This window comes from Suricata suricatta, chromosome X (genome assembly GCF_006229205.1).
Source record: "Suricata suricatta isolate VVHF042 chromosome X, meerkat_22Aug2017_6uvM2_HiC, whole genome shotgun sequence".
Taxonomy (NCBI): domain Eukaryota; kingdom Metazoa; phylum Chordata; class Mammalia; order Carnivora; family Herpestidae; genus Suricata; species Suricata suricatta.
This window is the reverse complement of record NC_043717.1, coordinates 86,111,651-86,255,829: the sequence shown is the minus strand read 5'-3', so window position 1 is coordinate 86,255,829 and position 144,179 is coordinate 86,111,651. Positions and strand designations below refer to the sequence as shown.

The 144,179-nt window shown below is 41.3% G+C and overlaps 1 protein-coding gene, 1 long non-coding RNA gene and 2 pseudogenes across 6 annotated transcripts; 2 read left to right on the top strand and 2 right to left on the bottom strand.

Moving 5' to 3' along the window:
• Positions 1 to 24,849: 24,849 nt before the first annotated feature.
• XIAP (X-linked inhibitor of apoptosis) lies at positions 24,850 to 72,078 on the bottom strand. 4 transcript variants are annotated; one of them, XM_029929508.1, is made up of 8 exons: positions 71,969 to 72,078; positions 71,577 to 71,703; positions 40,253 to 41,155; positions 39,078 to 39,177; positions 37,988 to 38,066; positions 37,289 to 37,331; positions 31,978 to 32,178; positions 24,850 to 26,200 (listed from the first exon to the last, which is right to left on the bottom strand). In XM_029929508.1, exons 3-8 carry the CDS (start codon positions 41,121 to 41,123, stop codon positions 26,007 to 26,009), a joined length of 1,488 nt encoding a protein of 495 aa, XP_029785368.1. In that variant the 5' UTR covers positions 41,124 to 41,155; positions 71,577 to 71,703; positions 71,969 to 72,078; the 3' UTR covers positions 24,850 to 26,006. The 4 variants fall into 4 exon arrangements, with proteins under 4 accessions (XP_029785368.1, XP_029785372.1, XP_029785370.1 ...); XM_029929512.1 differs by lacking the exon at positions 31,978 to 32,178; XM_029929510.1 differs by lacking the exon at positions 71,577 to 71,703.
• LOC115283490 lies at positions 45,174 to 48,958 on the top strand (annotated as a pseudogene).
• LOC115283275 lies at positions 71,216 to 79,856 on the top strand. 2 transcript variants are annotated; one of them, XR_003904980.1, is made up of 3 exons: positions 71,216 to 71,793; positions 73,380 to 73,538; positions 78,017 to 79,856. It is a non-coding gene; the product is annotated as an uncharacterized LOC115283275 (long non-coding RNA). The 2 variants fall into 2 exon arrangements; XR_003904979.1 differs by lacking the exon at positions 78,017 to 79,856 and adding an exon at positions 75,112 to 75,385.
• A 52,902-nt stretch (positions 79,857 to 132,758) lies between these two features.
• LOC115284541 lies at positions 132,759 to 132,897 on the bottom strand (annotated as a pseudogene).
• Between the last annotated feature and the right edge of the window lie 11,282 nt (positions 132,898 to 144,179).

Genomic DNA, 144,179 nt, shown 5'->3' with positions numbered 1-144,179 from the left:
ACCAATTTATGACTTTTAACCACTCTATAGTGTTCCATTGGATGAATCAGCTACATTTTATATACACATTCTATTTTTTTATTTTTAAAATTGTTAATGTTTATTTTTGAGAGAGAGACAGACAGACAAACAGACAGAGTGTGAATGGGCGAGGGACAGAGAAAGGGGAAGACAGAGAATCTGAAGCAGGCTACAGGCTCTGAGCTGTCAGTACAGAACCCGATGTGGGGCTTGAACTCACAACTGTGAGATCATGACCTGAATGGAAGCTGGACGCTCAGCCGACTGAGCCACCCAGACGCCCATATTAACAACAGGCATATGGTAAATACCTTTGTGCACATCTGGGGGGGATGTTCTTCTACCTGGAAGTGCAATGTATATAATTCTTTCAAGGGGAAAGAACTAGTTTAATGAAAACTGGTTCCAACGTTTTAAGCTAGTCTTTTTGGTTTGTGTGTCATCTTGTCAACAGTTGTGTTTTGATAGAGACACTTGAGATAGAGATGTGGCAGGAGGTCAGCTCTTCATCCAAAACGGGCTTTGCTGAGTTTCTGAGTGGCTAACCTTTGGAGGAAATCACCATAATTCAGATTCCAGAACTCACTTCTGCAAATGCAGGGCCTACAGTTTGTTGGTGCACCCATTGAGACACCCTGATTTCAGTATCCAGGTACTACTGAAGCCACATCAGGTATGAGAAGGTAAATTCTTCTTGTTTCCAAATTACTTCATATTCTTTTTACAAGAATGTCTTCTCTTTTTTTAAGGTTTTATTTATTTTTGATACAGAGACAGAGCATGAGAGGGGAAGGGGCAGAGAGAGAAGGAGACACAGAACTGGAAGCAGGCTCCAGGCTCTGAGCTAGCTGTCAGCACAGAGCCCGACGCGGGGCTCGAACCCACGAACCGTGAGGTCTGACCTGAGTCGAAGTCGGAGGCTTAACCGATTGAGCCACCCAGGCGCCCCCAAGAATGTCTTCTCAAAGTCTTTAGGACTGCACTAGATTATTTATGCCTTCTGATGCTGTGACTTTTCAATTTCATTATCACTCATAAGTATAAAGTTCGATTTTTCAGAGCTCACAAATGAAATGCTGATTGATTTTATTAGGTTTTTAAAATGTTTATTTATTTTTGAGAGAGAGAGAGCATGAGCAGGGGAGGTGTGGAGAGAGAGGGGTCAGAGCACCCAAAGTGGGCTCTGTGCTAATAATGGTGAGCCCGATTCGGGGCTGAAACTCACGAAGAACTGTGAGATCATGAGCTGAGCTCAAGTTGGACACTCACCTGAGCCACCCAGGCACCTCTGAATTTTTTGGTTTTCAGGCCTGTGTTTATAAGTGAACAGAATCCCTCATTTTGTAACTAGGTACCGTTATCCCTATGTTACAGATATAGAAACTGAGGCTCAGAGAGGTTAAGGGAATTTGCCCTAAATCACAAAGCTCTGACCCCAGTGTTCATAGCAGCACTGTCAACAATAGCCAAAACAATGAAAAAGCCTAAATGTCCATCACCTGATGAGTGGATCAAGAAGATGTGGTATATATACAAAATGGAGTACTACATGGCAATGAGAGGGAATGACATATGGCCCTTCGTAGGAAAGTGGATGGACCTTGAGGGAGTCATGCTAAGCGAAATAAGTCAGGCGGAGGAGGACAGATACTGTATGTTGTCACTCAAATGTCTAACAGGAGAAACCTAACAGGAGACCATGGGAAGGGGCAAGGGGGGAAAAGAGCTGGCGAGAGGGAGTGAGGCAAATCATGAGAGACCTTTGAATGCTGAGCACAAAGTGAGGGCTGAAGAGGGAGGGGGAAGGGGAAGGGGGGTGATGGTCATGGAGAGGGGCACTTGTGGGGAAGAGCACTGGGTGTTCTAGGGAAACCAACTTGGTAATGAACTATATAAATAAATAAATAAATAAATAAATAAATAAATAAATAAATAAATAAATAAATCACAAAGCTCTGAAATGGTCCAGGCCAGGATTCAGTCCTGGGTCTTATTGTTTCCAAGTTCCGTTCTATTTCCATAGTACACTGCAGCTTTTCATGACATTTTCTGTCTCTATCCCTAACTTGCTTTGTGACAAGTATGAAATTGCTTTGAGACATGTAAAGAACCAAGTAACTAAGAAGTGAAACTACCAGTTATCGGCGACCTACTCTCTGGCAAGCACCAGGCTACACCTGGTACCTTATCTGCACGTCTCATAACATCCCTCTAAGATAGATATTATCATCCCCAAAGTACAGATGGGAAAACTGAGGTTCAGAGAGTTTAAGTGACTTGCCCCACGGAGTTTCAGGGCCTGGATTCAAACTCAGGTTTATTTGGATACAAAATATATGTGCGTTTCACAACTAAGCCACCTTCCAGTGTATCATTTCATTATATTTCTATGTATCAGGAATATCTTCATTCTAGTCAAACATATCTTTTTTGGACAGCCTTTGTGTCCCCCTCTGGATTACCTTAATAGTGGGCTTCATTTCATTCCTTACCTTAATGGGGAGGCGTTGGAGGAAGAATTAAACACCTGCTGCTATCTAGTGCCTTCTTCATTCCACTGTTGTATATTTTCTCTTAATAAAATGATTTTGCTTGCATTTTTTAAACAGTTGACAGAACATCAGTAAACAGAAAATGTATTAACTATGAGCAGTCCTCTGTTCTTTTCCTTAATATAATTTGGGTCTTTATCAAACTATGTGTTTAGTTCGGTAGGCATTTTTATCTTTAAAAAGTGTCTAAAACAGCAGAGTAAAAAGAAGCATCCATAAATTTCAGGAGTCATTCGTTCGGTCATTTGTCCATCCATCCATTCAATGCAGCTGTACAGAGGGCCTATTATGTGACAGGCATTATGTTAGGTTCTGAGGATAAAAACATGAGTACAACATAATTTCTGTTCTCGAGAAACTCACAGTAGGTGGGGGGGACCAACAGGCAAATTGACAGTCACTATACAGTGTGATGTGTGCTCTGCCTGAACGGGAAGGTAGCACAGTGGTTTCAATGGTAGGCCCTCAAGCCAGGCACTTGCGTTCAAATCCCAGCTCTGTCATGTAGGAGCTGCTAGGGTAAGAATCGCCTTCATGCAGTCAGTATGAGAACTGAGTTATTCGTGTGAGTGATCAGTAAGTATTATGATGATGCTAGCAATAAGAACTAGGTGCAATCACAACCCAGGGGAGAGGCCCCTAATACAGAACGACAGGGGGCTAGAGGTCAGGGAAGTATTCCTAGAGATTGAGTCTTGAAAGAAAACTGGGGGTTACTCAAGAGAAGGGGGCAATGTTTTTGACACAGAGTCTAGCATGGGTTAGACACCAAGACATAAGGAGGCATGGAATGAACTGAGGAGCTACAAGAAGGTTAGGTTGCTGATATATAAAGAGCAAGGGGGGAGGGGGGCAGAAGGAGATCGGAAAGGGGCCAAATCACGGAGGGCCCTTGTACCCAGTGCTGAAGACTGAACTCTGTCTTGAGAGTGACGGAAATCCAGGAAGGTTTATTATAAGGAGGTTCACGTCAGCGCTCGGTGGAAGTGTGGGGAATGGACAATAGGGTGAGACCAGGATCACGGAAAGCTGCTCACAGGCTGTGATGACAGGTCAGAATAGAGATGAGGAGGCCGACCCTGGGCTAATGGTATGGCGGTGTAGATGGGAGAATGGGCCAGTCAAGAGGTATCTATGAATTGTGATAAGTAGCACTTGGAGGCCATTTGGATGAGGTAGGTAGAAGATGTGAGTCCCCACTTCTGCCTTTCACTAGGATAGAAAATACAGGAGAAGCCGTTTGGGGAGAGATGTTCTTGGCTTCAGTTCTGAGTGCTTGCAAGAGAAAACCTAAATTCCTTAGCATGGCATTCAAGGGCCTCCGTGATCTGGCCCTAAAGTATATTTCCAACTGCATCTCGTCAGTATAGCTTTCCCCAAATCCGATCACCAAGAGCTATTCTTTCAGACTGTTTTCTTTTTTTTCTTTTTTTAAATATTTTATTTATTTTTGATACAGAGAGAGACAGAGCATGAGAGGGGAAGGGGCAGAGAGAGAAGGAGACACAGAACCAGAAGCAGGCTGCAGGCTCTGAGCTAGCTGTCAGCACAGAGCCTGACGCGGGGCTCGAACCCACAAATGTGAGATCTGACCTGAGCCGAAGCCGGAGGCTTAACCGACTGAGCCACCCAGACGCCCCCAGACTGTTTTCTTGACGCCCTGCTTCCCTCAAGTGTATCAGGACCATGCCAGAGTATATAATAAGGGGAACGGACATAGATACAAGAAGGGCGCCTTGGTGGCTCAGCTGGTTAAGCTCTGACTTCGTCTCAGGTCATGATCTCACGACTCGTGAGTTTGAGCCCTACATCAGGCCTGTACTGACAGCTCAGAGCCTGAAGCCTGCTTCACATTCTGTGTTTCCCTCTCTCTCTGCCCCTCCCCCACTCACTCTCTGTCTCTGTCTCTGTCTCTCTCTCAAAAATAAATAAATGTTGGGGCGCCTGGGTGGTTCAGTCGGTTAAGCGTCTGACTTCAGCTCAGGTCATGATCTCACAGCTCATGGGTTCGAGCCCCACGTTGGGCTCTGTGCTGACAGCTCAGAGCCTAGAGCCTGCTTCGGATTCTGTGTCCCTCTGTTTCTGCCCCGCTTATTCTGTCTCTCCTTCTCTCTCTCTCTCTCTCAAAAATAAATATTAAAAGTATATATTAAAAATAAATAAATGTTTTTAAAAAAAAGACATAGACACAAGAATGAGATCATGTCAATGAGATAATGTGATGGTTGTCTCCCTCTCTCTCTCTCATTCTCTGTCAGTCTCTGTGTGTCACAAATAATGAACAAAGAGGTGACATTTCAGCTGTATGATTGTTAAAATGGCTCCCAATGAACGATGCCTCCCCTTGTTTCCTGTCCCTTTTGCAGTGCGATTCTGTAGCTCCTCCTGTCAGGAGGTGCACTCTATTTCCCCTCCCCTTGAATCTGTGCTGACTGCGGAGCTTGCTTTGTCCAATAAAATGCAGCAGAAATGACATTCTGTGATTTCCCACCCTAAGCAGGTCTTAAGAGAACTAGCAGTATCTGCTTCTGCTCTTGGAACCCAGTTGCCATGGCAAAAAGTCTAGGCTATCTCCTGCTGGGAGGGGGCTGTGTGGAGAGAGAGGGAGAGAGGCCCCGGAAGATGAGAGAGGCCCTGTGTGGAGAGAGGACCAGCTGCGACAGTGTCCCAGCTGAGCCCGGGGGGGGGGGGGGGGGGGGGGGGGGGGGGGGGGGGGGGGGGGGGGGGGGGGGGGGGGGGGGGGGGGCTGCAGGCACCCGAGGGATCCCAGGCAAGACCAGCAGACCTGCCCAGATTCAGGGAAATAATAAATCAAGTTGTTTAAAGCCACTCAGTTTAGGGGGAGTTTGTTATGCAACAATAGGTAAATGAGAGGGACTTGGCAAATAGAAAGGTGACTAGGAATTCTTTAGGAAGATAATGGAGGAAAGAACTTTCCAGGCAGAGTGCATATTATGAACAAAGGCATGGAGAACCGAAAGGACACAGCCTATCACAGGAAGGGCAAAATGGTATTTTGTGGTTTCAAAAAAAGGGAGGTGCGCCTGGGTGGATCAGTCAGTTGAGGTCTGATTTAGCCTCAGGTCCTGATCTCACACTATGTGGGTTCGAGCCACACACCAGGTTCGATGCTGTCAGTGCAGAGCCTGCTTCAGATCCTCTGTCCCTCCCCGCCCCCTATGGTCCTCCTCTGCTAGTGCTTTCTCAAAAATAAATAAACATAAAAAAAAAAAAACAGAAGGTGCATGGCAGGGTGTAGGTGATGGAAAGGGGAAGCTGAATCTAAGTCTAGAAGGGAAAGGTGTTGTTATCAATTGTAATTTACTATGACTATCACATCTTAGAACACCATACAGGAACTGTGTTTCTCTGGTATTATTCCTTGTTGCTTTGTGAATCATTTTCTCCCAAACTTCCTCAAAGAAATGATCAGGTCATCATCTAGTTTCCTTCAATGCCTTCATGTAAAGATTACTAAGAACCAATGGTCCAAATTTAGCTGGCGGCCAGTGGGTAGGTTAATGTTGCCTTTCATATTTCTTTCTTTCCCTCATTCTCTCTTCTGTCTTTCTTTCTTTCTCTCTCTCTTTCTTTCTTTATCTTTCAAGTAGGCTCCTCACTCAACATGGGGCTCAAATGCAGAACCCCGAGATCAAGAGTTGCATGCTCCACTACGTGAGCCAGCCAGGTTCCCCTCTTCATTTTTAATTTTAATTTTAATTTATTTTTTAAGTAATTTCTTCACCCAACTTGGGCCTCAAACTCACAATTCTGTGATCAGGAGTCTCATGCTGCACCAAGTGAGCCAGCCAGGAAGCCCCCACTTTCATTTTTCTTAAGTTTTCGTTGCTATTCATTTATTAAAGAAGCAACCATTTGTTGAATTCCCAGCATATCCCACACATTGGGATTCAGAAAAAGTAAGCCATGGTTTCTACCTTCTAGAAGTTTATAATTGGTCTGGTGAAATTGATATGCAGTAGGAAATTATAATACAGCATGCTTAGCCCCAGAGACCAGGAGCGCCTGGGTAGCTCAGTCAGTAAAGTGTCTGATTCTTCATTTCAGCTCAGGTCATGATCTCGCAGTTCGTGGGTTTGAGTAGCCCCACACTGGGCTACACGCTGATGGTGCAGAGCCTGCTCAGGATTCTCTCTCCCTCCCTCTCTCTCTGCCCCTTCCCCACTCGCTTGTGTGCTCTCTCTAAAAATAAACTAAAAAAATAATTATTGTCTAAGACAATATTGTATTTACAGAAAGAATCACCATCAAGACCCTTTATTTGTTTCTGAAACAATAGAGTGTAAGCTTTTAAGCAGCCATGAAACTGTGTGATTGGCTTGATGCCACCAGCTTCAGCGAGAGACCACCTGGAAAACTTGAATATCAATGTAAACTTTGCTCCAATAAAGCCAAATTACATACAGTCAGACTCCCTTTTCAGTTCCTATGTAATACTTTTCTGAAGTCCTCATTTTTAACATTCCTATTAATTATTTTCCTTTCATTTTCTTCTTACAGCCTAGCACTGGTTCTGTGTTTTATATATTTTTCATTCATATATAATTTCTCAGCCATTTGGAGGTCTTGGAATCAGTTCTGTGCTAATACTTGCAGCCTCTCCATCAGATTCTCATTGCTTCTTTTTCCCATTTTGGCTTTCAGTCATTACTTTTTTCAATTCCCTTCACCCAGTCTTTCTTCTGGCTCACTGGAAATTACGGTATAGCTCTTTAATTCTTTTATCCAGTACCTCACTGTCAGTTCCGTTTTGCCCACGTGTCTTTGAAAACCTCTAGGAGAGCAACATTTCCGTCTCTCACCATGTTTTCCCCAACATGGTGATCTTGATCCTGTGTCTGCTAGCTCTGAGCTCTCTCCTATTCCACACTGGCACAGAGATCCCTAACTCAGCCTCCAGGAAATTATTTTCCTCCTTGCTTGGATGATATCCTTCAACTCTTTCTGAGGATGGAAAATATCATCTTGTTGAGCCTTCCGGATGTTGTTTGAAAGAACGCTGTAATTTGCCAAGAATATCTGCGCAGTAGTTGGACTTTCAGGATATGCGTTATCTATTACCGTTCAGCCACACCTAGTTTTGCATATTACACCAATAGGAGATTTGACTTTGACCCAGAATTATTTTCAGTTCTGTATCCAGGTATTTGTTAGTTTGATTCCATCTGAATTACCTCACTATTGATTTGCACAGAATAATTTAATTGAAAAAGGTTTTAATACTTAAACAGATGGGCTGAGCTGATTTTTCCTCTTTTATTCCTTCAAGATAATAATTATCTAACAGTAAATCAACTAGAGTCTCACTTTGGTCCTATCTATTGCTACTTCTTTGGTTCAACTATATACTCGAGTTTATTTATTTAATTTGAGAGAGAGCATGTGAGTGGGGGAAGGGGCAGAAAAAGGAGAGAGACAATTCTGAGCTTTCAGCCCAGAGCCTGACTCAGGACTCAATCCCACAAACTGAGAGATCATGACCTGAACTGAATCCAAGAGTCAGATGCTCAACCGACTGACCCACCCAGGTGTCCCTCAAATACATATTTAAAACCTCGACTTAATATGTCTTCATTTACAAAAAGAAGCCTGTCTCTACCACATTTGCTATCACTTGATAGTCGTAGTATGAAAATATAAACTTTATAAGATTTATTCATTCCTCAAAACAAATCTGAACCAGTCATTTTACAATGATGGCACCTGGGTTATGGTAAGTTTCTGCCTAAATATCAGTTATGATTTCCCTATCCTTATTTATAAAAATACAGTAAATCCGTGGATTGCGAGTAATGTGTTCTGTGCATGTTCCACAAGATGAACAAACATTTCTATTAAATTTTAACTTGATAAATGAGCGATGTCTTGTAATATGAGTAGTACGTGATGCTGAATGTCACATGATCGCAACTGAGCCAACGACTCTTGAAATTCACTTTGATATACAAGTGCTTTGGATTACAAGGTTTTACTATAGTTGTAAACAAATAATACAGAGAGATCCCTTATACACTTTGTCTGGGTTCCCCCAGTGGTAATGTTGGGCAGTTGTTGAGTGCAATGGTCAGGAAAGAATTCTTGAGACACTGTTTGGTGCAACTTAGTAATTTTATTTGAGTAGCACAGGGACAGGACCCTTGGGCAGAAAGTGCTGCACTTTTGCTGTACGAAGCTGGTGGTTATATGCTTAGTGCTCAGAGAGGAGGGGACGTGCAGGGAGAATTAGATCAAATTTCTACTTGTAAAACTACTTTCATAAGATTTCTCTGGTGCTTATCCTTCGTTTTGATATCAATCATCACATCAGTGAGATATACAGGTAGTAATGAAACCCTTTAAGAATGTAGCAACCCGCATGTATTTGATCCTTATTGGAACTATGCAGGCTATAGGTCAGCCTTCTGGGGTGAAGGTGAACATTTTTCTGCTTCCATCCCTCATCAGTAACATCTTGCAAAACTATAGTATTGCTGGGGAGGAAGAAATTTGCTCTTTCCTTCAAGGTCCTCCTGGCTGGACTAAAAATCACATTGACATGGGACAGATTAACAGGAGAAGATTACATTTCATTTTGTATATTTGGGGAGTCCAGGCAGGCATGAAATTTCAAACACAGGCAACATGAGGCTTAAATGACATCCTGAGCTAGGGAGAGGGGGAGGATCTGGGTATATAAGTGGGAGGATGACCATTACCAGGAAGGTGAGAAGAGGGGTCTGGAAAACAAAGGTTGTCCCGGCATATAGGTAAGCGCCTTAGGTAAAGAAGAGTCTCTGTTAATAGCGCTCTTCCTGGTGCAGCTAGTAGGCAGCTGAGGGGAGGTAAAGAGCTTTTCCTGAATCTGTTGGGTTTTTATATTGCTTTTCACTCAAAATAATCTTCATACCAAAGTCCCATCTTGGGGCCACCTGCCCTTGGCCCCCACAGTATTATTATATGACAACCAGAACATTGACATCGATACCATTCACTGGTGTTATTCAGATTTCCCCAGGTATTTTTTAATTTTTTTTATGTTCTTTATTTATTTTTGAGAGACAGAGAGAGACAGTGGGAATAGGGGAGGGTCAGAGAGGGAGATACAGAATGTGAAGCAGGCTCCAGGCTCTGAGCTAGCTGTCAGCACAGAGCCCGAAGCAGGGCTCGAACCCACGAACCGTGAGATCATGACCTGAGCTGAAGCCGAATGCTTAACTGACTGAGCCACGCAGGCGCCCCTAGATTTTCCCGGTTTTAAGTGTACTAGTGTGGGTGTGCACGTGCACACGGGTACATGTGTGCATTAATTTATATACAATTTTTGAGTGCCTGGCTGGCTCAGTCAGTGGATCATGCAAATGCAACTTGATCTCAGGGTTGTGAGTCCAAGCCCCACATTGGAAGCAAAGTTAACGTAAAACAATTTTTTTTAAGTCTTAAAAAAATTTCTATACAGTTTTTTTTTAATTTTTTAATGTTTTTTATTTATTTTTTGAGAGATAGAGAGAAACAGTATGAGCAGGGGAGGGTCAGAGAGAGAGGGAGACACAGAATCTGAAGCAGGCTCCAGGCTCTGAGCTGTCAGCCCAGAGCCTGATGCGGGGCTTGAACCCACGAACTGTGAGATCATGACCTGAGCCGAGGCCGGCTGCTCAACCGACTGAGCCACCCAGGCGCCCCTCTATACAGTTTTATCATGTAGAGTCATGCTTCTACCCGCAAAGTCAAGATACAGAACAGTTCCTGGGCACCTGGCTGGCTCAGTCAGAGGAGCATGCGACTCTTGATCTCAGGGTCATGAGTTCAAGTACCATGTTAGGTATAGAGATTACCTAAATAAATAAAACTTAAAAAAAGGAACAGTTCCGACACCACAAGGATTCCTCCAGGTGCTCTTTTGTAGCCACACCCATCTCCCTCTGCCGTCCCTCCCCAATCCTTGGCAGCAACTAAGCTGTCCTCCATTGCTTAAATTTTGTCATTTCAAAAATGTTATATAAATAATTTTCAAAAGTTTTGGGGGCCCTTGCTGGCTCTCTTAGTTAAGCATCTGACTCTTAATTTTTTTTTAACGTTTACTTAGTTTTGACAGAGACAGAGTGTGAGAAGGGGAGGGGCAGAGAGAGAGGGAGACACAGAATCCGAAGCAGGCTCCAGGCTCTGAGCTGTCAGCACAGAGTCCAATGCGGGGCTGCAACCCATGAACCGTGAGATTGTGGCCTGAGCTGAAGTAGGACACTCCGCCGACTGAGCCACCCAGAGGCCTCTAAGCATCTGACTTTAAAATTTTAAACAACAAAAAAGGTTTTCTGCACTTAAGAGTGAGAAACATGCAGTGCTATAGCATTTCATAAAAGCCACACCCTCTTCATGTTTTTTACTCCATTCAGAGGAAAATATTTCCTACCAGCAAAGAAAAAGTAAAATTGACTTACTCTTTTGGATAACTTAGCATGATAAAGTTCTCGTTTTGTGATGGTAACCGAAGCCACTCAGCGCTGGGCACTGCTGTGAATACTGGGTTCAAGAGAATGAAAGAAAGCGTTTTCCTGGGGTTCATGTCAAAATTGTCACACATATTGCCCAAGCTGGTAAAGACACTCCTATCAAGCAGGACATTCCAAGGGCTTCGAGATAACCTCTCAGAAGCCAAGAACAAAGGTCAGACCTCTCTTGGGGCAAGGTTAAATTCTTTGCTACACAGTAAAATCAATTGTAAGATGTTACAAGATTATTTGAAGCATTTAAACCCTTTAAAACTATCAGTTGGATTTTTTACTTACTTAAAAATCAGGGCACTTGGGTGGCTCAGTCAGCTAAGCGTCTGACTTCAACTCAGGTCATGATCTCGTGGTTTGGGAGTTTGGAGCCCGGTGTCAGGGTCTGTGCTGACAGCTCAGAGCCTGGAGCCTGCGTCTCTCTCTCTCTCTCTCTGACCCATTCCTGCTCATGCTCTGTCTCTCTCACTCTCTCTCTCTCTCAAAAATGAACATTAAAAATAAAAGTTATAATTTATTTTTTACTTCAGTTATAGGCAATAAAAATTAAGCTAGTATTTAAGTTTTGCTGGGAAGGAAAAAGAAGAGAGGGAATCAGGTCATCTGTGTGTCCTTACATCTATCTTGCATTTTAACATCACTGCCAACAGATTTTATTTTCTTCTTTAAAATGGGGAAATGGGGGCGCCTGGGTGGCTCAGTCGGTTAAGCCTCTTTACTTCGGCTCAGGTCAGATCTCACATTCATGGTTTGAGCCCCCCATCAGGCTCTGTGCTGACAGCTAGCTCAGAACCTGGAGCCTGCTTCCAGTTCTGTGTCTCCCTCTCTCTCTGACCCTCCCCTGCTCGTGCTGTCTCTCTCTGTCTCTCAAAAATAAATAAAAAACATTAATTTTAAAAAAATTTTTAAATAAAATAAAATAAAATGGGGAAATGCTGGGGCGTCTGGGTGGCTTAGTCAGTTGAACATTCGACTCTTGATTTCCTCTCAGGTCATGATCTCATAGTTTGTGGGCTCAAGCCCGCGGTGACAGAGGGAAACCTGCTTGGTATTCTCTCTCCCCCCCTCTCTCTCTGCTCCTCCCTCATTCTCTCTCTCTCTCTCCCTCCCTCTTTCTCTCTCTGTGTCACATAAATATTTAAATATATACTAAATATATAATACATATGTATAAATATATATTAAATACATAAACATTTAAAAATATATTAAAATGGAAAAATGCCACAGATAGAAGGAAATTAACGAGACACACAACTATATGCAATGTGGAATCCTGGACTGGACCCAAGAACAAAATGAATGCTTAGGGTTGAAACTGGTGAAATTTAAGCAAGGTCAGTCATTTACTGTTAAGTATTACTCCTGTGTAGTGTGCCAATGCTAATTTCCTGGTTTACATTATTGTTCTAATTCTGTGAGTTCTTACTAATGTTACGGAACCTGGTCTGGATCACCTGGCGGAAGAACCAAGCGGCACCCGGACATCTGGGAAGGCAGGAGGTTTATTTCACACGGGCCGGGCGGGCTCAGAGATCACTCCCCAGAGGGCTGAGACCGAGCACACGCATGGGGGTACAATTTATAGTCGGTCACTTCCGCATTCCGCATTAGCAGTAGTTTGGCACACGCGGCAAGCTGGATGGGAAGAACCCAGAAAGAGGGTCTTTGGTCAGCGACACCATTAGGGAAAACTGACTGAAGGATAAATGTGAAAATGCCGTAGTATTCTTTCAACTTTTCTGTAATTCTAAAATTATTTCAAAATAGAAAGTTAAAGAAAAGAAATTGTCACACATATTGACAGAATTCAAACTGAGCTCAAGAAAAAGTCTGATTTATACTAATAGTCTCATATTCCATCCTTAGAACCAAACGCTCAGAAAAAGTGTGCTTTCCTTTGAACATAAAGATGTCACTGTGGCTCCAAGGTCATTAGGATATATAAGCTTGAGGTTGTTTTTCCTGTGATGGGGAAGGTATCATATTCTCTCCCTTCCCTCTCAAATGGCAAAAGGAGTTTGTGGAAGGTGGCCCAGGTTAGGGGTCAACGGTCCTTTTTGCTAGTGTTCTCAATTAGCTTTGTTTTTCTAGCTTTTCCCTTACTATCCAGAAGGATTCTGATGTGGTCACAACATCTTGCTCGCATCTCCTTTCTAGTTTTCTGCTTGGCCAATCCCAGCCCCCCTTCTACCACCAATTCAACAACTCAATATTTGGGTTTTAGCATCTCTTTTCTTCTCCTACTGTGGAGTCAAGTAAGGAATTTCACCTGTTGTGTGTTTCCCCACAGGCCAATTAAAATGGGGGAGAGGGGAGAAGGGAAGGAATGAGAACAGCAAGGAAGAAATTACCAAGTATTAAGCGAAGCAAAGAAGGGTCTCCTGTTAGGTTTCAGTGAAGCCATTGAGATGATCTTTTACAATCTTTTGGGATTATTATCAGAGTGGAGATGAGTGAGTCAACTGGAACGGGAAAATTGAGAAATGAAGGTAAAGAGTGGTCTGGAAAACTAAACTCCCCAGAGGGAAAGACTTTAAGAATCCTAAAGCCAGGGGCACCTGGGTGGCTCAGTCAGTTGAGCGTCCAGCTTTGGCTCAGGTCATGAGCTCACATGGGTTTGTGAGTTAGAGCCCCTAACGGGGTCTCTGCTGTCTGCGGCACAGACCCTGCTTCAGATCCTCTGTCCCCTTCTCTTTCTGACCCTCCCCCACTCATGCTCAAGTAAACATTAAAAAAAAAAAGAATCCTAAAGCCAAAGGATTAGTCTAGGTCCTTACTACTACTGTGGGCTGCATTCGATTTTAAAGACAACTGGCAGGGCGGCTGGGTGGCCCCATTGGTTAAGCACCTGACTCTTTGATTTCTGCTCAGGTCATGATTCAAGGTTTGTGAGATCCAGCTCCGCATGGGGTTCTGTACTGACACCGTGGAGCCTGCTTGGGATTCTCTCTCATGCTTTCTCGGCCCCTCCCCTGCACATTCACACACACACACACACACACACACTCTCTCTCTCTCTCTCTCAAAATAAATAAATAGACGTTAAAAAATAAATAAAAGCAACTGGTATCAGGGCTGAATACAGTAGGAGTAATTGGAGAACAAGGAAAATGACCTGCGCTGGGTCAGTGTGAATAACTATTAAAAAATAGGCAGAGGGAACCAGTCTGAGAGGCTCACCGCAGGGTGCAATCATGCGCCTTGAAAAAACATGGCTCATCCACGGATCTCAAAGCACACTACCACGTTCAATTATTTTTCGTAGCACCTCTGTGAGACCATTGCTTCCTACAGACAAAAGAAACTGAGTCAGAAAGGCCACCAGGCCCCTTCAATCACACCATGCATCACCTGCTGAGTTACTCCCATTTCTGATTTGTCATTTGCCTTAATTGACCATTTCCAGATGAAGAGGGAACACGGGAGCCGTGCTCTGAGTGAATTTGGGCTTCTGCTTTTTTGTTTGGAAGCAAAGGTGGCTGAATTCCTTTTATGATAAAATGCTGTTCAAAGAGTTATTATTTAATGGAATGTATGGAGATATATTAAAATAGCATCTAAGACACCTGTCAGAACACACAGATAAGCCTATAGAGCTTAACAGCTCAAGTGGGTCCTTTTGTCCACGTTCATTAACCTTGCACACAAAACAAAACAAAGCAAAACAACAAATATGTCACATACAATCATAAAGTTTTAGTATCTGGGACGGCCTTCAATAATCTTAGATCTGTTAGCCTTGGTCACACCACTTTCATGAAACCTACTTTAATTATTGGTTCACACCTGCATTTAACCTTCCGTGTTCCTGTTGTGATAGTTTATACCACTTGATCTAGCATTGTTATCACACTGTATTTACACTCTTTTTAAAATTTTTAAGTGTTTATTTATTTTGAGAGAGAGAGAGTGCAAGTGGGGGAGGGTCAGAAAGAGAGAGAGAGAGAGAGAGAGAGAGAGAGAGAGAGAAAATCTGAAACAGGCTCCAGGCTCCAAGCTGTCAGAACAGAGCCCAATGTGGGGCTCAAACTCACGAACCCATAAACCACGAGATCATGACCGGAGCCGAAGTTGGACACTTAATGGACTGAGCCACCCAGGAACTCCATGCTCTGTCTGTTTGTTTGCTTTTTATTTTGGGAGAGAGAAAGCACACTAGGGGAGGATCAGAGAGAGGAGACAGCAAGAATCCCAAGCAGGTTTTGCAAAGACAGAACCCATGTGGAACTTAAGAACTGCGAGATCATGACCTGAGTCGAAGTCAGACGCTCAACTGACTGAGCCACCCAGGTGCCCCTGTATTTACGCTTTTTTGCTCCTTGGGTATTTCGAGTTAAACAACGCAGTGTTTGCCAGTGGCCCACGTATTATGTTTGGAATGGGGGAATATCTTGTGAATGATGAATGTAAATCTCTTTTTGCTAACAAGATTGTAAACTCCAGGAGGGCCATGCCTTGCTCTTGGTTTCTCCTATCACTACCTCCCAGAATTTCTAGTACACAGCAAGCACTTAATGTATACTCTTGGCGTGATTTCACAGGATTAAGCGACGTTGGTAGAGGCCAGCAATGAAGTGACACAAGGTTTCAGTTAACTCATTAGACAAGGTGGCTTAATTTGAATATGTATTTCAAATAAAAGGAACTTGTGTGAGACTCATATAGTCCATCCAGCCCTAGCAAAAGTCTAGTACAGGTGATGGTTGTCTGGTGAATGCCTAGCTTTTCCCTTACCCCCCAGCACACCTTACAAAACCTGCTTTAGAGAATAAGGAACAGGGGCACCTGGGTGGCTCAACTGGTTAAACGTCCCACTTTGGCTCAGGTCATGATCTTGTGGTTCATAATCTCATGGTTCATAAGTTTGAGCCCCGTATCGGGCTCTGTGCCAACAGTTGGGAGGCTGGAGCCTGCTTCCGATTCTGTGTCTCCCCCTCTCTCTCGACCCCTCCCTTGCTTGGACTCTGTCTCACTCTCTCAAAACATTAAGAAGAAAAAGAAAATAACGAACAAGTGTCCTGATAGGAAATTCAAAGCCCATATTACTAGCTGGTATTGGTCTCATCCGTAGGGGGAGAGATGAAATTTATCCTAAACGTCTACCCCAGGAGACCTCGTGCTCGTGAAGAGCCCTTGAGAATTTGCAGTCGATGGCCTCGAACCTCTCATTCATAACCCCCATTTTTAGTTCTTCAGACAGGTCAGGCTTTCTTGATTCTGAGCTCTGCACATGCTTCTCTTCTAGGCAGAACTCCCTTTCTCCACCTCTTTGCCTATTTCAAGGGTCCCCGCCTTCAGAACACTTTCCCCGACACCCTCCCCCAAACAGTTTGAATTAGATACAGTTCCTTTGCCCTCCAGTGCTCTGTGACAGAATGAGTCCCCTAGCATCTGGCAGAGACCTTGGTACATGGTAGCTGTTTAAGATTTGTTCATACAAAGAAATGAAATTTGGGGCACCTGAGTGGTTCAGTTAAGCGTCTGACTTGGGCTCAGGTCATGATCTCATGGTTCCTGAGTTCGAGCCCCTTGTTGGGCTGTGTGCTGAGAGTTCAGAGCCTGGAACCTGCTTCAGATTCTGTGTCTCCCTCTCTCTGCCCCTCTCCTGCTCACACTCTGTCTCTCTCTGTCTCTCTCTCTCAAAAATAAAATTAAAAAAAAATTTTAAAGAAACAAATTTTGTGGGGTTTTTTAGAGTTACTTTAATTTTGCAATTCTAGTTGAGTAGCTGCTAAGGACTACATATACCTATTTATTACTTCTATGCGGTTTTCTGGTTTGGTATCATATGGCCAGCCAGGTCTTGCCATTGAAAATGGAGCCTGGTTTTGGACACATATCCTCTAAGTTCAGACAGTGAGGCAGCCAATTTAGCTAATTCATGCCAAAAATTAGCTAAAAACATTCTCACTGCCTATAAGAACAGCTTGACTGGTGAATCACCGTATGATTTAGGTGAGTCACATAACCTTTATGTCTGGGGTTCCGTCGCTGTAAATTACAGAGATGCGAGGATTATAATGAATGTGAGACACAATGCCATAGTGCAAGAGTACCAGACCAATTATTTTATTGTCCCCAGATTTAATCTGTCTTATGTATTCTTATTTTCACATATTAGAAAATAGAGCTGACCTGACTGCCCAGGTCGATGTATTTGAGAGCTACTTGAATGGCAGTGTTTAGGAATACAATTTCCACAATGGTACACAGCACCCGTTTCTCCACTTATCTCTGTGCCGTTACCCATACACTTCCGATTGAAACACAAGAAGAAGTGACCACGGAGAGAGTCGAAAACATAGAGATAATGTATACAAAGGTTTTCGGGGGCATGGAAATGGCCAAGAAACTTTATAAGTGAATTTCATCACTGTATATCCTTGATTAATCAGATACTGGTCCAGAACTGTTTCATTTTGTGTAAAACTAACCCATAATTAGTCCAGTAAACTCTAATTAGAGGAATGATTCCTTGGGCTTACATAGAGGGTTTGTACTTTTTGAAGCTCTTTCATGTCCATTTACTCATAGATCCTCACAACAGTCCTCTGAGGGAGGTGGAGAGGGATTATTATCCCTCATGTGTTAATCTTTTTGTTACATTGTATTTTATATAAGTAACCAAACCTTGCTTCTAACCCAGGCTTAGCATAGGCCTTTTTACTTAATTCTTATAGATCCCATAAGAATATAATATATATGAAAAGTGTACAGTGGAAACCCAAGAAAAGTATAAATAAGTACAGTAGAGTACATTCTTTTTAGTCATCAAATGACAAACAAACAAAAAACCTAGATGAAAGAAAAACAGGTTTTTCCAGACAAGTTAGGCCATTCTCTTAATGATTAACACAGGCCTTTGTTAAATTTCTACTAGGAAATCTATGCACAATGTTTATTTAACGAAAAACAAGATGATTTGTAGTAAGTTTTTCTCCAATTCAGATTAATTTTATGGGGGAGAATTGGGCTCTGTTGTTTTGAATAGAAGTTCCTCTGGAAAAAAAAAATAACAGAAGTTCCTCTGAAACATCAGTAAGTGTTAATGAGCATACTTATGTGTTCTTTTCCGCTCAATACAGCTGTCAGTAATCTGGCAGAAGCAGAGCCTATTCGCTGCCAAACAAAATTCCAATATTTAACGAGAAAATACGTTTTGGACACTTTAGCCAGAAATGCAAAGCCTCTTATATAAGCTAATGGAATAAAAAAGAAATCCCTCGTACCTGGTAATGGAATAAAGTTAAAGAACTATAGTGCACAGACTTAAAGTAACGCACAAAACTTTATGTAACAAACGGACATTTATAATTTTGTACATATAGCAGTCCCCCCTTATCCGCGCGGGATACGCTCCAAGGTCCTTGATGCTTGATGCTGCAGATAGCACCAAACCCTATATATACTCTGGTTTTTCCCACATTTACATGTCTATGATCAAGCGTAATTTATAATTTAGGCACAGTAAGAGATTAGTAATAATAAAGTAGAACAACTATAACAATATACTGTAATGGAAGTTATGTGAATGGCGTCTCTATCAAAACATCTTTTTTATCCGCTCTCAAAACATCTTGTTGTACTGTACTCACCCTGTATGGGAAGTGATAAAATGCCTACGTGGCGAGACGAAGCGAGGGGAATGACGTGGGCGTTGTGAGGTAGTGTTAGGTCACTAGACTTTCTGATGCTTCGTTGGAGAGAGAATCATCTGTTTCCCGACCACGGTTGAGCACAGGTAACTGAAACTGTGGGAAGGGAAACTGGGTAAAGGCGGACTACTGTAAAATATATCTTTCGAATAGTAAAGTTTATTGAAACAAAAATTAGGTTTCGAAGCAAGATCATTGTTTAAATACTATTACCTCACTATTACCTCAATTAATTATACTCTAGTTGTGCTTTTTTTTTTTTTTCAAATTTAAACTCCTTTGGGAGACTTTGAATGGGGAAAGTAATGATCAAAGTTTGGTTTCTCTTAGATTATTATTCCTTATTTGTTTCGAATCAGTATCCTTCCAATATTTATTCATAAGTAAATTTAACAAGTATAGGCCCATGCAAAAGATTTTTTATGCTGTCATCATTAATTACGGTGCATAGAAAATCTTGGAAATCTCAAATTAAACAGAGTAAGACTGGGGAAAAAAACCTCTGAGCAGATCAAATCTATACAAAGGCAAATGTCCAGTTTATGTACTTGTTATAAGCAAATGAGTGGCCCACAGGAACAGAACAGAACAGAAAACCACTGACTTGCATCTAGCCTTAAGATTTTAATTTTGGTTACAGTTAGAGACCAATAGTGACCTATGAGTGTAGATTTCTGCAACTCTGAAGGAGGCTTGACACCACTAGAGGAAAAAGAATTCAGAACTGCTAGTTATTATACATCGGAGAGGCTTCCAACTTCATTGTAGATTAACTGCTCTCATTTCATTGAAGCTTTGGCTCTTTCTAGAAGTGCGGGTCTGTTCTGTGCAATTTCAACTGATTGCTGTTACACTAAGTGCTTATGAGTGTGTCTTCAAATCTTTAACTCTTTGCTTGACTGGAGGATAGTTTAATGGCATGGGCAGTGTGGGGTATCCTGAATTTACCAGTGAAAGGACTGAAGATTTATACTCATAAAATTCAGACAGTACTGTATGCAAGACAGTTCTGTTGACAAGTAGAATCAGAAGGGACTTTCAGGATGCATTTTAGGTCGTGTTTTGATAGCAGGAGAAAATACAGAACTGGATCAGCAATAAGTTAGAAGGAAAAGAAAGGTGAGGATGACAGTTATTTGCAGAGAGCTATACCAATTTGATTTGCAGGTTTCAGCCATTTAATTCTTTCTGGATTCAGACCCCAAACGAAATCTCAGTGGTTTCCTAACTTTAGCCTGAATCAGAACCACCTAGAGGGCCTGTTAAAACAGAGTGCTAGGTCAAGCCCCAGATTTTTTGATTCAGGTATGAGATGGGGCCCAAACATTTGCATTTCTAACAAGTTCCTAGCTGACGCTGATGCTGCTGGTCCTGGGACCACACTTTGAGAACAAGCTATCCATCCATATACCATGCAGTTAGCCTACTAACTACATTACATCTATAAATATATACATCTATATATACAATTTTTTATATTAAGTAAGCTCTATGCCCACTGTGAGGCTTAAGCTCATGACCTCAAATCAAGAGTGGCACGCTTTACCAACTGAGCCTGCCAAGTGCCCTTGACCTACAAACTTTCAGTTCGATTTATTCTATCGTCTATAAGCAAAGTACAATAGTATGAGAACATAGTTTTGGGTTTTTTAAGATTTTAAACTCATCTCTACACCCAATGTGGGGCTCAAACTCAAAATCTCGAGACCAAGAGTCGCAGGCTCTACCAACTGAGCCAGCCAAGCGCCCCAAGAACATAGTCTTAAAGTATTTATATTTCATGTTTAGAGGGAGAGAGCGCACATGCAAGAGTAGGGGGAGAAGGGCAGAAGGAGAGCGAGAATACTAAGCAGGCTCTATGCTCAGCACAGAGCACCAAATGGGGCTCAATTCTAAGAACCTGGGGTTATGACCTGGGCCAAAATCAAGAATCGATAGAGCCACCCAGGCACCCCTTAAAGTATTTGTAAGTATCAGTTCGGAGGGGGTTTATTTACACTAACCTTCAAAGAGGGGAAGGGGGGAATTAAGTTGCCTTTAATTCTTGTGTAGATGTTCATTAAAATTTAGCAATAGTGGGGAGTTAAAAAAGTCAATGTTTGTAAAGAATGTTCTAATTACAGGAGAATGACACAATAGCTAGAATTTGTTCCAGAACATGCAAGCAGCCAAGGAGCAGGAATGGGGGAATCCTAGATGAAACAAGATGGGCAAAGTATTGATAGAGACTGAATGAGCAGCATCGTGGGATTAACTATACTTTCTATTTTTGTGTAAGTTTGAAAATTTCTGTAAGAGGTTTTTTTAAAATTTTGTTTTTGGTGTCCTCCCTGGGGCTTGAACTGTAGGAGAAAGCTTTGAAAATTCACATTTTTATCAACATTCATTGAGAGTCCAGTGGACATGTATGAAGAAAGATAGACTGCATTTAAATGGTTTGTTTGCAATTTGTTATGGTGACTCTCCTATCCCTTGGGACAAACAGGCCAATCTTTGTGGGGGAGGGGGTGTCATTATCGTTCATATTTTTATATCTTCTAAACAGGCTTTTCATGCACAGACAGAATTCTATACAATATGAAAACAAAGGTCTGTTTTCTTTTAACATGCCATGACTTGACGTGTACCTTAATGCCTGGTCCAATGGCAGAAAATACATTATAGCTGGGTTTCATTTGCGTATTTTTAAGAAGGTTATTTTATTTTTTCTGAGGATGTAAAATAAATACAAAATAATAAGATATCATTTTAAAGAATAGTGCTTTATTGAATAAGCTTTATTCACAGAAAAATAAGCTTTAATCTATGATGACTTCCAGATTATACAGTGGAAAGCAATTTTCTTAGTTTTCCATACTGATGGAAAGGTTTCTACTAAATGAAAAAAGCCATTAAAATTATATTCACAAATATAGCACTCTATCTCAAAACATTTCACACGATTATTCACAACACTAATACAATGACATAAGAACCTGTCATTCTGTCAGATTAGATAACATATAACAGTAATGAAAAAATGCAAAATCTTCTAATAAAAATTACATTAAAGCCTTTATTACAGCAAATTGAAAATGCAAATTTGTTACTAAGTATAGATAAATGACAAAATAGACTTATATAGTAATATTAAATGTTACATTAATGATACACAATAAGAACATAGTAAATGCCAAAAAAAACTATATGCATATCTGCAAATGTTAGTCGTGAAAATAGAATCTTACCACCCAAAACATTAATGTAATATTGTACAATTTGAAGATAAATGTATTTAAGATTGTCCTATGGTATTAGTCATAAAGTGTCATTTAATATGTAGTGAAAGTTACAGTACAGAAGAAAGAAGAATTGAAAAAATAAACATTTGAGACCTCCCAGGAGAGGTATCTTGAAGTTTTTCACCTTCAAACTATGTCCCAGTCTGGGCTGCCACTAATTAGCTATATAGCTTTGAGTAAATCACTTCACCCATGAGCCTCAGTTGCCTCACCTGTGAAATAAGGGGGATGAATCAGATACTCTCTAAGGTCACTTCTAGTTCTGACACTTTATGATTCTATTAGGCCGCTAATGACATTCACATTGTGCTAAGTGTATAAGAGTCAAATTGAAACTGATTATGAAAGTTAGAAGAAGCCAGTTGTTGCTATTAGGAAAGCTCACCTGAACTTGATAAGAATAGTTCTTTCAAATTTTTTCAAAAAAGGAACTTAAATATTTTTAAGGATTGGACTATTTATTATAATTTACATCTTAACTATGAGAAACACCAAAAAAAGAGGTGTTAAGAGTCACTGAAAGAGCTATCATCTAAGTTGTAGCCCCAATTTCCAAAGTCAAGGCAAATTAACATTTGTAGCAGGTATTTTACATACACAACAATCTCCCTGAACTTGCATAAGTTTTGTAAGCTAGGTATTATGATTTCACAGGTGAGAAATAGCTCTCTCTTTTTATCTTTTAAAATAATGTTTATTTTTGAGAGAGAGAGAGAGAGAGAGACAGAGAGGGAGGGAGAGAGAATGCAAGCAGGGAAGGGGCAGGGAGAGAGGGAGAGAGAGAATCCCAAGTAGATTCCACACTGTCAGCGGAGAGCCCGACAAGGGGCTCAAACCCACAAACCCTAAGATCATACCTTGAGCCAAAACATAAAGTCAGCTACTTAACAGCCTGAGCCCCCCCCCCCCCCGCTGGCACCCCAGCTCTCCCATTTTTAAAGCAGACTTGGCTAAAAATAACCACCTCTGTCAAATATCCCCTCTTGTTTCTTACTTCTCCAGGGGAAACGAAAAGCTGCCCTTGCTCTCCCTTGTCCACCCTTTGCCCCTCCGACTCAGCACCCAGGTAATTAGGACACAAAACAATGATTTGGGCCTAAGAAGTACAATACATGCAACTAGTGCTGTGGCGGCAGTCTCCATTCAGAGAGTTCAGCATTCCAATTTTATCCACTAGAATGAAAACAGGAACAGAACCACCAAAACTTAAATAATTTAAAACAAAAACAATAATAATCCACAGGGCCATGTCACACAATACATACCCATTATTCCTACCCTGCCCCACCTCAGCCCCTAGCCAAAACCCAAATCTAAAAGGGAAGGCAATACAAAGCCATTATTAATAAACTGGGGGTTTACTTTATAACCCATTTTTCAAAAACTAAAACAAGGCTTTTGATCAACACACCAAATTATTACGAATGAAGGCAACTCTTCACGTGATTAAAATGTAGTAAAATAGGTGGTGACGTCAAGATCTTGAGCATGAACTTTAGAACAGAAAAGGAATGTCTACATGTAGATACGGAGAACTATTTTGGGAAAGGGGAGGCACAGATTTGGATCTGGTTGTATTTGTGACCCTGCAAGTAATCATTTTTTTTGCACAACCGGATGGAATGGATCCAGCGCTTTTTATAGTGAGAACATAGACAAACATTGGTAAGTCTTACAAAATTTGATTAGAAGTTGGAGTGCCGAGTGATTTAAGAAATCTGAAGCAACAGCATTTCTAAACAATTCTTAAAATAAACTTGTTAGCCACATCAGCTTCATGCATTACATTTCACAGCTCATGGGGAGATAAAAGGTCTTTCTTAACTCTAAACATACAAGTTTTAAAAAGAAGAGTTTTAAATGAACTGAGGCTTCCAGAACAGGAAAAGCCTTAGGTTATTCAGTCCTTGGCTAACAACTAGATTGAACTACCTACCTGACTTGGAGCTGACACGTTCTGGAAATGCATTTAAAAAATGTTAACATTTTTCTCCCCTTATAATGTAAATTCCAAGCTTAGACTATATATGTAAAATTTAGCTTAATGAATATATAACTGAATCTAAAGTGGATGCGCAAAAGGTAAAGAACTGAGAATTTACACAATAAAACAAGAACAGGGCAGTCACTATTTAATTTCAAAAACTCTCCACTGAAATTTGCAATGCTTTAAATTTTAAATGATAATCACTTAGAGCTGTCATCAACAGAGGCTGGGAGAACATGTCAGTACTTTCTCTCAGAAAATACGATGAAAATAGAATTTTTAAATTTCACACTCCAATATTTCTCCGCAGTAAAAGGCCTCACTCACCTCTGTGGCAGGTCGGTTTAAGAATCTTATTAAGTGAGCCCTGGGAGTCCTACGAAGCACTTTTAAACTTCCATTGTTTTGGTTTATATTGACTCCTATTCAAATTTTATTTTCTTTTTAAGATTTAAGCAAGTATTCTCATCCTGTCAATATTTTATAATTCCCAAAAGATTTTAAGGATCTTGAGAGAACATTTCAGAAGTATCCACTACTATTACTAGTCAAGAAAACAAAACGATTAAGGTAAAGACTTGACATTCTGTCCTATATACATCTTAATTATCCTAACAATAAAAACGCATATGAAACGTTAAGACACAAGACAATATGAGAACCTCAACACGGAAAGCTGTCACTCTAACTACAAGCAGTGTACAAACATGCGTCTACTTTTTCCTACATAAGCTGACAGATGTTTAAAATACTGGGTTAACAAAGATCTTTTAGTAAAGTGACTTAGGCAGGCTTAAACTAGCAAGGATTAAGGGTGAATCCTTACTAATTAATTGGAAGATCTGAGACATATTTTATATTTCATTTTACAAAATCAAGAATATTTATTTTGAAACAAGAGAAGACATGGTCTACCTGTCAGAAAACTACCACTCAGAAATATTTTCATCCACAAAGCAGGAAAACACATAAAACATTTAAATTTCACATTGGCACCAAAAAGGTTAACTGCTCTGCCGTCTTGGATTAGAAAAACTAAAGCTGAGCAATAAGTAGTTTTGCAGGCGTTTGAACATGCCTAAGCCTTTAAATCAGTACAATACTTTCTACAAATTCTGATTACAAAAGTAATACATACTTATAAAAAATTCAAACAGAACAAAATGAAAAAAAAAGTGAAAGGCCCCTGCAAACCGCCCCCCCAAGTCCCCCCCCCCACACATCAAGAGAAACCACATTTAACAATCTGGTGCGTCATCTTTCCACATCTTTTGTTCTATACAAATACAACACACACACACACAGACACACACACACACACACTTTCATCTGGCTCATTCTATACATAGCATTTTGCCACTTCATTTTACACTTAATATATCTCTGACATCTTTCCATGTCAGTGCGTGTTGGCTAAATGGTATTCTATCCTTAAATACCCTTTTGACAATGGCAAAATCATTTTTTAAAATCACCCACCCAAGCATGTGTGTGTAATTTTAAAAGAGAATGGACAGAATCCTAAAACACAAAGACAAATGTCTAAAAATAATCTCTATCTTTCCACCAGTGTGGAACAGTTCATTCCTTTTTCACACAAAACAAATTATGTGATTGGGGAGATTAACTCTAATCTCCACGTTTACATAGAATGCTCCGTTTGTTAAGCCTATATGAAAAGAATGAAAAATTCAGTTGATTAATTCACTTACACTTAGAAACCAAGTTTGTGTACGACAAATACACACTGCGGTCAGTTACAATATGGTGCTTAGTCTAGATCTCAATTAAATAACAGTAAAAAAAAATAAGATATATAACATAGCTAATATCCCCCCAAATCCAGAAATTCAAATTTTAGATTACAAACTAGAGCAGTGCAGTTTACATTTTGTCTACTTGGTAGCAAATGCTAATGGCATTCAATGCTGATTACTTAAAGTCAGTTCACATCACACACTCAATCAGGGTAATGAGAAGAACATAATGCGCCTAACTGTAGAGTTAGATTAAGACATAAAAATTTTTTGCTTGAAAGTAATGATTGTGTAGCACATGGGACATTTGTCAACTGCTTCAGCACATTGTTTACAAGTGACCAGATGTCCACAAGGAATAAAAACCACAGCAATATTTCTATCCATACAGATTTTGCAAAGCTTCTCCTCTTGCAGAAGCCTTAGCTGCTCTTCGGCACTAATCTCTGCACAAAGAGAAAAGAAATAGGTTAATTTTAGACTTCCTTAGTTGCTGAGATTGCCTGAAACAACATGAAGCCCTACTACGTGCCAGGCACCAATCAGATGCTGGGACACAGGAGGCCTCACACGGACACCTGCTCCCAAGCAGCTGGCATGCCAGGGGGAGAAGGCTGGGAGCGGAGGCTGTGGAGGGAAGTGCAGAGTACAGAGTGATAAGCACTATAATAAAGTTATGTGCAAAAGGCTCTGGGACAAGAGGAAAGGCCAAGTTCTTCTGTTCAGAAGGCTTCCTGGGCTGGCGGCTGCACGGCAGGGGGATGGGTGAATGGAAGAGTGACACTTACACACGGCCAGCAACGTCCCCTGCAGAGAAGGGGGGTTAGGTAAGTGACACACGGAAAGGGCACGGCTTACTCGAAACAGACGGATGCACACGGGTCTGAAGGGCAATTCTGAAGTGAGATCAGAGGGGAGGGGTGAGGAAAAAAAAGAGGAAACAGGGTTGATTTTAAGACTTCTAAGTATGGCTGGCAAGGGGATGGGGATGCCAAAAGGAAATCCAGAAGGAAGTACTGGTTTGACATTTTTTAAGTTATTCTTAAGGTGTTTGCAGGACATCTGGACATAAAATGTCACTGGACAGCCATGTTTTGAGTTCAGGAGAAGTTAGGGCTACAGACAAAGATCTGGATGGCATCAGCATGCAGGTGGCTCTAAGGTACTTGCTTAATCCAGCTTTTCGCAGTGACCTACGTTTTGTGAAATGTTAACAAATATGTCACAAAAATGTGTTTCGTGGTCATAGTAACTATAATGACACCAACCTCAATGATGACAGCAGTTATCAGTAATGCAACCCTTGTCACCGTGTGCTGGATACTACTCCAAAGGCAGTCCATATTTTAACAATCTTTGTAATCTTTGGATACCAGTGGTTTCCAGATCTGGTCTCACATGAAAATCACTTACAGCATTAAAAAAAAATGTTTATTTTATTTTGAGAGAGAGAGAGCGAGCGCGCTTGTGCAGAGGAAGAGCAGAGAGAGTGAGGGAGAGAGAATCTCAAGCAGGCTCCATGCCATCAGCACAGAGCCTGATGTGCAGCTCGATCCCACAGAACTGTGAGATGATGACCTGAGCAGAAATCAAGAGTATGACCCTTAACTGACTGAGCCGCCCAGGCGCCCCAGGGCAATTCTGAACAACAGATTGCTAGGCTCTGTTCACTACATCTAAAATTTCTGGGGGTGGTTTTAGTTTTTATTTTGTCCTGAAATTAAAGTGTGCAAATAGAAGCAGATCCGGTTTTATACAACAACAATTATTTCTGGGCTTGCACACAATGGCAATTGGGAACCACTGCTATGAAGTACAGGACACTACAGTATAGTGTATGTCCCCTCTTAGAAAGTCACAATGCATGTCCCTATTTAAATACAGAGCGCATACCAAACATTGTTATCATCAACTTTCTCTACCTGATTTTGGCCTTATGTACAGCCACTTAACTGAGATGGTTTTACCCTCTCAGACCAACAGTTTCCCTCTGACAATTATTTCACTCAAGCCTAAAGGCAACTACTGGATTCTACATATCTCACTCTGATACCTTCCCCTCCTACTTTCTACAAGGCCCTCTTCTAGGCCAGGACGTTCCTGGCACATGAATTGTGTAGGCAATACCTAGATAACACTGGACAGTATTTGCTAATATTCTTACTATGTTATTTAAAGCCTTCTAGAATATGGGGCACCTGGCTGACTGAGTCAGTGGAACAACTCTTGATCTCAGGGTTGTGAGTTTGAGTTCCACGCTGGGTGTAGAGATTACTTAAAAAATACAATAAAAACTGAAAAAAAAATTTCTAGAATAAACCAATGTTACTCCTGTAACTATGAGAGCAGATCCATGTGGAAAGACAGACTGATAAGAAATATGTATGGTATTTGATTATTATATACAGTAATATATACATAAAGATTATAATAAGCACTTTAGAAGTTAAGGGCTTTATAGCACACTAGTCCAGAAAAAGAAAGAATGAAAGATACTACTTGGTACTATTTCTAAAAGACCATTGATTAAGACATTCTCTGTCACACAACCATTGGGATAAAAGTGAGCCCTGGATGCAGGATTTCTTGGTAAGCAACAATAACCATGTCGTTTTTCTAATAACTTCCACCTGCTCTACTTCAATTAGGCCTGCCTTCTATTTTGTCTAGAATTTAAAGAGTCCTAGCGCCAGTCTTTCCTCCACAGCCTTTGGGAAGAGGACTATGCAGCAGCCCTACTGTGAGAAGACAGCCTGTATTGGTGACCCTGCCTCACAGTCTAGTGAGACTAAGGAGAAGTCAACTGACGAATTCAGCGCGCGCCTCTGAAAGCTGCCCTTTGCTCAGGCCTCCTTCCCACACCATCCTAGCTTGTAGTCTCAGTGAGGGTAAGAGCCGTAAGAGCCGCCCAGGGCCTCCTGCTGGCTAGAAAACAGTCACTCCCCGATGCACTCTGTCCCCTGTCTTCCTACTGCACCCCCTTAACTCACACTGCAGCATTCAACACCTTCAGGTATAAAAGCTGGTACTTCATTGTCAAACCTGACCTAGGAAAGCTGAGCTAGATGCAAGGGAAAATGATACAACCACTTGTATTTCTATTGCAGTAGAAGATGACCAAGTCAGTGGCCCGTTTTACCATCCCCAAGACAAGTGGAGCTATTACAGGGTTTAAATAAATGCATCCTTAAAAAAAGAGTGGTAGGCTTTCTGCTGCATGTTTTATATCAGCTGACCTAATTTTAAAAGCCATTAAAATTATACTGTTTTTTGGCTGATGTAATTATTTGAATGTTTTAGAAGCATTTGAAATAACTTATAGAGCAAAAGGATCTTTTTTTAAGTGAGCTCTACATCCAACGTGGAGCTTGAACTCAGAACCCTGAGCTCAAGAGTCACATGCTCTTCCAACTGAGCCTGCCAGGTGCCCTAAAAGGGTTGTTAATGAAAAAAAAATTAGTAAACTTTAAGGTTTATTAGCACTGGGAGAACTTTTTTAACCTTTGGGAGAGGTGGTTAAGAGTTCAGAGAACAATGATTACTATTACTATTATTTTTAAATTTATTAAAGTTATTTTCAAGAGACAGGGAGACAGTGTATGAATGGGGTAGGGGCAGAGAGAGGAGACACAGAATCTGAAGCAGGCTCCAGGCTCTGAGCTGTCAGTGCAGATCCTGATGCAGGGATCAAACCCACAAACCAGAAGATCACCTGAGCTTAAAGTCAGACACTTAACCGACTAAGCTACCTATTATTTATTTTTGAGAGAGAGAGAAAGAGAGAGAGAACACGCTGAGGAAAGGGGCAGAGGGAGAGACCGTCCCAAGCAGGCCCCATGCTCAGCACGAAGCCCAATGCATGTTTCAATCCCACAACCCTGGGATCATGCCCTGAGCGGAAATCAAGAGTTGGACACTCAACCAACTAAGCCAGAGACCAGTGATTAACAACATAACTTAGTATCCAAAACCTATTAACAACCTGAAAGCTTTTCTTTAACCTTCAATGTTGCGGTCAAACACTGGAGTAGCTATCATCCCTAAAGAAGGAACCTGTATTTTTTTTTTTTGTTCCTAAAAGGAGTTCATATGATTTCCTTGCACATTATTTAATACACTTTCTAGGGGTGCCTGGCTGGCTCCGGTGGTAGACAGCATGACTCCTGATGTCAGAGTTGTGGAGTCCAAGCACCATGTTGGGAGTGAAGCCTACTTTTAAAAAAGTTCAATATACTTTCTATATATGATATTTAAAAATTTTTAATGTTTTTATTTATTGAGAGAGAGAGACAGAGCATGAGCGGGGGAGGGGTAGAGAGAGAGGGAGACAGAATCCAAAGCAGGCTCCAGGCTCTGAGCAGGCTCCAGGCTCCGAGCTGTCAGCACAGAGCCTGACATGGGGCTTGAACACGAACAGTGAGATCATAACCTGAGCCGAAGACAGCCGCTTAACTGATTGAGCCACCCAGGTGCCCCAATATATACAATTTACAGTATTAGGGTGCCACTCATTCAAGCTCTATTTAGTAATATAGCACTTTTATATATTGACATGAAAAGCTGCAGAACGCTCAAAATCCACTTCAACTACAAAACTTAAAGATTCTACACACAGTGATAAAAGCCTTTCTTGTTCTTTAACTAAAACACAAACCCACAGTCTAAGAAATTTTTTAAGTTTTCATTTTGTGAGAGAGAGCGAGTGAGCATACACATAGTGTGATGAGCTCGAGTGATGGAGGGGCAGAGCGAGGGAATCCCAAGCAGGCTCCACTCTGTCAGCAGGGCTCGATCTCATGAACCGTGAGATCATGACCTGAGCCAAAGTCAGGTGCCCCCACACTTAAAACTAATAAATCAGTGGCTGTTATTTAGATCCCAATTAGAAGAAATCAACTGTTTAAAATGCTTTAAGGGCAAAAATTAAAACCAACTGACTTTCAGATGATATTACAGAATTACTGGTAATTTTGTTAAAAGGGGTAACAGTATGTTATGAAATAATATATATCCCCAAAACTCATATTTTGAAGCCCCAAACTCCCAATGTGATGGTACTCACAGACTGGCCCTTTGGGAGGTAATAAAATTGAGATGAGGTCATAAGGGTAGGACCCCCACATTATGGAATCAATTTTCTTTCTCTCTTTCTTTCCTTCCTTCCTTCCCTTGCATGTATCTATTTTTTAAGTTTTAATCATTTAATTTGAGAGAGAGCATGAACAGGGTAGGGACAGAAAAGGCGGGGGGGGGGGGCGGGGGCAGAGAATCCCAAGCAGGTTCCATGCTGTCAGTGCAGAGCCTGACACAGAGCTTGATCTCATGAACCCTAAGATTATGACCTGAGCCGAAACCAAGAATCAGATGCTTGGGGCACCTGGGTGACTCAGTTGGTTAAGCATCTGACTTCGGCTGAGGCCATGATTTCACAATTCATGAGTTTAAGCCCCGTGTTAGGCTCTGTGCTGATAGCTCAGAGTATAGAGCCTGCTTCAAATTCTGTGTCTCCCTCTGTCTCTGCCCCTCCCTGGCTCATACTCTGTCTCTCAAAAACGAATAAAGGTTAAAAAACATTTGGAGTTTGCTGCTTAACCTACTGAGCCACCCAGTCACCCCTGTACATATTTATTTTTAAAGTAAACTCCATGTCCAACCTGGGGCTCGAACTCACGACTCAGAGATCAAGAGTCACATGCTCTACTGACTGAGCCATCAGGCGTCCCATGGACTCAGTGTATTTATAAGAGTATCAGAGACCAGAGTGCTCTCTTTCCTGGCCATGTGAAGACACAGAGAGAAGACAGCCATCTACAAGCCTAACCTGAGCACAGTTTAAGTTACTGCCTAACACACAGTATTAAGATTGTATTTTAAAAGTCCCTATCTATTAGATATATATTAAAGTATTCACAGGTAAATGATGTATGTCCAGAATTTTCTTTGAAGTATCATAGCATAAAAAGTTGGGGAAGAAAAGAAACAAGATTGGAAAACTATTGATAATTATTGAATCTGGTTGATGGGTATGTCAGGGTTCATTATTATATGGTTTTCTCCACTTTTGAGTATTTTTAAATTTTTTTAACAAAAAGTGTTTTTTAAATGTTTATCTTAAGGAGGATGTGAGAAGGAAAACAATGAACGGGCCACAAAGTCATCTAAGCTGCTGGCCATAAGAGAGTGCTGTTAGGTATTTCTTGCTTTTTAAAAAAGCCATGCATACCTTTCTCCAATGAAGTCTGGCTTGATTCATCTTGTGTATTATCTTTCTGAGCACTCACTAGATCTGCAACCAGACTCTCAAGTGACTTATAGTTGCTCCCAGATGTCTGAATTTTTTCCTCCATTACTTTCTTAATGTCTCTGAAATTGAACCCCATTCGTATAGCTTGCTGTACCATAGGATCTTGGAAGATGGCATCATCTGAAATAAAAATTGGTGAGAAAAAGGAGTGTGGAGTTTAAATAATTATTTTCATTAACAGAATTCAACAGCAAAGTACAGTTAGAAAGAAACATTTAAGCAGCAAGCAAAAAAAAAAAAAACCCACAAAAACCAAAATATAAACCGGCAAATCAAAGCTACTTTGGGAAGAAGATTTTGAAAGATTTAAGCACTGAAGAATCTTTCAGAATGCTATAATAACTGAAAATGCAGTATGTATTTTGTAGCACTATGAATTGAGATTAGATGCTTTAAAGACCAAAGAAACAGTGCACAATTAGGTAAAAGAAAAAGTTAATTGTTTCAAAAATCAGAACTTTTCCAAATCAGCTGTACTCATTAACAACTAATCTAAGTACTTAAAGAGTGGATGTCTTTCCTTGTCACTAGCAAATATTTTGGAAAAATCATGGGAAATACAGGGAATGTCTGTGACATTGAATGTGTGAGTTTTCTATTTGAGACTTAGTTTCTGTAGCCGAAGGGGGTGAACTAGGTAAGGCAACAAAATGAACATTCACTTTAATGGTACTCAAAGTAGAAATACAGGTTATGTAGGGAACTGCTAAAAAGACTTAAACCCTCTGATTAATCAATTCTACTCTTGAGTATTAAAAATAACTACAAAGGTCCACCAAAGACATGCACAAGAATATTCACAGCAGTGTCATTTATAACAGCCTAAAACTGGAAACAACTCAAATGCCTATCATCAGGTGAATGGATAAGCAAATTGTGGCATATTCAAACTACACAGCAAGAAAGAAAAACCAACTACTGCCACAGACAATATGGGCAAATCTCACAGGTAAGATGAAAAAAAACATAATCATAATGATGAACTAATAACAAAAGAATACAATGTATGATTACATTTACAAGATATTCAAATCTACCCTATAGTAACAGAAGTCAGAACATAACTTGTGCGGTGGATATTGATTGGGAAGGGCCTGAAGGAGTTTTGGGCATGGTAGAAATGCTCTATTATCTTGATCTGGCTGAGGACTACACAGATACGTGCATGTTAAAATTCACTGAGGTAAATACTTAAGATTGGTCTATTTTAAGCATTTTATTGCATGCATATTATACTTCAACAAATGTTTTTAATTTTTAAGTTTTTTTAAAGTTTATTTATCTATATTGATAGCAAGCACATGTGCAAGTGTGCAGCGTAGAGGCAGAGAGAGAGGGAGACAGAATCCCAAGTAGGCTCTGCGCTGTCAGCACAGAGCCTGAGACAGGACTCAAACCCACCAACAGTGAGATGATGACCCAAGTCGAAATCAAGAGTCAGATACTCAACCAACTCAGCCACACAGGCGCCCCTCAATAAATGTTTTTTAAAAAGAGGAGCTGGAGAAGGATTTGATTATAAGAACGATTATATGGTAAGTAACAAAAGAAGTAGAAAAGTAACTTAAGATTTGTTTGATAAAATTCTGTCAGGAGGTTATAATGCAGATAAAAGACCATTTATGAGACTACTAAAGCATCTGAATGAGAAATAAGGGCAGAAACTACGGCAGAATCACTGGATTTTAGACAATATTAAAAAGGTTGAATTCATCAGACTTGGTGGTTAATTAAATGTAGAGGGATTAAGGAAAGCAAAGAGCTTAAAATGACTCAAATTACTGGGTGACTCTGAACTGTGGAACTATTAACCAACTTGGGGGGGGAAGAGCAGGACTGGATTCAGTCAGAGTGGTTTTTAGAAATGCTGAATTTGAGCTGCTTTTGAGATTTTTAAGTGGAGATATCCAGAGGTCAGCTGGACATGGCTCCTTCCTGCTTCTACCGATTTTTTTTTCTTCAGCTTGTTTTGTTGCCTCCTCCTGCTCACCTGATTAGACACTGGTGGTTCCCTTCCCATTCCCTCATTGATGCCCCATTTTTAACAATCCCTCTGGATGCTTCCCCCACCACAATTTTACCCTTAGTTATGTGAGTTCCAGGTTTTAATATTCATCTACTTGGGATATGCTGTAGGTATCTCAAGGTCACCTTACCAAAAACTAAAAGCAGAGGCAAGAGAATATGAAAAATAATTAAAAGGATCCCCACCTTACACATATTAAAAGTTAACTCAAAATGGATCAAAGACCTGAATGGAAGAGCTAAAACTATAAAATTCTTTCTGTTTTTTTAACAAAAATTTCTTTTTACTGTTTTTTTTTTTTTTTTTATGAGAGAGAGAGATTGACAACACGAGCAGGGAAGGGGCAGTGAGAAAGGAAGACAGAATTTGAAGCAGGCTCCGGGCTCTGAGCAGTCAGCACAGAGCCTGATGTGGGCTCGAACCTACAAACCACAAGATCATGACCTGAACCGAAATCAGATGTTTTTTACCTAAGCCACCCAGGCACCCCGAAAACCATAAAGTCTTAAAAGAAAACATAGATGACCTTGGATTAGGCAATGGTTTCTTAGATATAACACTAAAAGCATAAGCAACAAAAAAATTCATAAATTGGATTTTATTACAATTCAAAATGTATACGCTTCAAAAGACATGAACTAGAAAGTGAAAAAAGAACCCACAGAATAAGCAAAAATATCTCTAAATCATATATCTGACAAGGGGACTTATATACAGCAAATTAGAATATGTAAAGATTTTTACAACTCAATAACAAAAAGATAAATATGACAACTTAACAAATGGGCAAAGGCAATGAACAGACATTTCTTCAAAGAAAACATACAAGAGGCACCTGGGTGGCTCAGTCAGTTGAGCATCTGACTTCAGCTCAGGTCATGATCTCACGGTTCGTGGGTTCGAGCCACGCGTCGGGCTCTGTGCTGACAGCTGGCTCAGAGCCTGGAGCCTGCGGCAGATTCTGTGTCTCTTTCTCTCTCTGCCCCTCCCCTGTTCACACTCTCTCTCTGTCTCTCAAAAATAAATAAAATGTAAAAAAAAACCAAAGAATACAAATGGCCAATAGGCGCATGAAAGGATGCCCAACCTCATCAGCCATCAGGGAAATGCAAATCAAAGCCACAATAAGATAGCACTTCACAAACCCACGAGGATGGCTGTAACAAAAAGACACACAGTATCAAGTGTTAACAAGGATACAGAGAAACAAACTGGAACGCTTATACTGTGCCAGTGGGAATGTAAAATGGTGCAGCCACCTTGGAAAAGTGGCTGTTTATCAAAAGGTCAAATGCAGAGTTACTACATGACCCAGCAATTTCCATTCCTAAACATATACTCCAGAGAATTCAAAACTCTATTTCCACATACAAATTTGCACACAGATGTTCATAGCAGCATCAGCATCATTCTTAAAAGCCAAGGAGTGGAAATCCAAATGTCTACCAACTGATGAATGGGTACACATTCATAGTATTATCCATACAGAGGAATATTTTTCCACCATAAAAAAAGGAAGTACTCATATAGGAGTGCCACAGTGTGGATGAACCTCAAAGCCATATAATATGATTCCACTCATATGAAATGTCCAGGGTAGGTAAATCCAGAGAGACAAGAAGTAAATTAGTAGTTGTTTGGGTCTGAAGGTGAAGGGGCCACAAAGGGGAGTGACTGCTAATGGTAAAGGGTTTCTTTCTGGGGTTATGATAATGTTCTGCAGCAATTAAGAAGTCATGATGGTTCCACAACCTTGTGAATATACTAAAAACTACTAAAGTATACAGTTTAAAAGGGTGAAATTTTTGCTATATGAATTACATTTCAATTTAAAAACATTAATCCTAAACCAGAGCATAAGTCTCATTAGTCATAAAAAAACATAGTATGCGTTTTAAGAGTGATTATCATCAAGAAATACAGAATCTTTGTTTCTGGATAATTTGAAAAATACAGGCTCGAATAAATGATTTCTTAAACTTTATTTTTATGTTCACTAAAACACCTGTATCAAACATTATCAAAATGGCTCTCCTTCTTAAGCATATTTATGAGTATAGTTTTCTCTTGCCTTGTAACCTTTAACACACTGGATGATGCTTTAAGGAGTGGGGAATCAGCATACATTCTCAGTTAAACTTTCTACAACGCTTGAAACATGCCCCCTAAGTTGAGAATGAGATCTACAGTGTGATGTAGGTTTCAGAAGACCTCGTTTACCGTCCTAGTTCCACTGATGATTTGTAAAGTAATTGTGGGCAGGACACTTAACCTCTTGACTTTGTTTCTTCATCTGAAAAGTGGGGATAACAATATCATCTTTTCTTCTATAGTATCTTTCTGGTTTTTAAAGATGCTTACGATGAGTAAATAATCTTTGAGGTAAGAACCTCTACCTCTATATAAGGTAAGAGGAGATAAACGGAACCGTGCCCCTCTGTGAAGGAACTGGGGAAGGCATAAGACAGCATGGGATAAGGAAGCAGGTAGGGCCGATCGTGGGGATGGCACATCAGCAGAGCACGGGATTCATGATCCTGGTGAACTAAAGCAGCACCAGGTACAAAATTACACCTAACTCTTCCTTGCAGGATTGTAACAGAAATGGCAATGCACAGTCTATAGCTGCTTCTCCTGAACTTGGAAAAGCTAAGGATCCAACTTCCATAAAAATGTTCTTTAAAGTTTTATTTTTAATTTTTAGTATAATTAATATAAAATATATAATTATATAATTTATGATTTAGTATAATTTTTAATTTTCCAGTATAATTAATGTAGTGTTATATTAATCACATGAATGTTCTTAATATATAAATATCTGACTTAAGTTTATAGGCACTTCACTAATTCTTAATTTATAGCAATTTCATCTCAAATAAACACACCTTGATCACCTTGGGAAAAAAAGCTTATATTTCCACCCTCTAAATAACAACTATAATAAATTGGCAATGATGGGGTTCCTGAGTGGCTCAGTTAAGTGTCCGACTTTAGCTCAGGTCATGATTTGAGATTCATGAGTTCAAGCCCTGCATTGAGCTCTACATTGATGCTCAGAGTCTAGAGCCTGCTTTGAATTCTGTGTCTCCCTCTCTCTCTCTGCGCTTCACCCACCCTCGCTCGCTCTCTCTCTCTCAAAAGTAAACATTAAAAAAATAAATTGGCAATGAAATTAAAAGTATATTTAATAAGCATATTTACCAATTCTTTTGGTTAAGGATGGTATTTTTTCAGCAGTTCTCACCTAAAATAGAAATAGGAATTTTAAGTTAGAATTCTTTTTGTTAGAGGCAATTACCTCAATTTGAAAAGTTACATTAATCATGAATTTATAAATTGGCTTTATTCCAATGTTCGCCAGAGATATAAGCTGATAAAGCTAGAAGTTAAAAGATCATTTAACCCAATCCATTCCTTTTACAGACAAGAAGCTGAGACTCAGGAACATTAAACAACTTGGCAGAGGCAACAGAGTTCATGGTGGAGCCATGGTGGCAACTCTGGCCCCCCATCCTAGTCCATGGCCGTTCCCTCATGGTGCAATACCATGGCCACTCTGGGCCACACCATCAATTTAGACACCTTTTTGAGATTTACAATATTGTCTATGAAAAGTTTAAAACTATTTATGAGTATAAAACACATTACATAAAAGTCTAATTTCAGAAAGCTGAGGGATTAGGTATTTTAGTGCTTACAGTGATAGTTAAATCAGCTCATGGGGAGTCTCATCACAAATCGGCTTCAGAGTAAGAATAACAAGCATTCTTCAAATCTCCCCTTTAAAGATCACCATACACTACTAATTTAAAATACTGTACTGTGAATTTCACACAAGAAATCATTGCAAAAGAAATTACATAATATTTTAAATTATATATTCTACAATATATGACTTACCAGAGAGTCCTCAAGTGAATGGGTTAAATGAATATTGGTTACATATTCTTGTCCCTTCTCTTCTAACAGAAATTTACACCTAAACAATTAAAAGAAGGTTACATTTTGGTAGCTGATAAATTAAAGTAGAAGTAAAGATATAATCTCCATTATCTTAATTCCACTAACTTGCTTTTGGTATTTCTAAGAAGTGGCAAAATAAAATGTAATAAAATGTTATTCTCTATCAACTGTCATTTTAAGGTTAAAAAATGTATTCCCTTTGTTATGCTATTTTGCTAATCTTAGGCAAAAAATATCACCTATTTAATTATCACCTTAACATTAAAAATTTTTTTTTCAGACAGTTAATCTGAAATTTTATTTAGAGGATTAACCAACTATACATTTTGAAGGAATTCTTTAGGCTTTTAACCTTTCCTTCTAAGGCTTTTTAAGGTTAAGATTTATTTTCAAACAACTGCTCTGAAGTTCCACGTTGTACTATACTGCAGGCCAAAAATTCACATCATTTATATATGTGTGTACTTTATTTTTAAAGAAGATGGCAAAGAGATATTTAGTGCATGTTGCTATCATTCTAAGATGCCATTGATTTTAAGAAGCATGATTATTTTAAGTACCATCACTGCCAATTCAATTATGACCCACCACCAGATGTGTCCTCATTTCCGAAATCTGCAAACGTGAACAACTGTGTCTTAGAATCACTGAGACAGAGTAACGTCGGCTACAGGAGGTGATGGGTTCTTAAGGAAGCTCCTTGACAGCAAGGGCTCTCTTGTGCCCATCATGAATAGAGCATACCTCCAACAACATCAAAAGTATGTATTTGTAATCTGGCGTTTACAAATAGAATCATTTGAATGACAGAGACACAATATACAAGCAATGAATGCTTTCTTTGGTCACCAGAGAAGGCTTAGGACTTTTTTCCCCCTATTAAGTAGGTGACCCCATTTTTATAAAACTGGTGTGAATTTCAAGCCATGGTGAGGGCAAAAATAGTTGAGGTGAAAAGTTATTCAAGATTTTCCCACTGGAAAGTGTCTATCTTGCCTGTTCCTGAATAACCATTTAAATACCTTACCCTGGATACCACTTAGCATGTTGTTCCCAAGGGTCTTCACTGGGCTTCCAATCAGTTAGCCCTCCTCCGCAGTGAAAGCATTTTACTTTGTCACCTTCGCCTAAGAAAAGACACAGGTAAAACTACATGTGTTTCTGCAATTAAAAGCTTAGCAAAAATTCTCCTTTTAACTCTATGAAATTAACCATTTCTAAATACATGAAAATCTCATGGCTTCAAAGAAGACATTCGAATTCACATTTAAGTAACAGACATGATTGAGGAGGAAATATACACTAAATTCACTGAATTAATCTGAGGTATTTTACAGAAGACAAAAATAAAACTGCCCAATTTTTATGTGAAAAATTACAATTGTTACCTTCTAACATGTCATTTGAGGCCATCCAGAGTACACTTCTTCAAACTGATTCTTTAACAATAAAGCTCAGCATAATGAAATTACAAAGTAAGTTTCTCTATGGGTTATACCTACAGGACACTAAAGAAACCTTCATGATTTCTATAGAATACTATGTAAATAAAATATTGAAATAACTGATATTTTGTATTTTGGCACTGTTAAATCCTAAAATAAATGGGTCAGATATATAATGGTCTAACTTTTGAATATTCCTGGAAGGAATATCACACTAATGGCCTTTCCTGACAAGTTTACAAGAGTCCATTTGAGAAGTGCTTATTTGAAGCAGTAAGGCATCATACAGGGCAGCTTTCAAATAGATAGCCTATATATAAAAGGCAGATACCAATTTTAATATCAGCCACACTAAACTCTCTAGTGTTAACTCTTTTTATGAGGTGTAGAAAGAATGCATGTAATATATGTACTGAGCACATAGAGTAGGTGCTCGATAAATTACAGTTAGCATTGCTGTCAGACCCATTCTTCTATCAGGGATATCTATCATCTTTTGCAGGTCATCCTTCTCCAAAAAACAATCACATAAAGGGAAAGCGAACTCACAATATGGTGGTCTCTTTCACATAAATGTAGTGCTTACATTGCAGATTCAACATAAGGGTTCGCAGATTTAATACTAATATAAACCATCATGCCAGCCTACACCTAAATATTTACCAGTTCAGGGGGCTACAACAATCAATTTCCTTCTTTTGGAGACCTGAGACAGTTGGAAAGTTATTTAACAGCCCAGTTTTATAATAACGTTTACCTAAAGCATAAAATCCAGCTCTTGCAAGCTGCTCCTTGTTAACGGAGTACATCCACGTCCCAAAAGTGATGATCCGTGCTTCATAATCTGCCATGGCTGGATTTCTTGGAGCATTTGTTGAATTTGGGAAATTCCTATCAGAACTCACATCAGATTCGCTTCGAACATTAATATTCCGGCCCAAAACAAAGAAGCAATTAGGAAAGTGTCGCCTGTGTTCTGACCATGCACGATCACAAGGTTCCCAATTTTTCAGTTTTCCACCACAGCAAAAGCACTGTACTTGATCATCAATACCTGTGTAGTAGAGTCCAGCGCTAGCTAACTCTCTTGGGGTCAGGTGGGCATAGTCTGGCCAGTTCTGAAATGACTTTAATCTGGCTTCTTCACTATACATGGCAGGGTTCCTCGGGTATATGGTATCTGATATATCTACAACCTGTCCAGTTCTCAAAAGATAGTCTGCGTGGGTCTCAGATGGCCTGTCTACAACAAAGTGACTTCTGCTTCCCAGATAGCTTTCAGCTTTATACTGACCATTTTGGATACCAGGATTTGTTGGTTGCGCGACATTATTTTCAAAATAAAAGCCATTGATAAACCTGCAATTTGGGGATACCTTCCGGTGTCTTCCAACGGCAGAGTCTCCGTACTGCCATCTATCTACTGCTGCGCGGCAGCTGAAGCAGCGCACGGTGTCTCCTTCACCAGTATACAGAAAACCAGCTCGTGCGAGCGTTGATGCCGAAACAGGACTATTACTTGGAAAATTAGCAAAAGTCTTTAATCTATTAAACTCTTCTACAAATTCATCCTTATTGAGATCTGCAGGTACACAAGGTTTAGAGGCTTCAAAACTGTTAAAAGTCATCTTCTTTTGAAAATAGGACTTGTCCACCTTTCCTAAAAAGAGAACATTACATTAAGAAATCCACAATGTAAGACACAGGGAATATAATTTTGATATTAGAAGCTAACAAATTATCTACTGATGACATAAAAGTAATTACACAATCTCTAAGAAACATTCTGATTCTAAATATTAGAGTTCTACGTTACCACATGATTCAAGTTACAAAGTAAAAACCAGCATTTTTTGTTTTTTACAGGAAAGTAATATTTAAGTGGGTAGAAAATAACTATTTATTTTTAATTGCTTATTTTACATAAATATGGAAACTATGTGATGCAGAATATATTAAAATTATTAACCATGTAAAACCATTAATTAGGAAAAACATAAAAGCATAAAATATGCAGATTCTTAAAGTCCCTGCATAATTGTTATAATGGATCATTATATATTCACGGCATCAAAGTTCAGTTTTTACAATTAAAAATCCCTGTATGTTCAGAATGTTAATGAATTACCTTTTAATATTTCTTTACTTCCCTGCTGGGCAAAAGATATTTGAGTTTTATTCACAATTTTGGCTCCAATATGTCCTTTAGGAGCATCACATGTTTCTAGGGGCACCTGGGTCGTTCAGTCAGTTGGGCGTCTGACTTCAGCTCAGGTCATGATCTTGTGGTTCATGAGTTTGAGCCCCACCCACATCAGTCTCTGTGCTTACAGCTCCTGCTTTGGATTCTGTGTCTCCCTCGCTCTCTGACCCTCCCCTGCTCATGCTCGCTCTCTCTCTCCCTCTCAAAAATAAAACATTAAAAAATATCAAATGTTTCTGATTTTCATGCATATGAAAATGGACTCTTGTAGTCCATTTTTTTTTGTCGGAACTGGATCATTTCAGATGCATGTATTACTGCCCTCTAGAAGGTAGCTCAGGAGAGATTCTAAGTATGTGTAGACCTTAATTGCAATTACTTTTGCTACCAAATTGCTGGTCAAGAAACAATCTGTTCAAATGGAAGAGGAGTACTAGTGTAGCCTCATTAAAGTTGCCAAATTATAGCCATGTAATATTTAGCCCAGAAAAAAATTCTAAAAGGGACTAGCTGGGTTATGAGAAGGGTAGCCAAATAATTTATCCTCCAAACCTGGACACTCTGAAACTGAAAAAAGATGTTCCTAAAAATTACACCGGGACAACAGGCATAAATCAGGGCTGCCCCAGGCAACCCTGGTTCTTTAGAATCTCACACTGTTTCTAATACTGCGCTAAGTATATGCTTGGCAAAAAAATAAAAATTAAAATTAAAAAAAAGAACAGACAGTAATTTTTTCCTTATGTTTATTTGAGAAAGAGTAAGAGAGCAGATGCGTGCAAGGGTGGGGGCGAAGAGAGAAGGACAGAGAGGAAGAATCCTATGCAGGCTCCATGCTGTCGGCACAGAGCCCAAGGTGGGGCTCAAACTCACAGAACCATAGGATCATGACCTGAGCCAAAATCAAGGGTCAAACATTTAACTGACTGAGCCACCCAGGTGCCCTGGGACACAGTAATTCTGTCTCTACTACGTATGTACATTAATTGATTTCTTGGGAAGAATGAAAAGCCCTGGTATTATGTGTCTTGGAACATCATTTCAGAGTCATGTTCAACACAAGGCTTCCGTCTTGCAGGCTGGCAATAAACTTCAGTCTCTCTTGGCCTTGTCAATTTACATGGGGTGCCTGGGTGGCTCAGTCGGTTGACCAGCTGGCTTCAGCTCAGGTCATGATCTTGCGGTTCATGGGTTCGAGCCCCACATCGGGCTCTGTGCTGACAGCTAGCTCAGAGCCTGGAGCCTGCTTCGGATTCTGTGTCTCCCTCTCTCTCTGACCCTCCACGGCTCGCACTGTCTCTCCCTGTCTCTCAAAAATAAATTTTAAAAAATTTACAATGATATTAACTCCTATATACTGCAAGAGCTCAGATATATCTACAAGAACAATTTTTAAGATAGTCTCCATGATTTTTCATTGTTTCCCAGATGTCTGAAAACATTTTGACACTAGCTTTAAGACCCTTGTTGAATCAGAATAAACTGGATGACAAAAATGAAGATTCAAAGAAACTAAAGCTGGATGACAGGCTGAGATGAAATTTTATAGGGATATTAAACATTACATTCTGACTTTAAAAATCTGTTGCACAACTAAATGAAAATGGAAACTTGGTTTGGAAAGAAGTCATGTGAAGGCAACCCTCTAGATTAAAATCTTGGGATTTTAGTTAATTAAAACTTAATTTTGAGGGGCGCCTGGTTAGCTCAGTCAGTACAGCATGTGACTCGATCTCAGGGTTGTGAGTTCAAGCCCCATGGTGGGCACAGAGCTTATGTCAGAAAAACAAATCCATTATATGAGCTAATATTACACGGCTGATAAAAAAAAACAACAACAACAACAAACTTAAAGCAACTCCAGGCTGCATTAATGTCCAGAAATGCAACTCCAATACAAGGATGAACAGTTACAACAATCGATAGCAGTACAGAATGGATTGGGTTGCCTCGTAGATTTCTCCCATCACTGGAAGGCACACCCACAGGGATTAGGAGGCAGAATAAAACACTTCTAAATCTATAATGACCCTGAAGAGTTAATGCTCAATATAATGCAGAACATATGAAAATTCTCTTCTCTGAAGTGGTAAGTTTTATTTCTCAGGCCAATCAAAATAAACAGAAATGTGAAATCAAGGATCTATTCTCATTTCCGGATAGTGGATATTTTATATGGTTCAAGTAGTCACCCCATTTCAGATAATATTAGATAAAACTCCATTGTTCAATACTAGCAGGAGAATCTCTATTTGAAGCTTTCAAGTGGAGACCTCATCTTCCCAGGGGTTATTTCCATGCTAATAGTTTAGATTTCACTGTTTTGAAAAGCAGATATTTATTCAGAAGCACCCATTTGAACACTACATATACATTATTAGAGTGCAAGCTTTTGTTGCAGAGTGAGAAACCAGAATTACTAGAGGGGTTAAGAGTGAAAGGGAGAAAAATGATTGACAAAAGACAGAAGCCTTGTGTTTGGAGGACGGCACCAAATGAAATGGTGGAGAAAGGATTTTTTTTTCAAGATGGATTTAAGTGAAATGAAGCGGGGAGAGATGATATTTAGAAAATAAGTACAGATGGAACACAGGAATTGTGAATAGAAAAGAAAACGAGGTATGAATATTGGAGAAGGGTGACAAAAAGCCTTTGGATGTAAAAAGGTCTTATTACAATAAAGTATGTGGAGATAATTTAAGGCTTCTTTGTGAAAGTGCTCAGGCTTTATATTAGGTAAGCAGAAAGGTAAGAAGGCACAGAGAGAATGATGTCAAAGAAAGCTTTGACATTAAACATCCTAGGCAGTAAGTAATCTTGAGGGGAATGGTGGTTGGGGAAAATGGTACTATGGAAGCCAACACTGGTACAAAAAGAATCAGCAAGCAGTGGTACATATATACGAGAATGCCATGAAAGATTTCAAGGCAGTTAAGACGTTGTGTTTAAAATATACACACACCAAAAATGTACATGGGGGCACCTGGGTGGCTCAATTGGTTGAGTGTCTGACTCCTGATTTTGACTTAGGTCATGATCTCACAGATCATGGGTTCAAGCCCTACATTGGGTTCTGCACTGTCGGTGCAGAGCATGATTTAGGATTCGCTCTTTCTCCCTCTCTCTCTGTCTCTCTCGCTCTCAAAAATTAACATTTTCAAAAAATACACAGGGGCACCTGGGTGGCTCAGTCAGTTAAGCGTACAACTTCGGCTCAAGTCACAATCTCATGGTTTATGAGTTCAAGCCCTGTGTCGGGCTCTGTGCTGAAAGCTCAGAGCCTAGAGCCTGCTTCAGATTCTGTGTCTCCCTCTCTCTCTGCCCCTCCCTTGCTCGTGGTAGGTCTCTCTCTCTCAAAAATAAATAACAAGCATTAAAATAAAATAATAAAAATGCACATACATACATATATGTGTACATACACATATATATATACACACACAACACACATATATTTAGCCTAGTCAACCGGGCAATGACAGCCGTGAACAGGTGCCAACGCGAGACTGATTGCTAATCAAGCGATAATGTGAGAATGCAGGAGTTAGAGAGAAAAACATACATGTAAGACCCACCTATCAGTATCTGCACATTTCTCCAGGTTCTATTAAAGTTGTCAAGTATATAGAATGGCTAATTTAATGGGGAAAAGGTCATAAAATAAGATGTATATTAAACTGCCACTGTGTGAATTCATACATTCACGGATAAGATTTGTAAGGAAATTTTTTAAAGTAAAACTACTCCCAACGTCTCAGGATCAAGGGTCGCATGCTCCATCAACTCAGCCAGCCAGACACACCCCTCTTTTTTTTTACTGTAAGGTAATTTGTAAATTATGTTAAGGTGGCAAGAGTACAGGTGATCTTACTCGCCAAAATGTCTTTTTCTTCCCCCCAAATATCTTTAATAATATTTTCACCTACAGAAGCGCTTGGGTGGCTCAGTCAGTTAAGCGTCTGACTTTAGCTTGACCTCAGTTTGTGAGTCTGAGCCCGTGTCAGGCTCTGTGCTGACAGTGCAGAGCCTGCTTGGAATTCTCTCTCTGCCTCTACCCCACTTGCGTGCTCTATCTCTCAAAAATAAACAAACAAACTTAAAAAAAAATAGGGGAGCATCAGTTAAAGTGTCTGACTTCGGCTCAGTCCACGATCTCACAAAGCCGCATCAGGCTCTGTGCTGACAGCTCAGAGCCTGGAGCCTACTTCAGATTCTGTGTCTACCTCTCCCTCTCTGGCCCTACTCGCCCTCTGTGTGTCTTTCTCTCAAAAATAAAATAAACATTAAAAAAAGGTTTTTTTCATAAAATAAAATAATAAAAAATATATTTTCACCTACAGTTTCTGAGGTTGACGCCACTGGCCTGGGTCAGGAGCCCAGTCATGGAGGAGGTAGATGAAAGTGAGAAGTAGATTGGCTCATTGCCCCCAACCTCCTCCACAGGAGCCCTGCAGCCACCAAACCAGAGAGGAGGGCAGGAACTGTGCCTCTCTACTCACTGCCCTGTGGAGACCAGCATCAAGACCGAAGCCTCCCCGTAGGTATACTTGGTGGGTTGTGGCTTCCTGGGCTGCAGCTGTGCGTACACATACACCTACCCGGCCCTCCAGAGAGGCTAGCCCAGCATCTAGGATGACCATGATTGCCAGGTCATCTGGGGTTGAAGAAGTTTCTTAATGTATTTCATATTCTCACTAGAAAGAGCCAAAACTTAGACATTTAAAAGTGTTTTATACATGACTACAGCATGTTCAGAGAACACAACGAATCTAAACACACATTTTTCAATAAGAACACTGAATGTAAGGGGCGCCTGGGTGGCTCAGTCGGTTAGGCCTCCAACTTCAGTTCAGGTCAGATCTCACGTTTGTGGGTTCGAGCCCAGCATCGAGCCCTGTGCTGACAGCTAGCTCAGAGCCTGGAGCCTGCTTCTGGTTCTGTGTCTCCTTCTCTCTCTGCCCCTCCCCCTCTCATGCTCTGTCTCTCTGTGTATCAAAAATAAATAAAACATTGAAAAAAATTTAAAAAAAAAGAACACTGAATGTAAATGGACTAAATACTCCAATCAAACGACGCAGGGTAGCAAAATGGATCCAAAACCAAAATCCATCTATTTGCTGTCTACAAGAAATTCCTTTTAGACCTGAAGACACCTTCAGTTTAAAAGTAAGGGGATGGAGAAATATCTATCATGCGACTCATGCGACTGGATGCCAAAAGAAAGCTGGAGTAGCCATACGTATATCAGACAAACTGGACTTTAAAGTAAAGGCAGTAACAAAAGATGAAGAAGGACATTATATATATAATAATTACAGAGTCTCTCCATCAGGAAGAGTTAACAATTATAAACATCTATGCGCCAAATTCAGGAGCACCCAGATACGTTAAACAACTAATCACAAACAGAAACAATCTTATCGATAAGAATGTGCTAATTGGAGGGGACTTTAATATTCCACTTACAACACGGGATAGGTCATCCAGACAGAAAATCACTAAAGAAACAATGCACCTGAATAGCACACTGGAACAGATGGAATTAATAGATATATTTAGAACTGCATCCTGAAGCTAGGGAATTCACTTTCTTCTCGAGTGCACATGGCACATTCTCCAAGATTGATCACATACTGGGGCATAAAGCAGCCCTCCATAAATACAAACAAATTGAGATCATACCATGCACACTTTCAGATCACAATGCTAGGAAAACTTGAAATCAACCACAGGGAAAAGTCTGGAAAACCTCCAAAAATGTGGAGGTTAAAAACCATCCTACTGAAAACCGATTGGGTGAATTAGGCAATTAGTGAGGAAATAAAAAAATATATGGAAACAAATGAAAACAAAAATACAACAATCCAAACTCTCTGGGACGCAGCAAAGGCAGTCCTAAGAGGAAAGTTTATTGCAATCCAGGCCTATTTCAACAAACTAGAAAAAGTGCAAACTCAAGATCTAACAGAGCATCTACTGGAACTAGAAAGGGAGCAGCAAGAGCACCTCAAACCCAGCAGAAGAAGAGAAATAATAAAGATGAGGGCAGAAATAAACAGTAGAGAATCAAAAAAGCAGTTGAAAAAAACCAATGAAACCAAGAGTTGATTTTCTGAAAAAATAAACAAAATTGATAAATCTCTAGTAAGGCTCCTCAGAAAGAAAAGAGAGAGCACCCAAACAGACAAAATCATGAATAAAAATGGATCTATTACAACTGATCCCTCAGAAATACAAGCAATCATCAGAGATTACTATGAAAAATTATATGCCAAGAAACTGGACAACCTAGAAGAAATGGACAAATTCCTAAACGCACATGCACTACCAAAATTCAAACGGGAAGAGATAGAAAGTCTGAGCAGACCCGTAACCAGTGAAGAAATCGAGTCAGTTATCAAAAATCTCCCAACGAATAAGAGCCCAGGGCTGGATGGATTCCCAGGGGAGTTCTACCAGACATTTAAAGCAGAGTTCACACCCAGCCTTCTCAAGTTATTCCAAAAAATAAAAATGGAAGGAAGATTTCCGGACTCATTCTACAGCCTGTTCATAAGATACCTAATGTTGACAATTTACTAGGCTATGCAGACATACAGGGAGACTTATTACCTATAAATAATGATAATTATCACAAAGGTGTTTCAACAGACAACCCACTGCTTAGGATTCTTAAAGAAGTAGACAATAGTGCCTTTGGTACAGACATACTAACAAAGAAGGAAAATGTTTTAGTCAATGCACTGTGTTCTATCAACCACAGAAAACAGCCACATCCAGTTATGGGTATGCCCTAAGACTTTAGACCTGCGTCTTCTATTATAGACATTGACATTCTCCCAGAATATACATCCGCATACAATATGCATCATTGGGTTAGTTTATCTTTACAAGCGCAACACTGAACATTCTCTAGGACTCCATATACAGGATGGTTCAGAAAACCCAAGGGAAATACCACATGGCTCAGTGAAGTCCCAAGGATCTTTATATCCTGGCTGGTTCTAGGAGGTCTGGTTCACGGTACAGGGCTACTGGCTGTTAATGAAGTTTTATAAGTTAACAGCATAGACGTTTCAGGGAAGAGTTTGATCAAGTAATAGACACGATGACTGCAAATAGTTGCAACCTCATCATAACAGCAGGAGAAACCAGAATAATGTTAGGAACAGTAGGACTTCTGGCAGTTCTAGCAAATTTACTGAGAACAGCTTTCCTGCTGTCAACAGCAAATTCAACCAAATATTGACCAAAGGATGAAGAAAGTGATGAAGATAACATTATTAGTAAAGATAATGGGGGTGCCTGGGTGGCTCAGTTGGTTAAGCATCCATCTTCGGCTCTGGTCATAATCTCACAGTTCGTGGGTTCGAGCCCCACATCAGGCTCTGTGCTGACAGCTAGCTCAGAGCCTGAAGCCTGTCTTCAGATTCTGTGTCTTCCTCTCTCTGACCCTCCCCTGCTTACGCAGTCTCTCTTTCTCCCTCAAAAATAAATAAAACATTTAAAAATCAAAAAATTTTAAAAATTTAAAAAATAAATGCTAGTTTGGTAATTGTTAGTATAACCTTTGGAACATCAGAGGTGATTTTTAGGCTAAAACAAAGGGACCCTTGCTAATAACATTACATGCTTTTTATATGGAAAACTGGATGTTACATTTTCAGAACTAGGCAAGAGGACTAAACTAAAGCACTTCTATTTGAAGCAGTTAAATATTTAACTTGTTACAAAGATTCCAGTTTATTTTTCTTTCAATTACATTGTTTCAATTCTAATGTGAAGTCTTCTCTCTTATCTCTTTTGATACTCTGAGGACCTCAGTTGTTATGTTCACAATATTTTATTTCTTAATGTTGCTCTTCTGTTGCTAATTGTTACAAATTATCTTCTGAAATGCATTTTTTTCTAACTTCTAAGATATCAAACCAGTCGGCTGTTTTTATGAGCCAATTACCTTCTTTCCATATTGTAAGGCACTGAAGCTATGTTCCTGAAGTATGAAGTAATGTGACACTTTCTTAACACTGAGGTATATCCATCTTATAGTTTATTTATTTATAAACTAATTCCAAATAGGTATAACCACACTGACTCTGGTAATATAGAAGACTCTAATTCTTCATTTCCTCTCATTGCAAAACATTTCTTTTGTTTTGTCTGCATATATATGTGTGCGTGCATGTGTGCGCACGCGCTTTTGAACTCTTTTAGTGTATTCAAGTAGTATGAATTGTTTTGAACATAAAATACACATAGATAAAAGATTTTTATACAGAGGACAGACTTGTGGACTTTTTATACAGATTTTGGATCTTTTCAGTGGGATTGTTCCAAGAGCACTGGCTACACTTTGGGAGAAAGTTGCGGTATATATCATGGACAGGTAGAGTTTATCCATATTATTTTCATTAGGCTATTTATTTCTTGCACATCCACTTAGAACAGTTAAGAGTAAGGCTGCCAGCTTTTATTCTTTTCCTGAATTCTTTGGTATTTATCATTGTACAATGTGTACAAGCACTATAATATGCATGTATATAGAAATTAAGAATGTTATGAAGTACATTTGTTCCCTATACTTTATGAATAATTCCTCCAAAAGCTATTTATTATTTTTTTTAATTAAGTAATCTCTGTGCCCGATATGGGGCTTGAACTCATGACCTCGAGATCCAGAGAGTCACGTGCTCTACTGACTGAGCCAACCAGGAGCCCCTATTAAATAATTTTATGGTAGGGCTACTATGGATGCCTTTAGCACTTGTGTGCTATTAAAACAACGGAAGAATCAAATGACTCCCTTCTGAAGGACAGATTCTCTAAATGGTAAAAATAAATAAATAAATAAAATAAAAAAAATTTAAAAAATGAAGAAGAAGAAGAAGAAGAAGAAGAGGAGGAGGAGGAGGAGGAGGAGGAGGAAATAATAAAGTCCTGATTAACTAGGGTAAAAAACCTCTGCTAAAGCAGTAGGAAAAAAAAAAGCCCATGCAGAAAAGTATTTTTTTGTGAGATTTAATATCAGAACACGACTTACAAATGTAATATTAAACTTTCTTTTTTTGTTTTTTATTAAAAATGTTTTTAGGTTTATTTTTAATGTTTATTTACTTATTTTGATAGAGAGAGAACTCAATGAGGGGGTGAGGGTCAGAGAGAGAGAGAGACGCAAGCAAGAATCCCAAGCAGGCTCTGCACGGCCAGCACAGAGCCCAAAGTGGGGCTTGATCTCACGAATCCATGAGACCATGACCTGAGCCAAAATCAAGAGTAGGACACTTAATCAACTGAGCCACTCACAAGCTCCTAAGTATTAAGCTTGCTACTGCCTTACTTGAAATAAAAATTAACAGTACTTTAAGAAAAATTTTTTAATGTCTTTTATTTCTGAGAAACAGAGAGAGACAGTGTGAGCAGGGGAAGGGCAGAAAGAGAGGGAGACACAGAATCCAAAGACAGGCTCCAGGGCTCTGAGCTAGCTGTCAGCACAGAGCCTGATGCAGGGCTCGAACCCATGAACCATGAGATCATGACCTTAGTCAAAGCCAGACGCTCAACCCACTGAGCCACCCACACGCCCCAATAGTACTTTTTTAAAAAATCTGTTTGGGGGATACCTGGGTGGCTCAATCCATTAAGCATCCATCTCTTGATTTCTGCCTAGGTCATGATTTCACAAGTTCATGGGAATGAACCCTTTGTTGGACTCTGTGCTGACAGTGCAGACAGAGCCTGCTTGGGATTCTCACTCTCCCTTTCTCTCAGCCCCTCCCTACTCATGCTCTCTCACTCTCTCAAAATAAAGGTTAAAAAAAAAAAGTTGTTTGATAGTCAATTATTAGTGCTTAGGCAATTTTTAAAAAATGTACTCCATAATATCATGACTTTCAGTTGTCATAGCATCTCAGAAAATGTAAGCAAGCAGTTTCATATGCGTACCAGACACTGACGAAAGTAATTTTGACTCCACACAAATTTATTTAAGATGGCTAACTAGGAAATGGTCTCTGATGACTGAAAATTAACTAATATAAATATCCATTAAAATTTTTTGTTAGTTTTAATTTTATTTTAGAGAGAGAGAGAAAGAGTGAGAGCAGGGGAGAGGGGCAGAAAGAGAGAGAGAAAGATAGAATCCCAAGAAGGCTCCACACTCAGCATGGAGCCCAACACAGAGCTCAATCTCACAACCCCTGGATCATGACCTGAGCCGAAACCAGAGTTAAGGACACTTAACTGACTGAGCCACTCGCTAGAAAAATTTTTAAGTCAAAATAGTCTGAATAACAAATCAATATTGTTAACAAATAAGTAGCGAAACCTTTCATGGTTTTATTTTTGTTTTTCCCAAGCTCATAGATCTCTACAATCTAACCTATGTTTCACTCTTCGGTCTCTGGAAGAAATTTATCCAATCACTACTGGCTCACTTAATGAACTACAACTTCTTAGCATTATTCCTGCAACCAAGGGCTTTGTTAACTTCTCATCATGAAAAAGCATTTAAGTAACTATATTGACATGGCACAGTACAAAGGGAGGTGAGTGACTCTTGGCAGTTTAATTGTGCCCCCACAAAAGATATCTTTAAGTCCTAACCACTGGTTATGAATGTGAAGTATTTGGTAATAGGGCCTCTGCAGATGTAATCAAGTTAAGATAAGGTCATTAAAGTGGGCCCTCATCCAATATAACTGAAGTCATTTTAAGAAAGGAAGAAACATGGCCACAGAGGCACACAGGGAAGATGGCCACGTGAAGATGTCTGAGACAGACTGGAGTGATAATGCACCTATAAGCCAAGGAACACCAAGGATGAGTGGCAACTCCAAAAGCTACAAGAAAGGCATGGAACAAATTCTTCCTGGAGAACATGGCCCTGCCAACACCCTCATTTCCAACTTCTAGCCTCCAGAACTGTGAGAAAATAAATTTCTCCTGTTTTAAACCACTCAGTTTGTGGTGCCTTGTTATGGCAGCCCTAACAAAAGCTAATACAATGATGTTAAAAATATGACAAGAATTATGTAAGCAATATAATCCTATTAGCTCCCACTGCAGTGGGATCATGCTGAAACACATTATGTAATTAAATAAAGGCGTATGTTTAAAACTCAGAATATGTATGTTTTTAGAATCTCATCTATGACATTTTTACTGATTCTTCCACTCAAAATCCCAGGATGATTACTCTTTGTGCCACCACTATACCCTCTACATAATTTGCTGATGACCTAAGTTGTACTAGAACAGGATTTAGTAATTTCTTTCTTTCTTTCTTTTTTATTTTTTAATGTTTATTTATTCTTGAGAAAGAGAGACAGAGACAGAGCATGAGCAGGGAAGGGGCAGAGAGAAAGAGGGGGATACAGAATCCGAAGCAGGCTCCAGGCTCTGAGTGGTCAGCACAGTGCCCGATGTGGGGCTTGAACCCACGAACTGTGAGATCATGACCCAAGCCAAAGTTGGGTGCTTATCCAGCTGAGCCACCCAGGTGCCCCAAGATTTAGTAATTTCTGCATATTTGTCCAACCTTTAAAAATAAAGTTTATTTATTTATTTTGAGAGAGAGTGAGAGCAAGAGAGGGGCAGAGGAGAGAGGATCCAAAGCAGGCTCTGCGTCGCCAGTAAAAGGAGCACATGAATCATGATCTCTGGGCATGGGTTCAAGTCCCACCTTCAGTGGAGAGATTATTTAAATAAAAACTTTTAAAAACCCACATTTCAAAAATATAGGATTCACGAAAATTTTCATAGTAACACAATCAAAATTTTATATGTGCTAACCATAAGACATCATCATAATTTTAAATTTATTTTGAGATTTTTTTTCTCATTACAAGCAGAAACATTACAATTTTTTCTCATCACTTGCTTCTCCCCCTATAGAAGATCCACCATAGAGATCTTTTGAAATAAGCAACATTCTCCCTGACTCAACTGAGGTCAATCCATCTTTTAATTACCTTAAGTATTAGCCAGTTATTTCTGTGTTTAGAGTTAGCATTTTGACTTACAAAGTTGTAGTATTTATGTAAACGTATTATAATATTAAGAAGCTGAGGGGCACCTGGGTGGCTCAGTCAGTTAAGTGTGTGACTCTTTGATGTGGGCTCAGGTCATGATCTCACGGTTCATGTGATCAAGTCCTATGTCAGGCTCTGCAGGAGCCTACCTGGGATTCTCTCTCTCCTCAAATCTCTGCCTTTCCCTGCTTGCACTCATTCTCTCTCTCTCTTTCAAAATAAACAAAAACAATTTTTTTAAAAGGTGATTTTTTTTTTAATTTGAGAGACAGAGAGAGAGACACCATGAGCAGGGGGAAAGGGGCAGAGGAGGAGAGGGAGAGGAAGAAGGGGAGGAAGAGAGGGAATACAGGGAGGGAGGGAGGGAGAGCGAGAATAAATGGACGAATCTCAAGCACGCTCCATGCTCAGCACGGAGCCCAAGGCAGAGCTTGAGTCCATGACCGTGGGATTATGATGTGAGCCAAAATCAAGAGTCAGATGTTCAACTGACAGAGCCACCCAGGTGCCCCAAGAGGCTGAATTTTAAAAAATGATACACCCTAAACAAAGAGGATATATCATTTTTAAAGTTCACCTTTTGTCCTATATTTACATAAAAATTCAAATTTCATATTTTGCATTTAGAGTAGTGAGGTTCAGATCTGTGCTGATAGCTCAGAGCCTGAGCCTGCTTCAGATTCTGTGTCTTCCTCTCTGTCACTCACCCTCTCACACACACTCTCTCTCTCTCAAAAATAAACAAACATTAAAAAAGTTACAGTAGTGAGGTTCTTCAAACCATGAAGCAGACTTTCTTTTAACTTTAAATGGTCAATAAAACATTTTTGAGGTTAATTATACTCAAGCAAACCAAAAGTTCATTCTCTAAAATTAAGTACCAGAGCCATTCAAATAACTAAATGGCATTAATGAGCACTTAGCTCATAAGCTCAGTCAGTAACATAAACTTATGAATACTGCTGTATACAATTCATGCTTTATCATGAAACCTACTTCTGTAAACACCTGCAAGAGCATGCGGAGAACCAACAAAGAGAATATCAATTACATGTTCTATACTTAATTCACAAAGTTATAGTAATACTTAAATTTGGGTAAAGACCCCCAATTTTTGCCTAATTATTTATAATTAATTTACTCCACAGGTGCAGTTGCTCAAAATGGACACATAGTAAGGTATTCCCTCATCTTTTTTTTAACCAAATCATTACAACTGTGTTCCCCAAAAGAATGTTCTGCATGAAGAATACACAGGTTTGGGGCTCAAGTATTCACTGAAGATCATAAAAAGGCTCAGGATCACTAATATTACTATTATTGCCTTTTCCATTTCACTGAAAACTGTTTAGACCATAAGATGATTTACAGTGCTTGCTAAACAGTAGCCTTTGATTAAAAAACAAACCATCCAGAGTCCAAACTGTAGATCCATGACATAGATTAATACTATTTTTGCTTATTCAGAGCCCAGATCAAAACCTTTGTTAAGGGGCGCCTGGGTGGCTCAGTCGGTTAAGCCTCTGGCTTCAGCTCAGGTCATATCTCACGTTCGTGGGTTCGAGCCCTGCGTCAGGCTCTGTGCTGACAGCTGTTCAGAGCCTGGAGCCTGCTTTCGGTTCTGTGTCTCCTTCTCTTTCTACCCTTCCCCCTCTCATGCTCTGTCTCTCTCTGTATCAAAAATAAATAAAACATTAAAAAAAACCCTTTGTTAAAATCAGAACGGGCAGGAAAAAAAACTCAAGATGGATGTTAATTCAATCTTTAATACAAACAAATGTTTTCCTTTTTAAAAGAGAGGGATTAAGAGTCTTACTAAGTAATTTTGGTCACAAGGCCTAAGTTGCAGTAACTACTGCTGTTTTATTTAACAATACCTTGTTGCTCCGTATGCATTAACGTTTGGGTGTAAAGATTGTGTGTCTATCCAACAGGGAGCCACAGTATTTAAATTGACCAACCTAATGTTACAACAACTTTGAGGTGGCCAAATGTAAACTAAAAGTCTTAATTAAAGTGGTGCAATTTTGTATAACTTAGCATCAGTAGTTCAATAAATTTGGTTTGCCATGCAAAAAAAAAAAAAAAAGAAAGAAAGAAAGAAAAAGAAAGAGTCTTACTGGGGCACCTGTGTGGCTCAGACAGTTGAGCATCTGACTTTGGCTCAGGTTCCAATCTCATGATTTGTGAGTTCGAGCCCCGCATCAGGCTTGCTGCTATTGGTGCACAGTCCGCTCTGGATCCTGTCTCCCTCTCTCTGCCCCTCCCCTAGTCACGCTCTCTCAAAAATAAACTTAAAAAAAAATAAATAAGTAAAATAAAAAATAAAGACAAAAAAGAATCTTACTACTCAGGCTGTGACCTTTAGTATGTTTATCCTTTCAGAACCTTTTCTGTGTGCCTCTGCAGATGCATGTTATAAATATTTCTAGAGGGAATTCATTATACATGGTATTTTACAACTTGGTTCTTTTTGCATTTAATAATATAAGCATCTTCCCACATCAGTTTTTATCTGGATTAAAACATTATTTTAAATGGATGACTAATACAAATCCATATTTCTGACCATTAACTTTAAAGACAGACAATACACACATGATCAAACAATACAAGAAGTCACCTCATTCATGCCACCCCGTACCTTAAACCTCTGGTTCCCCTTGAAGGGTTTCAGAACAAGCCTTCCCAAAATGTACCACTTTGGCCTGTGGATTACTTTAAGCTGAAGTCAATCAAGGCCCAAAGACTCGGGAAAGCTTTTACCTCCCCCCTTAACTGCCTGAGGGAATTTAGAGAGAGGGCTTGGTCCAGGAAGAGAACTATCAGAGATCACTACAAAGAATATGGGATAGGTGTGGTTAAGCTGGGGAAAGTTCTGCAGGGCCTAGAGATCAAATTCCTCTCTGTGTCTGTCTCTGGAGGCCAGGCAAATATTTGCTTATCAAACATTTGTTCTTCTCATCTTCTTGTAAACTGTCTTCTTCTCCTTTGAAGTCTCAGACCCCTACCCTTCTCCTTATCTCAAGATGGCAAATAAGCATCAACCACCTGACTGCCTGTGGATTTCATATTCTTATGTGGCTTCTTAGTTAAATTTGTTTTTCTCCTGTTAATCTGTCTTATATCAACTTCCCAGCCAAAGAACCTAGAATAGAAGAAGAAAAAACTTTCCTCCCCAACAGCTGGGTGAGGCAGGAGCAACTGTACTGGCTGATCACTGTTTGCTAATACAACTGAGAAATTCTGGCGCCTCTGATCAGTGTGGTAGAAAGTAGGAATTCTTACCATGTTAGTCTTTTGAATCGCAGCCTGCAGGGCCCAGTGGAAATGAGAGTGGTGAGAGTCCTTCTTTCCTTTTCTAAATTTAGATTAGCAGGAAAAAATATCTGTGAAACTAGTTCCTTGACTATAGCAACTCTGGTTAAGATACGAGCACCCTATTTTTATTGATCTTTTCCCTCCCAGAGACGTCACTGTTTTTGTGTCTGTTGTGCTGTTTGTGGTAAGAAGGAAGACCATGGGCTACAAGGCAGGCATTGGCCCTAGAAGCCTGCACTGTTCAAGCCGGCCTCACTGATTGGTGAGTTCATGGTTCTCACCAGACAGTTGTCTATTTAGACAAACTTTGCTGTGGGTTAATGAACACATGATATAAAGGCTGTTGCCAAGAAATATCTTGGAAGCCAAAGCCACAAAATTGGAGGACATGGGTCAAGTATTTAAGAACTGTTAAAGCACCAGCCACGTAATCCAAAGTCTCCTGTGTTAGGTAAGTTGGTCACAGAACAGGTTAGATTTACTGCAGGTCACTTGCCAACCTCAAAAAAATTTCTATGCAGGGTACTCTGTGAATCACCACATGATCCCCAACCCAGTGGCACATCCCTCTTAGGTATTAGTTTGGCTCCAAGAGACCCAAAGCTTAGCTACAGCTGTTTATACACATATACAAAAAGCTAGATGAGGTTTTCCCTTTGTCTTGTTCTAGGTCTTAAGAGTGTGAGAATATGCTCTCGTCTCTGCCAGCCAGAAGATGCACATACCAGTGTGTATCTTGGTAGCCAGCCGAATAGACTGGGTTCTTGAGACACAAAGTCACAAGCAGCACTCTTTTCATATGACTGTGCCAGCTCTCAGGGGAGTCTGTTATTAGGGGTCCCCACTCCATAAGGTACTTTTGGTCATCTCAACCTTTGTTGTTTTGTTAGTGTTAGAAAAATCCCATTCTAGTAGTGCCTGCCAGGTGTCAGATTAGCGGGTCTGAGACTGGACGTGTCTCATGTTCTTGTGGGAAAACAGAGACCCTGTTTTCACTACACCATTCTTACAGCCTACAACAACAAAGGGCTTTACTTTCTCAAACTATCTTTGGAAGTGAACTTTCTGGATTTTGAAAGGACTTCATCTTTTACTCTCTCGTGGGATGCCTCTTGCATCTTTGGTTAAGCCAATAAAAAGGCTTCCTGATTTGAATGGCTATGGACATTAATAGATGCTACTCATCAGTGGCCAGATAATGGATCTTCTGAAATGAAAAGGTTCTACAGTTGAAAAAAATTTTTTAGAGAGCTCTCATCCTAAACAATTGTCCTAAGGTACCTATGGGAAGATCAAATTAAAAAGTAGACACAAAAAAATAGAAGAGCTAACCTTAGAGACTCCCTTAACAAGATGAAAAGAATAGAAATTAGACGTCATATAAAAATTAAAGTCCCAACATAAATTCCATTTCATAAGATCTGGCCCATCTCCTCAGCAGATTTCTTTAGTCCCCAAAGTCCGTCATTTCCCAGAAAATCCCTTCAAACACCTAGCTGCTTGCTTCGGCTTTCCTTTCCCTATAAGATCCACAGGGAGCCCTCCAGCATGATCTCTAAAAGCCCAGGGTAGACAGGTTCCTCATGTAAATACTAAAGTCAGAAAATGAATTTTACAGAAACACCAAGGATGGACTATACGACTCAGACATAAGTCTTATTTGGCTGGGTTCTATAATTGGGAGCCTCCTGCTTCCAGCCTTCCTGTGCAGTCCCCAAGAATTCATGTCCCCTGGACAGGAGCAGATCTTTTCAATTATAAAGCCCTTTTACCTCGACTTTCAGAAGAGCCTACCAAATTTAAACAGGCATTAAAAAGACTAATGGTGAGGCACCTGGGTGGCTCAGTTGGTTAAGCATCCGACTTCAGCTCAGGTCATGATCTCACGGTTCGTGGGTTCAAACCCAGCATCGGGCTCTGTGCTGACAGCTCAGAGCCTGGAGCCTGCTTTGGATTCTGTGTGTCCCTCTCTCTCTCTCTGACCTTCCCTTGTTCGTACTCTGTCTCTCTCTGCCTCTAAAATAAATAAACATTTAAAAAAATTTTTTAAAGACTAATGGCCATTTACAACCCTACACATGAGGACCCTGTTTGGCTGCTAAGGGGTTTTCTTCCCACCCATGATTATGCTGCAGTTATCAGACAAGCCAGACACGCCCCCTCCAACCCCAAAACCTCCCCACCTTGAATTTCTACCAGGCCCTCCTACAAACATCAACTGAGGGTGAAGTTCAGGCGCTGAAAGGGAGGCTTTTCCCCTTAAGGTGAGTCCAAGGTTGAACTGTACATCAGAAAGGTCTTTATACAGACTACAAAGGCATACTGCATTAATCCCTGAAAATGCTTGCTGCTTATCTGCCTAAAAACTGGCAAGATATTTAAAAGATTTCTTTCAGGGGCACCTGGCTGGCTCAGTGACTAGAGCATGTGACTCGATCTCAGAGTTGTGAGTTCAAGCCCCAGGTTGGGCATAGAGCTCACTTTTAAAAAAGTTACATATATGGGGGAGAGGGGGGAGAGGGGGGAGGGAAGGAGGGAGAGAGAGGCAGGGAGAGAGAGACAACACACGCTCTCAGGTTGGAGACTAGCCAGACTGGAAGCTAATATTCAGAGCCTGAGAAGAACTTTTTTTTGGTCTCCTTCCCTAAGTAAAAATAACACTATGTACCCAGAGGGAAAGAAAAATCTAAAGCCCTTGTAAAAGGATTTATGGGTGGATCAACCTAGAGGCCATTTAAATTGCAACCCAATTCTTTGCGGGCCTGAGAACAATTGTCCTTATCTTACAAATCTTTGCAGAACTGGAAATGCAACTCTAGAGGCAATTCCTTTTAACCAATCCCAAATACTCCCCTATTTATCTCACAGGTCTTGTAAATACTGGCCTTAGGAAACTGAACTCTTTTCTTGGAGGAATTTGCACTCTTTTCCTGTGTCTTTGAGATGTAAGGGTAAATTCTTATCTAGACTACCCCCAGTTTAACAAGGGAAAAAAAAAAGGAGAAAGGAGTCTTTCAAAAATACAAACTGCTAAGAAGGCTCATAGTTAAAATTTTAAAAGAAAAACTCAAAGGTCTATACTTGCATCTGTCTAGGTTTGTGTGTGTGTTGTAGATGGGTGGCATCGTCCACATCCAGATGGTGATTACTAAAGTTAATGTGTAAAAGAGTTCTATTTCATTGGCTGAAAATTAAGTGCTTGTAAATAAAATATTCCTAAATTTCTCAGAAATAGAAGGTAACCCAAATGCTTCTCAGGTCCATGTGATCTGGAAAAATATTCAGTACTGAAGCCAGTTTAACTTCATTAGTCTAAAACAGTCTTGGGGCACCTCTGTGGCTCAGGCGTTTAAGTATCTACCTTTGGCAGAGGTCATGGTCTCGCAGTGCATGGGTTCGAGCCTTGCATCAGACTGTGCTGACAGCTCAGATTCTGTGTCTTCCTCTCTCTGTCCTTCCCTCACTCGTGCTGTCTCTCCCTCAAAAATAAATAAAAAATAAAAAACCAGGCATGTCTTTAGACTTATCAACACTGAATATAATGTGGACATTCAAATTTTATTCTGCTTAGGTCTACTAGTCAAATAAGTTGATGTTATAGCTCTTACAAAATATGTCAGCAAGCCGTGAGATCATGACCTGAGCTGGGGTCGGATGGTTAACTAACTGAGCCATCCAGGGGCTCCTATTAACTATCTTTTAGGTTCTACCTATAAACTGGACTGGATCTTGAATTCAGAAGTTTCCTCTAATATTTGGCTGCAACTCTCCAAACTAATTTTTTTAATGCTTATTCATTAATATTAGTGAATACATGTGGAAGAGAGAGGGAGCAGGGAAGGGGCAGAGACGAAGGGAGAGAGAAACCCAAACAGGCTCTATGCTGTCAGCACAGAGCCCAACTCAGGGCTCAATTCTGCGAACTGTGAGGCTAAGACATGAGCTGAAATTAAGAGTTGGATGCCCAACTGAGCCACCCAGGCACCACACCAAACTAACATTTCCAAATTTTTCCCACTCTTCTTCTTTTTAAATTTCTTTTTTTAAAATTACTTTATTACCAAGTTGGTTTCCCTATAACACGCAGAGCTCTTCCCCACAAGTGCCCCCCTCCATGACCATCACCTCCCTTTCCCTTCCCCCTTCAGCCCTCAGTTTGTTTTCAGTTTGTCTCACTTTCTTAAAATGTTTATTTTGAAAAAGTGAGTAGGGGAGAGGCAGAGAGAGAGAGGGGGAATGAGAGAATCCCAAGAAGGCTCCACCCTGGCAGCTCAGAGTCCAAAGCAGGGCTCAAACCCATGAACACTGAGACCATGACCGAAGCCGAAATCAAGACTCAGACAGTTAAATGACTGAGCCACCGAGGCACCCCCCTCCACAACCCTTCGGATTTGGAATCATCGAGGATATTGTCCCTTTTCCAAAGCCATGCAATTTAAAGCTGAACAACTTGATATAAACTTCAGAGAAGTCACAACAGCTTACATATAGACAATTTTCATGCCTGCTATGTAGACCACTCAGTTCACCAGAGACATTCAAACTACAGACCAGGAAAATCTTTCAGAATGCCAGCGCCTGCCCTCACTCCATCTGAAGATGCTTTGAGCTGGACATCTAAAAATCCTCTCAACTGGCTGCCTTCAGAACTCAGAAATTGGGACTATAATCTGCTCTATTAACCTTTGCTTTTCTTTCATTTCTACAGAAATTGCTCTCATTAAATCCCAGAATGTGTGCACCATAGCCCTAACTTTGGGAGCCCACCTGCATCACTATCTCCTGAAATAAGACACAACTATTTAACTGAACTGACCTATTCTCAGGACTGAGAGACCAATCAGTTCACTGAGATGGAGAAATGTACCAACTCAACTTCTTGGGCAAGTTTCAGAGGCAGGTCTGAAGAGTTTCAGAATAAGCCTTCCCAAAATGTGCCACTTTGGCATGAGGATTACTTTTTTTTAATTTATTATTATTATTAATTGATCGTAATCTCTAGACCCAACGCGGGGCTGTACCCATGACCCAAAAATCCAGAGTCCACGCTCTAAGAATGAGCCAGCGAGGTGCACCAGGCATGTGAATTACTTTAAGCTGAAGTGAGTCAAGCTTCAAAGACTCAGGAAAAGCTTTTACCTCCTCCTTAACTGCCTAAAGGAATTTAGATGGAGGGCCCAGTCCAACAAGAGAACTATAGGAGAACTATCACCAGGGATCGCTACAGAGAGTATGGGCTAGGTGTGGTTATGCTGGGGGGCGGGGGGCTCTGCAGGGCCTGGAGATCAAATCCTTCTGTGTCCCACTGTCTCTATTATGGCCTCGCAACCATTTATTAGACATTTGCTTGCTCTTCCCTCTGCCTGTAAACTATCTTCCTCACCCCTGAAGTCTCAGGTCTCTACCCCCTTCTCCCTAGCTTAGGATGCCATATAAAACCTCAACTGCCTGCCTGCAGGCCTCATGTTCTTATATAGGGCACCCATATGTATGCAAGTAAATTTTTCTCCTGTTAATCTGTCTTATATCAATTTACCAGCCAAAGAACCTAGAAAAGTATAAAGTAATTTTCTTCCCCCACACGTTCTCAATAGCAATCACTCTTACCAGTTTCCTGTATATTCTTCCAGAGATGGTCTATGAATGTACAAGCATGTATAAGCATTTTTTTTAAATGTTGACATATTTCACAGTTATACACCTACATCTATGGACATTTAGAGAGCTAACAATTTTTTACTACTATAATTTTTTTAAGAGTGAAGGTCCTTTTTTAAAAAGTTTATTTAACTATGGGGGTGAGCAGAGGCAGAGAGAGAATCCCACCAATACGGGGCTTGATCCCACCACCGTGAAATCTTGACCTGAATTGAAATCAAGAGCAGGCTGCTTAACCAACTCAGACACCCAGGCGCCCCAGAGTGAAAGTCCTTCTATCTAAACCTTTTAATGTCATTATTTGCGTTTAGTACCAGTATTAAATGGCTTCAAATGAGAGTGTGTCCATCATCTCCTGTTAGTCTATCTCGGTTTTGACCAGGAATAGGGTTAAGAAAAAGCTTGAAGCACTTGCATATTTATAAGGAAAAGATGAACACCTCATCAGACAATAGGCAAATTTACAAATGGCAAATACTAATAGCCAACAAACATCTACAATAATCTTAAGTTTCATTAGTAATAAAAGAAATATACGTTTTAAAAGATACCACCATTACTACCCTGTTTGGCCTAGATCATTAACACTGCCAACAATAATGTAGCAGTAGGGAAGGTATAGGATAACAGGCGCACTTGCTGGTGGAACTAAAAAATTGGTATATATTTTGTGGGGGGATGGGTGAAACAAGTAAAGGGGATTAAGAGCACACTTGTCTTGATGAGCACAGAGTAGTATATGGAATTGTTGAATCGCTATATTGTACATCTAAAACAAATATAACACCACATGTTAACTACACTGGAATTAAAATTTTTAAAAATTAGTTCACCTTTCCTAGAGAGCAATATGTTCTAAAAGTCTTACATATATGATTACCTTTTGAACCACCTATTCTTTTTTTTTTTTAAGTTTATTTGAGAGAGAGCATGTGTGCACACAAGCACAGAGGAGAGGCAGAGAAAGAGGGAGAGAGAGAGAATCCCAAGCAAGCTTCACACTATCAGTGCAGAGCCCAACGTGGGGCTCAATTCCATGAACCATGAGATCATGAGCTGAACTGAAATCAGGACACCTAACTGACTGAGCCACCTATTCTAGTTATAAGCATCAACTAGAATGGAAATAAAAAGAGATATGCTAATTATTAAAAAAAACTCAATGTCCAATGAAAGAAGATAACACTTTGGCAATATGTATACTAGGCATTCGTTCATTAAGAACTCAGGTTGTAGAAGACTATTAAGGGACACAGACCTATGTTTATGCTGTGTATTAAGTGAATAAAGCTGGTTATAAAATACTGTGCAGTATAATCCTAATTATAAAAATACAGATATATAAAGACTTAGGCTAAACCATACATCAAAATTCTTCTGTAGTTATATCTCTGGGCAGTGGGATTATTGACTTTATTTTCTTTGTGCTTTTCTTAATTTCTAAATTTTATCCAGTAAATATATTAGATTCTAATCAAAAGAAGGAGCGGGGCGCGCTTGGGTAGCTCAGCCAGTTAAGTATTCGGCTCTTGATTTTGGCTCAGATCATGATCTCGGGGTTCGTGAGATTGAAGCCCCCACTCCCTACCCCGTCAGGCTCTGCACTCACAGCACAGAGTCTGCTTGGGATTCTCTCTCTGCCTCTCCCTCTGCCCTGCTCTCTCTCTCTCAAAATAAATAAATAAAACATGGGAAAAAATTGAAAGAAATAAAGCAGTTGGGCTTTTGATTAATCAGGTCCCTTATACAATCCTGCCCAGTAGACTGGGCGTGTTACTTGGCTATGTGGGTGACAATGCTTCCTTCATCTGTAAACATATTAGCTCAGCAAACTATCAACAGCAGGGCTTGGTATTGCAAGGTTTTGGCTTTTCATTCTCAAAAGATAATTTGTATAACATGACAAGGAGCGGGAAGGACATATTCCTGGGTTTATCTTTTTGCCTATCCTGAGAATCTGTGCCAGCTGGCTACTTTGTAATATTACTGTTAGATTAGTAACTCTGGGCCACCCCAATGAGAAAGAACAAATTATAAATTGATGTCAACACTGTTAATCATCAGGTTAAAAAAAAAGAAGGATACAGGTCAACTCCCAGAGGTGAAAGTAGTAATCAGGTCATGTCCACAGTGGTTGGCCATGACCAAATGTCTTTTGGTCCTCTGCTTGGGTGGCAGTAAGTCACCAGCAGAGAAGGCTGAGAAACACATGTAATAGACCTGATTGCTACTTATTGTTAACTTGAGTTGAAAATAACAGGACTTTGTTGAAAATGTTTGAGCGATGTCTACCACTGGAGTTCTGAACAGTTCACTCACTTCCTTGTAAAAATAGTTAATTTGGGTCCTGATAAGAAGTAAAGAGTTTCCTGTAATCTTTGCCCCAAAATTTCCCTAATTTTTACAAAAGGACAGCTCTGAATCAAGTACACTGTAAATGTAAATCATACTTTGTAGACACTCACAAGCAAAACTTGTTCACCATCACTGAATGTATTTGTGCTGACATGATGATAGAAATCACGCTTTCATTTTAAAGATAAGGAAATGAAAGCATAAGGAAGTTAAATGATTTGACTAAGGCCACAGAGCTGATTAGTGCCACAGAATTGGAACTTATTCTATTTGATACTTGTCAAGATTAACTTATCCTGACAGAGTGATTAGGATGCAGTACTTATACCAAGCAAGGTGCTTTTAATAGATGACTTGGTGAACAGCTAACACCCACCCTCAATATTTCTCAGAATTAAGTACTCTTTCATGATCGTGCTGAGATCTGAAGCAAGTTCCAAAACAAGTTCTTGATAAAAGCCAACATCTTTTCTTTTTCTCCAGTAAAAATACTTGGTTTTATCTGAAAGCCGTTTGGCTGCCTATATACAAACAGGTTTATCTTCTGTCTAGGTTTGAATGAAAATGACACCAAGTAAAGGAAACTGCCACAGTAAGTGACTACAAACCAACTTAAAATAGTACAACAGATTTAATGAGTGCCCACATGTTCTAAACTATCTGTAAACTAATTTCATTTCTCTCCATACCATCATTTTAGCTACGTGTAAAGTGTAAACATTTTTTCTAACCTACAACATGCTGAGTTGAAACTAAAAAATGTCTAATTCAACAGAAGGTCAAAACCTAAGTATGAGTTGTGTGATTCCACAGCCCATTCTTTTTTTCACCATGTTACTTCTGATGATAATTAAGATATGTATGTGATTTACAATGAGAATGTTTTCATTTGTGGTATCTAATTTAACCTATATAACATATCATAGCCCCCATTTGAAATACGGGGAAACTGTGGTCTTCTGATTGTTACTTATCAAAGATCATGCAGTAAATAAATGACTGTCAAAATCAAACCCAGTGATAACAACCATTATAGATCTAAGGAAATTACTGTAACAATTACTGGCAGAAGGGTTAGTCTAATGAGGTAGCAGAAAATGTTAGTGCCCTGGCCTTTCAAGGCTTGAAAAATTAGCAGGAACCTTGAAATCATAAATCACAGAGCAATACATTATATACACAGGAGAGGCCTGTGTTTTGAGGCCAACAAAACTATTACAAGAATAAGTATAAAAGTTCAAATCGCATGTTAGAATTTATAGAGTCCAGGGAAAGCACAGTGGTAGCAGCTTTACCTCGTTTAGAACATCAGCCTTACCTCATTCAGTTGAACCTCTGTCTGACCATTTGAGGCCAAGCTATTCCCAGTCTATACAGGTAAAACCTCAATTTTCACCATGACCCATATGCTTGAAAACCATTATAAAAGCAGATCATGATAAATGAATCACACATATCCTTAACAAAGACTGGGTACCAATCATACAAAAATCAAACTGCAAAATGCATTATATAGCAGAGCTACAACTATATACCATAATAGAAAATAAGAAAATTCCATGCCAAGTCCTATAAAATTACCTAAAATATGCTTTTATGGACCCTAGGGTGCCTCAGTTGGTTATGTGTCTGGCTCGTGATTTTGACTCAGGTCATAATGTCAAGGTATCATGAGTTCAAGCCCCACATCAGGCTCCATGCTGACAGTGTAGAGCCTGCTTGGGATTCTCTCTCTCTCCCTCTCTCTCTCTCTCTCTCTCTGCACTTCTCCCGCTCACACTCTCTCTCAAAATAAATCAACTTTGAAAAATAAATAAGTAAAACATGCTTTTATCGCACAAAAGACAACCTACTATTAAGTATATTCACAGCAACATAAAGCACAACTCATAAGTTTGGCCTCAAATTCTTATGATGAATACAATTATCAACAACTGCTTTGGTTAATTTCTCAGAGCACAAAAAGTCCTTTATTTTGAATTATATGGAAGGCCTTAGAAGTTTTAGTTCTCCTTTTTCATCTAATACATTTCTTTATAACAAGGCAGAGGAATTCAGTCAACAATTTTTTTTTTTAACCATGCCCCTATTTGCTACATGCCAGCCACTGTTAATATACTGATGTTGGAGCTCAGCTCAAAGCAGAAGGCACTCAAGGTGTGCTGTCTGGGTTGTCTCAAGCTGAAAACCATTTTCCTAAGTGCTAGCTCAACATCTCCCCATATTAGCTCAATTTATTCAAAGATACCAAGTTAGTCAATTTTGATCAAAGCAGTGCCATCAAAAAACGTGTCTAAGAGGGGCACCTGGGTGGCTCAGTCAATTAAGCATCCAACCCTTGATCTTGGGTCAGGTTGTCAGACCAAGCCCCACATCGGGTTCCTCACTGGGGCCTGGAGCCTGCTTGAGATTCTCTTTCCCTCTTCCTCTCCCCTCCTCCCTTTCTTGTATGTGTGCACACTCACTCTCTCTCAAAAAATATCTAAAATATCTTCGTCTTTTGAAATATAGGATGCAATAGAAGAAAAGCATCACTATTAGAAGCAGAGAAGTCTGGATTCAAATCCTACCCCTGTACCTTAACAGCTATTTGGAACTTGGGCAAGTTACTGAACACTTCTGAGCTTCCACAAATTTTCTTCTCCTCTATACTATGATAATCCCAGAATCTCAAACTCAGAGGTTCAACTTCTTCTTCAACCTATTCTATACACACCTTAGGTGGTAAAACAGGCCAGCTTTCAACACAGTAATGACCAATATATCATTCGCATCTCCAACAAATTAAAATTCAAGTCTTAACACTTGAAATTTTAAAGTAAATGAAATTATTCAAATCATAAAGGCAGGAAAAAACGAAAGTAGAATTCACAAATTATTAAGGTTTATATGTCCACCTTGTTCTTTCTAAGAGAGTATGCACCCTGGAGTGGGGGAGAGGGGCAGAGGTAGAGAGAGAATCCTAAGCAGGCTCCAAGCTCAGCACAAAGCTCGACACAGGGCTTGACCCTACAACCCTGGGACCATGACTTAAGCCAAAATCAAGAGTTGGACGGACGATCAACTGACTAAACCACCCTGGTGCCCCTCTATTTGTTCTTAATTTATTCTCACTTTATTTTAAATATTTATTCCATACAGGTTTGGAGTTATGTGGAATTTTTTTTCCCTGTTAAATTCCGATATAATCAGTTAAAAAAAAAACAACTATCACAAGTTTTGAATCTTTGGAACCAACTGGCCCAAATCTGTTACTATATAAAACTGAAGAAACTGGGACATAAAATAATACAGAGGATAAATAAAAACAACATTTTAAAAGACTTTTCATGCCATAGGAGTGTTCAAAACAGAATATTAAATGAAAAAAAAAGGATTACAACAATCTACACACAATATGAGCCTAAACAAAAAAAGTAAACATAAAAGAATGTGGATTATACTCATTCTCTTTCTACAATTCTGAATACCATGAATTTTCTATAAGAAACATTTTAAAAATCTTAAATATTCACAATATTCTGTTCCAAATTAAATGGGGTATTTTAATTCATAAAAAGTTAGGAAGAAAATAGGAATATGTGGGCACTGAAACATGTAGAGGTGACTCGCTCCCAATCTCACAGCTAAGTGCAAACAAAGCCAAGACAAGAACCCAGGCATCAAACCAGGGTCCTTCTCACGGTACCACATGACCTCTAAGACACGAAAATGTACGCTCACCAGTAATTGCACTGGAAGAACTGGCAAAGAGCTAAAAGCCTAGGAGTTCAAATTTTGTGAGCAATACGTGCCTTTTTTCCCCTTAAAAAAAAGCAGAAAGGAGAAAGAATACTTGTTCAATTATCAACTTGTTTTACCAATACTGTTGTCTCCTCAAATCTACTTACAATGACCTTAAACAGTGCTACAGATTACATTGTCTAATACTATTATGCGATTAAACCACACAGATAAAGTTGGAGAGTTGACAGCTCCTGATAATCTCCCAGCCTCAAAAGAACAAGGACATCTATTTTGCCATATTTATCTTTGGAACCCTGCACCAAGTAGCGCAATCCCTGGCATATAGTAGGTGTTCGATAAATGTTTATTTTACAAAGCATAACGTTTCCACCCCTCTCACATTAGCACTAGCTACCAGATCTTTAAATATTAGAACAAACAAAACCAAGAAAATATTTCATATTTGGAGTCTGTAAGCATTTACAATATAAAGAATCTATTAAACAGATTAATGTTTCCAACCAAATGTATGGGGAACATGTTAGTAGCACTGTACACATGTTTCAAGCACTGTACACATTTGCAAATCAATTACAATAATTCTTATCTATTGAAAATAGGGCTAAGCTCTAGTCGGCATTACTTTTTCTGCCTAGTTTGAGTCACTGAACGCGCTAGAAAGCAATAAAGTTCCAAATATAGCACAAGGGGCACTGGACTAGAATCTACACCCTAGACCCAGCTCTACCAATAATCAGATGCTTAATGCTGGGCAATGCACTTCTTTTTTTGAGTCCTAGTTAACCTATTCACAAAACGAGCTGAACTACGAATCACCAGGGATCCTTCCAATTCCTTAAAATGATTTCTTATCCGTTAAGATTCTACATTTAGATATTTTTTCATTGCATCAAATATCTTATCTTGAATGTTAGTTTGCCATATGAGTCGATATTCAAAAGCTTAGCATATTTCCTACAAATATATAAATACTAGGACCATACATCCTTTTTACCATCTTACGTTAGGAGCAACAGAAGAAAACAGGTAAAGAAATGTGAGCATCTGATAATTGAGCCTTCTTTGCCAGTTGGGCAGACAGGAACCACAGTGGATTTTACAATACAAACCACTGATACATAAATACATATATGTATAAAATGTATCTATATACATACGGTTGGTGAACACTTATTTTTATTGATATAGGTGTGTGTGAATTTTAAAAATTGTTTCTAATTATAAAATACTTGTTTATGGTAAGAAATCCAACCAGGACATTAGGTCACGTGTGACGTGCAAATTAAAAAGCATCCCACCTCTCTCCATCCTCCATTAAGTAGCCACTGTTAACATTTTTCTTGTGGGGCGTGTGAGTGGTTCAGCCTTTTACTGACTTCTCCTGACTTTGGCTCAGGTCATGATCTCACAGTTCGAGCCCCATGCTGGGCTCTGTGCTGACAGCTCAGAGCCTGGAGCCTGCTCCGAATTCTGTGTCTCCCTTTCTCTCTGCCCCTATCTAGCTCATGCTCTCTCTCTCTCTCGCTCTCTCAAAAATAAACATTAAAAGTTTTTAAAAAACATTTTTCTTGTGTTTCCTTCCATAAGTTATCAGAGCACATTCAAATATGCAGATGGGCGAGCGTATAAATCTTTTTAACCCAAACTGCTGCCACTTCTTGACTGGTGGGCAAAAAAGATCTCAAGCTTTGGCTTCATAAACATGTTAAATATATACATCGAAAGTGGTAGCACATTTGTGTGGCACAAAGCTGTACACGCTTCAGGAGTGTGCGATGAACTGAATACTTAATTTTCTTGCTTCCAGGCTCTGGGCAGCAGCTGCGCAGAAAAGAGCGGGGAGCAAGGAAGCCAGACAAACTGGGTTCCAACCTAAGTAGCTGAGTAGCCTTAGACAAGCCACGAAATCTTCCTGTGCCTTACTTTCTCCTTTTGTAAAATAATAGTGTTGGACTAAGATCCCTTCCAACTCTAAAATGTTATAGTTCTAAGATGGCCGTCTGTAACAGTTCTCTTGAACTGGTTTTAAGAAATGTGAAGTAAGAAAAGAGAAGAAAGAAACCCTATAGGAACCTCCAGTCCTACAAGAGTACATTTCTATGCGTCATTAGCCACCCAAGGCATAGTGCGACAGACCTAGTGACATAATTCGATTTGAAAGCAAAGTAGTAGGTTATTAAAATCAGATAAGTAGGGTTTTTAGAGCTTTAATTTTTTTTTTTTGGAGGCGGAGGGGGCTGTTTTAGTTTCAGCAGTAACCACTCCCCCTCCTCCCCAAAACTATTAAGTGTATTAAGAAATTAAAATAATGAAACTGAAAGTTAGACTGCTGGGGAGGTGACTAGGACAGCAAAGATTGGAAAGAATTACTAGCTAATTTCCTCTCCCGGAAGCTCTCTGGTTTCTATTCTTTCTGCTTTACAAGTCCCCGCCAGGCACACTCCACCCAGCTCCATACCTGTCTCACGCATCAGGTTCGGGGGTGGGGAGGGGGCGGTCCCTTAGCTCATTAAAAAAAAAAAAAAAAGTTCTTTGACTCGATTTACCTTAGGGGCCATGGGGTTTAGGAGGACACCGGCCGGCCCCGAAGCCACGCACCCACCCACGCCTTCCTTCGGCGCTCCCGGGAACCTGGGCCAGGAGCCGCGGCGGGCCACCCGCGCCGCGTAGGGGCGGCCTTCCCGCCCTCCCCCGCAGCGCGGGGCCCGCGGGGAGGGGGGTTGGAGGAGGAGGAGGAGGAGGAAGAAGCCCGGACGAGCAGTACCCACCGCGCCCGGAGAGCCAGCCCGGATCGCCCGCGGCGCCCAGCGCGGTCCGGAGGGGAGGGTCGCGGAGGAGGGGCGGCCCAAGCCCCAATCTGGAAATGCCAACTCCGCTCGGCGGCCGGGCCCCAGCCTAGAAGGAAACGGAAGTCCCTTCGCCTCCCTCAGGCGCACCCACCAGCCCGCCCATCTCCCAGAGGAGCCCCGAGTCGGGGAACCCGAGGTGCGTCCGCGACAGGGCCTCAAAGAGACACCGGCCGCGGTCGGACGGTCTCACAGCCCCGGCCGCGCCCCCCCCGTCCCCGGCCGCGGGCTTCTTTTTATTGCCCCCGCCGGGAGGCCAGTCCCCCGCCCGACGAGGCTCCTCCTTCTTCGCTCTCCGCCATTTTCGAACTTACCCTTCGTGCCCTGACGTCCCTCGTTGAGTGCCGAGCCCTCCTGGGGCGTAGCCGAGATCCCGCCACTTCCCTAGGCCGGAGCGGGGCTGCCAGGACAGTCGAAGCCTTCTTTCCCCCCCCCCCCCCAGCCCCAACCCCCCTCCCCCCAGCTGGAAGCCCGAACCTGACCTGGCGGGCGCGCCTGCGCAGTGAGCACTTCGTAGTCCCCGCCCCCAGCTCCAGCGTTTCCTCTTTAGCCTCGGGGTGTTTTTTTCCCACGGTTTTTACCTGCTGGGCTCCAGCGGTGAGGAGCTGGGGAATAGGGGTGAAAGGATAAAAAGAGTGAAGAAGTTGAGTTCTTACAACAGAGCATGCACAGTGATAGGCTTGTGACGTGTCTTTGTTGTGATTTTGACAACCCAGTAAGATAGGCACTCTCATATTAAACCCATTTTACAGAGAAAATTGACGCCCAGAGAGGATTAACTACCTCCACTAGCAACACAGCTGTGTTGCTAGTGGAGGTAGTTAATGTGAGAACTGTGATTTGAATATGGTCTGTGTCCCAGATGGGAAGGGTAAAAGGAAAAAGAAATGACACTCATTCGGGACAGGAAGGGGATTGGGAGATGAAGGAAGAGAAAATGAATAGGGAAAAGCAGAAGGCAGGGAAATAGGAAATCTGGTAGATAAAATTCTTGATCTACCCTAGATTTATTTCAGATATGCTGTAATAGTGGCGAACAGACAAATGATTTTTTGTTTCACAAACTTGGGCTTCCTTATATCTTAGTATATAGTGAGATGAGAGGTTTTGAATGAGAATGTTTCATTGCAAGAGTAAGATGATAATTATCACCTGCATCTTCAAGTCCCTTTCCTGAGAAGGGAACTTGGAGAAGAGAAGAGAGACTTCTTTTTAGTTGTTAGGCTTTTGCTAAATATTAGCCCCTCTGATCCTCTCTTACTGTCATATCCCTGGGAATCTCACATCTGACTTATTGCATGATAGCAATTGCAAGCAAATAGTTATCTCATTTATTATTTTTTTTAATGTTTACTTATTCTTGAAACAGAGAGGGAGACAGAATCCCTAGCAGACCCTGCAGTCAGCACAGAGCGCTGTGCGGGACTGGAATTACAAATCATGAGATCATGTCCTGAGTGGAAATCAAGAGTCTGACACTTAACCGACTGAGCCACCCAAGCACCCTAGTTATTTCATTTAATTCTCACAGCAATCTTATGAAATAATGTAGGTACTATTATTTCCATTTCACAGATGAAAACAGTGAGGTTTAGAGAGTTTAGATCCCATGCCCAAAGTCACACTGCTAGTGTGTGTGGGAGCTGGAACAGTGATTCAAACCTAGACTGATTACAGGTGTGTCTGACCATTACCCAGTCTCCTAACTGACCTCTCTATCCCTAGGACTGGTCCCCTGCAGTACGGCTTGCACAAGGCCATCTGAGTTAAACCCTTCAACACTGATTCCCAAACAACATTAAAACTCCTTAGCTTGATGTTTACTATCCTCTTGGACACCTGGACACCTTACTGTGGACTGAAAGAAAACCAACCCCAAATTAGGTTAGTAAATTCTTTATTCATTGTCTTCCTAAGGAATATCGCATGGGAAAACAGTCTTTCTGATTGCTCTGAAGAACTGTTCCTGGGGCACCTGGGTGACTCAGCCGGTTAAGCGTCCGACTTCAGCTCAGGTCATGATCTCACAGTTCATGGGTTGGAGCTCCACATCGGGCTCTGTGCTGACAACTCAGAGCCTGGAACCTGCTTCAGATTCTGTGTCTCCCTCGCTCTCTGCCCCTCCCCTGCTTGCATTCTCTCTCTCAAAAAATAAATAAATATTTTTTAAAAAAATTTTTAAAGCTGCTCTGAAGCTTGTAAGCTACCAGGGATTATATATACATAAAAGGGGAAAGGGGTATGCCTGTTTGCAAGCAAGTGTCCAAATACTTGCACATCAAAAGGTATCATTTGTTAGAGTTGTAAATATTAAGGTTTATAAAAATTTAAGCTTTACTGAGTTCCAGATAGACACAAGAAATAGCCTTAAGTCCTCGTAATACATTTTCTGTCATATCTGATTGTTTAAAATTATTGCTTGCATGCCCCTGCTTAATTGGTTTTCTGGTTCTTCCCGTTTTCGATTCTCCCTTGAGGTCCCTTGAGAAGGTCACAGAAGGCTGCTATCAGTCACCTACTGCAGTTTTAGTGCACTCTACCTATCTTCTAACAAAACTACTCCCTGTGCCTCTGCCTGTCCCCAGCTTTTTTGCCTTCCATTCATTTACTCAAACTGATCCCTCTGCATAGTAGAAAGATTGCCCTTACTCAGAGCCTTCTCTGATGCCTTTAGTGGAAGGTCATCTCTTCTTCCTCCTCTGAACTCCCTTAGCACTTGAGTTTTTGTTTTTGGTTTTATTAACACCTTTTAAAACTTGTAATTAAATGTATATAACATAGGGGTGCCTGGCTGACTCGGTGGAGCATGCAGCTCTTGATCCCATGTAGGGCATAGAGGTTACTTTAAAAAAGCACATAACAGGGGCGCCTGGGTGGCTCAGTCGGTTAAACCTCTGACTTCGGCTCAGGTCATGATCTCACATTCGTGGGTTCGAGCCCCGCATCAGGCTCTGTGTGGACAGCTAGCTCAGAGCCTGGAGCCTGCTTCCAGTTCTGTGTCTCCCTCTCTCTCTGCCCCTCCCTGCTCATATATATATGTATATATATCCGGAATACCACCAATTCTGATCAACACTGCTACGACCCTAATCTGTCTCTCTCCTGCACTTTAGCTCACTCACTGGCCTCCCAGCTTACCTCCTTGCCCCTCTCCAGTCTATTCACACAGCAGCCAGAGTTGCCCTAATAAGTCAGATCATTGCCATTCATCTGCTCGAATCCCATCAGTGGCTCTCCATTTCATTCAGAGTAAAAGCCACAGATGTATAATGGCCTACAAATTCTGTCATAGCCAGTCAGCAAGATAATCTTTAATGATCTTTACATCCTTTTTTTCACGAGCTCTTGGTTGGTTGTCTTCTCCAATGAACTAGGGCTATCCTGTGTAAACTTCTAGAATACTGTGAAAGGCATTGTGATTTCTGCCTTGCTCTGTCTTGGATTCGTTGCTCTGTAGGAAGCCAACTGTTATGTCATGAGGATCCTCAAACAGCATGTAGAGAAGCCCCCACAGGGAAAAACTGAGTCCTGCCCTTCTTCACATCACCTCCTCCCCCTGTACCAACAAGCACCAACTTGTCAACCACAGGAGTTAGCCACGTTGGAAGAGGATTCTTCAGGCCCACACTTCAGATGAGTGCAACCGCTGGAAACCCGAAGTCAGAGCCACCCAGCCAAGCCACTCTGCACTTCCTGTGTATTGCTCTTTTATATAGCTAAAGTTTTTTATTTGTTTGCATTTTTTAAGTAATCTCCACACCCAACGTGGGGCTCAAACTCATGACCCCAAGATCAAAAGTTGCATATTCCACTGCCTGAGCCAGCCAGATGCCCCTTAAATAGCTAAAATTTTTTAAGTTATTTATTTCGAGAGGTAGAGGAGGGGCAGAGAGAAAGGGAGAGAAAGAATCCCAGGCAGACTCTGTGCTGTGAGCACAGAGCCCAGTGTTGGGCTCAAACTCGTAAGCTGTGAGATCATGATCTGAGCTGAAACCAAGAGTTGAACACGTAACCAACCAAGCCACCCAGGCACCCCAATAGCTACATTTTAGAGATATTTGTTACCCAACAGCAGATAATACAAAGGCTCTACACAATCAGAGTTCTTCATACCTTTATGTCTTCATTTCCTACTGTTCTTTCCCCTTATTCCTTTAGTTGTCCTGCCTCAGGGCCTTTGCACTTGTTTGCTCTGCCTGGAACACTTCCCCCAGATTTCTCCATGGCTTGTCCTTCACCTCCTTCAAGTCTTTGCTTCATTATCAGCTTCTCAATAAGGCCTACTCTCAATCTCCCTTCTCTGCTCTACGTCCCCGTACTCCATAGCATCTATCAATTTCTAACATACTATATAGTTATTTTCTTTATTATGTTTATATATTGTATGTTCTCTCCTTCCAACCCCTACTACACTATATGCTCCAAGCAGACAGGAGTTTTTATTTTGGTCACTGGCCTATCCCAAGTACTTGGAACGGTGCCTGGCACAGTGAGGTACTCAGAAGATATTTGTTGAATGAGTGAATAAAATTTTCATAGACACACCATGCCCTTGGTTAATACTTGTTAGGTGAATTATCAGTTGGCAGATGTGAATAGCAAAGGCAGATACATCTGGAGTATGTGTTTAAGTTTTACACAAAGGGACACACAGAGATGTGAAATGAGAGAAACACAATCTAGGGGCACCTGCGTGACTCAGTTGGGTGTCTGACTTCTGCTTAGGTCGTGATCTCACAGTTCATGAGTTTGAGCCCAGCTTTAGATCCTGTCTCCTTCATTCTCTGCCCCTCCTCGCTTGAACTCATTCTCCCTCTCTGTCAAAAATAACTAAACATTGGGGCACCTGGGTGTCTCAGTCGGTTGAGCGCTGACTTCGGCTCAGGTCATGACCTCACAGCTCGTGAGTTCAAGCCCTGTGTTGGGCCCTGTGGTGACAGCTCAGAGCCTGGAGACTGTTTCCGATTCTGTGTGTCCCTCTCTCTCTGCCCCTGTGGGGTTTTTTTATTAAAAAAAAAAAAAGGAAAAACACAATCTATAAAAAGGTTACCCTTATCTGTACAAGGATGTTTTGTTGTAATTATCTTTGGTCGAGAACAAGGAATATTGAGAGTGGGGAAGAACAAAGGCATATTACCATGAACCATATGAAACTGCCAATGTTCAACCATTGTCAAATATCCCAAACAGCAATTTAATATGGAGAAAGGAAAATTGATGGCATAAACACTCAGCAGAAATGAAAAGGAGACGGAATCAAGCATGAGTAGTGGCATTACCCTTGAATAGGAAAAGCGATGCATTCTTAGAGGCTGAAACCGTTGAGATGCAGATAAGCAGAGACAAATTTTGGGCATGGTCACCACACACCTCAATGGCAGCTGGATTCTGTGGAAAGTAAAATGTGTAGTTATCTGCTGAGAGGAACAGCCAAGGTTTAGCACCGTAACACGTTTTTGCAGAGGCCGTTGTAAGTGAAAGCCCGACTAAATAACAGAGTTGTTTTGAGCGAAGGAAGGTGGAGTGAGCCCTGACTTGCAGGCGTTCCCTCCAAGCCGTCAGTTTTATGTACCTTCTTCTGGCAGGAAGGGGTACACACCTGCAGAGGATTACCCTTGACTCATCACAGAACAGCCTCTGTGAAGGTCAGTCGTGCTCAACGGTGTCTATCAGAAGCAGTCTTTTGACTTTTGCCCGGGTGACTGGATCCCTAGCCTGCCCCTCCCTCCTTGCTTCCAGAAAGACTGCAGCTGTAATTTCCTCTCTCTGAGCAGTCACAGAGACGCCTGCCCTTATCTCGTGCCCGCAAAACTGCCATCTTCAGCCCGCCCTCCCTTTTTTCCTTCACCTTTATCTTCCAGGACTCAGTCATTCAGAAGCGACTTGTTGCCTATTTGTGGTAGGGACAGAAGAGCGCTCTCTCAACCTAAGCTAATGGAAAATTCCACCTGGGTTTTCTATATACAAATCTATTCCTGTGGTTATACACAGTGTATTCAGTCTCAAAAACGCCAACAACAGTGTCAAGGTCAGGTTGTTGTCATGGTGTGTCTGGAGTAGGGTAGAGGAAAAAGCTCCTGGAGTTGAGGTCTAGGAGAGAGGCTAGCATGTTGGAGGGGTATTGCCCAGGATGGCTGTGGGATTTGTGTTTACGGAAGAAGACTATGAACCAAAGGCCACAAATGTCAACGGATGCAAGGAAGTGTCCTGAATATACGTAGATAATAATTGTTAGCATTTACTGAGTGTTTATCATAAGCCAGGCAGTGTCTTAAGTGCTTGGCATATTCGTCTCTCATAATCCTCTCAGTAACCCTATAAGCTAAGTGTTCTTTGTTCTTTTTGTTCTTGTCTTAACACAGAATCTAAAATGGTGCCTGGCATATGGTAGGTACTCAAGACAGATCAGATCACCCCTCCGCCTTAAACCCTGAAGAGGCTTCTCACTCGGTAGAGGCAAACACAGGAAGCTGTGGGAATCCAAACAGCTTCAGGTAGGGGAGAGCAGATCAGAGCTGGCTCTACACGGGACTTGAGTCTTAAAGGACAACCAAGAGTTAGCTAAGTGACGCAGTGGGAGAAAGTCATTCTAATCAAACATGTCAGCATGTGCTAACTCATAGAAGCGGAACAAAACGGCGTGTAGTTGGAGAATGGCAGTTAATGCCTTATGGCCAGGCTATACCAGCTAGCATTTATTGAGTGTTTTTTATGTTCACCCTGTGTTAAATGCATTACATAGATGATCACATGTAATCATCATGCAATTCTAGGAAGGTAATTCTATTATCCCCACTTCACAGGTAAGAAAACTGGGGACAAAAAGTTAGGCAGCCTGAGGTCTCAAAACTAGTAAGGCGGAGGTATGGGTAGATGGTGATGTGGGGACGAATGGAGGCTGACAGAGAGCTGAGCCTCCAGAGAGGCCGTCAGGGCCCAGGTGAAATCCTTGTGTGGTAGTCTACTTGGGCTGCCATAACGAATACCACAGACCGGGTGGCCTACACGACAGAAATGTATTTTTTCATGGTTGTGGAGGCTGCACGTCTGAGATCAAGGTGTTGGCAGGTTCACTTGCTTCTGAGGTCTGTCCTCTAGGCTTGCAGATGCTGTCTTCTCTCTGTGTCTAAATTGACACAGTGTCTTCTTTCTTGTTGTGTCTGTATCCTAATCTCCTCTCCTTGATAAAGACATCTGTCATATTGGATTAGGGCATACCCTCATCACCTCATTTTAACTTAATTACCTCTTCAAAGGCCTTATCTGCAACTACAGCCACATTCTGAGGTACTGTGGCTTGGGACTGCAACGTGAATTTGGGGAAGGGGACAATCCGGTCCATAACGCCTTGCATGGCACGTTCAGTCATTTGGCCTTTATCACATAAGGCAGGGGTTCCCATATCTGATGGCGAACCAGAATCACCTGAACAGATTTCTGATGCTACTGATTCTTGAACACTCCCCACGGCCATGATTCAGAGTCAGTAAAGCGAGGTTATGTTTGGGGGAAACGTAAAGCTTCCCCGCAGTCTCCAGCTGATTCTGGTGCTGTGTCTAGCTGGGCTGTGTTTGGGGGAAATCAATTCCAGGCTGATTACAGATAGAAATGTGAAAGGTAAAACTTTAATATTTTCAAAGAAAATACAAGAGAGTATAATTTTATCACAAGGTAGGAAATGATTCCTTAGACTTGTGGTGTTCATCCTTTTTGCTCTTATATCCCTAAAAGAATTTGGAAAATTTATGGATCCACTTTCACATGTTTAATGTGACATAAAATCATTTTCATTATAAGTTAAAATAATTACAAAGGATATACTTTCCAGTACATTATAAACATTTTATTTTTTTTTAAGTAATCTCCACACCCAACATGGGGTTTGAACTCACATATCCAACATCAAGAGCCACACAGTCCACCGACTGAGCCAGCCAGGTGCCCCTCCAGTGTATTATAAATGTTGGCATAAAACCCAAATCTATCATTAATTTAAATGAATTTTAAATATCATAGTGATTTGATACCCACTGTCATCCACTTGAAAATCAAAGGAAAAAGCTCTTCTTTAGGTGCCAGAAAGTTTATATCTACTTTTGTCTTTAATTCATTTATCCATTCCACTTCCACCATAGAATTTTATTTAATGTGATATATTTTTATGCTTTCAAGTCTTTTATTGATCACCCTATCATAGGTCTTTGCAGCAGAACTGTGAATATAGTCTTTTTTTAAAGAAATATCCTATCAACATATTTTTATCAATTAAAAGATATCTCTAGATTGTTATTTGTAACATTATTGGTATAAAATTGCTCACAACACAAATATTTTATATATTTTGGTAAATGAACGGAAACTGTAAAAAGTCAAATTTTATTAGAAATACAGCCGGGGCGCCTGGGTGGCTCAGTTGGTTGAGCATCCAACTTCAGCTCAGGTCATGATCTCACGGTTTGTGGGTTTGAGCCCCGTGTTGGGCTCTGTGCTGACAGCTTGGAGTCTGGAGCCTGCTTCTAATTCTGTGTGTCCCTCTCTCTCTGCCTCTCCCCTGCTCATAATCTGTCTCTCTCTGTCTCTCAAAAATAAATAAATGTTAAAAAAATTAAAAAAAAAAAAAAAAAAGAAATGCTCCCTTGAATGAGCTGGATATTTTGAGTACAGCCTGTTGGAATGAGAGTTCAGGTTCAATTCTATTTCTGTTTTTATCTGTATAGATACATGCACCAAGAAATTTGTTCACACATAGAGGAATAATAAAATATAAATTGTAAGAACATTGTAATTTAATTATTTGAACTCTGAGTTCTTTGCCAAAAATCACATGGTAATCTATGAGAAATGTCATTTTATAATCTATTGTCTGGCTACCTGATTAGAGTTTCCTTCAAATTTGTTGAAAGAAAAAGATTGGAAACCACTTGACTGGCAAAAGGATTTGTTATTCATTCACTAGAGTCATTCACTTTCTCAACTTCTAAGAATGATACCATAAAGACTTTTTAGATGACTAGTAGTAACTATACTTTTTAATTTTTCGTTGAGGGGTAACTTATTTAACCTGATATACTCAGAAAGGTTTGGAAAACTTTTTAAAAAAATACTGTTAATTTGAATGAATATGTGCTAATATAATATTTTAAAATAAATGCTTCTATTTTATCCTGTGCCTTAAATATATTTTCATCAAAAGTTTTTGGAGCTGCTAATATGAGTTTATTCAATTTCTAGAAAATGCTCCACTGTATAATCTAACTTGTAGCCAGTCCTATTCATCAACAACAAAGAAAGTCAAATGTGACTTGTTTTGTTTTAAAAAGTCAGACTTTTGTTTTCCAATTCAAATAAAAGCAAAACGTGTTGATGCATTCCTTGTAACAGCTATCTCATTTCTGAATTCTAATTCTGAGATAGATGAGGCTGAATCTTGCCATGAATTTGCTGCCTGGATGAAATAAGGCGCTGTCCCCTTCAGTATTTCTTACCAAAGCTCTCATTGCTTGGTTATTATGGACCTGTCTGTCAGAAGCACAAAAAAAGTTTGACTAAGGGAGGCTTCCTCAGCAGCAGTAGGTAGTAAACACATAGAGAAATTGATAGAATTGTACACACGAGTCCATATCCTTGACACCTGGATTCTACAATTAGCATTTTGCTATGTTCCCTTTAATACCTCTATCTCTATGTACCTGTCCCTCTATCCATTGTCAAGGAGGAAGGCCTTCCTCTGCCCTCTGGTCTTTCTAACTGGACTTAGAATCAAATTGTTATGAGACAGATTGACAGGAGAAAAACCAAATTGAATTGGTGTACATATGTGCCAGAGGCCTGCTCCGGCTCCTGCTTCAGCGCTCCCTGACAGGAAAGAGATTCACCCAGTTTCTTACTTGGTCCAGCCTGACATCGTCTTATCCTCTTTTTCTCCTTATTATCTCCTGTCTCCTCCCTCGCCAGGTTTTGGACCTTTATTTATAGACTTATGACATCAAAAAGAGGAGTTTTTACAAATAATTCTCAGTGATAAAGATGCTTTGAAAAGGGTGTGAAACAGATTTTGCAGAGGCATTTCTTCAGAACTATTCTAATTACAATAAGGTAACTTACACATCATAGGATAACAGGATATTCTCAGTGAAAAGCAGATAACATACACATTTGTTTGAACTGGTAGTAAATCTTACAACTATGAAGATAGCAGGATGTTTTCAGTGAGAAGCAGATAGCAAACACATTTTATAACAATGATCCTAAAATTTGGCTCACAAGAGGAAGAATATATTTGTGATGGTTAGTAAATAAACCTTTTGTCAACCTTGTTCTTTGATGTTGCAGGTGTAAGCCCCATAGGCGCCCTAGAAGAGCCGGCCTTTGCATAAGAGTTTAAGTTGTAACCACTCTTACCTATCCTCACAATGGGCACCAAATTAGCATAGGTATGCGCAGTAACTTATGCCTGGCTTCCTAAGTTAGGCTTTTTATCTCCCGGGCCAAGGTAAACATTATCTTTTAACCCCCTTCATTTTCATGTCTTACGTTTGTGAAGCTCAATAGAAGATCCTTTCCACAAACACCTGCAGTGCTTTGTTTAACTTCCTCTTCATAGAGGTGGGAATATGCTTCCTCCCATGAGGTTTCTGGGGAATATCGGCCTGATTTGGAACATTGTGAGGCCTAATCAATAGCAACAGGCTTAATTTTACATGAGCAATCAGTTAACAGAAGGAGATGCCAGCTTCCGTCACCTGTGGCGGGAGCTGTGCTACATCTACCATTTCCTTACTGTGACCGTGTCATCCAGCAAGGCCGGTGCGGTTCCCAGCACATATGGTGAATCTACACTTGACACAGAGATTCCAAAGACAGTGAGGTGACATGAAGCTTACCTGAGCTCAGGAGAGGGTAGGAGCTGAGGATACAAAGGGGATAAGGCCATTAGCAGGAAGCTGAAAGGAGATGTTTGTAAAAACAAGGTCATTCTATTATGCAGGTAAGTTCCTTAGGTAAAGGAGAGTCTGTTAATAGCTCTCTTCCTGGTACAGGCTCCCCTTTCCAATGTAAAATTAGGCAGTGGTGGCTGAGGCAGAGAGCTTTTCCTGCATCTCCTGGGTTTTGGTTACTTTTCACTTGAAATCATCTTTATGCCAAAGTGGCCCATCTTGGGGCAGCCTGCTCTGGGCCCCTATACCATACATCGACCCATCTTATGTTTTTATGCAATTTAAATTACATTACAAACATTATTAGTACATTTCACTCCTCAAAACTTCAACATGCATGTTATTTACTCCTGTGTTCTTTTGTTTGAAATAGTCCATCTTCATTCCCTCCCCGGAAGCGACCACTGTTCTGATTGTTTTCACCGGGAATGCATTTTCCCTGTTCTATAATTTAATATATAGTATGTACACTTAAATTTTTTTCTTTTTTTTTTAAACTTAAATCCCAGTCAGTTAACATATAGTGTAATATTGATTTCAGGAAGAGAATTTAGAGATTCATCACTCACATATAACACCCAGTGCTCATCCCAACAAGTGCCCTCCTCCATGCCCATTACCCATTTAGCCCATCCCTCACCCACCAGCAAATCTCAGCTTATTCTCAGTACTTAAGAGTCTCTTATGGTTTGTCTCCCTTTCTGTTTTTATCTTATTTTTCCTTCCCTTCCTCCATGTTCATCTGTTGTGTTTCTTAAATTCCACAGATGAGTGAAATCATATGACATTTGTCTTTCTCTGACTGACTTATTTCACTTAGCAAAATGCCCTCTAGTTCCATCAGTATGTACACTTTTAACACCAATATTGTGATTTGCCCCCTTGTTTGGCTCACTAGGAGTTTTATACTTAGGGGAATGAACAATACTAAGATTCAGATTGGGGAAAAGGGATACAGGCATTTGTGAAAGGAAAAGGTGGAAAAGGAGACCCAGAATGAGGCCACCACACAGACATTCTGAAATATTTCACTTTTAGGAATAGATATGAAAATTAAGGATCTTCAAAGCCATTCATACTCTGAAACACTTTAAAAGTCTTTATATGAAACCAACTTGACAACAAACTATAAAAGTAAATAAATAAATAAATAAAAAGTTGTATCTTCTGAGGATATTAAAAAAAAAAGTCTTCATATAGCTTCAGGGAATATGTACACTAGACCGAAGATCACTGTCCTGGACAAGATGCATAAAGTACAACTGTAAAAGGAAAAAAATGAGTAAATTTGACTGTGTTAAAAACGAAAAAGTCTACATAAGAATAGACATCATAAACAAAGAGAAGAGAAAAGGTATTTACACCATGTAAGAGATACCTGATAAGTATCCAGAATAAAAAGAGCTGCTTCTTAAAGAAAACCAGTTTAAAGACAAACAGCTTAACTGAAAAATTAACTAAAGATACAAGTAGATAATATATACAATAAAACATGCCTAATATGAAAATATGTTCTATTTCATTAGTAATCAGAAACATGCAGATTAGGGGCGCCTGGGTGGCTCAGTCGGTTAAACATCCAACTTCAGCTCAGGTCAGATCTCACGTTTGTGGGTTCGAGCCCCGCGTCAGGCTCTGTGCTGACAGCTAGCTCAGAGCCTGGAGCCTGCTTCCGGTTCTGTGTCTCCTTCTCTCTCTGCCCCTCCACCTCTCATGCTCTGTCTCTCTCTGTATCAAAAATAAATAAAACGTTAAAACAAAAATTAAAAAAGAAATAAAAAAGAAACATGCAGATTAAAACTATGAGAACCCAAGAGAGATGAAAATATATGTCCACAAAAAATCTCGACAAGAATGTTCAAGGCAGCCTTATTCATAATAACCCCAAACTGAAAAGACATCAGGTGTCTATCATCCAGAAAAATGGATAAACTAACCATGGCATATTCATACAATGGAATTTTACTCAGCAGTTAAAAGGAACAGGGCGCCTGGGTGGCTCAGTCGGTTGAGCATCCGGCTTCGGCTCAGGTCATCATCTCACGGTCCATGGGTTCGAACGCTGCAGCAGGCTCTGTGCTGACAGCTAGCTCAGAGCCTGGAGCCTGTCTTCAGATTCCGTGTCTCCCTCTCTCTCTGTCCCTTCCGCACTCATGCTCTGTCTGTCTCTCTCAAAGATAAAAAATAAAACATTAAAAAAATTTATAATAAAACAAAAATTTAAAAGGAACAAACTAGTGATAGAGGCAACAACCTGTATTACTCTCAAAAACATTATGCTGACTCAGAGAAATTGCCCACAAAAGGAGCCCATACTGTATCTTCATGTACAAATCTACCATGGAAAACTAAATCTAAAACTAATCTACCATGGAAAAAAAATCCCAGCAGTGGTTACCAGGCAGAAGTGGGAGGAGGGGTTGACCTGGAGAGGAAATGGGGAACTTTTGAGGGAGGATGGTAATGTTCTGTATTTTTACAGAAGCTTAGGTTACACAAGGGTGTATGCGTTTGTTAGAATTCAGTGAATGTATATAGTCCTGCGTATACATTTTACCTTAAAAATCTGTAAGCAAATGTTGAACTCTTGTAAATGATATGGATGCCGAAGTGTTTAGAGGTGAAGTTTAAAGATGTTTTTAATTTATTTGGAAATACATAACAGAATATGATTAATTCAATTATGGAGGGAGGGAGGGACAGATATGTGATCAAGCAAATATGACAAAGTGCTCATAAAGCCACCAACTGAATTCACTGGATAATTTTTTTAACTTCCTATATGTTGTTTAATTTAAAAATTTTTTTATGTTTATTCATTTTGGAGAGACAGAGAGAGACAGAGTGGGAGCAGGGGAGGGGCAGAGCGAGAGGGAGACACAAGAACCAAAGCAGGCTCCAGGCTCTGAGCTGCCAGCACAGAGCCTAACACGGGGCCCAAACCCATGAACCGTGAGATCATGACCTGAGCTGAAGTTGGACACTCAACCGACTGAGCCACCCAGGCGCCCCTAATTTTTTAATGTTTATTTATTTATTTATTTTAGAGTTTCCTTTTTTCTTCTTCTTAAATGTTTATTTTTGAGAGAGAAAGAACAAAATCAGAGGAGGGGCAGAGAGAGAGGGAGACACAGGATCCGAAGCAGCCTCTAGGCTCTGAGCTGTCAGCACAGAGCCTGACGTAGGGCTCGAACCCATGAACTACGAGATCACAACCTGAGGCAAAGTTGGACATGTAAGCCACTGAGCTACCAAAGCGTCCCATACACTTGACTATATGTTTAAATTTTTTTCATAATAAAATGTTGGGGGGAAAAAGGCAATAATGAGATACTCTCCTACACCCATTGGATTGGCGGAAACAAGAACTGATGTTGTTGTGTGAAGTTGTGGTGTAGGTATACAAACTGGTACAACCACTTTGGGGAGGAATTTAGCGATATCTAGTAAAGCTAAAGATGCTCGTATCTTATGACTCGGAAATTCTACTTCTAGTATATAACATAGTTTCATGTGCCCAATATGATATGTGCAACAATGTTCTTTGCAACATGGTTCAACCCCCTAATTTCTTATTTTGAAACATTTAAAATAGTAAATCATAAGAATGATACAATGAGGGGCACCTGGGTGACTCAGCCGGTTAAGCAGCCAACTTTGACTCAGGTCATGATCTCGCAGTTTGTGGGTTCGAGCCCCATGTCGGGCTCTGTGCTGACAGCTCAGAGTCTGGAGCCTGCTTCGGATCCTGTGTCTCCCTCTCTCTCTCTTCCCCTCCACTGTTCTCTCTCTCTCTTTCTCTCTCAAAAAAGAAAGAAACATTAAAAAAAATAATGAACACCTGTATACCCTTTATCAATTATTTTTATTTTTAATTTTTAAATTTTTTAAATGTTTATTTATTTTTGAGAGAGAGAGACAGCATGAGCACGGGAGGGTCAGAGAGAAGGAAACAGAGGGTCTGAAGCTGGCTCTGCCCTGACAGCAGCGAGCCTGATGCAGGGTGAGGTCATGACCTGGGTCCAAGTGGAATGCTCAACCAACTGAGCCACCCAGGCACCAGACCCTTTATCAATTGTTAGCAGGTTGCCACATTTGCTTTATCTCCCTATGTGTACATATACATTTTTTTTCCTGAATCATTTGAGAGTAAATTGCACGTAATCCCTGACACTTCAGCATCCATTTCCTAAAGCAAAAGGATTCTTCTACCTAACCACAATACAATGATCCCACTCACCGCCGTTTGAATATTTGTTATGTTATTATCTCATTTATAATCCAGATTCAAATATCTCTAATTATTGTAATAATGTCCTTTAGAGGTGTTAAAAACTCCATCTAGAATCGACTCGGATGTCACAGATCGCATTTGGTTGTCACTTCATTTAGTAAAGCTCCACAGCCTTGTTTTTGTGCCTTTCGGGACATTGACTTCTTTGAAGAGCCCAGGCACCTTGCTGTTCTGGATGTCCTTGCATTTGCATTTGCCACAGTTTAAAAAAAGAGGAACCAATTGGTTTCTAAGTGCCTCATTCAGTGTCAGACACAGCAACAGCTTCCACTAGGTAGGAGGAGGGAGCCAGGTGTCGGTGTCAATGGAATCAACTGTAGCCTCAACCCCTCGTGCTTTGGGTGCGGTCACAGCGTGGTTGTGTGCAATGGCTCAAGGCTTGTCAAGCTTGCACATGAGGCAAGTCAAGGCCAAGGCCTGACTGATTTGGCTGGTCAAGACACAGTGAGTGACTTCTCAACTTCGACAGTGTGTTACTTAAGGAGACAGCAAAACAAAGAAAAAGCCTGGGGTACCTGCTCCCCATGATCCTTGCTCCACACATTGAAAAGGACAACCCAAAACAACAGTGTTTCTGCATCACTAAGGAGCCCCTTCTAGGCTGGCACTAAGGGGTTTTATATTCTGCAGCTCTGTTCGGAAGACATAAGACAGAAAGCTTCATACGCCATCAGAGCCAGGGAGGTGATGAGAAATGGTCTCATGACAACCTCCCAGGGAAGATAGGGAGATGAGTGGGAGATGACCTCACAACACTTCCTTACGGAACTCCAGTGCTCTCATGTTTCAGAAGGACCACAAGGCATTCCGCCAACTCAGAGATAGTTCAAGCCTTTGCCTGTGTAGAAATGTTGTAATGTCACCGTGGAGAAGCCGTTTCCATAATAAGGCTATTTCTCTGTTGACAATGGATAGAAACAGGAGCAGCAATGGCCTTGGGTGAATGCAAAGACTCAGGCCTCTCTTGCGAGATCTGGCATTGACCTGGATCGATCATGATTTGGAAGAAACCCAAGTTCAGATCTTTCAGGTAACTGGCTAAATTAGATTAGTTCCTAGAATCCTTATATTGTCCTAGAAATGGATTCACTTCCCTTTGCTACACTTTGTTAATGGAGAGAAGGGATTACTGGTAGTCCACAGGTTTGGCTTCAATGTTCATTGCAGTATGCTCTACGTTTTATTATTTTGTCCTTTCTAGAGTATTTTTGCAACTAATTCTTTGGGTTTTCTTTAGAAGTTCCTGAGCAAAGATCTCTTTCTATGTTAAGGAAAGACCTCTTAACTGGTGGTTGGACCTAAATAACAGTTGCAGCTAGATTTCTGTCCAGAGAAAGACCACTACATCAACAGTTCTACCTCAGGATGGTGGCTGAACAAGGCCCATCCCTGTTTGGGTATGTTACAAGACATTAGGAAAAATTAAGGCTAAGATTCAAAAAGTCAATAACCCACAGGAAGCCTGTGGACTATTTTATTTTATTTTTATTTTATTTTTTTCTGTGGACTATTTTAAATATACCATATTGGAAACCTGAAAAACATATATGCCAGTGATCAAAAATACTAGGCACTTGGGAAATAAAATGTGCTGCTTTGTTAGTTGGCAAGGTGAAAGAGAGTATTGTAAGGGAGGGAAAGGCATCTTTCAGAAAATGGAAATATAGCTTCTAATGAGGAGTCTGGAAAATATGGCAGCTCAGATACAAGGTAGAAATTACTATGGACTAAAAAAGAATGAGGAGTTCCTTGCCAGGGACTCTAAAGCTCCTCTCTGAAATATATCCGGGAGAAAGCCAGCTAGAGAATCAGTGGGATTACAAGGATTAAAAAGGGATTTGACGTGTGGCAGGCAGGAGCCTGGGAGGTGGGGGTTTCCGGTTGCTGGTGGCTTAAATGGGAGGGTTTTCGCAAAGCTTTGGGTGAGGCCCTGGAGAGGTGACTAAGAAAGTTTTCCCCCTCTCTCTCTCGCTCAGTGTATTCTTTCTACCTCCTACTTGCTTCTCTCCCTGCCCTTTTCCTGAATCTGCTTTGCTTTGCTCATCTTTGCCTTGAATGTCCCTTATCTGCTTCTCCCTGACCACAGCTTGGTCATTTCCAAATTGTGTGCCTAAGGAGCGGGCGGAATGCTACAGCGTGGGCTCACTCTGTGGGCACAAACGTTCTCACCTAATATGGGTAGTAAGAGTTGTCTGCACCTAAGTAGCTCTGATCAGGACTAAGGGAGGGACGAATAGTCACATCAAGGTCCTTTGCTTCTTCCTCTGGTGTTTGGAGAGGTTAGACAACCTGGTCACCTTTGGCCTAGTAGGGTTTAGCTAGGGGAGGCTGACACCTGGTGGTTACAATTGGGAGGTGCAGAGGAGTTCTTAGTAGCCCCACCCCTTTACCATTTACTCACCATTTATTGAGCTATTAGTGTGATATGAATCATCTCATTTAAAACACACAACCCTCTGAAGTATCATTATTTTAACTTTGCATATGAATTATATGTGTTAAATCGTTATGAACCGATTTAAGCAAAGGGTTAAGGGATTATTTTTTTTCTTTACTCAGCTCCTGGGACAGTACCTGCCACACTCAGGAAATATTTGTTGAGATAATATTTTTTACTTCTCAACTTAATAAAACTTTAATCACGAGGGCAGTATCTTTGTAATAGAATTGATGTGAATCACAGTGTGCCACCAGCCAGATAAACCTAGACTCAGTCTGTTGCAACTCTGGCCTAAATGCTCTTTCTCAGAAGTCTCCCCATCTCAGATACTTGCACACCAAGTCTGCTGCTGGGAAAAATTCAAATCTATTGAAACTCTACTCATCTGCAATCCTGTCATACACTCTATCGTGGACCCCACAAGGCCAAGTTTCTGTTCAAATGCAGCCATTTCATACTGAGAAACCACCAGAAGACCACAAGTTTCATTCAGCTGAGGCTGTTCAAATGCTGCCTTCGTAGACTCCCCTACCCAGACATTAAGTGCCCAGGATGGATGCTTGTTCATAGGAACACTGAAGATGTCTGGGATGATGGCCAGTTTGTTAGAGAGGAAGGCTGTGAATCAAGTGGCAACATTCAGTGAGTGACAGAGAGAGAGAGAGAGAGAGAGAGAGAGAGAGACAAACAGACTGACTGACTAACCAGTAGGTTGTTAGATGACCACAATGAAGAAGAGAAAATGAATGGGTGGTATGAACCTCAAGGAAGCAATGTTGGAAAAGGTGTGGCCTGGAAGTAGTGATGAAACAGGAGAACGCCAACCCTCTCTCTAGGTCCTGTGATACATGGAGATGCAGGGGAAGTGGAGTGCTGAAGGTAGATCCATGTTTCATTTCAGACCAGAACATGGGAGAGTTTCCATGGAAGAGTGTGCCTGTCTTTGAGAATTGCCTAGGGCCAAATAGAAAGGTCTGGGAAGGAGAGATGCCGTGGGAATTGGGATGGGTGACAAAACACAGAGCAGTGTGGAGACAAAAGGAAGAGAGAGGATAGATGATCAGAGGGGGCCTAATCTTGGATAGTGGACAAATAAGGTAGAACATAATAAAGGGTGGTATTAGCTTTCCTCAAAGCTAAGGCAGGCTGAGGCCCTTGGTTATGGTGGGAGACTGAGACGTTTGGAGTCATTATTTTGAAACCCATCAGGGAGCATTCAAGCAGAAATGGTGGTTGCAGAGATAAAATCAAAGCCTTTTGAGTGCTTAACCTTGGCAGGTAGAAAAGACAAGGAGCAGAAGGTGAGTAGTGCCTTGAAAAGGCTGAAGAGTGACAGCCTCAACACAGCGGCTGACCCCATGTGAGAAAGAAGAGTGTTTTTAGAAGTCAGTAAGCTGCCCCACAAGAAATGCTATGCTCTTAGCCCCACAAACATTATTGAGCTCCTTGTCTTCTGATTTCAACATCTTTTGGATAACAGCTTTCTGAAATTTCTTGGCAAGCTCTTGGTACTTCTTTTTAGACAGGTCTTGTTCATCTTCATGGAATTGATTAAGGTCTGTGCTCCTTGAGACCAGGGATTGACCATGTTTGTCTCTCAGATGCCCCTCTAGTTCTGTCTCTGCCCATTTGACTGTTTTCATAATGAGAGTAAAACAAGAGAAGCAGTTGAAGATCCAGAGAGATTTTGAGGTGGAGAAGAGGGAAATTGAGGTAGAGTATGTTGATGTTCTCATTGTCTCCTGTACAATGGAATGCATGGTAATGGACTGAAGGCGGGGAGGGTAATTCTTATCTCATATGATCATGAGCATGAATGGAGATAGTGGATGTGAAGCATTTAGCATAATGTGTACTTTGATAAATTGCAGTTTTTAATTTTTTTCAGTTTTTTTTCTTTAGTAACTTCTACACCCAACATGGGGCTCAAACTCACAACTTTGAGATTAAGAGTCACATGCTCTTCCAACTAAGCCAGTCACATACAGCTAAATTGGAGTTTTAAAGAGCTCCCTGTGGAGAGGTCAAAGTCCTGGATGGGCATAGAAATAGTCAAGGAGGGGCGCCTGAGTGGCTCAGTCGGTTAAGCGTCCAGCTTTGGTTCAGGTCATGATCTCATATGACACACCCCCATTTGACATACCACGAACCATCAGAACAGGAGTCAGACTGAGTCATTGCTCAGGATACTAGAAGGAGCCTCCCCAATCAGACCTGGACACGGATCCCTGCCCAGTGGTCAGCAAACTGTGACACAGACACAGCCCCAAGCCATACCCCATCCCACCACTTGCTCAGCAGAACAGAGTGAGATGCTGGCTGCAGCTCCTCTGAAACAACTACCTGCAAGGCAGTATCTTCCCTGTTCCCGTACCCAGCACCGCACAGGACTGTCCTCGAGGAAGGTCTGTACACCTGCCATCCGCTCAGAACCCGGACTCGATGTTAGCTGCTCAGGAGAGTGGAAGAGAGACTTGGTTCAACCTGGAACCTCACTCTTACCCCCTTGCAACATGTCTGGACCCAGCCTCCAACCAGAACCCTTTCTTCTATCTGTCTTCTGTCTGTTCATTCTTCTTCACTTCTCTTCCCCTGGCTCCTTCCCCACAGCCCTCCCCCCACCCCCATAACCTACAGAGTCTCTCTCTTCCATCCTAAACGCCAAAGCCAGCTCCTTCTACTTCTCTTTCTATTCATGTCAGAGCCAAGACTTTAGAAGAGCACTCCATAGCTTTGTCTCCACCTCCCCACTTCCCACTCATCCCTCCACGCCACCAGTAAGCTGTGCAACCCTCTCCTATAGTCACCAGTTGCCACACCCAAAGTTCACTTGTCCAGCTTCACCTCCTGGACCTGGTTGGGGGATCAGACACTGAGCTCCAACTTTCTGCATGAAACTCTCTCCTCCCTCATGTCTCTGGATTCTATTCCTGCATCTCCTGATCTTTCCACATGCCCCTCACGCCATCCCATGGGCCTGGTGGACGCTGTTCTCCCCCAGTGTCCCCTTTGCACAACTTCCAGGTGACCTGTGAGCCTCCTCTTCGGTGAACCCTCCCCAAGAAGCCCTGGCTGATCCCACCCATGGTACCTGGACTTCCCTCTCTGGCACAATGTGACCTTGCATTCTGGGGGGTGCATCTCTCCTTTTCTAGAGCTTAGGTCCTCACAGGCGGGGACCTCCTACTACTCACCTCTGAATCCCCTGTTCAGGGTGCAGAACCTGGTTCTGAACCAGCGCTTGATAAAAGTGTGTGCCTCTGGAGCTGGAGCGCTGTGTGTTTGGAAGCAAGGGGGTGGGTAGGACCCGTGTGTGGGATCCTGCATAGTGCTGGGGTGTGGGGTAGGGGGAGCTGCTACAGAAGGTGGGAGGGGCTGTCCAATCAGGACTGCTCCCAGCAAGTGGCAGCAAGGGCCACCTCTAATAACCCCCATAAGGGCTCCGTAAATGTGTGTTGAATCAGCTGAGAGCCGTCTGTACAGACTTAGCCATCATGAGAGGCGTGAAGAGCCCTTGAATTCCCGCTGTTAGTAAAGATAATTGGGCAGGCAGAAGAGACGGAGGTTGCATGAGCAGCTTGTAGAGAGAAGCACCCAGCTGCAACAGAACATGAAGTAGTGGCCCTACAGTTTTGGGTCAAGTGCAGGGCTCTGAGGGCTTCTGGGAAGTGAAGGGAACCAGGCCCCTTCCCGTATGCCCAGCCAGAGCACTCCCGTAGTAATGGGTGGTACCCATCCACACTCTGATGGTGATTCCATCACAGAAGCGAGGGGTGGCTTCCAGGGTGACCAACTGACCCAACTTCCCTGGGACTGGGCGATCTCCAGAGTAGTGACACTTTTAGTTTGCAAACGGGGACAGAGCCCAAGGCAATTGGGACAGTGCATCACCCTTGGTGGCATTGGAGGGAGTATCAGCCTCAAGCAGAGCACAGGAAATCAAGGGTGCATCGGTTTGAGTTGCAACCCCATCAGGATGTGCCAGTGGAACTATGGACTTGTATCCAGTTTTGGGGGCAGGGTGCTGCCTAGAGGTGCCTTGGGTCAGCCCGCAGGTTCCCAATTTTCTCCCCTCTCCACCCCCTGGCTACCACTGATCCACTCAGTGTCTATGGATTTACCTATTTGGGAAATTTCATATAAATGCAGTCAAACAATATGTGGCCATTGTGACTGGCTTCTTCCACTTAACCAAAAATGCTTTTGGGGCACCTGGGTAGCTCAGTCAGTTGAGCGTCTATCTTCGGCTCAGGTCATGATCTCATGGTTCGTGGATTTGAGCCCTGCATCAAGCTCTGTGCTGACACCTAGCTCAGAGCCTGGAGCCTGCTTCAGATTCTGTGTCTCCCTCTCTCTCTGACCCTCCCCTGTTCACACTCTGTCTCTCTCTGCCTCTCAAAAGTAAATAAATATGAAAAATTTTCCCAAAAAATGCTTTCAGGCCTCATCTATATTGTACTCATATGAGTACTTCTTTCCTTTTTGTGGCTGAATAATATTCCATTTATGGAGATAGGGCATTGTATTTATCCATTCCTCGGATCTGTTGGTGGGCATGGGAGTTGTTCTCCTTCTGGCTTGTACTAATATTGCTGCTCTGAACATTCATATACAAGCTTTCATGTGAACAAAATGTTTTCTATTTACTTGGATGTGGACCTTGGACTGCAATTGCTGGGTCACATGGCGATGCTCTATTCAAAAATTTTAAGGAATTGCCAAACTGTTTTCCATAGTTTGTGCTATTTTATATTTCAAACTTGTATCTGAAAGTCCCCATTTCTTTTTTTAATGTTAATTCATTTTTTGAGAGAGAGAGAGAGAGAGAGAGAGAGAGCGCAAGCAGGGAAGGGGCTAAGAGAGAGGAGACAGAAGATCCAAAGCAGGCTCTGTGCTGACAGCACAACCGAGTTGTTGTATTGTTGAGTTGTATATTCTGGGTACTAGAGCATTTATTTTTAATAATAGTAAGATTCAGGGGTGCCTGGATGGCTCAGTCGGTTAAGCATCTGACTTCCGCTCGTCATGATCTCACGGTTTGTGGGTTCAAGCCCCACATCGGGCTCTGTGCTGACAGCTAGCTCAGAGCCTGGAGCCTGCTTTGGATCCTGTGTCTCTGTCATTCTCTGACCCTCTCCTGTTCATGCTCTGTCTCTCTCTGTCTTTCAAAAATAAATAAAATGTAAAAAATAATTAAAAAATAATAATAGTGAGATTCATAATCTGCTTGTGGTCTTGATGCCACACACTCCAGTCCTGCCCAGGGCTCTGGGGTGGAAACTTTGTGGTTTCTGATCTGAGAGGGAAAGTGCATCCTGCCTGTGATGCTTAACTTGTATTGGTCTCTCCTGTGCAGTATTGTGTAGTCTTCGCCTGTAATTGACTTTACGTTTGTAAGCACTGTCATATTGGGTCTCTGGATCTTCTGTGGCAGGCCAGCCCCATTTTCACTCCCGGGAGCTTGAAGTAGGGGAGTTGTGCTTGCTTCTTGTCTGGAAATTGGGGAAGGCAGGAGGATTGTGGAATGGAGCCACACCAGCGTGCTGTGCCATCTAGACATGAGGCATCTAGACATCTAAACCTGTGAGAGTGGCCCAAGGTCTGTCTGATTCCAAAACCCACGCCTTTGATTACTCCTCTCTCCTGCCTTTTATCTTTTCATTAGGGATCCCTGTCACAAAAGAAGTCTTCCCATCTTACTGCCTTGCCTCTCTTTTTGGAACTCAGACTTGGCATATTTTTCCTTCATTCCTCTCTACTTGCCATTCTCTCTTGATTTCCTACCCACCCTGAGGCCTTCTCCCTTCCCTTTTTCCTTCCCTCTCTGTTTTGCTTCTTTCTTTCCCTCTTAAAATTTCTTTTCTTGGGGCACCTGGGTGGTTCAGTCGGTTAAGCATCTGACTCTTGATTTCGGGTCAGGACTGTGATCTCACCGTCTTGAGACCGAGCCCTGGGTCCACGCTCAGCATTGAGCCTGCTTGGGATTCTCTCTCCCTCTGCCTCTCAGCCCCACTCATGCACTCTCTCTCTGTCTCTCAAAATAAATAAGCTTAAAAAATTAAATAAAATTCCTTTCCTTTCCTTCCTGCCTGCCTGCCTTCCTTCTGTCCTGCGCACCCTCGTCATTTACCACTGGAATTCTCCCATTGTCTATGCTGTGATCTTGCAGCCCTGAGTAAATACCTCACTTAACCCACTACTTCACAGTATCATGTAAAACCGGGACCCTAAGAGTCATGCTAGCTTCCTGCCAGCAGCACTGCCAGTGGCCCACGGAAGACACTCCCTAGCCCACCTCACAAGTGCTTGGCTACAGGGTGAGCACTGCCTACACATGGAAACTGCTGGGTATTTTCCATGGATTGTTTTACCCTCCCCAATCCATTCTCCACCTTCTGCCCTCCCTTATTCCCCAGGAGGCTAGCTGGTCTCTACTCTGTGTCACATGGGCTTTCATGCCTTCTGACTTCTGGTTGCGTTTGGCCAGTGACATTAGATTTGGGAGGTGGGGAAGAGAGAGAAAGCGTAGTATTTATTCTTTCTGTTCCCTTCCTGCCAGGCCATGGTTCTGGAAAGGACAGCATTCCTCAATGGCCACGACTGCTGTTGGGCAAACCTCTTCCCCACCTCCTCCTCTCACCAGACCCTAGTATCACTTCCCTCTCTTTGCCTCTTCTGGCTGAGGGGTAGCAACAATTTCTCTCTATTGCTGATCCCCAAACACCCTACCATCCCTTGTTGCTTCTCTTATTCCTGCCTACATCTTCATTCAACTCATCTCAGGTAAATCCTTTGAGTGTGTCATCTGTTTCTCGCCAGGACCCTGCCTCAAACAAGCAAGGCAGGTGCCGCCCTAGAACTGGGGCCAGGATACTGCCATTTCCATCAAGCCCGGGGCTCTCCCCCCATGAAATAAGAGTACTCGTTGTCACGGGCTTAGGTACTAGGAAAAGTACATGAATACAAATCTGAAGTAGGGGTACAAAAGATACTCTTTCATACAAGGCTCTTGGGCTTTTTGTGAAGAAGTGAGGTACAAAGGCCAGGCTTTGCTAGGACTACCAGACCCTAAACCAAGAGGATGGTACAGAATCACTATTCGCTCCTGACTTACTGATTTGGATCAGGGTGGCTAAGGTGCTCTTGAATACAGACTCCATGGGAATGAACCATGTCATCTGAATCAGAGAGAGTGATAAATCAGGATGTCACTTTAGTGCTTAGTAGGACAGTGTGAGTACCAGGTATTTCCTTTGCCTACATTGTTCCCAAGCCAGCTATATGGCATCCTCTATCATCCTGGAATGACAGTAATCATCTAAGGTGACTACTGTGGGTCTCCTGGTTTGTGCTAATTGTTCCCATGTCTGGAATCCAACCATGTCTGTGGATGTCTCATACCTAAAGCGGAGGCAACACAAAAATATTTATTTGCATCAGTATCAAATTGCTCAGGGCACCTGTGTAAGGGAGGTTTTCATGGGCACCTGGGGAGATATGAAAATAAAGAAGATAGTACCTTATTTTTCTTGGGTGTTGATTTCCCTGCCCAGCCACAGACATGTATTGGAGCCCCACAGAGAGAGAGAGAGAGAGAGAGGCTGATTGCAAAAGCTGTCAGATCTGGTTCCCGGCTGAAGAGTGATAGGGTGGGAGGGAGCAGTCCCTGACGCAGCGATCATTTGCAATTTTAGTGATATAAGGAGACTAGACTCTTTGCACAGATGTGGTGGTAAGAAAAATTATGCAAAGTTTGCAAATAAGGCAAAAAGGTGTCCTTTCCATGTCCTATTGAAGCCTTGTGCAACTGGTCTACCCAATGATGATTTAATTCTCTAGGAAAATGCATTTTGTTTGACTTACTATTAAGGTCAAGTCTTTGTGAAGTCTCTGTTAACTTGCAGATTTTTGTTTATAGAGATGCAAGTGATTTTGTTCAGGAGAAAAGACAGCACCAAAAGTAACAGTCGTATTTCCCTACAGGACATTAACCAGCATTGTATCCAATTTAGTAATCTTATTATAGAATTCTTTCATTTAGTGCCCGTGTGTACTTACTTTCAAATTCTCTTTGGAACCAACTTACTATACTGTTGTTTCTTCATTAATGAGTTAAATAAAATTGGTATAGGAGCTAACTTTATTATTTATTATTATTTTTTTTTTTAGAGAGAGCACACGTAAGCAGAAGAGGGGGAGAGATGAGAGAGAGAGAGAGACAGAGAGAGAGAGAATCCTAAGCAGGCTCTCTGCTGAGTGTGGAGGGGGTCAATCCCACAACCCTGGGATCCTGACCTGGAACCAAGAATCAAACACTCAACCAACTGAGCCACTTAGATACCCATAGGTGCTAACTTTATATTTTGTAAGAGTCATATTCTTTTTTTAATGTTTATTTATTTTTGAGAGAGAGAGAGAGAGAGAGAGAGAGAGAGAGTGTGAGCAGGGGAAGGGCAGAGAGAAAGGGAGACACAGAATCCGAAGCAGGCTCCAGGCTCTGAGGTGTCAGCACAGAACCTAATGTGGGGCTTGAACTCACGAACTGTGAGATCATGACCTGAGCCAGTCAGATGCTCAACTGACTGAGTCACACAGGCACCCCTGTAAGAGTCATATTCTTAACTTTCTAAAGATTATACTTTGACAGTGGACACCGGGATCAGTGGCCAGGGTGAGGGACTCTGTAGGTATTTGATTGAGCAATGGATATCAATGAGAGCCGTAGCATGTGAGAAGGAGAATGGTGGACTGATGGATATGTTTGCAGGACATTAGGAACATCTCCTAAGGACTCCTAGACATCAGTTGGTGAAACAAATATGTTACTCAAAGTTCCTAGTTTTATCTTGACTTTGAGGACTAAAGGAAATCCAGGAGACCAGAGGCAGCCCAAGTTTCACTGAGACATTGTTTCAAAACCTTCTCAAGAAAACTCTAGTTGGATATCTTGTTGCCAATTCTGATTCAGTGTATCTAACACTGAGCTGATCTTTCCCTCAAATGTACTCCTACGGCTTTCCCTGCTCTATTGAACGGCACCTCTGCTCATCCAGTTCTTCGAGCTAGAAACCAGAAAGTCCTTTTGGACTTTTCCTGCTTCTCAGTCTTTGACCTATGATCAGGAAAGTCGGCCTAAAGAAATAGGTAAACTGAGAGAAGCTGGAATTACCGGAAATTAAATTTATTCAGGAATAGCTGAGGAATTGCAATTCGGGAAATGAGGGCTTGGGGTGGGCTTTCTTCATGGGCAGGGTGCAAAGAGCAGGGGAAGTCCAGCCCCTGTCAAAGCGTAAGTTCATTGGCTCAAGGATGGGGAGAGATTCCTGGTGGGTGTTAATTAGTCAGGAGATAAGTCTCAGTCTCCTGTAAATCAGTTGGTCTCTGATTTACAGAGAACTGGTCTCTCAGTTCTTAAGTTCCATTCTTCATCTGTAAGAATTCTCCATTTTATATCCTCCAGTTCCATTTTATTTGTTTGTTTGTTTAGTAATCTCTACGCCCAATGAGGAACTTGAACTTATGACCTGGAGATCAAGAGTCACATGCTCTACCAACTGAGCTAGCCAGGCACCCTCTCCAGGTTTGTTTTATTTTATTTTAAAGATTAAACCATTTTTAATGTTGATATTTGAGAGAGAGAGAGAGAGGCACAGAACGAGCAGGAGAGGGGCAGAGAGAGAGAGAGAGAGAGAGAGAGAGAGAGAGGGAGACAGAGGATCTGAAGCAGGCTCGGCACTGAGAGAACAGATCCTGATGTGGGGCTCAGAGTCATGAACCATGAGATCATGACCTGAGCTGAAGTCCGACACTTAACTGACTGAGCCACCCAGGTGTCCCCTTTAAAGATTTTTTAAAATATTTTATTTTATTTTAATTTTTAATTTTTATTTTTGAGTGAGAGATTGCAAGTGGGAAAAGGGCAGGGGGCGGGGGAAGACACAGAATTAGAAGGAGGTTCCAGGCTCTGAGTTGTCAGCACAGAGCCCGATGGCTGGGCTCGATAGAACTCACAAACTGTGAGATCATGACCTGAGCCGAAGTCAGATGCTTAACTGACTGAGCCACCCAGGCGCCCCTAAAAATATTTTATTTTTAAGTAATCTGCATCCAACATGAGCTCAAACTCATAAACCCAAAATTAAGAGTCACGTCTCTACCAAATTAGCCAGGCAAGTATCTGTCCAGTTCCATTATAGACTGAATTTTTTTACACACTCACGTGTTACTAATTCTATCTCATAAGCATTTATCCCTTCTTGTTCAGTCTTCCTGTTACCGCTTTTTCAATTCAGTTGTTTATCACCTTTCACTTGATGAGCCTCCTCACCTGCTTCAGGTTCACCTTTCTGATCACCCATCCTGCCAGTGTGGTTTATATAATGTAGCCAGTTTCGTGTCACTAAAAGAAAACTGTAATCCTGTTACTCCTCTGCTTAAAACCCTTCAAGGGAAGCCAGTGTAGAAGTGGAGTTGATGGGATTTGACGATGGAATGAATACAGCAATCAGGGGTGTGGAAAAAAAAATCTTCAAGAGTTTCTTGCTGCCTACAGGGTAAAGTCCAGTCCAGGCTCTTTTCACTAAGACGTTTTATAACTGGGTCTCAACCTGCTTTATCATTTCCAGGCCCTCCCTAGCAAACCTCCTATAACACAGTTTCATTGCACTTCTTCCCATGCTCTTTCCAGCTTCCTGGTGTTTGTGCTTTCCGTTCCCTTTGTCCCAAATGATTTCAGTCCTCTTCTCTGCTAGGTATACTCCTATTCATCTGCTAAACTCCTTCAGGTCGAAGTCATGGGTGTCTCGTTAATTTTGCACCCTACATGCCTTACTTACCTCACCCTGGCCCTGACACTGGGAGCCCTTGAAAATACCCCTATTATAAAATATTAAGTGAAAGAAGCAAAGTGAAATACAGAACGTATAGTAGTCTCCCGTTTGTTCTAGGAAGCAGGACAGGTGCCTCGGTGGTTCAGTCCATTAAGCATCTGACCCTTCATTTCAGGTCAGGCCATGATCTCATGGTACCTGAGTTTGAGTCCCACGTGAGATTCTGCGCTGACAGCGAGAAGCCTGCTTGTGATTCTCTCTCTTGCTCTCTCTCTGTCCCTCCTGTGTTCTCTCTTTCTCTCAAAATAAATAAACTTAGGGCCTATGGATATTTAGAAAAAAATTTTTAATGAGAGAGACAGACAGGCAGAGTGAGAGGGGGGAGGGACAGATAAGGTGACAGAATCTGAACCAGGCTTCAGGCTCCGATCTGTCAGCACAGAAACTCACACTGGGCTCAAACCCACGAACCATGAGATCATGACCTGAGCTGACGTCAGCCACTTAACTGAGCCACCCAGGTGCCTCAAATACTAAAACATTAAAAAAAAAAAAAGAAGGAAAAATTCTTAAAAATTCATCTATCTGTTTACCTTTTTAAAAAGAAGCACAAGACAAACCATGAAACGACGAGGTGGATGACCGACAAGAGGCTGGGTCAGCGAGGAGAAATGGCGCAGAAAAGATGTGGGAAGGACACTCCCAGGGACGCATTACTGTTTAGTTCTGACTTCTAAAGCATATTAGTATTCTACATATTAAAAACCAAGAAGTAAATCAGTAAGGATGAGAAGGGGAAAACATAACCCAACTGAAAGCAAATGGACCAAATGAACCACACTGTATTCAAATAACCACCCTTAAAGTGGAGGTGGGGACAGTAGGAAGGATTAACTCGACTCATTTATGAACTTGCAGCCTGAGGGAGGGGGGGCGATGAGGCAAGGAGAACTGCAAACAGATCCCGAACGCTCTTCAGCAGGCTGGGTTTCGTAGAGGTATAGGCAAAACAAATTGGAAACTCAAGATACAGGATTGAGCAAATGAGAAAATGGGTTGATGTAGTTGGGAGTCAAGTTTCTCTCCATGAAAGAAGGGACATACAAATATGAAATGAGGGAAGGCAAGAAAGAGCCCCATGAGGATGGATTGGAATCAGAATAATTGGTGTGAACTCATTTCTGAAATATGTACATACATGTATATATGCATGTTAATGTGCTCAGTTACATATATGTATGTGTATGTATATGTATACATGTATGTATACTTCCTAGTTCTTTCTGATGGAAGGGCCCAGAGGCAAAGACACCCGAGTAGTAATGAGCACACCTAATGCTCAGATCTGTATCTCTAATACTGTTTCCTCCTAAAAGGCACCAGGCTCCTCAGAGTAGTGGCAGATTCCAGGGCTGGGACAAAGTAGGGATGAGGTAAACATAGAACATCTTTTAAACCATAAGGCAAGAAGTGCTTTAAAAACAATGAGGGCGTGTCATAAGTATACAGGAACAAGTTTGAAGGAGCTCCATTGGCCAAGTCTGGGAATATTTGAGCACCAAAAAATTTAAGTATAGTGATAAATTATAAATAATTGAAAAAGATAGACATCTGTGAATCCATACTGACAATGCATCCATTCATCCTTCCATCCATCCATCCATCCATCCATGCATAAGGGAGAGGGGTAGGCTCTTGTTTAAAGAAGAATATCACGTGCCCTGATTAATGTAGAAAGAATTCTGAAATAGGAAAATCAGTGCTTTGTAACTATCGTACTAAAGACTGGATCAGGCAAGAATCATCAAAGGGCACTAAATCCAGGGGGAATTTTTTGGGGTGCCTGACTGGCTCAGTCTGTGGAGTATGTGACTCTTGATCTCGGGTTGTGAGTTCTAGCCCCACATTGATTACTTTTAAAAATACATAATTTCAATGTAATCATGAGGAAATATTAGATGAACACAAAAAGAAAAATATTTATTTTAAAAGAGGGGATGTATTTTTCAAAAATGTCTGTCATAAAAGACAAGGAAAGCACAAAAAAAAAAAAAAGAAGCCACCTGGCTGGCTCAGCTCAATTGGTAGGTCATGTGGCCACTCTTGATCATGAGATTGTGAGTTTGAGCCCCATGTTGGGTGTAGAAATTACTTAAAAATAAAATTTCTTTTTTTTTAATGTTCTTATATATCTTTGAGACAGAGAAAGACAGCGTGAGCAGGGGAGGATAGAGAGAGAGGGAGACACAGAATCTGAAGACAGGCTCCAGGCTCTGAGCTAGCTGTCAGCACAGAGTCTGACACAGGGCTCAAACCCACAAACTGTGAGGTCATGACCTGAGCCAAAGTTGGATGCTTAACCGACTGAGCCACCCAGGTGCTCCAAAATAAAATTTCTTTTTTTTTTTTGCAGAATTTTTTTTAATGTTTTATTTATTTTTGATACAGAGAGAGACAGAGCATGAGAGGGGGAGGGGCAGAGAGAGAAGCAGACACAGAACCAGAAACAGGCTCTGTCAGCACAGAGCCCGATGCGGGGCTCGAACCCACGAACGCAAGATCTGACCTGACCTGAAGTCGGAGGCTCAACTGACTGAGCCACCCAGGCGCCCTAAAATTTCTTAAAAAGAAAAAAGACAGAAAACCTGTGGGAATTTTCCAGATTAAAGGAAGCTAAAGAGGCATGATGTTGGTTCACAAACTGAAGTGTTTAGGGGTAAGGGCAATGATGTAGAATACTCTTAAGTAGTTCAGGGGAAAATACAGATAGGTAAAGCATGCAGATGATAAAGCACATGGGGTAAAAAGCTAACATATTAATCTGGGTAAAGGTGTTGGAGGAGGTCATTGAAAGCACATGACCCCTGATTGACCCATGAGCTAGACACAGGCAATCAGAGGCCCCTCACCTCCTTTCTTGTCCTTAAAATGTATGTTCCACCCACTGTTCCCATGGTGGGAGCTGTTCCAAGGACATAGCCTTGAGAGAATAAGGTGTTATTGACACCATTTGGACTATATATGGTTGAACCCCATTAAAGCCTCTATATAATTTTCTTAAGATTTGGGGGCACCTGTGTGGCTTGGTTGGCTAAGCATCCAGCTCTTGATTTCAGCTCAGGTCGTGATCTCATGGTTCATGGGATCAAGCCCCATGTCGGGCTCTGCACTGCACTGACAGTACAGAGCCTGCTGGGGAGTCTCTCTCTCCCTTCTCTTTGCCCTTCCCCTGCTCAGGTGAGCGCTCTCTCTCTCTCTCTCTCTCTCTCTCTCTCTCTCTCTCTCTCAAAATAAATAAATAAACTTAACAAAATAAACTTCTAAGATTTGCTGGGTGGATACAGAGATCCACTCATCTTGTAGTCACGTCATCTTGCGTATAACTTCTCTTGCTTATTAAACCTGCCATCTGCCAATCTAGCGTGGTCTGCCTCTTTGTTTTGGTCTCTCACTGCCCTCTATGTAGTGGAGCCAGTTTTAGATTTTACCCAGGAAGCTCCTGAGGTCTCAAACCAACAAAAGGTCTCCTTGATGCTATTTTTATTCTAGCATGATTGCTATAAATTTGAAATTATCTCCAAATAAAAAAATCTAAACACAAAACAATAGTAACTTTATAAGAGTATGTGTCATATTGTGATCATGGCTCCACTAGTCTGTGAGGAATGACAGACAGCAATTATGTCTTTTTTTTTAAGTAATCTGTACGCCCAACATGGGGCTCGAACTCATGACCCCAAGATCAAGAGCCATGTGCTTCACTGACTAAACCAGCCAGACTCCTCAGATGATGTCTTAATTACCATTGTCAGGGCCTGGGAATGGGTAGGTACCTTCACAGGACAGGACAAATAGTAGGTATGAAATGCATGTTTGATGACTGAACATAAGCATTTGCAAACAAATGCCCCATAAAGGTTGTGCTGATGAGGGTTATTTCCTGGGTGATGTTAGGTAAGAGTTCAGGCAAGTTAAGAAATCTCTGCTGGGGGCATCTGGGCGGCTCAGTCAGTCAAACATCTGACTCCTGATTTTGGCCCAGGTCATGCATGATCTCAGGGTCTTGAGAACAAGCCCTGCATCGGGCTCTGCACTGGGTATGGAGCTTGCTTAAGATTCTCTCCCCAGGGTCCCTGGGTGGCTCAGTTGATTAAGCATCAGACTCTTGATTTTGACTCAGGTCATGATTTCACTGTTCCTGGGCTTGAGCGCCCCATTGAGCTCTATGCTGACAGTGCAGAGCCTGCTTGGGATTCTCTCTCTCTCTCTTTCTCTCTCTCTCTCTCTGCCTCTCCCCTGCTCACACACTCTGTCTCTCTCTCTCTCAAAATAGATAAAGGGGCACCTGGGTGGCTCAGTCGGTTAAGCAGCCGACTTCGGCTCAGGCCATGATCTCATGGTTCGTGAGTTCGAGCCCCACCTCAGGCTTGCGCTGACAGCTCGGAGCCTGGAGCCTGCTTCAGAGCCTGTGTCTCCTTCTCTCTGCCCTTCCCCTGCTCACTCTCTGTCCTTCAAAGATAAATAAACATTATAAAATAAATAAATAAACTTAGAAAAAGAAAGAGTCTCTCACTTTTCCTCTATCCCTCCCCTCTCCAACCATGGCATGCTCTCTCCCTAAACAAACAAACAGACAAAAACAACCTCTGATGGTTCTCCTATCAAAAGCACTTACAGGTTTCTTTTTTGTGTGTGGTTAGTATTTCTTTTTTTAAAAATTAGAGTATAATTGACATATAGCATGTTAGTTTCAGGTGTACAACATAATAATTTGATATTGTATGCATTGCCAAATGATCACCAGAATAAGTCTGGTTACCATACAGATGAGCTAAGAACTCTTTTTCTTATGATGAAAGCTTTCAAGATTACTCTCAGCAACTTACAAGTATGCAATACAATATTATTGACTAGAATCATCATGTTGTACACTATGTCCCCGTGACATTTATTTTATAACTGGAAGTTTGTACCTCTCAATCCACTTCACTGTTTTACCCACTTCCCTCTGCCCGCCCCCCTTCTGGCAGTCACCAATCTGTTCTCTGTATCTATGAGTTTAGTTTCGTTCATTTGTTTTGTTTTTCAGATTCCACATATAAGTGAACTCATATAGTATTTGTCTTTCTCTGTCTGAATTATTTCACTTAGCATAATACCCTCAAGGTCCATCCATGTTGCAAATGGAAAGATGTTATTCTTTTTTTTTATGGCTATATATGTACCACATCTTTTTTATCCATTTATCCATCAGTGGACACTTAGGTTGTTTCCATATCTTAGCTATTGTAAATAATGCTGCAGCAACAGGGAATGCATATATCTTTTTTGAATTAGTGTTTTCATTTTCTTTGGATAAATACCCAGAAGTGAGATTGCTCAATTGTATGGTAGTTCTATTTTTAGTTTCTTGAGGAACCTCCATACTGTTTTTCATAGTGGCGTAGATTTCTTGATGTTATTGCCCTTCAGGGATTCATCTGTCATCACAGGCATACCTCTGTAAAGCATGTGTTATGAATTCCTCAGTTCTGAGTAGGTTAAGCCTTCCCTAAAGTAAAGCCCAAACAATTTTGTGCAGGCTCTGTTGAAAGCTACCATCTCCTGTTATCCCTATAATTAAGCAGACACCCCCAAAAATTTGTGACCACTCCCACATCACCTTCACAAAAAGATATGGTTGTAAGCCACAAAGAAGTCACGTGATTTATCGAAGAACCTATCCCAACAAGTGCCTGCCTCATTATATCTGCCTCTAATTAAGAGAATGACTCGTCAGAAGTCTATGATGCTTAATTGTTTTTACTACTGTTTTTGACTATTTAAAAAAACACCATAGTCACTCATTCATTAAATTAAAAAAAATTGTTGACTATCTACTATTTGAGGGATATTATTCTGGTCACTAAGGATACAGTTGTGAACAAAACAGGCATGTCTGATGTCATGGAGTTTACAGTGTAGTAGGGGAGACAGAAATTACACAAGAAATGTATCAGAGATTACCCTTGTAAAACTCAGCATCTCAAAAAAGATATAACACATTCCCAGCCTTAAGACTCCTTAATCCTAGAAATTATTTCTTTAGGAAAGTTTAGGTATATACATTTTGTGGTTTCACAAAATTCTTAGTCTTTTTATATATCTCCTCCTTGGATTGAAAGTTAATGCTGTTAGCTTGTCATTAATAGAAGTAATAGAATGAACTTGACCGGAATTTTCTCAGTAATGTAATAAATGGGTCCTGTATCAGTGACCAGTGGGAATGGACGGCACACTGACATTATTTGAAAGAATCATTTAACAAAGCAACTCCTTGGAAAATTTAGGTAGTACTTCGAGAATCTACAAGTGATATTCCAGGACCTGGGGCTAGCAAGGCTCACATCCTTATTCCTAGAGCAGCAGAGGGAAAGGGTGATTTCTTGAACCAGAGTGGGGGAGAGCAAGTGCCATGTGGCAAGGGCTACCTCACAGGCTCAACTATGACCTTCAGGTGAGGGAAACAGCCAGCCAGCCGACGGAAACCTCCCAGGGAAGAAGTCATAGAGGAAAGTACCCCAACTTCCTTCTCTATTCCTGTGATTTCTTGCCAGTCCTTCCCATTGGCCAAACCCAATGGGAAGCCAGGGGCAATGGAGCTCACTGATGTATGTATGTGGGTCCGTACAGAACAGAGTGGGGAGTGGATCTAGAGGGAGCAAATCAATAAAGGTTAAGCAGCACCACGTCCTTGTTACTCTCTTCTCACAGCCTGTGTTGTGAACTGTTTGATTCAACCTGTCTTACATTTTCTTTTCTAACCTTACCATCTCATAACCCCCCTTTTAAATGTAAAACTGGGGGTGCCTGAGCGGCTCGGTTGGTTAAGCAGCTGACTTCAGCTCACTTCATGATTTCGAGGTTTTTGAATTCAAGCCCTGCGTTAGGCTCTCTCTCTGCTGTGCGCACAGAGTTCACCTTGGATACTCTGTCCCCCATCTCTCTGCCCCTTGCCTGCTCACATGCATGCAATCTCTCTCTTTCTCAAAACTAAATAAGCATTAAGGAAGAAACAAGTTCATCTTTGGAGGCTAATGCCTGTCACTTTTTCTTGGTGTTTGTAGAGGCTACTTTTATTTATTTTTTTTAAGTTTATTTATTTTGAGAGCAAGAGAGTGTATAAGGGAGCAATCGAGCAGGGGAGGGGTAGAGAAAGAAGGAGAGAGAGAATCCCAAGCAGTCTTCTTGCTGTCAGCAGAGAGACTCACAAACTGTGAGATCATGACCTGAGCTCAAACCAAGAGTCAGAGGCTTAACCAACTGGGCCACCCAGGTGCACCAGGCTGCTAGGAGACAACAGGCTTGAGCAATGGAAACTTGATCAAGGCCAAAGGCCTCCTGGGACTCCAACGCCCTGGCTGATTACAAACCGGCTCGTTAGGCGACCCACCTCAAAATACCATAGGCCCTGAGGCTAAGATTGTTCTAGTTCTCTGCAAAATGCTGTTGGTATTTTGATAGGGATTCCTTTAAGCGTGTAGACTGCTGGGGCCCCTGGGTGGCTCACTCGGTTGAGCGGTTGAGCATCCAACTTTGGCTCAGGTCATGATCTTCCAGTTCAGTTGGGCTCCGTGCTCATAGTTCAGAGCGTGGATCCTGCTTCAGATTCTGTGTCTTCCTCTCTCTGTCTCTGCCCTTCATAAATAGACATAAATAGATAAATAAATAAACATTAAAAAGATTTAAAAAAACGTATCCACAGGCCCTAAGTAACCAATGGGTACAACAAGGCTCAGTTACCAGAAAAGGCACAATTCCATCAGTCCCCATACCTCCTCATCTTCCCCCTTTAAATACAGCCTCCACCTTCCCCCGCCACTGCCATCATTGCAGTCTCTGCTTTGCTCTTCTACGCACCACTCCCTTATGGTGTATTCAGTGAACTCCTACCTCCTTAGTTCTGCCTTAGGTGAATTCTTTCACCACCTGTGCTGCCAGCTCCCACCTCGTGTTGCTCCACATTTGGAGGCCCCCATCAGTTTAGAGAGACGCCACAGTTGTGACTTTTGACTTTCTTCTTCCCTCCCTCATCCCTGTGACCAAGATATTGTCAGCTGCTCTTGGTAACCCTGCCCAGTTTAGTATATGTTCTCAACACTGTTTTAGCAAAGGCCCTCATGGCAAGTTTTGCTTTAGCCCTGTGAGTGGCAAGTGGATGTGACAGAATGAGATGGGAAGCATTTATTTGTGTCAGACTAATAAGTCAGTCATCACTCCAGTTCTGTCTACCTCCACCCACCCACCCCCCCCTTGCCTGACAACCACGCCTACGATTAGAATCATTGAGAACAAAGACACCGGATTCCAAACAACCAGGTTCAAAGATACCTCATCAGAGGAGGGATGAAAATGGTTGGAGAAGACTATGAACCTGAAGAACTAGTATTTCTTGCCCAGGCTGGATGATGAAAACAAATTTTTTTTTGGATGTTGAAATTGTTTAAAAGGCAGGCTAGTAAAGAGTTCTGGCATGCATGGGAAAGATAAACTCCAATTTCAGTATAGTGGCTACCTTTGGAGATGGAAGATAAAGAGATCCAGGAGAAGTACAGAGGGAGCCCCAACTGGGGCTTTATTTTCTTTCTTTCTTTCTCTTTCTTTCTTTCTTTCTTTCTTTATTCCTTCCTTCCTTCCTTCCTTTCAGAGAGTGAGAGAGAACAGGAACAAGGGAGAGAGGCAGACAGAGAGAGGGAGAGAATCTTAAGCAGGCTCCATGCTCAGTGTGGAGCCTGATGCTGGTCTCAATTTCATGACCCTGGTATCATGACCTGAGCCGAAGTCAAGAGTTAGACGCTCAACTGACTGAGCCATCCAGGTGCCCCTATATTTTATTTCTTAATAACTGAAGTTCTGAAACATATGTAAGAAAATGCTACAAATTAATAGTGAATGCTAGGGTGCTACTTATGCAATTCTTTGTACTTTTCTCTGTGCGGAGGGTACAGTTCAAGGGTTGGGGCACATGTGACCAAGGAAAGCAGACAGAGTGTAAAGAATATGCAATTATCTACCAGGGTCCCAGTGGGGTTCGGGCGGCATGTTTCTTCAGGCTAGCCACAGGCTAACTGCCTCACAGGGCTCTGTAATCATGATATTCGTAGTTTGGAGACCTGACAACGTTTGCATCCCTAGCTCTGGTCTACAAAGGAGGTAGTCCTCTGTCTCAGGGAGGAGCCAGTGTGTAGAGCCCACCGGCTCAGGTCAGATCTTGGTTTGGACACTTACTGGCTGTGTCACTCCACCTCTCTGTATCTTAGCTTCATCATCTGTATAATGTGATAAGAATGTCAACCTGTGTCAAAGGGTTGTTGAGAGGATTCCGGCCACAGACTAAATGTTATGCTATATTTATGCTATTGTTCTCCCAGACAAGCTGAAGTAATGGGAACAATCCTCTAGTGTGAGAAGTAAAGGAGAGGATTCTTTTTTAGAAACCCCAAATAAGAGCTGTGCTGTCTAATGAACAATAGGTTTACAACCTATTGGAAATATGTAGAACTCCCCTCCTGCCCACGGTGGAATCCCAAACCCTTAGACACTTCACTTTCTGGTTCTTTCTTCCCTTCTCTATCTTGTGGGCTTACTTCCAGTGGCCGTGCAATGAGCATGCGCCAAAGAACAAAGGGAGGAGGGACAAAAGTCTCTGCCTCACCTCAGGGATGTATGTTTGTTCCAATCAGACTACTTTTTGCCTGACGTGGGCGTAGGTGACGTCGGGGTAAGGCTGTAACCTGTGGAGCACTCAGCTGATGCAATGAGGAACCAGGGGAGGAGCTGCGTGCTCAGAGATAAACTGCCTGCTGTAACTGCCCCGGGTGCCTGTCCGGCGGCCACCGGCTCCTGCAGGAACGTGGTTTAAAGCCTCGCTTCACTGTGCTCCGAGTCTCCGGTCCCTCCTTTGATTGGGTCAGTGGGCCTACATCTGACATCTAGCGCAGGGTTCAGCAAAGTTTTCCTGTAAAGAGCCACGTAGTAAACATTTGAGGCTTTGTAGGCCATGTGATCTCTGTCCCAACTACTCACCCCTGGTGTTGTAGTGAGAAAGCAGTCGTGCACAACACATAAACTGGGGGGGGATAGTTGTGTTCCAGTAGCATTTTATTCTTCATGTCCATTAATAACCAGCAGAAGCCCGGGGCCTGATTTTGCAGGGCTCAAGAAGGGATTGGGGGAACAGGGACTGCATCCTGTGGGGAGAGGGCACACAGCACAAGGACAGGGCATGAGGGTAGGTGTGAGGGACGGACTCCTGAATGGGAAACAGCTTACACTGGGAGAGCTGTGAGCTGGGGAGGAGAAAGGAGAGAATTAGGGAAGAATTTCCTAGATTATCTGCAGCTTCCCGCAGGTGTGCCCCTTCTGGGTTCTAGGGGTCCTGATGGACTGTCCTCCTCCGTCCTCAGGACAACAAAGCAAGGACTAGTGTGGCTGAACCCCTAGGCTGATCATCCTTGTCCAGGAGCTACTGCTCCATTTACCACGGTGTGTCCTAAAAACTCAGTTTCAGGGCACCTGGGGGGCTCAGTCGGTTAAGCGTCCAACTTAGGCTCAGGTCATGATCTCATAGTTCTTGAGTTTGAGCCCCATGTCAGGCTCTGCTTCAGATCCTCTGTCCCTCTCTCTCTCTGCTCTTCCCAGTTTACACCCTCTCTCTCTGAAAAATAAACATCGAAAAAAAAATTTTTTTATTAGTTTCTATGAGGATTGTTAAAAAAAAAAAAAAAAGAGGGACACCTGGGTACTTCAGTTGACTAAGTGTCCGGCTCTTGACTTCAGCTCAGGTCATGATCTCATGGTTTGTGGGTTTGAGCCCCACATCAAGCTCTGCTCTGGCAGTGCAGAGCCTGCTTGGGAATGCCCTCTCTCCTCTCTGCCCTTCCCCGGTTTGTGTGCCCTATCTCTGTCTCTGTCTCTGTCTCTCTTTCAAAATAAATAAATAAACTTTTTTTTTTAACGTCCCAAATGGAGTCACTTGCAAACCAAGACTTAATTGCAAGACTTAATGTGACCTTTAACCAATCTGGAATTTCCTAACCACCACAGCAAAGTAATTTGCATAAGACTCCCTGTCCTACTCCCTAAGGGAAGGTGACCTAGCCTGAAAGTCTTGTCTTTTCTTTTGGTAATAACTTCCTTGTTTCTGCCTGTGAAGCCTTCCATTTTATTTGACTCTTTTGAACAGCCCCTTATTACTAGACAGATAGGATGCTGCCTGATTCATGAATTGTTGAGTAAAGCCAATTAGCTCTTCAAATTTCATTAGTTAAATTTTGCTTTTAACTGCACCATGACAAAAAAATAGTCTGGGAAAATAGTTTGGGAAGCGCCAGATTAGGAAATAAGGAGTACCCAGGGCCCCGCTCCTGATCTAGCCTCCCCACCCCCGACTGGATGTACAGCTTTGAAATACATGCCTGAAACCCTAAGTCAGGGACTGCTCAAGGTCCTGCCTGTGCAGACCAGGTAATTCAGACCAACCCTTTTGTAAGGACAAGTAAAACAAAGTGGACAAAGCATATGAAAAAGTGTCTAAAACCATAAAAAGAGGGGCACCTGGGTGGCTCTGTCACTTAAGCATTGGACTTCAGCTCAGGTTACCATCTCACAGTATGTGAATTAGAGCCCCACATCGGGCTCTGGGCTGTCACGGGAGAGCCTGCTTCAGATCCTCTGTCTCCCTCTCTCTGCCTCTCTCCCTCTCTCTCAAAAATTAAATAAACATTAAGAAAACAAAATTTTAAAAAAAACATCAAAAGAGCTACTAATGTAGGCATTTTATTAATAAGAGAATTTCACGATCAACTTTATGTCAGATATTGTAACATTTAAATAAAATGGATACATTCTCTGAAAACACACTTATCAAAATGGATACAGAAAAAAGTAGAAAACTCAAATAGTATCAAAGTTTTGGCCCAGAGCATTTCACGATTGAGTCCAACTAAATATTTGAAGAAATAGCTCCAGTCTCCTCCGGAGACTAGAAATAGGATTTAGCCCAACGTACTTTATGAGGCTCCTATAACCTTGGTGCCCGAAGAACAAGGATAGTTTAAAAAAGGCAAAATGATAAGCCAATTTTAATCATAATAAACATGGATGCAAAAATCATAGGGGTACTTGGGTGGCTCAGTTGGTTAAGCCTCTGACTTTGACTTGGGTCATGATCTCATGGTTTCTGAGTTTGAGCCCCGCATTGGGCACTGAACTGGTAGCACAAAGCCTGCTTGGGATTCTCTCTCTCTCTCTCTCTCTCTCTCTCTGGCCCTCCCCCAAATGCTTTCTCTCAAAATAAATAAATACATTTTTTTAAAAATTAAAAAAAAAATCCCAAACCAAATTTTAGCAAACCAAGTCCAGCAAAATATGGAGGAAAGGACAATATATCTTTTTTTTTAATGTTTTATTTATTTTTGATACAGAGAGAGACAGAGCATGAGAGGGGGAGGGGCAGAGAGAGAAGGAGACACAGAATCGGAAGCAGGCTCCAGGCTCTGAGCTAGCTGTCAGCACAGAGCCCGACCCGGGGCTCGAACCCACAAACGTGAGATTTGACTTGAGCCAAAGTCGGAGGCTTAACCGACTGAGCCACCCAGGCACCCAGATAATATATCTTAAAGAAGTTGAATTTACACCCAAATATGCAAGGATAATTTGACATTAGAGAAGCAGTTGTTTTAACTGACCATATTTACATATTAAAAGGGAAAATCATGTGGTAGTCTCAGAAGATGAAGAAAAAGCATAAAAATTTCAGTATCCAGGGGCTCCTGGGTGGTTCAGTTAGGGTTGAGTGGCCAACTCTTGGTTTCAGCTCAGGTCATTCTCTCTCTGCTCGTGGGGTTGGGCTCCATGCTCATAGCACAGAGCCTTCTTGGGTTTGCCTCTCCCCCTCTCTCTTCCCCTCCACTGCTCATGCACACGCTCTCCCTCTCTCAAAATAAACAAAATTTTAAAAACATTTAAACAAATTCAACCCTTGCAGGGGCATCTGGCTGGCTCAGTCTGTAGAGCATGTGACTCTTGATCTTGGAGTTATAAGTTCAAGCCCCACATTGAGTTTAAAGATTACTTAAAAATAAAATCTTTTTAAAAAATTCAATACCCACTCATAGTAAAAACTAATAGCAAAGTAGGAATAGACAAGAATGTTCTTGGGGCGCCTGGGTGGCTCAGTTGGTTAAGCCTCCGACTTCGGCTCAGGTCAGATCTCACGTTTGTGGGTTCGAGCCCCGCGTCAGGCTCTGTGCTGACAGCTCAGAGCCTGGAGCCTGCTTCGGATTCTGTGTCTCCCTCTCCCTCTGCCCCTCCCCTACCCATGCTCTGTTTCTCTCTGTCTCAATAATAAATAAAACATTAAAAAAAAAAGAAAAGAGGACTGGAGTTTAAAAAAAAAGAATGTTCTTAATTTGATAAGGATCTTGAGAAAATGTATTTTTAAAGATGCTTTATTTTTGAGAGAGAGAAAGAAAGAGAGAGAGAGGGAGAAAGAGAATGCGTGGGAGAGGGGCAGAGAGAGGGGGGGAACAGAGGATCTGAAGTGGACTCTGCACTGACAGCAGTGAGCCCAATGTGGGTCTTTATCTCACAAACCGTGATGTCATGACCTGAGCCAAATGAAGTCACTCAACCAACTGAGCCGCCCACGTGCCCTGACAAAGTTTATTTAAAAAAAAAACCCTTTTTTAATGTTTATTTATTTTGAGAGAGAGAGAGAGAAAGGGAGAGAGAGCTCACATGAGTGAGTGGGGAGGGGCAGGGAGAGGGGAGAGAGAGAATTCCAAGCAGGCTCTGTGATGTCAGAGTGGAACTCCATCTCACAAACTGTGAGATCATGACCTGAGCCAAAATCAAGAGTCAGATGCTTAATCCACTGAGCCACCCAAGTGCCCCACAATCTTCAAAAATGTTAAAGCTATCATCATATTTAATGGTGAACAATTGACAGCTTTATCTCTGGGACCATGAACATGACAGAGATGCCCACTATCGTCACCATTTGTCTTCACTATTGCAGTGGAAGTCCTATGCAGTGCAGCATGGGGAAAAATGGTATAAGGGTTGAAAGGATAAACCAGAATTTTTATTATTTGTATATGACTGACTGCGTATGTAAGCCTTCTATGAGTACACACAGATAAATGATTAGAATTAATGGGACTATTCAACAAGGATGCTGGATCAAAGAGCTATATGTAAAATTTAATTTTTTTCCCACATAATGACAACGAATAGAAAAATGGAAATTAAAAAAAGGATACACTATGCCAATCGCATCATTAAAAATATTTGGAATATCATGTTCAGGAATTTAGAGGTTAAGTGTACTAATTGTGGGGAGGGAGCACAAGGGCTCCCTATGTGGGCCACCGATGTGGGGTCTCCTGATCAGATGGGGAGCCATCAGGTGGAGACCAGTGGCACAGGAGGTGAAAGAATTCGCCCAAGGCAGAACAACAGAGATAGAAGTTTGCTGAATGCTCCACAAGGGAGTGGTGGGCAGGACAGCAAAGCACAGTCTGCAACAAGATGGTGGCTAGGGGCCACAGTTATACTAGTGAGTGAGGGAGTATGGGGACATATGGAATTTTCTCTTTTTTGGTAATCTCAGGAACTTGCCTGGTTATAATCGATCAGTTAGGGCCTATGGTTATTTTGAGGTGGGTCGCTTAATGAGCTTGTTTGCGTTCAGCTTGGTAGTTGCCATGGACCCTTTTGCCTTCATCAAGTTTCCATTGCTCAGGCCTATTGCCATAAGTGGCCTCTACACTGATGTCTGCAGTTGACTTTGCAATACTCCAAGAATGACACGGATGAATGGATGGACAGAGGGTTGGGGAGATGAATAGGTACATGATAAACCAAGTCTAGTGAAATGTTAATGGTAGAAATCAAGGTGGTGGGTATATGGGTGTTCACTGTAATTTTCTCTCACCTTTTCTATATTTTTGAAAATTTTCATAATAAAATGTTGGAAATGCCTTAAAACAAATATAACAGGAGATATTTATACACTCTCTGGATAAAAATATAAAACCTTATTTTAAAAGATCAAAGAAGGGGCACCTGGGTGGCTTAGTCAGAGTGTCTGACTCTTGATTTTGGCTCAGGTCACGACCTCACAGTTTGTGAGATTGAGCCCCATGTAGGGCTCTGTACTGACTGTGGGGAGCCTGCTTGAGATTCTCTCTCTGTCTCTCTCTCTCTTTTCCTCCCCCACTGGTGCTTTCTCTTACTCTCTCTCTCAAAAATAAACTAAAATAAACTTTTTAAAGAAAACATTGAAGATCTAAACAAATGAAGAGATACACTGTGTTCATGCATTAGAAGACTAAATATTGTTGTCACAGGAGGTCATTGAGAGGACATGGCCACCCAAGACAAGCCTTATATGGAAGCTCCCTTGCTTATGAAAACCACCACCCACCAATCTGGAGTGCTCTGTCTCTTTTTGGGGTCTCTTCCTCCCCTCTGTATTTGTGTGTGGGGAGGAGGCAGTTTCAAATTTCACCCAGGGAACGAACCAACAATTGTCAAAACATCAAATGATCTATAGATTCAATGCAGTGATCTAGAGATGCAATGTAATCTGTAGGTCACAACTAAAATCCCAGCAGGTTTTCTTTGTGGAATTTGACAAGGTGATTCAAAAACATACAGGGAAATCCCTAGGGCCAAGGATGGCAAGGCACTCCTGAAGAACAGGGTAGCAGCAATTACTATAGCAGATATCAAGACTCATTGTAAAACTATATTGATTAATACAGTGTGATATTAATGCAAATAAAGGTAAGTAAGCCAGTGGAAGAGGGCCCAGGAACAGAGTGCTGATTTTAAGTGCATTCAAATTAAGAAGGTGAAAAGACAAGTCACAGAGTGGAGTACACAGATATTTGCAATAAATCTAGTAGAAAAAAGGCTGTTTTCCAAAGTGAATCAAGAATTCCTACAAATCAATAAGACAAAGTCAACATAAGAGAAAAATAGGCTAGAGACTTGACTCCACAAAATTGTAAATCCAACTAGATAATAAACATATGAAAAGTTGCTTAACCTCATTAGTAATCAGAAATGCAAATTAAGACCAAAATGTAATGCTATTGCAAATCCACTTGATTGGTGAAAATTAAAAGCCTGACACTGACAATGGCTGACAAGAACATGGAGCAATAATGAGACTGTAAATTTTTGCAACCAGCTTTGAAAATTGTCGGGTATTATTTATTCAATTTGAACATATACTTATTTTGTTAGTGAGTAGTTCCACACAGGTTTATATCTGGCAGAAATACCTTCCTATGTACCCTGGATATATAATATATAATATAATATAATATAATATAATATAATATAATTAATATAACATAACACCATAATATAATATATACATGTATGCTTAATAGAAGCTGTGCTTCAAAAGTAGAATAAATAAGACATGCCATGTTCATCCGATGGACCGATATACCAATAAAAACAAACTACAGATACAAACAGAAACTTATGGTGTAAAACAAAACTTATGGTGTAGAGGGTTGATTTATTAGTTCCTGTTTGGTCACTTATATGAGTGAGATTTGTAGCATGGCTTACGGAGGCAGCAATAACATTAAGGCACCTGTCTGAATGGCCTTTCCAATGTGCTTGGCCGTGATATACGGCTAAGCTGTGTTTTGTATAGACATATATATAAGCCAAGTGCTTAGGAAAGGGTATCCCATCATTGGTGAATAGTGGAATATATTTAGGCTCTGTTTTGGCCTAGGGATGGTGCCCAGTGTACTAAACCCTGGAAGGCAGATGAGTATGGACCCATCCTTGGGGAAGCTGTCTTCTCTTCTACAGTCACAGTATGGGTTTAGGCTCTTGGCGGAGGATGTACTTGTAGGCAGTTTGAGTACATTGAGAAGCTGTACGGCTATGGGCCTGGTCTAAGCTGGGGCTGACTGTTGGTCTGCTAAATGTAGCTGCCAGTATTGTTAAGGGACTGTCTGTCACAGTGCCGTGGGGGTTACTATAACACCATGCTCAATAAATACTGATTTAATAAATGAAGGCATGAAGGGTTGAGTGAAGTAGGGTATACAGTTGACCCCTGAACAACACTGGACTTGGGGGTTCCAACACACACCCCTGTGTGGTTGGAAATCCATGTAACATGTTTGACTTTCCAAAAACTTAACAGCTTACTATTGACCAGAAGCCTTGGCAAACAGTTGACTAACACATATTTTGTACATTATATGTATTATGTACTGTATACTTAAATTTTTTTTAAATGTTTTTTTTAATTTATTTTTGATACAGAGAGAGACAGAGCATGAGAGGGGGAGAGGCAGAGAGAGAAGGAGACAGAACCGGAAGCAGGCTCCAGGCTCTGAGCTAGCTGTCAGCACAGAGCCTGACGCCAGGCTCGAACCCACGAACGTGAGATCTGACCTGAGCCGAAGCTGGAGACTTAACCGACTGAGCCACCCAGGCGCCCCTGTACTGTATACTTATAGTAACAAGCTACAGGAGAAGAAAATGTTATTAGGAAAATTATAGGAAGAGAAAATGCATTTATAGTACAATACTGTATGCCCATGTTGTTCAAATATCAACTGTACTTTTTTTTCCCTTTTCTCTCTGGTTTATTTTAACTTGTCAACTCAATACTGTTTATTTGTTAAGAACTGAGGTCTCCATGCCTGGGACCGAGTTATGCTCATCAGTAAATGCCTGGCCCCCAAGGGCTGACTGTACTTATATGAACACTGTTCTTGGCAAATGCTGTCTTTTGGTTTGACACGTGGTGGTATGGTCATGGTTTACTTTAGACTTGAATTCTAGTGTGCTTCATTATGGTTTTGGAATGGCTCTGGAATGGCGGGAATCATGGCACAGATTTAGATTCCTGGTCCGGGGTTGGCTCCTGTGTTGGCCTTATGTGGTTTGGGGCCTCTTATGGGTAGGGATCATCCTTTGCTAAATAGTGGTATGGATATAGACAGGTGAAATCCTACTGATCCGGCATGTGTTGGAAGATTCTCCGCTCAGCAATTTGGGGGGAGTGGAGGTCTGCATAAGAGTGCTGAACTAGGCAGAGGGCCATCTCTCACCCTACTGGGTATTATGGCTAAGGACTGTGGGCTCTATAAGCCTTCATGTGGGGCTAAGCCATGATATGTGAAGGAATCCTGGCCTGAGCAGGGCCCATGTATGGTTGCTGGGCTGTGGTATGCATATGAGTGCTGCTCTTGATAGAGAAGATGATTTAGAAGGAAAAAAAATCGGTCAAGGAAAAGGGATTGTTCAAAATAAATATGATGAAATGTCACTTAAAATATTGCTGCAAAACCTCTGATAAGACACTAACAAAAAGAATACCATCACGTAACCATGACCATATGGAATTTATCTTTGAAATGTGAAGATGCTGTAGTATGATGAAATACATTAGTATTATAATATTTATTGTATTAATAGATGAAAGGTAGAAAGCATATGATCTTTTTGATATATGACCAAAAAGACATCTGAGAGAACTGAATGTTTCCTTATCATAATATTTTACAAAATCTTACCAAAACAGGAATAGATGGATGTTGCCTTAATAGGATAAGAACATTGACCTCAAACCGAGCATCATCTCTCATATTTTTTTTTCTGAACTACCTACTTCCTGCCTGCTTTTTTATGGCTTGATTAGCATGCAGCTGGCTATGCCCTAAAGGGAAGGATTACAGCTTAGAATTAAAAAAAAACAGCTTTAAATTTCAACAATCTTGTGGAGTAGAGAATAACCTTTCAATATCTGGCTCTGAGGGAAGTCAGGACGCTGCCCCTGCAGACAGATGTGCTGTGTGACTGTGTGTAAATAAAGCTGTCCCGTGAGCCCTTTGGGGGGCTGAATTGGAGCTGGAAGCGGGGCAGCTGTGAGCACGAAGGTAAAGTATTCCTTTTCTGTGGGCTGAGAATATGAGAGAGAGGGAGTGTCCCCGTAAGATTATGAAACCCAGAACTGAGAAGTGTTATGTGATGAATAGTCGGGGCTGGTGGTTCTGCGTGCCTGCGTGTGAGCGAAAGCAACAAAGGGAGGGAGGTTGTCTGGCACGGAGCCTATTGGATGTTTGAAATATTTAGGTGCTATCTCAAGGGTCAGAGCATGGGGCAGCTTGGGTGAAACCATCAACTAGGATAGATGATGGTTGTTTATACTGGAAGAGCTAACGATCTCAGCTCTGAGTCGCCATTTTCCTTACCACCTAGGTTTCCATTATTTGGTTTGCTGGTTAAAAATACCCTTTGACTGCCACCTATGGCCTGTATAGCAATCATTGAGCTACTTCTACATTTCTCCCTCACGCCTATTTTGGGTTGTACTTCTACTTCGGCAGAGAACATTCCTCAGCTTTTGTTCTCTTATTTGTTTTAGTCCTAGATTTGTAATCAGTAACTATTCAATTCTCCTTATCTGTTCTTTTTACCAAAAATTTCCTATCTCTTAGTTGGATGAACTTTGACCTCCAGTAGAATCTTCAGAAAGAGTTTCTGAATACAAAATGGAGGCACCTGGGTGGGTCAGTTGGTTAAGCTTCAGACTCTTGATTTCAGCTCAGGTCGTGGTCTCAGAGTTCCATGAGTTTGAGCCCCACCCACGTCGGGCTCTGGGCTGACAGTGTGGAGCCTGCTTGGGATTCTCTCTCTCCTTTTCTCTCTGCCCCTATCTCATTCTCTCACTCTCTCAAAATAAATAAATAAACTTAAAAAACAACACCAAAACCAAAATGTCTTTAGTTCTTGAAAGTTTAAAACTAAAATCCTTGGATTAGTTTCTTTAAAGTGTTTCTTCACTTTTGTCTTACTTTATATAAATCCTATCAAGTAGTTTGATGTCACTTAATTTTCTTTTTTGTAAGGTCACTTGTTTTTTGTTTTTCATTCTTTTTGCCTGTAAATCCAGAGGATTTTTTTCTTTATCATTAATGTCTGTTTTCTTAGACTGTGTCAGAATTGATGGTCAGTTTTTCCAACTATAAAAGGGGCTCTATTTTTTTAAAGACTTTATTTTTAAGTAATCTCTACACTCAATGTGTTGCTCAAACTTACAACCCCAAGATCAAGAGATGCATGTCCTACGGACAGAGCCAGCCAGGCATCCCTAAAATAAGTTCTTTAGATATGTAGAATCAGGTGTTCTTTTATTCTAGAAAGTTTTGTTAAGATTTTAATTTTAAAAATATTACTTCTGTTTATTATTTGCTTTCTCTTTTTAAGAGATTCCTGATATATTATATCTAGCAGTTTCCTCTTTACCTCTTCATTTTGTTTTGGTTCTCCTGGCTCTTTTTCATTGTCATTCTTTCTTTCCTTTAGTGTATTACTCAGTCATATCCATTCTCCTTTGGTGACTTTGTAATTTGGTCTTCTGTGTTCTGAGATGCTTTTGTCTTTTTCTTCAATTTGTTTTCCTGAGTTCAGTCAGCAGTCTTCTGTTTGTTTCTATTGAGTTTTTGATTTCTGATTCACAGTATTCTTTCATATCTGTAATTACTTGTTTAATATATTTAAGTCTTTTTTTCTTATAGTAGCTTTGTGTGGATGTTGGGTTCCTTTTCCTTTTGATTTCATTAATTTGTTTGTTTGTTTATTTGCAGAGAGGGAGGGGCAGAGAGAGGGATCTACATCAGCCTGGAACCCAATGCAGGGCTCAATCTCACAACTTTGCTGAGATCATGTCCTGAGCTGAAATCAAGGTTCAAATGCTCAACTGACTGAGCCACTCAGGTGCACCGGGTTCCTTTTTTTGATCATTATAAACTGCTGGGAGTTCCTAGTTCAACAATAACAGTTGATGCAGTGGAAAAGGAGTTTGGATGCCTTATTGTTTTATTGGTTCAAGAGCACCCTCTCCTGTTGATATGATGAAGCACAGTTTCTTTATTAAAAGGTGCTTTTGTGGGGGAAGGGTCATTTGAACTTCTGATTCTGTGATGCTATTGCTCCAGTAAATATTTTTCCCTTCCAAGTTATTTATTGCCTTCTTCTTTCTTACGTCTTTTGTTCAGTGCAGTTTTCAGGTGCCTTCCTTTTGACTGTTAGTGTTCAGATCTACCAGCTCTCAAACCTGTTCTTAGTATTTACTAAGTCAGGATGTGACTTTCTCCTGAGTATGAACTCTAAGTGCTGTTACCTTGTTTTTTATTATTTATTTTTTTAATGTTTTATTTATTTTTGATACAGAGAGAGACAGAGCATGAGAGGGGGAGGGGCAGAGAGAGAAGGAGACACAGAACTGGAAGCAGGCTCCAGGCTCTGAGCTAGCTGTCAGCACAGAGCCTGACGCGGGGCTCAAACCCACGAACGTGAGATCTGACCTGAGCCGAAGTCGGAGGCTTAACTGACTGAGCCACCCAGGCGCCCCGCTGTTACCTTGTTTTGCCACTGCTGGTACCCTGAAGAAGCCTCCTGTTTTCCTCACAATTCCTGTCTGACATTTCATATAAATGGAACCGTATGATATGTGGCCCTTTGTGACTGGCTTCTTTCACTTGGCATGTCTTCAAGGTTCATCTATGTTGTAGGAGGCCATAGATTATGTTAGGGGTGACTCTTTGTATTGTGTGTTCTATGATTCCTCATGTATCCTCAATTGTGTATCATACAGAATAGTTCACTGCCCTGGGATGCCTGGCTGGCCCAGCTGGAAGAGTATGGGACTCTTGACCTTGGGGTCGTGAGTTCAAACCCTATGTTGGGTGTAAAGATTACAAAACAACAACAACAACCAGAATAGTACACTGCTCTAAAAATCCTCTGAGCTCCACCTATTCATCCCTCCCTCCCCCAGCCCCAGGCAACCACTCATCTTTTCACTCTCCACAGTTTTGCCTTTTCCAGAATGTCATATATGTAGTTGGATTCATACAGTATGTAGCCTTTTCAGATTGGTTCCTTTCACTTAGTAATATGCATTTAACATTCTCCCTTGTCTTTTTTATGGCTTGATAGCTCATTTTATTTTTTTAGCACTGATTAATAGTCCATTGCCTGGATGTACCACGCTTTACTTATCCACTCACTTTTTGAAGGACATCTTGGTTGCTTCCAAGCTTTGGCAATAATGACTAAAGTGGCCTTGCCCCTAGTTGCCACCTAGATGGTAACACCTGCACTTCGGTCACACCAGCTTCCTTGCTGTTCCTCAAACAAGCCAATTGCACTTGAGCCTTGAGGCTTTGTACTTACTGCCTGTAATGCCCTGATACTCACATGGCTGGTTTGTTCACCTCCTTTAAGTTTCTGATCAAGTTTCACCTATCAGAAAGTGCTTCCCCGACCACTCTGTATAAAATAGGGTTCCTCTCCCTTTATTCTCTATCCTCTTATCCAGCTTTACCGATTATTATGTTGTACGTCTATTTGTTGTTTATTTTATTCACCCATTTATTTTATTTATGTTTATTTATTTTTGAGAGAGAGTGCATGCATGTGTGCGAGCAGTGGACGGGCAGAGAGAGGGAAAAAAAAGCATGCTCCTCATTGACAGCAGGTGAGCCCAATGCGGGAGTCGAACCCACAAATCATCAGATCGTGACCTGAGCCAAAGTCGGACGCTTAACCGACTGAATCACTCAGGTACCCCATTTATTTGTTTTTAAAATGCAGTTTTTCTCTCTCACTAGATTGTAGGCTCCACAAAAATAGGAACTTTATTTATTTTTCACATCCAGCATCTTGAACAGTGCCTTGCACATTATAGGTGCCCCATAAATACTATATTAGTGAAGAAATCGTGCAAAACCTATATAAACATTATACATTATATATATATTATATATATATAATTAAAAAGTAGTTAATTTTTTTCCAGACAGACATCAAGAGATTGAATTTTGCAAAGGGTTTGGTAAATTTATAGAAATTCTGATTTGATTTTATTTTTTAAAAGATTTTATTTTTAAGTAATGTCTACACCAACATGGGGCTTGAACCTACAACCTTGAGATCAAGAGTTGCATGCTGTACCAACTGAGCCAGCCAGGTGACCCTACAGCAATCCTGATTTTAAAACCCCATGGAACTTTTTGGGTAGTTGAAAAAATGATCTTAAAGATTCATTTAAGTACAGGCGCCTGGGTGAGTCAGTCAGTTAAGCATCTAACTTTGACTCAGGTCATGATCTCGTGATTCGTGGGACTGAGCCCTGTGTTGGGCTCTGTGCTGACAGCTCAGAGAGCCTGGAGTCTGCAGCCTGCTTCCGATTCTGTGTCTCCCTCTCTCTCTCTGCTCCACTTCTGCTTTGGTCTCTCTCTCAAAATAAATAAATAAACATTTAAAAAGTTTAAAAAAAAGTTAAAGATTCGTCTAAGTAAAAATATGCGAGGATATCTGGGAAATTTATAGAAAAATAAGTTGGCAATCTTGCTCTGCTAAGTATTAAAACAATTGTAAGGTGACAATTTTTAAAGTATGATATAGTAATTAAAATAGTAAGAAGCAGCGTAGAAGGTTTGGAAATAAACCAAGTGCACACAACAATTTAGATTTTGGTAAAGGTAGCATTTTGAAATCAGTGGAGAACAGATAACATTGTCTAATTAAGGTGTCTGGAAAACTAGCTAACCAGTTGGAAAAATATAGATGATGTACTACCTCATTCTTTATTCCAAAATACATTGAAATGTATCACAGATATAATAGAACCATAAAAATAGTGTAAGAAAAAAATGGGTGAGGCTTTTGTAAGCATGGCACAAAACCAAGAAACTCTAAGAACAAAAAGACATAAATTCAAGTACATAAAAAATGTTTAAACCTGCAAACCATAAAACAGCATAAATAAAGATTAAAAAAACAAATTGGGAAGATATATTTGCAACATATATGACAGGCAAGACTTTATTTATTTTATACAAAAAAGAATTCCTACAAATCAATAAGGCCAATAACACATTAGCAAAATGGACAAAGGATATGAAAATGTATATACAAATGTAGAAATGTATGAAAGATACTCAGTCTCATTAATAACCAAGGAAATGCAGGGGCATCTAGGTGGCTCAGTCAGTTAAGCATCTGATTTCAGCTCAGGTCATGATCTCATGGTTTATGAGTTGGAGTCTCACATCGGGCTCTGCACTGACAGGGTCGAGCCTGCTTGGGCTTCTCTCTCTCTCCCTCTCTATCTGCCCCTCCCCCACTCATGCTTTCTCTCTTTCTCAAAATAAATAAAAACATTAAAAAATAACCACAGAAATGTAAGTCAAAATATTTCATGACCTACTCATCAGGTTGGTAAAGATTTAACATATTGTCAGTTCCCAGGGTTAGCAAGGGTGCAGAGAAACAGTCATTCAATACTGTGGTGAGAATATATATTGGTCAGTATTCTTGGAAAGCATTTTGTATATTTATAAACATTGTATATCTATAAATATTGTAAAGGTCCAGACTCTTTGATCTAGCCACTTCACTTTGGTGAAGCTGTCGTGTAGAATTACTTAGATAGATATATAGTAATGATCATTGTGGAATTACTTGTAAAGATGAAAAATTGATTAAAAACCCTTAAACATAGGGGGCTGGTTAAATAGATCATAGGAGCCCATGTAATAGAATTCTACATAACAATTAAAAGAATTAGGTAGGTTGCTATTATAACATTTTAAAACTTTTTAAAAAATTAATAAACTTTATTTTTAGAGCAGTTTTAGGTTCACAGCAAAATTGAGCAGAAAGGACAGAGCATTCTGATATATCCCCTGTCCCCACACAAGCACAACGTCCCCCCAATTGTGGTACCCATACCACAGCGGTACATTTGTTACAACTGATGAACCTACATTAACACATCATCACCCAAAGCTCATGGTTTACATTATGGTTCATTCTTGGAGTCGGACATTCTGTGTATCATATGGATTTTTAAAAGCAAGTGTGGAAATAAATAGCATGATTTCATTTTATAACATTATATATAAATAAATCTGTGTGCATATAATACATGGGTGGGTTTGTGTGCATAAAATTTGAATAAGAATTGTCATGTTTTGGAATTTTAGCTAAAGCTCAAAGCTGAGGTCCACTTTCTTTTTTTTTGGTAAACGTTTATTCATTTTTGAGAGAAAGAGAGAGACAGTGCAAGTGGTGGAGGAGCAGAGAGAGGGAGACATCGAATCTGAAGCAGGCTCCAGGCTCTGAGCTGTCAGCACAGAGCCTGATGCGGGGCTCAAACCCACAAACCATGAGATCATGACTTGAGCCGAAGCAAGATGCTCAACCAACTGAGCCACCCAGGCGCCCCATGATGTCCACTTTCTAAAGAATGGACCAAGACCTGCCAGGCAGTCCCTCCAGCATGCACCAAAATATAGAAGTGCTTCTTCAGGGCATTTACTTCTGAATGACCCTTCTTGATAAAGAGCATTCATACAATGCTTACCTTTTGATCTTATACTTTAATAAACTTTTGCCTGTTGCTCATTAAAAAAAAAAAAAAAAAAAAGAAGTGCTTCTTCAACCATCATCCTGGCCACCTTACCAAGTCCATGTGAAGAGAAGAACAGAAATCTGAGGCAAATTCATTGACACACAAACCAGACATCAGAGTCAGGAGTTAACAGATGAAGGTGATGGTGATGAATGCCGTAGTTTTCCCATTCAAATGTGGGGCATCCAAGGGAACCTCTCGAATGACTCTTTTTAAAAACTAAAAACTTTTTTATTTTTATTTTTCAATTTGTTTTATTTTATTTTTAAAGTTTATTTCTTTATTTTGAGAGACAGCCCAAGTGGGGGAAGAGCAGAGAAAGAGTTAGGAAGAGAGAATCACAAGCGCTGCCAGCGCAGAGCCCGATGCAGGGCTCAAACCCACGAACTGTGAGAGCATGACCTGAACCGAAACCAAGAGTCCGATGCCCAACTGACTGAGTCCCCCAGGCCCTCAAAATTTTTATATATTTTTAAATGTTTATTTAATTATTTTGAAAGAGCAGGAAAGAGTACACATATGTGCCCATGTGTGGGGGAAGGGTGAAGAGCGAGACAGAAGGAGAATCCCAGCAGGCCCTGCGCAGGGCTCTAATTCATGAACTCTTGAGCTGAAAACTAAGAGTTGGACGCTTAACTGATTGAGCCACCAGGCGCACTCCCCCACCCTACAGGAGAACCCCCCCCCCCCCAAACCTAGTGTGGCTCCTGAGCTGCAGAAATCTGGAGACTGTTCATCTGAGTCCTCTGGGAAGCATGTGCTGAGAGAGTTAAGAGTGTCCGAAGCTTACTGGCTTGTTCACTCCTGGGAAAGGTAAGTCAGGGAAGGAGAATTGGACAGGGACGTTTCACACCTATGAAAAGAAAAGGTGCGGGCCGGGGCAGAATTGAGCAGGGAGAGCCTGCAGATAGTGATGCGGATATGGCCCCACCGAAATCAAAGGGGGCAGAAGGTAGGACTGGGCAGGAAGACCTTGAGGCCACAATGCAGATCTGACAGGGTTTCAGCCAAACCAATGGTGAGCTGCAGAGCAGGGATAGCCTGTTAAAGGAAGCACATGTGGGGCATAAAATGGACAGATTCTAGTAACGCTGCCACCCTGTCATTGGCTGGACAATGGCCTGAAAGAGCATCTCGGTTACAACACTGCAGTGGATCGTGAATGAGGTCCAGAATGAAGTGGACTCAAGCGGTTGTGAAGTTGTCCTGCTTTTGGGAGGTAACCTATTGAGGCGGGGGGTCCCTGGTAGTAAAAGGCTGTGTGGTAGGCTATCAGGGATAGGCGCTGAAGGAAGGTGGCAAGAAATCAGCAAGAGAGTCCACGGTCCAAATTGCGTTACTGTGTGGTGTGGAGATGTTGGGGGCATCTCTGAAGAACCCATATGTGTCCTCCTAACCTGCCCTTCCCCCAAAGCAAGCATTTGGAATATCTGCCATGCAGAGGACATCAAGACCACCGTATGTTGGCCAGGAGAGAGCGACAAAAGACCAGATAAGTAAAAACAAAAAGAAAAACAAAACGGTAGAAACAAAATATTTGTCTCTTTCTCTAACCCTCTACACCGCTGACCCTTACTCCAGAGGACCCAGAAGCATCTGAGCGACGGGGAGAATAAAAGAGCAGTAGAGGTCAGTCTGGACCTGGGATGGGGGGAAGACACCAGGCAGAGTGGTTGGAGACAAAGCTGTTTTGTATTTACACTCTACCAAGATAAAAAAATATATACACATAGGTCTAAACACACATTGGAAAAAGTTCGGAAATATACATATTGTTGTCTGTGGTTATTACTAGGGAGTTAGGGGAAGTGAAGGGTGTGGCACAATTTTATGTTTTACTATATATGCTTCTGTATGAGTTTTGTTACATCAAGCACTACCTACTTTTAAGACGAAGAAAATTAAGTTAAAGAAAACAAGTTGTTTGAAATAAGCTAACTGAAAATTCTTTGATCTAATCTCATTTGATTAAATGCATCATAAATAAGATAAAGAGAGCCATGACTACATACATCATAGTAAAATCAATTCATTCTTTATATTTGTTTGAGGTGTTTTAGTGGTTGTTAAAAGGTTTATCCTCAAATTCAGGAAAGATGGCAGCCTGAAGGAATATGCCTGGCACACTCTTTCTACTTAATTCGGCTTGGGAATAACACAACAGCCACGGTAGGCAAGGTGACAGAGCCTGGAAACTGCATCTAAGGCTGTATGTCTTTTAAGATCCGCTCATGGGGGTGAAGAACAGATTGGAGCCAAGGACGCGCTCTTGGGCAACCTCCAGCTAATGACTAAGCATGGCAGGGGTGCTGGTGCCTGGCCATTTTTGTCCAATGTGGGACACGTCAAGTAGGAGATCTTTGCTCTGGAGTTACTCCATCAGTTGGCTGAGACCGTTCGGTCACCTTAGAGCCGGGTGAGAGTCAAGGATACTAGTGGAAGATAGGGTGTATCTGTTGAAAGCTGGGACAATGACAGTGATTTCGTGGTTCCCTGGGGAAGTTCAGCCTGTCCAGTGAAGCTCGGACCTGCCAGCCCACTTTCCCGAGGTGCTATAGGGGCTTGATTCAATGGTGGACCTCCAGGAAAACTATTTTGTTGGTCTGAGTTGCTTTTAGTCCTACAGTTAGAAGAAATTTTCACTTGTGTTCAGGGAGACATGGGACAGAGAGACTTGCTCCCTGTGCCTCACCATAGGCATAATGGTTCTTCATCCGGTTTACCTCTTACCCACAGGGACAGAATCTGCTTAACCTTTCACCGTTCACTGCTCAGGAGACCCTAATTGCCTGAGCTAACTGCTAAGGAGTCAAAATCACAAGGAGGCAAAGAGAAAGAACCCATGTAAGGAAAATTTTTTTTAAATGTTTTATTTATTTTTGATACAGAGAGAGACAGGCATGAGAGGGGGAGGGGCAGAGAGAGAAGGAGACACAGAACCGGAAGCAGGCTCCAGGCTCTGAGCTAGCTGTCAGCACAGAGCCTGACGCGGGGCTCGAACCCACCAACATGAGATCTCACCTGAGCTGAAGCCGGAGGCTTAACCGACTGAGCCACCCAGGCGCCCCAGGAAAATTATTAACTAGAGGGAGGAAGACCAACTTGACCAATTAGCCATGTGGCCCCCATTAATGTAGAAAGGAAGAACCAGAAGAGAACTATCAAATAATTATACAAATTAATATTTGTAAACTGTTTAGAGCAGTGCCTGGCACATACTCTGGATCACATACATGGTGGTCAAATAATGTACAAGAAAAAGCAATGAGAACTCCTAAGGATGTGCAACTAGAGCACAAAAATGACACTGTAGAACTAGAAAGTATGCTTTTAGAATTAAAAAATTCAGTCACAAGCTGAAAAAGGGGATGGTCACTAACTGAGAGCCAAATTACTCATCGGGAAGATCAACTGGAAGATAGATCTTTCAACAGGGAACAAAAATATAAAAACACAGAAATCATTAGGAGTAAGAGATTTGGGAAACAGATCCAAGAGATTTGTCATGAAAATAATAGGAGCTCAGAAGGATAAAGTCGGGGTACCTGGGTGGTTCAGTCAATTAAGCATCTGACTCTTGATTTCGGCTCAGGTTGTGATCTCACAGTTCTTGAATTCAAGTCCAGCAGTGGGCTCTGTGCTGACAGTGTGGAGCCTGCTTGGGATTCTGTCTCTCTCCTTCTCCTTTTGCTTCTCCCGTGCTCGCTCGCGCTCTCTCTCTCACTCTTCCTCAAAAATAAAGAAACTTTAAAAAAAAAAAAGGATAGGGGCGCCTGGGTGGCTCAGTCGGTTAAGTCTCCGACTTCGGCTCAGGTCAGATCTCATGTTCGTGGGTTCGAGCCCCGCGTCAGGCCCTGTGCTGACAGCTAGCTCAGAGCCTGGAGCCTGCTTCTGGTTCTGTGTCTCCTTCTCTCTCTGCCCCTCCCCCTCTCATGTTCTGTCTCTCTCTGTATCAAAAATAAATAAAACATTAAAAAAAAAGGATAAAGCAAACATAAAGAAGGGAAGAAATAAATAGATAATAGAAGAAAATTTCCCTGAGTTGAAGAAAGAGTATGGTTTGCAGATTGGAAAGGCTCACTGAGTCTCATGAATGATAATGAAAAAACACATTGAAACCTATTCTTGTGACATCCTTGCATTCGAGAAAGAGAAAATCTTACAAGGTTCCAAGCAGAAAGAACATTTTCTGGCTTCACCTTCCTCTTTGTCTCAGGTGGCATTTACAGTAGTGATTACAGCCCCCCTGTAGCCTCAGCCCCTACTAGACAGGCTTCCACTGGGCACCCCCGGCCCCTGGGCTCCAGTGAGCACCACTTCCTGCCTTTGACTCCCCGGTCTGGGGGTAGCAGTTGCTCTCTGTTATTCTTAACCTGCCCCTTATTGTCACCTGTTTGATTTACCAATTCTTCCATTACTTGTGTAATCCGTTCCCTGTATTATTATATCCCCTCTAGTTTAGTTATTTATTCATTTATTTATTTAGTGATCTCTACACCCAACATGGGGCTTGAACTCATGACCCCAAGATCAAGAGTCACATGCTCTTCCAACTGAGCCAGCCAGGTGCCCTGTATATTCCCTTCATTTTAAATACTCAGAGCCGTTTCTATTTTCTGGTTGCACTCCAACTGACACACTTACAAAGGCAAATAAACTAGGATTAGACTTTTAATCTATGACGTAAAAAGCCAGAAAGCACTGGAACACTATCTGTAGAATGTTGGGAGAAGAGAGCTTCTGGCTAACAATCCTATACCAGGCTGTGAAGGGATGCTTCTAAAATGGCTCCCAAATATCCTTACCTCCTGGTATTCACTCCCTTGTGTAAATCCCTCTTTTTTTTTTTTTAATGTTTGTCTATTTATTTATTTATTTATTTATTTAGATAGAGAGCGAGTGCAGGCAGGGGAGGGGCAGAGAGAAAGAGGGAGAGAGAATCTCAAGCAGGCTCCACGATGAGTGGTGCTCGTATCCCACATTGAGCAGAGGTTGATCCCACAAACTGCCATATCATGAAAATCAGGAGTCAGACGCTCAACCGACTGAGTCACCTAGACACTCCTAATTCCCTCTTTCTGTGTGTGTGTTGGTCCTACTGACTTGCTTATCACACACCATGGAAACAATGATAGATGTCACTTTCATAATTAGGCTGTGGAAAAGTGGCTCCTGTTCTGCTTGGCTTCCCTCTCTGGCTGTTCTTGTGCTCTGATGTAGAGAGCCACCTGGCAAAAACTTGAGGCCCTCAGTCCAACAGCTGGCAAGGACCTGGATCTGCGGATAACCATGTGATGGAACCTGGAAATGGACCCTGTCTCGGCTGAGCCTTGAGATGAGACCACAGCCCCAGCTGACACTTTGCAGCCTGTGAGAGACCCTGAGTGGACACTGTGAACTCTTAGGAGAGACTGTGAGGTAGATGACTCAGTTAGGCCATGCTATTCCTGACCTATAGAAACTGTGAGATGAAAAATGTGAGTTGCTTAAACTGGCTTTTATTTTTTCAAGTGGAATTCAAGATTAAAAGCAATAAGCAATACAATAAGGCACATAAACTGTTCAGTCCTTAATGAAGGGATGAGCCACAAACCTTTATGTACTAAATTGTTATAGCAGCTGAAGATTTAAAGCAAAACTCTTAGTAACACAAGATTTTGGTAAAAACTACAACCATAACGCAAGATTAAATATACCTCCTTCAGAACTTAACTGATCAAGTACACAAAAAATAAGCTAGAAAATAGGTGAGTTGATTAATATAACCAACAAGCTCAATATGTGACTATATCCATCCACATGCATCTACAAATGTAACTATTTTCTCTTTTAAAAGTTTATTATTTTGAGAGAGAGTAAGAGCAAGAGAGAATCACAGAGGGAGGGAGAGAGAGAATCCCAGAGAGGCTCTGTGCTGTCAGCGTGGAGCCCAGCGTGGGGCTCAAACTCACGAACCATGAGATCATGACCTGAGCCGAAATCAAGAGTCAGACGCTCAACCAAGTGAGCCACCCAGGCTCAGCTACCTAAAAATGTAAACTGTTTTCTAATGCCCATTAATTGTGTGTATCATCACAGAGGAAAAACTTCATCAATTTAAAGAGAATTTCTTTTTTTTAAATCTTTTATGTATTTGTTTATTTATTTATTTTAGAGAGAGTGTGCAGATGGTGGAAAGGGGCAGAGAGAGAGAGAGCAAGTGAGAAAGAGAGAGAATCTTAAGCAGCCTCCATGGTCAGCATGGAGCCTAACACGGGGCTCGATCCCACAACCCTGGGATCATGACCTGAGCCAAAATGAACAGTCGGATGCTGAACTGACTGAGCCACCCAGGAGCTCTGAGAAGGGATTTTAGAGGCTGTATTTTCTCATTATAATCCAGTGAAATTAGAAATGAATAATAAAAGATGACCAAAATATCTTTACTACATAGAAATTGAGTAACATCAATTTAACCCTAGATTATAGAGGAAATAAAAACAATTTATAAAAATTTTAGGGGGGCGCCTGGGTGGCTCAGTCAGTTGAGCGTCCGACTTCAGCTCAGGTCATGATCTCACGGTTTGTGGGTTCGAGCCCCACATTGGGCTCTGTGCTGACCACTAGCTCAGAGCCTGGAGCCTGCTTTGGATTCTGTGTCTCCCTCTCTCTCTGACCCTCCCCTGCTCACACTGTCTCTCTCTCTCTCAAAAATAAATACATGTAAAAAAAAATTTTTTTTCATTTTAGGAAATAACAAAATGTGAGTTTTCCAAAACCTATGGGATCCCCTAAAAGTTTATTTAGAAGATTTGCAGCTTTAATATGTTTTTTAGTGTCATTTATTTTTGAGAGAGAGAGAGAGCACAAGCAGGAGGGGCAGAGAGAGAGGGAGACACAGAATCTGAAGCAGGTTCCAGGCTCCGAGCCGTCAGCACAGAGCCTTACACAGGGATCGAACCCACAAACTGTGATATCATGACCTGAGTTGAACTTGGACGCTTAACTTACTAAGCCACCCAAGCACCCTGAAGATCAATAGCTTTAAATTAGGAATCGCAAAAGTGCTCTGTGTCTGGGTAGGTGATGCAGATGTAGGAAGTGGCTAGAGGTAAAAGTAGAGGCGGGGCCTCTGGAGAATTAGAAGTATTGAGGTCCACCAGTTTGTGATACCCCATTTCAATACTTGTACTATTAAACTGATAAGAACAGAGACTACACTTGATCTTAGCCAAAAGGCCGAGAAGCGATCAATACTTGTACTATTAAAACAGAAACAAAAGAAATTGTAAACCATAATCTGCTAAGAGCACAACTGCAAAGCTGCAACATTATCTAAAAGAAAACATGAACCGAATTAATAAAGATAAAGCTCAGATTAGTGAAACAGAAAATTGTCACAGGTTGGGTTCCCTGGGAAACATGCCAAGGAGTAAAGGATCCTAAAGGTCTACTGAGGAGTAACATGTGTGAAAAAAAGAGGGCAGTCTGCCAGCTCATTGGGGAGCCCCATAGCAAAGTACACCATTAGAAGGGGCCCGCACAGGGCAGAAAAGGCTAGGCCCCAGTACCACCACCTTGCCCACTCATGAGCGCTGGGCATCCCGAGAGCGGTGTGAACCTCAGCTCAAAATCCCAGGTGGATTCTGAAGGTACTGGCAGTACTTCTCGAAGCAGGGCAGGTAGTCCTTTCTTGAGCTGCGTCTGAGTGGTGCCTATTGGCCACAAAAACCCATAAAAGGTGGTATAAAAAGATTATCGAAGCCTCGATAAAACCAAATGCTGGCTTTGAACAAGTGAATTTTGTGTGTGGTGTGCGCAAGTTACAAACTTGTTCTGCAAGTGGAATTTATGTGCAGAAATCTGCAAGAGGTGGGCATTTAGGATATGTCCAATGGCATCAGGTAAAAAGAAGCAGCAAAGACCTGCTTTCTGCAGCGGGGCCTCTAAATCCCTCATCTTATTAAATCAAACTTTTAATGCCAGGCTTCCACTGTCCTGTAAACAAGAAAGCCATTAAAAAATGTTTTATCAATTCTTGGGTATTTATTTTTAACAAATTTACATTTTTAGGTGGAGAGCAAGGTCTTCGTTTTTTTTCGATTTGCATCATGTGTCAGGATTGCCAGATCAAAATTTGCTTTGTTTCTTCTACCCATATCTTAGGTATGTATTCAACTAGTAGCTCTCTACAATTATTTGCAATCAAGATAGAATTTCTTTTGTTAAGTTTATTTATTTATTGCTTACTTTATTATTATTATTAATTATTATTTTTAAAAATTTATTTTCAAGTTAGTTAACATACAGCGTAGTCTTGGCTTCAAGAGTAGAACCCAGGGGCGCCTGGGTGGCTCAGTCGGCTAAGCCTCTGACTTTGGCTCAGGTCAGATCTCATGTTCGTGGGTTCAAGCCCCGCGTCAGGCTCTGTGCTGACAGCTAGCTCAGAGCCTGGAGGCTGCTTCCGGTTCTGTGTCTCCTTCTCTCTCTGCCCCTCCCCCTCTCATGCTCTGTCTCTCTCTGTATCAAAAATAAATAAAACATGAAAAAAAAATTAAAAAGAGTAGAACCCAGTGACTAATCTCTTACACATGACACCCAGTGCTCATTCCAACAAGTGCCCTCCTTAGTGCTCTTCACCCATTTAGCCCATCCCTCCACCCCCCTCCCCTCCAGCAACCTTCAGTTTGCTTTCTGTATTTAAGGGTCTCTTATGGTTTGCCTACCTCTCTGTTTTTATCTTGTTTTTGTTTTCCTTCCCCTTTGTTCATCTGTCGTGTTTCTCAAATTCCACGTATCAGTTGAAATAACTTTTCTGTCTTTCTCTGACTTATTTTGCTTTGCGGAATACCCTCCAATTCCATTTTTTGATGACTTGAAATTAAGAAAAGGCTACTCCTACTAAAAAACAAGAGAGGGACATTGTATCAGTTTGAGGTCAGCATCCCCCAAGATGAGGAAGGCTAGCTTGGAAAAGGCGGGGCTGGGACCTTGGACAGGGTATGTGAACTTGCACCGGATCCCCGAAGATCCAGAGATTTGATGCACCCAGATTACCCCAACTGCCCCCACTCACTGAGATTTCCCGCCACTTTCTACACTGGCTTGACCGGCATAATTCAAACGGGAAAAACGCAGAGCGATTCCAATTTTCTGGAACTCCATGATAACATCAAAAACAGCTGATGGGATGTATTCCACACATTGTACTGTGGAATTTCTTTAAGGAATTGCTAAAATATATGAGGTCCAATTGTTTTGTAGTACTTCTACATGTTGTATCTAGATTAGATTCGAAATAGCCAAAAGATCCGTTAATTAGCTCAGGAGATTTAGCACAGCAGGTATACAGAACATTTGACCTCAGCAGCAGAAATAGAAGAAACTGCACTGTCCAGTTTGCTGATCACTAGCCACACGTGGGTACTGAGCACCCAAAATGTTGGTAATCTGATTGGAAACCTGCTATAAGTGTAAACACATGCAAGATGTCAAAGACGGGGTACGACAAAGAAAAAGGAATTCGAAATATCTCAAAATTTTCATACTGATGAATCCTGATATAATTTGGATATATTAAGAGAAAATATACTAAGGTTTATTTGACCTATTCCTTTTAATCTCTTTTTTTTTTAACATAGCTACTAGTATTTACATTTGTGACTTGAATCGTGTTTCATTTTGTGTGTGTGTGTGTGTTTTATTTATTTTTGAGAGACAGAGGGAGACAACGTGAGCAGGGGAGGGTCAGAGAGAGAGGGAGGCCAAGAATCTGAAGCATGCTCCAGGCTTTGAACTAGCTGTCAGCACAGAGCCTGACGGGGACTCGAACACAAGAACCCTGAGATCATGACCTGAGCGAAGCTGGACGCTTAACCGACTGAGCCACCCAGGCGCCCCTTGAATCAGGTTTCTACTGCACAGTGCGGCAATGGAAATTAACTGTTATGTTTCCTGAACTCCTGTTCTTTAAAACAAAAATATTTATTTTTTAAAATTCCAGTATAATTAACAGTTTGAATTCCTGTTCCTTTGATTCACTCGGAGTTTCAACCGGCACAGGAATACTGGTAAACCCATCCTTCTGGCTTGCTATGGCTTTAACTGTATAAAGGCCGTTGTGTGTCCTTACTGTGTTCATCTTCAGCTCTCCGTTATCTTTTGATTAATAGGGAGGGAATATGAAGATATCCGGCGTTTATGCACAAACCGGTAAGTGCACGTCGAGAGAGGGGAACACGACGGGAAAGCCAGAAGCAGAGGCAGCAACAAAACAACAAAACCCGCTGTAAGTTATCCTGCAAGGCGTCTGAGAATGGCTCCAGCGAGTCCTTTCGCGGACCGACCTGCGAAGGCCAACCTTGCAGGCGTGCGTTCGGCTGACAGCCGGCGGCTGGGTCCCCTTGCGCACCGCCCGAGCACTCGGCAGGACATCGAACGCCGGGGACGAACCCGGCGGCGGCGGCGCAGCTGGAGCTGCTCCAGGAGGGACCAGGCGCCGCGAGCCCGGCGCAGGGCGGGGGAGGGGCGGGGAGGAGGTGAACGGGGGAGGGAGTGGGGAAGAGAGAGGAGGAGGAGGGGGCGGAGGCGGTGACAAAGGAGGAGGCGGTAGCATCCGGGGCCGCAACGCCGGAAGGTGGGGCCGGCGGCTGCTTCCCTAAGCCCGGAAAACCCGGGAGTTGCCGCTTCCGCGCGGCGGGGCCGATTCTCCGGAGGCGCTCCCGCCGCTCTGTCGCCTCCGCTCCGAGTGACCGGGTCTCTGGGCTCCGCGCCCGCGCGCCTCCCGCCCCACCCGGAGCTGGCCCTGTCCACCCGCCCGCACACTCCCCAAAGCCGGACTGTTCGGAAAGGACCAGTAACGTAGATAAACTCTGGGCTAGCCAGACTAAGGAAGGAAGAAAAGGAGGAGGAGGAAGTAAACTGCTAGTTATGACAATGTAGCTGAAAACAAATACATATTAAAAGATTTGAAAGAGAATCTCGTTAGCAGCAAATGTGAATATACAGAAAGAATGATGGATTTCCTGGCAAACTATAAACTACCGAAATTGACCCAAGAAGTAGAAAACCAGAAGAGAGCAGTAACTGTGGACGGGCATTAAAAGTCAGCAGGTTCAGTTGGTTTTATAGCCAAGTTCTCGATTACCTTTAAATAACAAATAATGTTGATGTCGTTTGCTCCCTTATAGACCAGCGTTTTTCAAAACATCTGTCGTGCAGGACCCATTTTTAAAACATTTACACTTAACTGTGGAGATCTCCTTTTGTGAAATTTAACAAGAATATTAGAGAAATAAGTGAAGCGCAAGCACAATTTTTAAAATTTGAGATTCATCGGAGATAAATTACATTTCATTAAATATAATGAAAACCAGTTTAACGTAGGGACAAGAAAGTAATTACAAAACCGCAATGCATTATTCTTTGATGAGTCCAGCGATCACCGCTTGGATGTCATAACGATGCCAAATTGCTATAAAGCTTTCTAACGGCTCTCCATTTCTGCACTTACCCATCATGGGTGGGTAACAAACAGTTCAGGGACTGGCACCAGCTCTCAGACCACAGAAAAAGATGGAAAGAACCAAAATTCATTTTGTAAAGCTACCATATCCTTACATATGGTTATATGACATTAAGATATTTGTACAAAATATGCACAAATTCCAAATAAAATCTTAATAAACAGAATCTAGCAGTGTAGCAAATAACAAGCCACAACCAAGGAGGGTTTATTTCAGAAATGCAAAAAATGATTCAATAGTAGGAAGTCTATCAACATAATTTATGACATGAAACAATTAAAAAAGGAAGCCCATAGTGTTATGTTAATAGAAAGTGAAAAGGCATTTAAAAATTCAGCAGGCATTCTTAGTAAACATTTCAAGTAAAATAGACATTTTAAATAAACTATTTAAATACAATAAAGATTGCTTATCAAAACTCAACAGCAAACATTATACTAAATGATAAAGTAGTAAAGTCATTTTCATTAAAATCATGAACAAGAGAAGGATGTTGTGAGGACTATTACTCAACATTGTTTTGGATGTTCTAACTAATCCAGTAAGACAAGACGATGAAGTAATGTGCCTGCTAACAGTGGTCATTAAACTTCTTCAAAATTCGGTTCTCCTCTTCTTCCTTGAAAGTATAGTTTTCGCTAAGGACATGGCAGAGAGACTACACAGCGCAGGTGTTCCTGAAGCTAAGTGCAGCCATGTGACTGTGTGTGCACCAGTGGAATATGCACAGGTATGATGAGATCAATGTAAAAATTGTTTATCCTAGACTTTTCTCCCACCTTGTTCCTCACTGGCTGGAACACAGACATGACTGTAACTCAGTCTCAACCATGCAGATGAATGCAACACTTCAGTAGATGGTAGGGCAATAAGATGAAAGGGACATGGGTCACTGAATAACCTGGAGGAGCCAGGGTATTAGTTCCACCAGCCTGGACTGGTCAACAACTGTGTATGAAAGAAATAAACTTCCATTGGGCACCTGGGTGTCTCAGTCAGTTAAGCGTCTAACTTTGGCTCAGGTCAGGATTTCGCAGTTCATGAGTTTGAGCCTTGCATCAGGCTCTGTGCTGACGTTTCAGAGCCTGGACCCTAGTTTGAATAGTGGGTCTCTCTCTTTGCTCCTCCCCTGCTGGTGCGCTGTCTCTCTCTTTCACAAAAATAAATAAACCTTAACAAATTTTTTTAATAAAAAAAAGAAATAAACTGCAATCTTATTTACACCACTATATTTCTCTGTCTCTGTCTCTCTCACCCTATCAGATGTGTTAAGCGTTTACCACAACTAAAATGATAGGAATTTGCATTAGAAAGAATGTGCAAAAAAAATTATTCTATTTAAAAAAAGTATAAATAGAAACTTACTAGATTCCAGTTTTACAAGAACTATCAGAAGTAATTCAAGTTTTTGGTAAAGTGGTTAACTATATGAAAATAGGCAAAAAATGAATAATATTTCTTTGTTATCAATAACCAGCTAAACACAGTAATGGAAAGGATTCTACTCACAACAGTGACAAAAATTTAAAATACTTAGGAATGAGTAGGAGAGGAAATACACAGAATTTATTTGAAGAACATAAAGTAAGATCTGAAGAGGGGCGCCTGGCTGGCTCAGTTGGCGGAGCCTGTGACTTTTGAATTCAGAGTGGTGAGTTCAAGTCCCATGTTGGGTGGAGAGATTACTTAAAAAAACAAAAGCTATGAAGAAATGGAAAGACATAATATTATAAGAACAGTAATCTCTCCTCAAGGACAAATATAATGCAGTTCAAATAGGACTCTTATAAAAGTCTCATTTAATTAATCATAAAAATTAATATTTTATTTATTATTTTAAATGAGTTAAATATTCATAAGGTTCTAGTTCAAAAGTTGCCAACAGGCATGCAGCTCTCTTCAAGCCCCACCCCTCCTCCAACCACTCAGTTATCTTCTGCATTGGCAATTTAGGTCACCTGTTTCTCCCAGGTACCTTCAGAGATATTTGAATCATGTTTTTAACACGATATTCACATTGTTCTTCATATTGCTTTGTCTTATCAATGTAACTTTTGAGATATGCATAGAGAGCTTGCTTCTTGTTCCTTTGTGTATATAGGGTTTCATTTTAGCCTGACTCAGGGCTCTATCCCACGACCCTGTGATTATGACGTGAATCGAAATCAAGAGCACTAGGTGTTGTTGTATGTAACCCAGTTTGACAATAAAAAAAGAAATCAAGAGTCAGATGCTCAACCAACTGAGCCACCCAGGTGCCCAACAGCACGTACATTTTAAATGCTTGTACATGTTAGAGTGCCTAGGTGGCTTAGCCAGTTAAGCGTCTGACTTTAGCTCAGGTCGTGATCTCGCTGTTTGTGGGTTCAAGACCCCCGCAGGCTCTCTGCTGTCAGCACAGATCCTCTGTTTGCCTCTCTCTCTTTCTCTCTCAAAAATAAATAAACATTAAAAAAAAAGCCTTTTTGGTCTTTGCTCTTCTGTGAAGTGTGGTTTCATTTTACATTTTTCTTTTTTTTTTTTTTTGATACAGAGAGAGACAGAGCATGAGAGGGGGAGGAGAAGAGAGAGAAGGAGACACAGAACTGGAAGCAAGCTCCAGGCTCTGAGCTAGCTGTCAGCACAGAGCCCGACGCGGGGCTCGAACCCACGAACATGAGCTCTGACCTGAGCCGAAGTCGGAGGCTTAACCGACTGAGCCACCCAGGGGCCCCCATTTTACATTTTTCTAATTATGATGAAGTTTGAACATGTTTTCATACGTTTAAGGGCCATTTATAGTTATGGTTTGTGAACTCTATGCTCATATTCTTTGCCCATTATTCTAGTGGGTTGTTGCTCATTTTCTCTTCGATTGTATTGTGACTCTTTATATGTTATAGAAATTGGTCTTTTGTGAGGCTGGTTGCAAATATATTTTAGGAGATATTAAAAGTATCATAAAATCACCATGATCAAAACAATGTGGTGGGGCACCAGGGTGGCTTAGTTGGTTCAGCCTCTGACTCTTGATCTCATGGTCATGAGTTCAAGCCCTGCACTGGGCTCTGCACTGCACATGAAGCCTACCTGAAAATAAAAAACAGTATGATATTAATACAGTGATATCATGTTAGTGAAATAAAATTTATTATATTATATGTATATTAGTGAAATTTGTATTATATTATATATATTAGTGAAACTTAATGAAATATAATTGTCCAGAAACAAGATCCAAATACACATAGTAAATTAATAGATTACAAAAGTGGTACGTTAATTCAATTGTTTGAGGAGTCGATGTCGGCACAATTGGCTATCCACAAAAAATAGAGCCGTGCCCCTGTATCGTTCCATGTCAAAAATATAATCTAGGGGCACCTGGGTAGCTTAGTCAGTTAAGTGTTCGACTTCAGCTCGGGTCATGATCTCACGGTTCGTGGGTTTGTGTCTCACGTTGGGAAATTAGAAAATGGGCTGTCAGTACAGAGCCTGGAGCCTGCTTTGGATTCTGTGTCTCTCCCTCTCTCTCCCTCTGCCCCTCCCCTGCTCACACTCTCTCTTGCTGTCTCTCAAAAATAAATAAGCATTAAAATTTTTTAAAAAAATAAACAAAAGTTAAAGGGGGCACCTGGCTGGCTGGGTTGGTAGAACATGTGACTCTTGATCTCAAGGTTATAAGTTTGAGCCCCATGTTAGGTGTAAAGATTACTTTAAAATAGTATCTTAAAAATAAAATATTTAAAAGTTAAAGGATCAATGACATTGTATGCCATCAAGGACGGGGAAAAAATCACTATCAACTTTGCTGGTAAGAACTGAGTTAAGGTAACCCTTTTGAAAAGACATCTGAAGGTAGATTTTTTTAAAGAAAAATTTTAAAGTTTATTTTATTTTATTTTTAGTAATTTCTACACCCAACACGGTGCTCTAACACATGACCTTGAGATCAAGAGTTGCATGCTCTTCCAACTGAGCCAGCCAGGTGGCCCTGAAGGTAAATTTTTATAAGTGAAAATACACATACCTTTTAATTTAGCAATGCTTAATTTCACAGTCTATATAAATAAAAGTACCAGTCCATTAGGTTATACATTAAAGAATGCTTGGGGGCCCTGGGTGGCTCAGTCGGTTAAGCATCTGACTTCTGCTCAGGTCATGGATCTCACAGTCTGTGGGTTCGAGCTCCGCCATCAGGCTCTATGCTGACAGCTCAGAGCCTAGAGCCTGCTTCGGATTCTGTGTCTCCTTCTCTCTCTGCCCCTCCCCCGTTCACTCTCTATCTCTCAAAAAAAAAAAAGACATAAAAAAAGAATGCTTACAGCAGCATTGTTACAATGTGGAGGCAAATCTGGAAACTATGTGAATGTTTAGCAGTAGGGTAATAGATATCCATAATATAGAATCTGACACAGCTATTAAAATATGAATTAGATATACACTTTATTGGCCTGGAAGAATTTTTGTAGAGCCTCATAAAATGAAAAAAAGTTTATTACAGAATAGTGTATATGGCATGATTTTGGGCTGGGTGCAGTACAACCAAAAACAGTGGCAACAAAAACCTTGACTATGTTTATCTTTTAATATGAACAGAGGCCAGAGAGGAGATGCATTAGTTGGGTTTCCCCACTGTTTGACATTGATGTCAGGGTTTGAGTGCAAATAGTCTATTTGGGAGGTGATCCTAGGAAGCATTGGTAGGGAGATAGAAAAATAAGGCAGGGAAGGAGGGAAACCCATCCAAGGTGCTTTAGTGGGCAGGTATGGCTGTGGGCAACTGGGTCTCAGTCTTACTGGGGATTTCTAGGTGACTGCGGAACACACCTCAAGGTTGTGTCACCTGGGCAGGAGGTGAGGGAGCTGGCAATATTCTCGGCCAGTCCCGTCAGAGTATGGCATCACTTCTTATTTTGGCTGAGTTGACGGAGTTTCAGAAGCTTCCACGTAGCTGTTTCTATCATAATGGCTTTTACTTGTCATGTGAGGGAACAATTTGAGGGTTCTTCTAACTGCTTAATATTGTCTCTTCCATTAATACACTCAGGGACCAGAGAAAGGACCACAGAATGGTTGTGGATCCATTGGATTCACTGTGAGACTTGGGACAGAACTACATTTCCTACCCATATCTGACTCTAACAGAGGGCCCAATGATGGTTCTTTAGGTTCCCTGACATCAGCTCCCCCAAATATGGGTATTCTTCACCCCCACCAAACAGTCACACTGATAAATGGCCTAGGTCCTGTTGGGGCAGAGTTGCTGGAATCATAACTGTATATATTTGCCGTGGCATTGCACGGTCCTTCAAGGGGACTTGGCCTTTCTTCACCTGATCAGTTCTGAGTCTGAGAACTCGCTCAGGATTGGAAACTAGACAAAGGATCATGATTTATCCACTGTGACAGCCGACAGCAGTCTACTGCTCAAAGTATTCTTGATTCATTTACTTTCATTTTTATTTTTATAAGCAATATTCTTGCTGGTTTCTGTTATGAGCTGAAATGTGTTCTCCCAAAATTCACATGTTGAAGACCTAATCCTCAATGTCTTAGAATGTGATATATTTGGATATAGGGTCTTTCAAAAGGTAATTAAGATAGAATGAGGTCATTTGGGTAGGCCCTAATCCAAATTGACTGGCGTCCTTATAAGAAGAAGAAAGTAGGACACAGACAAAAAACAGAGGGGCAACCACATGAGGACACAGTGAGAAGGCAGCCATCTGCAAGCCAAGGAGAGAGGCCTCGGAAGAACCCGACTCTGCCAATAATTTGATCTTGGACTTCTAGCTTGTAGAACCATGAGGAAATAAATTTCTGTTGTTTAAGCTACTAAGTCCTGTATTTTGTTAGGGCACTCCAAGTGAAGAGGTATAGCTTGCCATAGATATAATTCCCAGCAATGCCATAGTTAGCCATCTCTACCATCTCTACTGACCCCTACAGTCAATGTCCCATCTTTCCCATTCCAGACTTGGGGTCTATAGTGGTTTTTACACTTACCTGACTCTGACAGTTAACTGCTGCCACTTGGCGTGTGCTATTCTAGAATCCTATTACCCCCTTTGACACCTCAATGTGTCACTACCTTACGTAGAAGTCTCCCATATCATGAACCCTGACCTGTGGAAGACAACTGCCATGGAGCTCTTCAACAAGGCCAGTCACATTCCTTGCTGCTTTAATAAAAATTGTCCTCTGGGCCTCTCCAGGGGATGCCATCAACTAGCGTGTTTTCTGGTTTCTAGTTTGCCCATCCCTCTGAGCGTTTTGCCTCTTTTTTCACTACTCTGTCAAGGCAATTCCAACAACTCCACTTCATTTACTATATGGGCTTTGTTTTTTTCCAAGTTTCAAGGAGCCATTCCAGCAGCATACTAGGACTGACTCCAGGTGTCCTTGCCAGGATGTGAAATCCTGAGTCATAGGAGAGTGTTCCAATGTCAATAAACTCTTCCAAATCCAGTGTTATAGTCTTCTCTGGTTCAGGACCCTCAAGATCCATTCCCAGGTTTATTGTCTCAATTGCAGCAAGTATATAGCAAGTATATATTCATCAAGTCCTACAACTGTTCAGTGAATAATCTCTTTTATCTCCTACTAGAAATGGTATTTCCCTGCTTGGGCCATACTGAGTTGTCCCTAGCTGTCTGTCTGTAGAAGAAATATGCAGAGGCGGGGGCAGATCTTGAGAAAGACAAGCATCATCTTTCTGTGTAAATCAGTATACTACCCTCACAATCAAATCTGAGCCTGATTTCCAACCTAGACTGCCCTTTTCTGGATGAGATAAAAGTTCTCACGAAGGCCTTCTGCTTCCATGCTCTTCCTTGACGTAATAATTGGCTGACCAAACCTGTTATCTGCTTTCTTTAGGGTTTCTATGGCCATTGACAACAGCAAACCAACTCCCTGATTCTCAAAATTTTCATCTTTCAAGGGCAAGAGCTATTGCATGAACTAGTGTATTTCCTTCCGTTTGTGTCCTATCCCAATCCAGTATAGGTGAAAAATCTCATCAGC

Excerpts from the sequence above, each read along its gene's own strand:
- XIAP (XM_029929508.1), bottom strand. The coding sequence starts at position 41,123 with ATGACTTTTAACAGTTTTGAAGCCTCTAAACCTTGTGTACCTGCAGAT. Across the intron at positions 39,178-40,252 it reads AGCTGGATTTTATGCTTTAG|GCGAAGGTGACAAAGTAAAA; the intron begins GTAAACGTTATT and ends GTCTTTTCTTAG. Across the intron at positions 32,179-37,288 it reads ATCCTTAACCAAAAGAATTG|ATGATGCCATCTTCCAAGAT; the intron begins GTAAATATGCTT and ends TTTTTATTTCAG.